General features: G+C 45.2%; 12 protein-coding genes across 18 annotated transcripts; 10 read left to right on the forward strand and 2 right to left on the reverse strand.

Moving 5' to 3' along the window:
• Nucleotides 1-352: 352 nt before the first annotated feature.
• LOC141907102 (beta-1,3-galactosyltransferase 1-like) lies at nucleotides 353-3,774 on the forward strand. The gene is made up of 2 exons (XM_074796671.1): nucleotides 353-481; nucleotides 2,712-3,774. Exons 1-2 carry the CDS (start codon nucleotides 375-377, stop codon nucleotides 3,772-3,774), a joined length of 1,170 nt encoding a protein of 389 aa, XP_074652772.1. The 5' UTR covers nucleotides 353-374.
• Nucleotides 3,775-17,360: 13,586 nt separating this feature from the next.
• LOC141906869 (leucine-rich repeat-containing protein 58-like) lies at nucleotides 17,361-20,042 on the reverse strand. Its single transcript, XM_074796316.1, has 4 exons — nucleotides 19,439-20,042; nucleotides 18,829-19,074; nucleotides 18,592-18,749; nucleotides 17,361-17,658 (listed from the first exon to the last, which is right to left on the reverse strand). Exons 1-4 carry the CDS (start codon nucleotides 19,933-19,935, stop codon nucleotides 17,447-17,449), a joined length of 1,113 nt encoding a protein of 370 aa, XP_074652417.1. The 5' UTR covers nucleotides 19,936-20,042; the 3' UTR covers nucleotides 17,361-17,446.
• Nucleotides 20,043-20,390: 348 nt separating this feature from the next.
• On the forward strand, nucleotides 20,391-22,906 carry LOC141907357 (uncharacterized). The gene is made up of 3 exons (XM_074796970.1): nucleotides 20,391-20,444; nucleotides 20,523-20,789; nucleotides 21,778-22,906. The coding sequence occupies exons 2-3, from the start codon at nucleotides 20,753-20,755 to the stop codon at nucleotides 22,809-22,811; spliced, it is 1,071 nt and encodes a 356-aa protein (XP_074653071.1). The 5' UTR covers nucleotides 20,391-20,444; nucleotides 20,523-20,752; the 3' UTR covers nucleotides 22,812-22,906.
• Nucleotides 22,907-24,126: 1,220 nt separating this feature from the next.
• On the forward strand, nucleotides 24,127-69,568 carry LOC141907141 (uncharacterized). Of its 3 annotated transcripts, XM_074796715.1 has the most exons (13): nucleotides 24,127-24,194; nucleotides 24,986-25,210; nucleotides 43,263-43,333; nucleotides 43,548-43,726; nucleotides 46,745-46,886; nucleotides 46,968-47,111; nucleotides 48,120-48,275; nucleotides 55,182-55,343; nucleotides 61,330-61,371; nucleotides 61,448-61,558; nucleotides 62,601-62,757; nucleotides 69,028-69,168; nucleotides 69,400-69,568. In XM_074796715.1, the coding sequence occupies exons 2-13, from the start codon at nucleotides 25,054-25,056 to the stop codon at nucleotides 69,564-69,566; spliced, it is 1,629 nt and encodes a 542-aa protein (XP_074652816.1). In that variant the 5' UTR covers nucleotides 24,127-24,194; nucleotides 24,986-25,053; the 3' UTR covers nucleotides 69,567-69,568. The 3 variants fall into 3 exon arrangements, with proteins under 3 accessions (XP_074652816.1, XP_074652818.1, XP_074652817.1); XM_074796717.1 differs by lacking the exons at nucleotides 48,120-48,275; nucleotides 55,182-55,343; XM_074796716.1 differs by lacking the exons at nucleotides 46,968-47,111; nucleotides 48,120-48,275.
• LOC141907140 (uncharacterized) lies at nucleotides 28,377-34,953 on the forward strand. 3 transcript variants are annotated; one of them, XM_074796712.1, is made up of 3 exons: nucleotides 28,377-28,821; nucleotides 28,857-28,935; nucleotides 30,800-34,953. In XM_074796712.1, exon 3 carries the CDS (start codon nucleotides 30,808-30,810, stop codon nucleotides 32,776-32,778), a length of 1,971 nt encoding a protein of 656 aa, XP_074652813.1. In that variant the 5' UTR covers nucleotides 28,377-28,821; nucleotides 28,857-28,935; nucleotides 30,800-30,807; the 3' UTR covers nucleotides 32,779-34,953. The 3 variants fall into 3 exon arrangements, with proteins under 3 accessions (XP_074652813.1, XP_074652814.1, XP_074652815.1); XM_074796713.1 differs by lacking the exons at nucleotides 28,377-28,821; nucleotides 28,857-28,935 and adding an exon at nucleotides 29,792-29,929; XM_074796714.1 differs by lacking the exons at nucleotides 28,377-28,821; nucleotides 28,857-28,935 and adding an exon at nucleotides 30,630-30,648.
• Nucleotides 44,611-46,723, forward strand: LOC141907070 (uncharacterized; the record flags this gene model as incomplete). The annotated part of the gene is made up of 3 exons (XM_074796640.1): nucleotides 44,611-44,685; nucleotides 46,285-46,335; nucleotides 46,688-46,723. Coding segments are annotated over 3 exons (162 nt in total), but the record flags the coding sequence as incomplete, so codon positions are not given.
• A 1,061-nt stretch (nucleotides 69,569-70,629) lies between the features above and the next one.
• On the forward strand, nucleotides 70,630-75,080 carry LOC141907104 (uncharacterized). Its single transcript, XM_074796673.1, has 4 exons — nucleotides 70,630-71,210; nucleotides 71,958-72,065; nucleotides 72,193-72,431; nucleotides 72,554-75,080. Exons 1-4 carry the CDS (start codon nucleotides 71,141-71,143, stop codon nucleotides 74,549-74,551), a joined length of 2,415 nt encoding a protein of 804 aa, XP_074652774.1. The 5' UTR covers nucleotides 70,630-71,140; the 3' UTR covers nucleotides 74,552-75,080.
• A 1,257-nt stretch (nucleotides 75,081-76,337) lies between these two features.
• LOC141907042 (zinc finger CCCH-type with G patch domain-containing protein-like) lies at nucleotides 76,338-84,550 on the reverse strand. The gene is made up of 13 exons (XM_074796589.1): nucleotides 84,458-84,550; nucleotides 83,043-83,145; nucleotides 82,664-82,908; nucleotides 82,345-82,587; nucleotides 82,122-82,216; nucleotides 79,236-79,298; nucleotides 78,983-79,146; nucleotides 78,782-78,891; nucleotides 77,849-77,957; nucleotides 77,576-77,761; nucleotides 77,265-77,437; nucleotides 76,814-76,896; nucleotides 76,338-76,479 (listed from the first exon to the last, which is right to left on the reverse strand). The coding sequence occupies exons 1-13, from the start codon at nucleotides 84,503-84,505 to the stop codon at nucleotides 76,338-76,340; spliced, it is 1,764 nt and encodes a 587-aa protein (XP_074652690.1). The 5' UTR covers nucleotides 84,506-84,550.
• Nucleotides 84,551-85,771: 1,221 nt separating this feature from the next.
• Nucleotides 85,772-93,495, forward strand: LOC141906828 (general transcription factor IIH subunit 4-like). 3 transcript variants are annotated; one of them, XM_074796242.1, is made up of 14 exons: nucleotides 85,772-85,901; nucleotides 86,954-87,058; nucleotides 87,143-87,274; nucleotides 87,716-87,812; nucleotides 87,891-87,985; nucleotides 88,064-88,175; nucleotides 88,609-88,677; nucleotides 88,798-88,881; nucleotides 89,369-89,501; nucleotides 91,517-91,568; nucleotides 91,643-91,721; nucleotides 91,839-91,886; nucleotides 92,247-92,387; nucleotides 92,993-93,495. In XM_074796242.1, the coding sequence occupies exons 1-14, from the start codon at nucleotides 85,777-85,779 to the stop codon at nucleotides 93,104-93,106; spliced, it is 1,386 nt and encodes a 461-aa protein (XP_074652343.1). In that variant the 5' UTR covers nucleotides 85,772-85,776; the 3' UTR covers nucleotides 93,107-93,495. The 3 variants fall into 3 exon arrangements, with proteins under 3 accessions (XP_074652343.1, XP_074652344.1, XP_074652345.1); XM_074796243.1 differs by lacking the exon at nucleotides 88,798-88,881; XM_074796244.1 differs by lacking the exon at nucleotides 92,993-93,495 and having other exon boundaries at nucleotides 91,959-92,381.
• A 4,084-nt stretch (nucleotides 93,496-97,579) lies between these two features.
• LOC141907629 (uncharacterized) lies at nucleotides 97,580-103,443 on the forward strand. Its single transcript, XM_074797337.1, has 4 exons — nucleotides 97,580-98,063; nucleotides 100,871-101,153; nucleotides 101,431-101,508; nucleotides 101,765-103,443. Exons 2-4 carry the CDS (start codon nucleotides 100,871-100,873, stop codon nucleotides 102,397-102,399), a joined length of 996 nt encoding a protein of 331 aa, XP_074653438.1. The 5' UTR covers nucleotides 97,580-98,063; the 3' UTR covers nucleotides 102,400-103,443.
• Nucleotides 98,027-99,977, forward strand: LOC141907105 (uncharacterized). The gene is made up of 3 exons (XM_074796674.1): nucleotides 98,027-98,063; nucleotides 98,915-99,055; nucleotides 99,343-99,977. The coding sequence occupies exons 1-3, from the start codon at nucleotides 98,027-98,029 to the stop codon at nucleotides 99,975-99,977; spliced, it is 813 nt and encodes a 270-aa protein (XP_074652775.1).
• An 843-nt stretch (nucleotides 103,444-104,286) lies between the features above and the next one.
• LOC141907628 (uncharacterized) lies at nucleotides 104,287-109,206 on the forward strand. The gene is made up of 6 exons (XM_074797336.1): nucleotides 104,287-104,590; nucleotides 105,213-105,329; nucleotides 105,403-105,752; nucleotides 106,189-106,350; nucleotides 108,200-108,426; nucleotides 108,572-109,206. The coding sequence occupies exons 1-6, from the start codon at nucleotides 104,509-104,511 to the stop codon at nucleotides 108,645-108,647; spliced, it is 1,014 nt and encodes a 337-aa protein (XP_074653437.1). The 5' UTR covers nucleotides 104,287-104,508; the 3' UTR covers nucleotides 108,648-109,206.
• Nucleotides 109,207-113,969: the final 4,763 nt, after the last annotated feature.

Raw genomic sequence — 113,969 nt, forward strand, 5'->3', positions numbered from 1 at the left:
TGTAATTGGGTCGATTAAAACTGCGTCTAGGGTTACAGCATTATCCCCTCCTCACACCCCCTCCAACAGCACCCCCTCACAGCATCCCCTCACACCATCTCTCTTCCCTCCCCTCACAGCACCCCTCCCCTCCCCTCACAGCACCCCCTCCCATCCCCTCACAGCTGACTCGTCTCTGCTCAGTAGCCGCTGTGTTTGATTGGTGTATGATGAATCAGAGATTTTATCTATTGAATGTGATATCATCACATACAGTGATTGAACGAGCTGCAGCTGCTGCTGCTGCTGCTGCTGCTGCTGCTACTGCTGCTGGTACTGCTGGTGTTGCAGTACTCGCTCGCTGATCCGGCGAGACGACAGTTCTAGCTTGTATAATGGGATGGAGTATTTATGTACTATTTGGTTTACTCGGTTTAGCAGCGTTTCAACTTTATTCTGCTGGTCACAAATTCTGGTGTCAAAGCGTTCACTATACGTATGGGTGAGTATTGCATGACCCCCTCCCTCCCCCGTCTTCCCCTCCCCTCCCCACCCTCTACCCGGCTCGAGGGGTTCGAGATGGTTAGTACCCATTTACTGAGGTAACAGTTAGTTTAGTGAGGATGAGAGAGGTACAGTGAGGATGAGAGAGGTACAGCGAGGGTGAGAGAGGTAAAGTGAGGATGAGAGAGGTACAGGGAGGATGAGAGAGGTACAGCGAGGGTGAGAGAGGTACAGTGAGGATGAGAGAGGTACAGGGAGGATGAGAGAGGTACAGCGACGATGAGAGGGTAGAAGTTGAGATCAATAAGATGATATTGATTGATGATCTAGCTGCTGCTGCCGGAGGCGCCACATGTCACACAACACGCGCACACCGCGCGCACCGCGCACTCATACAACAGGTAAAACGCGTCAGTCACTAATCAGCTGTCTATCCACTATCATCATCATCATCTCTCTCTCTCTTCTCTCTCTTAACTCTCTGTCTGTCTCTCTCTCTATCTCTTCTCTTTATCTGTCTCAATACCTATAAAAATACGATGAGATTTATAAGTTAAATAGTTAAGCAGTAAGTGCCGGAGCTGTGGTCAGTCCTGCTAAAGTGGTCAGTCCTGTGGTAGTGGTCAGTGCTGTGGTAGTGGTCAGTGCTGTGGTAGTGGTCAGTGCTGTGGTAGTGGTCAGTCCTGCGGTAGTGGTCAGTATGGTGCGTATTCAAGGGCCTAAACACGATCAGTGTCAATGTCAGGATGTATGGTGGACTATAATATTAGGGTGAGAATTTGTATCTAACTGTCGTACGAGCACCAGAGACCCCTAGCGGCCACACAGATAAGTCACCCCCTACTAGCGGCCACATATATATCTCCCAGTCACACGCTGTCGACCCCTAGCGGCCATATAACACACACTCTGCCCTAAACACACTTCTACCAGAGCTAATAGAAAACATTTCACTTAGAACATTTAGAAGTAAAACGAATTAGAAAATGATTCCCTACATTGCGATACAGTACGATACAATGTACTAAAGAGACCACACCCTTCTATCTATCATTTATCAGTGTTCACTACATCGAGATGTCATCAACAGCAGCAGCAGCAGCAGCAGCAGCAGCAGCAGCAGCAGCAGCAGCAGCAGCAGCAGCAGCAGCAGCAGCAGCAGCAGCAGCAGCAGCAGAGACTACAGATCAATCATACATCTATCATTCACCTCTACTCCCCTCCCACCCCTTCTCCTCTACCCCCTCTTTCATCCTCTCTCTGCCTCTCTCTCCCTCCCCTCTCCTCTCTCCTCTCTCTCTCTCCCTCTCTTCTCTCTCTCTCCCTCTCCCTCCCCTCTCCTCTCTCCTCTCTCTCTCTCCCTCTCTTCTCCCCTCTCCTCTCTCTCCCTCCCCTCTCCTCTCTCTCCTCTCCCCTCTCCTCTCCCCTCTCCTCTCTCCTCTCCCCTCTCCTCTCTCCTCTCCCCTCTCCTCTCCCCTCTCCTCTCTCTCTCTCCCTCCCCTCTCCTCTCCCCCCTCTCCTCTCTCTCTCTCCCCCTCTCCTCCCCCCTCTCCCCTCTCCTCTCTCCCTCCCCCTCTCTCTCTCCCCCTCTCCTCTCTCTCCCTCCCCTTCTCTCTCTCCGCTCTCCTCTCTCCTCTCTCTCCCTCCCCCTCTCCTCTCCCCCTCTCTCCCCCTCTCCTCTCTCTCCCTGTCACACATATACTCAGTTTATCAATAACTCAATGAGTTCTAAACGTACTTGAATTATTCAAACACATCAACACTGGGGAAGATAATTTGTACATATGGGAGCTAGCCAGGTAGTTAACTAGTAGCGGAGCGGGTTAGGAGTGAGGCGAGTCAGCTGCCAGCTGTCAGCTAGAATGGCTGACCGGAAACGGAAATACACCAGTACATTATTATTAGGTCGACTGTTGGTTTTGGTGTGTTTGTTTTATCGAGTTTTAATTGACGATTGTTTAAAAAGGTTTGTATTCGATTTGTTTGACTTGGGACAGAGACTCTGGGTAGGGGCGGGGAGGGTTTAGAGGGGTGGGGGAATTTAGAGGGGAAGGGGTGTAGGGGAGGATTTAGATGTTAGGACTCCGTCGACGACCGTGCATAGAATCAGGGTTTGTGGGTTAGGCAGGGTTCGAACCCACGTGACACCCGAGCGGCGATGTTTACGCTTTTAGATTCGGTTATCGTTTAATACAAAAATACAGATTGATATTTCAATTGTTTTGTAGAGTTGGTAAGGCGGCCGTGTCGGTGTTTGGAATTCCTAAACGAGTATTTAAAGCGGTTTTAGTATTAGGATTTATTAATATGGTCGGGTATATGGTATATTTGAGTTACCCGAATTCACTACCCGTTAATGTAGTTTACATGCCCGATGAATACATCGAACAATGGATCACTGTGAATTCATCCAATCAAACCGTCAGAATTAGACGCCGGAACTTACATCCAGAACCGATCACGCTGCCATCTGTCGTCGTCAACCCGCACGAATACAATTACGTCATCAATCGCGAGGATATATGCGCGAACGCAACAATAGATTTAATGGTCGTCGTGACGACCGCGGTATCGAGTTTCAATCAGAGAAAAGCGATTAGAACCACGTGGGGTTCAGCGGTGAATGAACCACGATTGAGAACCCGATTGATATTTATAGTTGGTTCGGCTAACGACTCTGCAGCCCAGTACACCCTTCAGGAGGAGAGCGATGTTTATCAGGACATTGTACAGAAAGACTTCATCGATACCTATCGTAATTTAACTATTAAATCTATAGCGATGGTGAAATGGGTTCGAGATTTCTGTCCTCAAGCGAGGTTCCTACTGAAATCAGATGACGATATGTTCATCAATATTCCGCTGCTTATCAAACATCTAAACGAAACCAATAAAAAACATCGTCGTTTTTATTTCTGCGCTTGTCAATATCAATCTTTAGCCATGAGGAAAAAATCCGATAAATGGTTCGTCACTAAACGCGAATATTCCGCCAAATATTACCCGCCATATTGCGCCGGAAGTCAGTACTCTATGTCCGGTAGTATAGTGGCGGAACTGTACGAACATTCTCGGTATATTCCGTTTTTCTGGTTGGAAGATGTATTTTTAACTGGAATGTTGGGTAAACGTTTAAAGATTCATCATGAACACAATAAATTAGTTCAGTTCTGGAGGACTCGACCTGATGCTTGTTTGTTTAACCGTATTATATCCAGTCATCACTTGACACCTAAAGAAATGTATCGCGTTTGGGACGATCTACACGATAATGAGTTAGTCTGTAAGTAAAATTACCTGTTCTCACTCGCCAGGGCTGCCTTCGGTTGAGTTTTGTGTAAAAAACCGCGTTGATACGAGATCATAGAATTTTGGGGGGTACCCTAGTGAGCCCGTTCCCTAGTTCTACCTCTTCTATCAATAAAACAATAACTAAATTCTATTAACACAAAGAAAGATTTCAGGAAAACACACGATACGAGATCATCCATTATCGTAACCCTAACCCTAGCTAGTCCGTAACCCTAACCCTAGTTTGCACATGACCCTAGCAGGACTCGAACCTGCAGCCTCCAGCATGCTAGCCGTGCACGCTAACCACTTGACCACAGACCAGTAGTTGTATGAGTTGTAAGTTTGTCTGGTCTGTGTTGTAGGTGACTGGTGACCAGTCAGGTGTGGGCTTGTAAACAGTTAAATGTCTGCAATTACATCAGATTCTATAAACCAATAAAACTCTAGTTTTCTTAATTCCGTGAGGTAAAACCCAGGCCCTGTTTTATAGACTGGTATCACCTTTAACCCGGACTAGGGGACTAGGGGACTAGGGGACTAGGGGTGAATTCTCTGCTCTCTATCAATGGTGGACTAGGGGACTAGGGGACTAGGGGTGAATTCTCTGCTCTCTATCAATGGTGGACTAGGGGACTAGGGGACTAGGGGTGAATTCTCTGCTCTCTATCAATGGTGGACTAGGGGACTAGGGGACTAGGGGTGAATTCTCTGCTCTCTATCAATGGTGGACTAGGGGACTAGGGGACTAGGGGTGAATTCTCTGCTCTCTATCAATGGTGGACTAGGGGACTAGGGGACTAGGGGTGAATTCTCTGCTCTCTATCAATGGTGGACTAGGGGACTAGGGGACTAGGGGTGAATTCTCTGCTCTCTATCAATGGTGGACTAGGGGACTAGGGGACTAGGGGTGAATTCTCTGCTCTCTATCAATGGTGGACTAGGGGACTAGGGGACTAGGGGTGAATTCTCTGCTCTCTATCAATGGTGGACTAGGGGACTAGGGGACTAGGGGTGAATTCTCTGCTCTCTATCAATGGTGGACTAGGGGACTGGGGGACTAGGGGTGAATTCTCTGCTCTCTATCAATGGTGGACTAGGGGACTAGGGGACTAGGGGTGAATTCTCTGCTCTCTATCAATGGTGGACTAGGGGACTAGGGGACTAGGGGTGAATTCTCTGCTCTCTATCAATGGTATTTGTAGTTTTGTTTTTGAACACGCGCTGTTTTTTATATTACGCACATTTTTTTCTTTCGATTCTGGATTCAACGAAAAATATCAGATTTTGTATGTGAATAACGCGGATGGGCGTCGAGGGGGAGGAGGGTGTCGAGGGGGTCGGGCTAGGAGTGGAGGGGGTGTCGAGGGGGTAGGGCTAGGAGTGGAGGGGGTGTCGAGGGGGTAGGGCTAGGAGTGGAGGGGGTGTCGAGGGGGTAGGGCTAGGAGTGGAGGGGTGTCGAGGGGTATATGGAGTAGAGTGAGGAGGGGGTGTCGAGGGGGTAGGGCTAGGAGTGGAGGGGGTGTCGAGGGGGTAGGGCTAGGAGTGGAGGGGGTGTCGAGGGGTATATGGAGTAGAGTGAGGAGGGGGTGTCGAGGGGGTAGGGCTAGGAGTGGAGGGGGTGTCGAGGGGGTAGGGCTAGGAGTGGAGGGGGTGTCGAGGGGGTAGGGCTAGGAGTGGAGGGGGTGTCGAGGGGGTAGGGCTAGGAGTGGAGGGGGTGTCGAGGGGGTAGGGCTAGGAGTGGAGGGGGTGTCGAGGGGGTAGGGCTAGGAGTGGAGGGGGTGTCGAGGGGGTAGGGCTAGGAGTGGAGGGGGTGTCGAGGGGGTAGGGCTAGGAGTGGAGGGGGTGTCGAGGGGGTAGGGCTAGGAGTGGAGGGGGTGTCGAGGGGGTAGGGCTAGGAGTGGAGGGGGTGTCGAGGGGGTAGGGCTAGGAGTGGAGGGGGTGTCGAGGGGGTAGGGCTAGGAGTGGAGGGGGTGTCGAGGGGGTAGGGCTAGGAGTGGAGGGGGTGTCGAGGGGGTAGGGCTAGGAGTGGAGGGGGTGTCGAGGGGGTAGGGCTAGGAGTGGAGGGGTGTCGAGGGGTATATGGAGTAGAGTGAGGAGGGGGTGTCGAGGGGGTAGGGCTAGGAGTGGAGGGGGTGTCGAGGGGGTAGGGCTAGGAGTGGAGGGGGTGTCGAGGGGGTAGGGCTAGGAGTGGAGGGGGTGTCGAGGGGGTAGGGCTAGGAGTGGAGGGGGTGTCGAGGGGGTAGGGCTAGGAGTGGAGGGGGTGTCGAGGGGTATATGGAGTAGAGTGAGGAGGGGGTGTCGAGGGGGTAGATTTAAGGGTTAGGGGACCAAACCGAAGGTTTGGAGACCCCACTAGTGCACGGGAAGCGGGTTATCCCTGTAAAAAAGTAGTGAGAGTTAATTGTTGTAGTGAGGCGGTCTACGGGACGTTCATGCCTCGGGGCGTGTTCGTGTCGAGTCGTCGTATCCAGTCTTGTTCGGCTGCTTCGCGGATCGGTCTCGTGGAGCCTGGTAGGTGTTGGAGACCGTACACCCGAAAGTGTTCGCGGGTGTGGTCGACTTGGTTGAAGTGGTCCGAGACTGGAGTCGAATTCTTCGTTCTGATGCGTGAGACGTGATGAGTGACGCGTTCTCGTAGAGACATTCCGGTTTGGCCGACGTACAGCATGTTGCACTTGGTGCATTCGATGCAGTATACAATTTCACGGGTCGCGCAATTAATTGTGCTGCGGATCGCGTGCATTTTGTTGTGGCTGCGGCAAACGGTTGTTTCTCGGACGAGTGGACACGTACGACATCTCGGTGTTCTGCATTTCTTGGTGCCTCGACGTCGGGTTGACGGAGTTCTTTGAGTAGACCTGGAAATAGAAGAATTGGAAACAACGGAAGTATTTCTGTTACGATGCGGTGAAGAGGGGACTCGGGGAGGGGGTGGCTCCGTGGGTTTGAGCTGCGACGAACTCAGGAGATCTTTGAGACTCTTGTGCTTGGTGTAGGCGGTGACCGTGGTTACCTCGTCCGACCGGCCGGTGGCCGTAGCCAGTTCCGTAAATCTGGTTCGGATGTTACGGGCTAGGGTTCGGTTGGCTCCGGAGTGAGGGTTCGGGCTATGGTCGGGTTGGTTGTAGATGTTTTATATATCCTCGTCATCCATCTCCTCGTTATTAGTATATACACACATACACGTGTACACGTGTCTCTGTATTGAATACAGTGACATATTTATAAATAACCTGCGATGCTGTTACACACAGTGTCTCTCCTCTGACGCTGTTCATTGATTTCTCTCTCGCCTCAAGTGAAAACTGTTGATTCAACTCAGATTTCATCATTTACACCGCGGCCTGGAGGAATAAAAAACATCAAACCATTTCAGAAAACTTCTATTAGATCTAGTCGTTGTCGCAGGGAGGTGGTACAGGTGAGGGAGGTAACCACCTCACTGGTTGTCGCAGGGAGGTGGTACAGGTGAGGGAGGTTACCACCTCACTGGTTGTCGCAGGGAGGTGGTACAGGTGAGGGAGGTTACCACCTCACTGGTTGTCGCAGGGAGGTGGTAGAGGGGAGGGAGGTTACCACCTCACTGGTTGTCGCAGGGAGGTGGTAGAGGTGAGGGAGGTTACCACCTCACTGGTTGTCGCAGGGAGGTGGTAGAGGTGAGGGAGGTAACCACCTCACTGGTTGTCGCAGGGAGGTGGTACAGGTGAGGGAGGTTACCACCTCACTGGTTGTCGCAGGGAGGTGGTACAGGTGAGGGAGGTTACCACCTCACTGGTTGTCGCAGGGAGGTGGTACAGGTGAGAGAGGTTACCACCTCACTGGTTGTCGCAGGGAGGTGGTAAAGGTGAGGGAGGTTACCACCTCACTGGTTGTCGCAGGGGGGTGGTAGAGGTGAGGGAGGTTACCACCTCACTGGTTGTCGCAGGGAGGTGGTAGAGGTGAGGGAGGTTACCACCTCACTGGTTGTCGCAGGGGGGTGGTAGAGGTGAGGGAGGTTACCACCTCACTGGTTGTCGCAGGGAGGTGGTACAGGTGAGGGAGGTTACCACCTCACTGGTTGTCGCAGGGAGGTGGTACAGGTGAGGGAGGTTACCACCTCACTGGTTGTCGCAGGGGGGTGGTAGAGGGGAGGGAGGTTACCACCTCACTGGTTGTCGCAGGGGGGTGGTAGAGGTGAGGGAGGTAACCACCTCACTGGTTGTCGCAGGGAGGTGGTAGAGGTGAGGGAGGTTACCACCTCACTGGTTGTCGCAGGGGGGTGGTAGAGGTGAGGGAGGTTACCACCTCACTGGTTGTCGCAGGGAGGTGGTAGAGGTGAGGGAGGTTACCACCTCACTGGTTGTCGCAGGGGGGTGGTAGAGGTGAGGGAGGTTACCACCTCACTGGTTGTCGCAGGGAGGTGGTAGAGGTGAGGGAGGTTACCACCTCACTGGTTGTCGCAGGGAGGTGGTACAGGTGAGGGAGGTTACCACCTCACTGGTTGTCGCAGGGAGGTGGTACAGGTGAGGGAGGTTACCACCTCACTGGTTGTCGCAGGGAGGTGGTAGAGGTGAGGGAGGTTACCACCTCACTGGTTGTCGCAGGGAGGTGGTAGAGGTGAGGGAGGTTACCACCTCACTGGTTGTCGCAGGGAGGTGGTACAGGTGAGGGAGGTTACCACCTCACTGGTTGTCGCAGGGAGGTGGTAGAGGTGAGGGAGGTTACCACCTCACTGGTTGTCGCAGGGAGGTGGTAAAGGTGAGGGAGGTTACCACCTCACTGGTTGTCGCAGGGAGGTGGTAGAGGTGAGGGAGGTTACCACCTCACTGGTTGTCGCAGGGAGGTGGTAGAGGTGAGGGAGGTTACCACCTCACTGGTTGTCGCAGGGAGGTGGTACAGGTGAGGGAGGTTACCACCTCACTGGTTGTCGCAGGGAGGTGGTAGAGGTGAGGGAGGTTACCACCTCACTGGTTGTCGCAGGGGGGTGGTACAGGTGAGGGAGGTTACCACCTCACTGGTTGTCGCAGGGGGGTGGTAGAGGGGAGGGAGGTTACCACCTCACTGGTTGTCGCAGGGAGGTGATACAGGTGAGAGAGGTTACCACCTCACTGGTTGTCGCAGGGGGGTGGTAGAGGGGAGGGAGGTTACCACCTCACTGGTTGTCGCAGGGAGGTGGTAGAGGTGAGGGAGGTTACCACCTCACTGGTTGTCGCAGGGAGGTGGTACAGGTGAGGGAGGTTACCACCTCACTGGTTGTCGCAGGGAGGTGGTACAGGTGAGGGAGGTTACCACCTCACTGGTTGTCGCAGGGAGGTGGTACAGGTGAGGGAGGTTACCACCTCACTGGTTGTCGCAGGGAGGTGGTAGAGGGGAGGGAGGTTACCACCTCACTGGTTGTCGCAGGGGGGTGGTAGAGGGGAGGGAGGTTACCACCTCACTGGTTGTCGCAGGGGGGTGGTACAGGTGAGGGAGGTTACCACCTCACTGGTTGTCGCAGGGAGGTGGTACAGGTGAGGGAGGTTACCACCTCACTGGTTGTCGCAGGGAGGTGGTAGAGGTGAGGGAGGTTACCACCTCACTGGTTGTCGCAGGGAGGTGGTACAGGTGAGGGAGGTTACCACCTCACTGGTTGTCGCAGGGGGGTGGTAGAGGTGAGGGAGGTTACCACCTCACTGGTTGTCGCAGGGAGGTGGTAGAGGTGAGGGAGGTTACCACCTCACTGGTTGTCGCAGGGGGGTGGTAGAGGTGAGGGAGGTAACCACCTCACTGGTTGTCGCAGGGAGGTGGTACAGGTGAGGGAGGTTACCACCTCACTGGTTGTCGCAGGGGGGTGGTAGAGGTGAGGGAGGTAACCACCTCACTGGTTGTCGCAGGGAGGTGGTACAGGTGAGGGAGGTTACCACCTCACTGGTTGTCGCAGGAAGGTGGTAGAGGTGAGGGAGGTTACCACCTCACTGGTTGTCGCAGGGAGGTGGTAGAGGGGAGGGAGGTTACCACCTCACTGGCTGTCGCAGGGAGGTGGTAGAGGTGAGGGAGGTTACCACCTCACTGGTTGTCGCAGGGAGGTGGTACAGGTGAGGGAGGTTACCACCTCACTGGTTGTCGCAGGGAGGTGGTAGAGGTGAGAGAGGTTACCACCTCACTGGTTGTCGCAGGGAGGTGGTACAGGTGAGGGAGGTTACCACCTCACTGGTTGTCGCAGGGAGGTGGTACAGGTGAGGGAGGTTACCACCTCACTGGTTGTCGCAGGGAGGTGGTACAGGTGAGAGAGGTAACCACCTCACTGGTTGTCGCAGGGAGGTGGTAGAGGTGAGGGAGGTTACCACCTCACTGGTTGTCGCAGGGAGGTGGTACAGGTGAGGGAGGTTACCACCTCACTGGTTGTCGCAGGGAGGTGGTACAGGTGAGGGAGGTTACCACCTCACTGGTTGTCGCAGGGAGGTGGTACAGGTGAGGGAGGTTACCACCTCACTGGTTGTCGCAGGGAGGTGGTAGAGGTGAGGGAGGTTACCACCTCACTGGTTGTCGCAGGGAGGTGGTACAGGTGAGGGAGGTTACCACCTCACTGGTTGTCGCAGGGAGGTGGTACAGGTGAGGGAGGTTACCACCTCACTGGTTGTCGCAGGGAGGTGGTAGAGGTGAGGGAGGTTACCACCTCACTGGTTGTCGCAGGAAGGTGGTAGAGGTGAGGGAGGTAACCACCTCACTGGTTGTCGCAGGGAGGTGGTAGAGGGGAGGGAGGTTATCACCTCACTGGTTGTCGCAGGGAGGTGGTAGAGGGGAGGGAGGTTACCACCTCACTGGCTGTCGCAGGGAGGTGGTAGAGGTGAGGGAGGTTACCACCTCACTGGTTGTCGCAGGAAGGTGGTAGAGGTGAGGGAGGTTACCACCTCACTGGTTGTCGCAGGGAGGTGGTAGAGGGGAGGGAGGTTACCACCTCACTGGCTGTCGCAGGGAGGTGGTAGAGGTGAGGGAGGTTACCACCTCACTGGTTGTCGCAGGGAGGTGGTACAGGTGAGGGAGGTTACCACCTCACTGGTTGTCGCAGGGAGGTGGTAGAGGGGAGGGAGGTTACCACCTCACTGGCTGTCGCAGGGAGGTGGTACAGGTGAGGGAGGTAACCACCTCACTGGTTGTCGCAGGAAGGTGGTAGAGGTGAGGGAGGTTACCACCTCACTGGTTGTCGCAGGGAGGTGGTAGAGGTGAGGGAGGTAACCACCTCACTGGTTGTCGCAGGGAGGTGGTACAGGTGAGGGAGGTTACCACCTCACTGGTTGTCGCAGGAAGGTGGTAGAGGTGAGGGAGGTTACCACCTCACTGGTTGTCGCAGGGAGGTGGTAGAGGGGAGGGAGGTTACCACCTCACTGGTTGTCGCAGGGAGGTGGTAGAGGTGAGGGAGGTTACCACCTCACTGGTTGTCGCAGGGAGGTGGTACAGGTGAGGGAGGTTACCACCTCACTGGCTGTCGCAGGGAGGTGGTAGAGGTGAGGGAGGTTACCACCTCACTGGTTGTCGCAGGGAGGTGGTAGAGGTGAGGGAGGTTACCACCTCACTGGTTGTCGCAGGGAGGTGGTACAGGTGAGGGAGGTTACCACCTCACTGGTTGTCGCAGGGAGGTGGTAGAGGTGAGGGAGGTTACCACCTCACTGGTTGTCGCAGGGGGGTGGTAGAGGTGAGGGAGGTTACCACCTCACTGGTTGTCGCAGGGAGGTGGTACAGGTGAGGGAGGTTACCACCTCACTGGTTGTCGCAGGGAGGTGGTAGAGGTGAGGGAGGTTACCACCTCACTGGTTGTCGCAGGGAGGTGGTACAGGTGAGGGAGGTTACCACCTCACTGGTTGTCGCAGGGAGGTGGTAGAGGTGAGGGAGGTAACCACCTCACTGGTTGTCGCAGGGAGGTGGTACAGGTGAGGGAGGTTACCACCTCACTGGTTGTCGCAGGGGGGTGGTAGAGGTGAGGGAGGTTACCACCTCACTGGTTGTCGCAGGGGGGTGGTAGAGGTGAGGGAGGTTACCACCTCACTGGTTGTCGCAGGGAGGTGGTACAGGTGAGGGAGGTTACCACCTCACTGGTTGTCGCAGGGAGGTGGTACAGGTGAGGGAGGTTACCACCTCACTGGTTGTCGCAGGGAGGTGGTAGAGGTGAGGGAGGTAACCACCTCACTGGTTGTCGCAGGGAGGTGGTACAGGTGAGGGAGGTTACCACCTCACTGGTTGTCGCAGGGGGGTGGTACAGGTGAGGGAGGTTACCACCTCACTGGTTGTCGCAGGGAGGTGGTAGAGGTGAGGGAGGTTACCACCTCACTGGTTGTCGCAGGGAGGTGGTACAGGTGAGGGAGGTTACCACCTCACTGGTTGTCGCAGGGAGGTGGTACAGGTGAGGGAGGTTACCACCTCACTGGTTGTCGCAGGGGGGTGGTACAGGTGAGGGAGGTTACCACCTCACTGGTTGTCGCAGGGAGGTGGTAGAGGTGAGGGAGGTTACCACCTCACTGGTTGTCGCAGGGGGGTGGTAGAGGTGAGGGAGGTTACCACCTCACTGGTTGTCGCAGGGAGGTGGTACAGGTGAGGGAGGTTACCACCTCACTGGTTGTCGCAGGGAGGTGGTACAGGTGAGGGAGGTTACCACCTCACTGGTTGTCGCAGGGAGGTGGTACAGGTGAGAGAGGTTACCACCTCACTGGTTGTCGCAGGGAGGTGGTACAGGTGAGGGAGGTTACCACCTCACTGGTTGTCGCAGGGGGGTGGTAGAGGTGAGGGAGGTAACCACCTCACTGGTTGTCGCAGGGAGGTGGTACAGGTGAGGGAGGTTACCACCTCACTGGTTGTCGCAGGGAGGTGGTACAGGTGAGGGAGGTTACCACCTCACTGGTTGTCGCAGGGAGGTGGTAGAGGTGAGGGAGGTTACCACCTCACTGGTTGTCGCAGGGAGGTGGTACAGGTGAGGGAGGTTACCACCTCACTGGTTGTCGCAGGGAGGTGGTACAGGTGAGGGAGGTTACCACCTCACTGGTTGTCGCAGGGGGGTGGTACAGGTGAGGGAGGTTACCACCTCACTGGTTGTCGCAGGGAGGTGGTAGAGGTGAGGGAGGTTACCACCTCACTGGTTGTCGCAGGGAGGTGGTAGAGGTGAGGGAGGTTACCACCTCACTGGTTGTCGCAGGGAGGTGGTACAGGTGAGGGAGGTTACCACCTCACTGGTTGTCGCAGGGAGGTGGTACAGGTGAGGGAGGTTACCACCTCACTGGTTGTCGCAGGGAGGTGGTAGAGGTGAGGGAGGTAACCACCTCACTGGTTGTCGCAGGGGGGTGGTAGAGGTGAGGGAGGTAACCACCTCACTGGTTGTCGCAGGGAGGTGGTACAGGTGAGGGAGGTTACCACCTCACTGGTTGTCGTAGGGAGGTGGTACAGGTGAGAGAGGTAACCACCTCACTGGTTGTCGCAGGGAGGTGGTACAGGTGAGGGAGGTTACCACCTCACTGGTTGTCGCAGGGAGGTGGTAGAGGTGAGGGAGGTTACCACCTCACTGGTTGTCGCAGGGAGGTGGTAGAGGTGAGGGAGGTTACCACCTCACTGGTTGTCGCAGGGAGGTGGTACAGGTGAGGGAGGTTACCACCTCACTGGTTGTCGCAGGGAGGTGGTACAGGTGAGGGAGATTACCACCTCACTGGTTGTCGCAGGGAGGTGGTACAGGTGAGGGAGGTTACCACCTCACTGGTTGTCGCAGGGAGGTGGTACAGGTGAGGGAGGTTACCACCTCACTGGTTGTCGCAGGGAGGTGGTAGAGGTGAGAGAGGTTACCACCTCACTGGTTGTCGCAGGGAGGTGGTACAGGTGAGGGAGGTTACCACCTCACTGGTTGTCGCAGGGAGGTGGTACAGGTGAGGGAGGTTACCACCTCACTGGTCAGCAGCATTTTTCTAATCAATTTTTCTATTGTATTCTCTTCTAATATTTTTATTTCCTGTATTATTAAAGGTGTCACGTTTAAAAACAAATGGCGGCCAAAATTAGTGGCTCCACGTATGTATTATTACCGGATAGTATAGATGTGTGACCTTGACCTTGAATATGAATTGTGTGGGCATGACCTTGAATATATAGAAACTCGTTGTATGACCTTGAACTTCGGCTATATGGCTGCATGAATACATAATTCATCTCTCCTAGCAGCTGCCCTGACAGCAGCAGCAGCAGCAGCAGCTACAGCGATACCTGTGTGTGTGTGTGTGTCACGTGTGTGTTTGATGTGTCTTCCTGCGCCACCTGGGGACACTGATCCTTACTACTGACATAGGACAACAGCCATAAGCCATAAATAAGATCAATCTTTGACCTCTTTAACCTCGATATATATCCCGTATAATTCGCAGCAGTGCCCCCTGGGGAGTATATCCCACACACTCGCCACCAGGGGTCGCGCATCACTGTGTAGAATAGTGTAACTCTATCTATCGCAATGTATTTTGTTCTCTGTATAGAGACAATAGAGATGTTGATTTCTATTTAATCCGCCCCAACTCCCCTCTACCTGATGCTGCTCAAACACCACCCCCCCCCCCCGATTGTGAGTGGAACCACAGGGAGCAGTCATTATAATTGATGTATTCTATGTTTAGTCAAGTTGTTTAATTGTGTGTCATTCAGTGTCATTGTTTTAACCAGATATAAAACTATTCCTTGATTCATCTCTACACTCCGATACAGCTCCTTCATCCATCCCGCAGTATGGGCTCCTTCACCCATCCCGCGGTATGGGCTCCTTCATCCATCCCGCGGTATGGGCTCCTTCATCCATCCCGCGGTATGGGCTCCTTCATCCATCCCGCGGTATGGGCTCCTTCATCCATCCCGCGGTATGGGCTCCTTCATCCATCCCGCGGTATGGGCTCCTTCATCCATCCCGCGGTATGGGCTCCTTCACCCATCCCGCGGTATGGGCTCCTTCATCCATCCCGCGGTATAGGCTCCTTCATCCATCCCGCGGTATGGGCTCCTTCATCCATCCCGCGGTATGGGCTCCTTCATCCATCCCGCGGTATGGGCTCCTTCACCCATCCCGCAGTATGGGCTCCTTCATCCATCCCGCAGTATGGGCTCCTTCATGATGTGAGAACGAGCTGAATGGAGTGTAGTTATAGATGTTGGCTCCTTGAATAAGAGTGTTGAGGAGCTGATACGGGTTCCTCAAGTGCCGCCTCGAGAAGTAGAGGAGTAATATCTGATTTGTGTTAATGCAAACTATCTAAACTCAATTGACTGATCTTGTTTATATATCTAATAGATTTCATGTTTGACTCACAGTGGAAATAAATTAACAACTGTATTTGTTTTTCTCTATTTCTGCAGGTGCGGCACCATCCCCACATCCGGGTATTCAACTAGCGAATATAATACTAGGAATAATTACTCAAACTATTTTCATGTTTGTTTTTCTATTGATTATATTTTATTGTATCGCGTATATACTGTTACAGTATTGTCCCTGTTTATCGGGTATAAACAGCAGCAAGATGAAACCATCCGATACCTCTGACACCGATTCTTTATTATACCGCCGCTAGGGGGCGTTAAATCATTTTCTTCCTTTGACAGCCGCAGTCGTAGTTTCGATCGATATTCTTTTTTTGTTTTATATTCATTTGTTCAGTTATTGATTTATTTATGTTTTTTTTATAGTTTTTCCTCATTTTTATTGTTTTATTTATTTATATTTTTTATTATCAACAGGTCCTAAACAGGAACCCAGTGAACCCGACGAACCCTTACCGCCGGTTGCTATGTTCGGAATATTCATAGAGACTATTTTTGTTCTCGGGTTTATAGTTACTACGTTTTGTTGCTGTGGTTACGGGATGATGAAATTCTTTGGTTGCTGATGACTTTTTATTTTTCGTCTTTTATTATTTTATCGAATATTATTATCTTAAATATTTGTGTGAAATTCCGTGCGTATTTTAGCAAAAAAATGTTTTGATTTCTCACAAAATAGCAAAACGCTATCAGGTTCGAATCCCACCGTATTGATAGTATTTATGCATATGCAGTATATAGATGGCGTATCGGTGAACACTGACGTGCCAGTGGTTGTTCCGTTTGTTTTATGCAAAAAATCGAAATAATGACGTCGTATTGAAATCGATTATAGTTTGTATTTAATATATTTATGTAAAACGAGTTGAAAATAAAATGTTAGTTTAATGTATTTCAATGGGTTTCTTGTTTAACTGAATGGTTTGGAGTCGTTAGGCTTCAGCACTTTTCGGCACTTTTCTGGTGCGGCCCAAAATTGGGGGTAGGGGGCACTTTTCATCGTATTGCCTAATAGACATGGTAACACCACGTGATACGTGAAACGATCACAATAACAGACATGGATGGACTGGACCAGTGGACGGACTGGACCAGTGGACGGACTGGACCAGTACACGTGATATAACACTAAACTAACATCAAAAATCGTATTTAACATATTGAGATTTATCTTTAAAAATCTTTATCAAGAGAATGATTTTATTAGATAAAGCAATAGCGTTGATGAAATCGGCGATTGACACAAGTGACCGTCTAGTGGTGCCTCTTATGATAACACTAGCGGGAAAAACGTGAACTAACGTAATACTCGCTTACCACAAAGTCTTACAGTCGTGGTGGAATCCATGAAACTTCTTACAGGATTTAGTTCCACAGTGGAGAGTTTGCTATGTGGAATGAGAGTAATGGCCGTGTTTATAACCTATGTTAATTATCTCCCCGCAAAAATATGGAAAGAACTAAAGGAAGTTTTTGACAATCTGCTGCGGAGTGATCCGAGCCTGATGGCATGAACACTTTATTCTGAGAAATAATTATTGCAAAGAGTCACCAAAATAAAGTTCTCATTTAGAATTTAGGACAGGGCATAGTTTGTTAGAATCAGGCGCCAACAGGCCGGGTATCATACGTGATAAGTAAATTCATATTCTAGCGGTAAATATTTTAGTTCACAGAAATTCCGCTATCGTTATTCATAGGGGCAGCACTGAACGGTTGAGATTTAATACAGCCTCGCAAGTCTACTTTGGCATGTGAGGAATACTGCAACTTTTTTGGTCAGATTTCATACATTACTCAACAGTAGTTCATTTCAAATTCATAATTGTTTCAACTTTAAACTTTTATTTAAGGGGAATGTGCTTTTTAAATTGTTTTTCAACCCCTTTTGAATGAAACTCTTTGCTCGGCGAAAGTATTGCCATCCGGTAAAGCGGTAGACTCACATGCCACAGGAAGAATTTAAACAAAATCAATTTTAATCTCGAAATTTTCAGACCATAAACTATGATAATCAATACAGTTGTTTTCCTCAGATCTGACAGGACAAATAAATTCACTCTTATGCTGTCACTGCTTGGCTTTATATTGTTTGATCAACATCTACAATGTAGCTACATGTTTTTTTCTCTCCTCTCCCTTTCTCTCCTCTCTGTTGTTTCCTCTCCCCTCCCTCCCTTTCTCTCCTCTCTGTTGTTTCCTCTCCCCTCCCTCCCTCTCTTTTTCTCTGCCTTTCCCTCTCTCCTTCCTCTCCTCTCTCTCCCTCCCTCGAGCTGAATTCACATGAAACAAAAGAAAGAATTAGATATTTGAAGATGAACAGTTTATTATACAATACAATACAGCAGTCTCACAGCGCCCCCTTTTAACAGCAGTCTTAACCGAGTAAAACCTTCTTTAATTTCTTCCTAGCGATTTCATCTAAATCATCAGTCTCTGATTCGCTGCTGCTGCTACTGTTGCTATAGGCAACTGATGGTTTTTTAATAGTACACGTAACCGAGCAGAGATACTGTAACAATGGCAACCGATATTTACCGCAAAAATCAACGAATTTCACGTGTTCCACGTGTGATGAAAAATAAACACCTGAAATAATAATAACAATGATAAACACAGGGGGATACTCCAGTCCGGACCAGGGGATACTCCAGTCCGGAGCAGGGGGATACTCCAGTCCGGCCCAGGTGATACTCCAGTCCGAACCAGGGGGATACTCCAGTCCAGCCCAGGGGATACTCCAGTCCGGCCCAGGGGATACTCCAGTCCGGCCCAGGGGATACTCCGGTCCGGCCCAGGGGATACTCCGGTCCAGACCAGGGGGATACTCCAGTCCCGACCAGGGGATACTCCGGTCCGGACCAGGGGGATACTCCAGTCCCGACCAGGGGATACTCCAGTCCGGACCAGGGGGATACTCCAGTCCCGACCAGGGGATACTCCAGTCCGGACCAGGGGGATACTCCAGTCCCGACCAGGGGATACTCCAGTCCGGACCAGGGGGATACTCCAGTCCCGACCAGGGGGATACTGCGGTCCGGACCAGGAGGGGATACTCCAGTCCCGACCAGGGGATACTCCGGTCCAGACCAGGAGGGATACTGCGGTCCGGACCAGGGGGATACTCCAGTCCCGACCAGAAGATACTCCAGTCCGGCCCAGGGGATACTCCAGTCCGGCCCAGGGGATACTCCAGTCCCGACCAGGGGATACTCCAGTCCGGAGCAGGGGGATACTCCAGTCCGGCCCAGGTGATACTCCAGTCCGAACCAGGGGGATACTCCAGTCCAGCCCAGGGGATACTCCAGTCCGGCCCAGGGGATACTCCAGTCCCGACCAGGGGATACTCCAGTCCGGCCCAGGGGATACTCCAGTCCGGACCAGGGGGGATACTCCGGTCCGGACCAGGGGGATACTCCAGTCCCGACCAGGGGGATACTGCGGTCTGGACCCGGAGGGGATACTCCGGTCCGGACCAGGGGATACTCCGGTCCGATCTAGGGACAAGGGGGAGATACATACCTTTACACCTTGGATTCACACATCTTTGAGCTGATTTCAAATAATCTATTAAATTTCTCGGTAGATCAGCTGCTGTATATTGTATGTTATTAGTTTTAACAATGCGTCCGGCTAATTCTAACAATGACGGCATTTCAGGTGGAAGATCTCTTACAAACCTACAATATATATATATACATTTAACTGTAACACTGCAGCTCTCCACCAGGTGGCATAAGTGTGCAGTAGGATACTAACCTGACGACTAGAGGATTATTACGTAAACTGAGTTCTATTAAATCTAATGAAGCCACAGCTGGAGGAAGAGTTTGTAGTTGATTATTGTGTAGACTTAAAGAGCGTAGATTACGTAGATGAGATAGTGTTGTAGGTAGAGTCTGTATCGCGTTATCGCACAGTACCAGCGACTCCAGACACGACAGGTGACCTAATTCAGCCGGAACTTCTATCAATTCATTACCACCGACATATAGGTGGCGCAATCTGCAAATAAAAACAATATCTAATTCAAACCCTGCACACAGTAAGTTCCACACTAGATCCACAGTTTTAAGTCCACTTCCACAGTTTGAACAGGTTCCACAGTGAATGGCTCCACAGTTCTGTCCACGCCTGTATCCACAACTGTGAAACTTCCATATCTATACCACCAGGTTCCACAGTGGATAGATCCACTGTACCTCGTACTGGTCCTGTCTGTGTTAACAAGCCGACAAGTACTGAACTGATTTATAAACTGTAAGCCCAGTTTCAAAGTTTAACTCGACTTATCGGTGTAATTCAGATCCACTTTAGACCATGTAGAAGTGAGCGTGGATGATGTGGAACAATAGAGGTGGATACTTACAGAGATAGTTGATATATTTGACTAGGAATCTTCACTATCTTATTCGCTCCGAGATGAAGACATTTTAATGAACTCAATTCTAATATTTGAGGTGGAAATTCTGTAAAATTATTTCCGCCGAAATTCACGACTTCCAACGATTTCACGAGTCCGAATTGTTTCGGTAAACTGTCTAAAGTCAATCCGTTATTTTTAGCGATTAGAACTTTCAACTGATTCAATTTGACGAATTCATCCGTTAAATACGTGATACTATTATTACTGATATCTAGATACGTTAAATTGACGAATGAACCGATAAGTCCGGGTAACATGTTTAAATTGTTATGATTTAGTTTCAGATATTTCAATGTTTCTGATCGATGCTGATGTAACCACTGCGGGAAGCTGATCAGTTCTGTATACGATAAATCCTCTGTTTCATCCTCTTTCTCAATCCAGTAACTTTCCTCCATTGTTCGCGCCGTTTGTTTCACTTCACTAAAATCCGTCATCATTCGAGTAATTTATTTTTTGGGGGTCCGAAGTCCTGAATTGACGCGCTCAGCCCACTGATCATCTATACCCTACGTGATCAACATTCCCGGAAATTCCCACCACTTACTCACTAGGTCAAGGCAGCACGTCAATTCAATTTTAATTTATTCACAGCTGTTTGATAGAAATTGTATAATTGCATAAAAATCAACGGCTATAACTTAAAAAGCGATCTGAAACCCGTAGAAATCTACAAAAATAAAAACATAATTGTTTTCAACTCAATCCAATCACCACTTTATTGAAACAAATAAACTTTTTTTAAAATCTTTCCTTGTGAAAAAAAACAGACTGAAAATTACAACAACGATTTCTATTAAAAGAAAAACTATATTTAAAATATCTACAGGCACATAATCAAAACCTATATGTTTTTCAGTTTAGCAAAACATCACGAGATGGCAGCACCTATGGGTGAAATATCAATTCAAATTCATTTTTTTTATTTACAATCGCAGTGTGATGTAATGTAAGTGTTCTAAAGTTGAAATTTAACTCATATCGAAGGAATGTGTTTAAATCATTGTTTTTGTTTTTATTTTCTTAGAGAGGCAGGTGAGAAGTGATGATGAAGAGACCCCTTTTCGCTCCGTAACTCCTCCTGTCCAGCCCGGCCGCGCCAGCCAGGACCAGCAAGCAAGCAGCGGTCCAACACTAGCCTGGACAACCGGACCAGGTCCAGCACTAGCTGGACCAGGACCAGCAAGTCCAGCACCTGAGCACTAGCCCGGATCAGATCGATTCCACAATCTCAGATAATGATTAACAGTAAGAAGGATGATAACAGGTTTTAGACATCGACTGCGTAAAGCAGGTCAGTATCACCCACCCCACCCAAAATCCACCCCAACCAACCCCCGGCCCTACAGGTCAGTATCACCCACCCGACCCCACCCCCGGCCCTACAGGTCAGTATCACCCACCCCACCCAACCCCCGGCCCTACAGGTCAGTATCACCCACCCCACCCCACCCCACCTCCGGCCCTACAGGTCAGTATCACCCACCCTACCCAACCCAACCCAACCCAACCCCCGGCTCCACCGGTCAGTATCACCCACCCCTCCCCACCCCCGGCCCTACAGGTCGGTATCACCTGCGTCCCCCTCCCCCTGTTTATTTTACAGGTTGTTGTTTATTGTTTATTTTACAGGTTGTTGTTTACTGTTTATTTTACAGGTTGTTGTTTATTGTTTATTTTACAGGTTGTTGTTTATTGTTTATTTTACAGGTTGTTGTTTATTGTTTATTTTACAGGTTGTTGTTTACTGTTTATTTTACAGGTTGTTGTTTATTGTTTATTTTACAGGTTGTTGTTTATTGTTTATTTTACAGGTTGTTGTTTACTGTTTATTTTACAGGTTGTTGTTTACTGTTTATTTTACAGGTTGTTGTTTATTGTTTATTTTACAGGTTGTTGTTTATTGTTTATTTTACAGGTTGTTGTTTACTGTTTATTTTACAGGTTGTTGTTTACTGTTTATTTTACAGGTTGTTGTTTACTGTTTATTTTACAGGTTGTTGTTTACTGTTTATTTTACAGGTTGTTGTTTATTGTTTATTTTACAGGTTGTTGTTTATGGTTTATTTTACAGGTTGTTGTTTATTGTTTATTTTACAGGTTGTTGTTTATTGTTTATTTTACAGGTTGTTGTTTATTGTTTATTTTACAGGTTGTTGTTTACTGTTTATTTTACAGGTTGTTGTTTACTGTTTATTTTACAGGTTGTTGTTTACAGGTTGTTGTTTATTGTTTATTTTACAGGTTGTTGTTTATTTTACAGGTTGTTGTTTATTTTACAGGTTGTTGTTTACTGGTCATTGTTTCATTGATCGTGATTCGAAATCGTCCTCAGTTTATTCAAACACTCTTCAGATTTGCTGCCACTCCTTCGTATCCCGTAGTTACGATTGTTGCTGTTTTATGCGGAGCGCGGAGAATTCTCAGACATGTTTTGACGATGAATCTTCGTTCGGTTACTTCACGACTTCATCCGATTATAGATGGCGCTTTACGCCGAGGCCGGAGGTTGCTATTGGTACCGTTGCCACGGTATCGGTCGCTATGGAGAATGTCGACTGATATTGTGTTTTATTTCTCGATCGAACAATGTTTAAATTCAAACTTTGTTTCGTACGTGTGGATATTTTCGTTGCTAGGTAACGGGATAATCGTTGATTGCGTATTGTTGTATCGGGACGAGCGTAGATTGTTTCGGGTTATACCGGTAACCGCGGTGACAGCAATACTGGTTGTATTTATATTGATTAAAGCTGGATTGTTGTATTTAACATTAACCGTTTGTTTCTACGTCGCGTCTCAGGAGATCGCCGTTAATAGTTTCATATTGAAATTAAAATCGTTTGATTGTGATTGTTTCGAAGGTTTAGAGAAATTCTACGTTCGATTGTTACGATCGATGATTGTGTTTATGATGGGTATAGGGTGTATAGTGGTTCTGATAATACAGTCTAGTTTACCGAACCCTCTAACATCCTACGCTCCGGCCACTCTCATCGCATTCACTATCTGTTATCCCGCGTTCACCGAGGCAAAACGGGTTTCAAAAATATTACTATTTTATTTGAAACAGTTGAATTATTTTGCGAAAGCTTCGTTCGATGAGTTGTATAAATTAAACGATGTTTGCGCTGTTTGTTTATCGAGAATGAACTCAGCTCGTGTTACTGGTTGTAAACATTATTTTCATGGTAAATGTCTGGTGAGATGTATTAAGACTAATCCGACTTGTCCAATGTGTAAAACTTATCTCACTTTTTTACCACAGAGACCTAGACCTGGACATAGTTCTAGACCTAGTCCTAGTCCGTTCTAGACCTAGTCCTAGTCCGTTCTAGACCTAGACCTGGACATAGTTCTAGACCTAGTCCTAGTCCGTTCTAGACCTAGTCCTAGTCCGTTCTAGACCTAGTCCTAGTCCGTTCTAGACCTAGTCCTAGTCCGTTCTAGACCTAGTCCTAGTCCGTTCTAGACCTAGTCCTAGTCCGTTCTAGACCTAGTCCTAGTCCGTTCTAGACCTAGTCCTAGTCCGTTCTAGACCTAGTCCTAGTCCGTTCTAGACCTAGTCCTAGTCCGTTCTAGACCTAGTCCTAGTCCGTTCTAGACCTCGTCCGTTCTAGACCTAGTCCTAGTCCATTCTAGACCTAGTCCTAGTCCGTTCTGGACCTAGACCTGGACATAGTTCTAGACCTAGTCCTAGTCCGTTCTAGACCTAGTCCTAGTCCGTTCTAGACCTAGTCCGTTCTAGACCTAGTCCTAGTCCATTCTAGACCTAGTCCTAGTCCGTTCTGGACCTAGTCCTAGTCCATTCAAGACCGAGTCCTGGTCCATTCTAGACCGAGTCCTAGTCCGTTCTAGACCTAGTCCTAGTCCATTCAAGACCGAGTCCTGGTCCATTCTAGACCGAGTCCTAGTCCATTCAAGACCGAGTCCTGGTCCATTCTAGACCGAGTCCTAGTCCGTTCTAGACCTAGTCCTAGTCCATTCAAGACCGAGTCCTGGTCCATTCTAGACCGAGTCCTAGTCCATTCAAGACCGAGTCCTGGTCCATTCTAGACCTAGACAATGGAATAGGTTACCATTGATGAAACACTGTGAGTCCATGATGTAAAATCCCGTAATAAGATTAAAAATGAAAAACAAGTCTAAAATATTGCCTTAAACTAGTGGAGTTTATTTCAACTACAGGCTATCCTGTTATTTTCAGGAATACAGTCCCCTCACGTTGTTAAATACATGCTTAAAGAAACTTTTCAAACTATTTATTCTTAGTTTCAGATATTCAAGGATTTATTATTGTTTTGTTTTCTATTATTTGTATATATAGCTGTAAATGTTGTTGCAACCTCAGCGTCAGTCTTTAAGTTGTTTTGGTAAATAAATTAGCAGTTTGTTATGTTTTCTTCATTTCAAATAGTTCTTTTCTTTCTTTGGAAATTTTTTGGATCTGGAAATCTACAAAGTAAAATTTATTTTTTCAAAATCCTATAACATTTCATTAGGCCTGGATCTGGTTTGAATAAACCAGTTCTAACCTATAGATTGGAGCCACAGCTAGCTGCGGCAGGTGAGTACGGCGCTATCCGCGGTAAGCGAGTACGCAGCGCCCTCTCAGTGTGTACTACGGGAATTGTTTATTAATGGCCGCCGCGTTACAGTCCGATACACATTACTTGTAGACGTAATTAAGGACGAGCAGGTGAGTTTGAGTGGTCAGTGAGGCATCAGAACAACTCACTCTGATAACTACTGATCACTATTGATCAGTCTGCGGCCCAGACCACCACACAGTGCGTGACGGCGCTGGTCACCACTGCGCGTCCCCGGCCCCATCAACAACTCAACTCAACTGTTAGAATTCCGCTTTGGAAAAACAAATAAACATGGCGAAGTTCACTTTTTTTAGTTATCAGAGTAAAATAACAATTAAATGACAATTTAGAACTTACTGAATGAATATCAATAGCTATCCTGTGTGTGGCAACCACAATACTCCACCACCTGCCTCTAAAGTAAATAAAAACAATTCCCCCAGCCATCCCCCCCCCCCCCCGTGCATGCATGGTACAGACATGCACTATGCAGCAGGTTCATAGTTTTAACACAATTTATACAATAATAGTCTCAAGGCTTTTAACCCCGAGCCGCTTCAGTTTTAAGTAAAACATTTTTAATTCTTAAATAGATTTAATTCAGTTTCTCAAATCGTATGAAGTTGTTTGATTGATTAAAGGAACCTAATCTTCAATGGAGTTTATAGTCAGAACTCAGGCGGGGGGCCTCGTGTCGTTGAGTTCACGTCTGTGCGAGGCTTATTCTCTGCTGATTGTTGACTCGTTGCTAAGGGTAACCAGTCACACATAGGCCTATAGGCATACACTGTTGAAGTTGTAAGGAGAGTCACTGGTGGAAGTCGTTGTAAGGAGAGTCACTGGTGGAAGTCATTCTTTAGAGAGTCTATCGCTCATTTAGTACTGGTTTTATTTTCAGTAAACTGAACAAATTTCAAATCAATTTTGAGTCGAAGATAGAATTGTGTTTAATCGAATAAATAAAAGATGGCAGTACCGTTCTCGAATACGAAACTGAGAGTTCCGCGAGGATTTCAGAGTTTATTGGAGGGATTCGCTCGTGAAGTTCTTCGCAAACAACCCGAAGATATTTATACATTCGGAGCAGTCTATTTCGCTAATTTACTGAAAACAAGGGACGAAGGTAAGAGAATAATTTAACACCTATCACCCCTATTAGGCCTTTTTTGATAGCCTGGTTTACGGGAACCGCCTCCCGAAATAGTGCAGAAAAGTTAAATAAAAAGTCTTTTTTAGATTTTTATTCCCATCTGTGCAACAAATTCCGTGAAAAAACAAGCAAAAGAAATTGTTCACCTCCGCTGAATGAGAATCCTGGTTTGAATGATGAAAAAAGTGATAAACACGAGGTTCTTTTTTAATCACAGTGTGCAGAATTCAAACTTTCCAGGAATCATTTGTTTGGACATTATGTATATTGACAGTTCCCTCTTCCTTCTAAAAGTGATTTTATCTCAGTGAGGGAATTCTTTTTTAAATTTTCTCTGAAATGATATGGTGCCGTTTTTTTTTTTTGGCTTGTCTTGAGTAAGCAATTACATTCCTTCAAGAAAACAAATTTTAAAAATTTTTTGGTAGCTGATCAGCGGGGTCACGACCCCTGAACCCCCCCCCTGGATCTCGCGCTGTGATATCTGAAATTATATTTTTATAGGATCATATAAAGTCTAGCTATTATATAAAAGGATTATTGTCCAACATTCATCGTGAATGTTAGTTTTGTGTGTTTATCAATTTTGATTTAGTTTCTGGTTAGCCTATTCAGGACAGCGAGAGCTGCTATTAATAATTGTTTTCAGTTTATTGTTATCAGTTGAATTGGTTTTGAAATGTGTTGATAGATGGCGATACTGTCAGTCAGCAGTGTTTATCTGATTGCGAAGCTACAGGTCACATTTGTAAATACTGTTATATTCACCTCATATAAGTGCAGTTAGATAAGAGAATTTTATGATGATCACCACACAAACTGTGGTCTCAGGGGGCAGAGGGGAGAGGGGGAGAAGGGGGTTATCAATTCTACTGACATTTACTAGTAAACTATCTTATCATATGTAGTCAGTGTGTACAGTACGTTAGCTATTGAACCAATATATTACTTTTCCCTCTCTCTCCCTCTCTCTCTCTCTCTCTCCCTCTCTCTCTCTCCCTCTCTCTCTCTCTCTCTCTCTCTCTCTCTCTCTCTCTCTCTCTCTCTCTCTCTCTCTCTCCCTCTCTCCCTCTCTCCCTCTCTCTCTCCCTCCCTCCCTCCCTCCCTCCCTCCCTCCCTCTCTCCCTCTCCCTCCCCTCCCTCCCTCCCTCCCTCCCTCCCTCCCTCCCTCCCTCCCTCTCTCTCTCTCTCTCTCTCACTCACTCATCTCCCTACTGATATAATTAGTCACTATGAAGCATCCCATATATACACTGGAGATTCTTGACTCTTGAGTCAGTTTGAGTCAGTCAGACTCAATCATGCGTTATCTAAAATCAGTTAATATATAATTCACTGTAGCCTATGATCAATCCACTTTATCTAATTTACAATACTTTAATTATTGGGGCTGAAACTACTTAAACAGGGTCCAGTATCTCATACAATACCAGGACCTTTGTATATGACTTGTTCAAATGGTATTTATTTTATGCCTCGCCTTCACTGATATTTGACCCACTCTGTATTGACTTGTACCGTGTTTTTTGCCCCACTCTGTATTGACACATCAAATACTTGGATCCTGTAAATCTGTATAAACAATGTGACCTCGACCCGTTTAAACACGGTGACCTCTCGACCTCATTATCTACCACTATCATTATTCTGACTGTAATCAGTGTCAATAGCTTCACACAAAATACTGCAGTTCAATCCTCCCTCCCTTCTCTCCCTCCCTCCCTTCTCCCCCTCTCTCTCCCTCCCTCCCTCTCTCCCTCCCTTCTCCCCCTCCCTTCTCCCTCCCTCTCTCCCTCCCTTCTCCCCCTCCCTTTCCCCTCTCTCTCCCTCCCTCCCTCCCTCTCCCTCCCCCTCTCTCTCCCTCCCTTCTCTCCTCCCTCCCTCCCTTCTCCCCCCTCTCTCTCCCTCTCTCTGATCTCTTTGAAGTTGTTTGCTGGGTGGACATTAATCTGTTGTAGTTGTCAGTATCACAACTAATTACAGCCTAACATCAATCATTTGTAGACTTCCATATCATGTGACCTCCTGACTACCTCCTCTCATCCTGTAACCTCCTGACTACCTCCTCTCATCCCCTAACCCTCCTGACTACCTCCTCTCATCCCGTAACCTCCTGACTACCTCCTCTAATCCCCTAACCTCCTGACTTCCTCCTCTCATCCCCTTACCTCCTGACTACCTCCTCTCATCCCCTTACCTCCTGACTACCTCCTCTCATTCCCCTAACCTCTTGATTACCTCTCTCATCCCATAACCTCCTGACTACCTCCTTCTCATCCCTTACCTCCTGACTACCTCTCTCATCCCCTTACCTCCTGACTACCTCCTCTCATCCCCTTACCTCCTGACTACCTCCTCTCATCCCCTTACCTCCTGACTACCTCCTCTCATCCCTAACCTCTTGATAACCTCTCTCATCCCCAAATCTCAGTTTGGTTCTGTGTCTCATCCTGTGTTAATTTTAATTCAATTTCTCGTTAATTTGGTTTTGAAAAGTGTTAAAGCTTTTAAAGGATTAAATCTGAGGGATTTATTGATGTGAAATGCTCAGTAATTCCGTTACTAATCCCTAATAAACTAATCCTTCCTAGTCTTTCCTAATCCTTCTTAATCCGCTTGGCCTCGACTTCCTACTGATACAAGTTACACACTGCAGTACTGTCTTCATTATTGTCATTCATGTCCTCAAATCCATCACCTCCCTCCCTCTCCCTCCCTCCCTCCCTCCCCCACTCCCCTCCAGTTCTATGTTTAGTACATACACTCTGTGCACTGTGCTGTGGTATTTATATTATTTATTATGTAATAAAGGGAACTGTAATGTGTATATATATATATATATATATATATATATATATATATATATATATATATATATATATATATATATATATATATATATATATATATATATACTGTCTTAACTGCGGTGGTATATAAGATACTGTTAGTACAAGTGAACTGACCGCTCCTCTCTCCTCCTCCTCCTCCCTCCTCCCTCCCCTCTCAATCAGAACTGTATAAATATTGATAAAACTGACACTGACACACATCTATATTACTATCAAATAGTGTTATCTTTAATGGTTTTATACTGACTGGGTTGGTTTTATAATGGTTTTATACTGACTGGGTTCTAAGGAACCTGTTACAGAATTGTTGAAAATTTCTGTTAGATATTTTTGAAAAAGTTTGTTGATGACTTTTTTTTCGCTATATCGCTTTCGAGGCGCTGAGGTTTAAAGAATTAATTCAACCATTGAATAAAGTTTGTAAAGAATGAGGCTTAGACCGGAGTAGTTTACGCACAATACCAGACCAGCTCAGCTCCTATAGACTGAACACAGACTGTTACCAGACCTGTTCATGGTACTCAGGGACACACACGGGACAAACCAGGCTCTCCTATAGAGAGTACAACCAGGATACTATTAACACTGAGAGACCAGACCAGTCAGTGTATGAAACCCTGTATCAGTCAGCAGTGTTTGAAAAGTGTCAGGCCTGTTAATCAGTGAAACCAAACTATCTGCTATCTGCTATCTGTCTAACAGCTATTAGCTGTCGATTAGCTGTCTAGTTGCTGTCGATTAGCTGTCTAGTTGCTGTGCGGGTTCGTTGTGCGGGTTCGTTGTGCTGTCTATTTGGATATTACACCACAGATTGATTGCAGTCATCATCATCATTAATATTCAAAGGTATTTTATATTTTTTATTCATTTATTCCAAGTTTTAATAATTCCAGTATTCAAAATGCCTGTGTGCGTGCGTGTATATATTATTATACGCTGTATTGTATGTGTATTATAGAATAACTGAGAGGTGCAAGAGAGGGAGGAGGCATCTTATTATATTATACATCACTGTCCTAAATATGGAACAATACCCGTAGATATAGGATCGGAAAGAGTTGATATAAAGTTCATCACTATGTGTTAGTAGAGTCTACGAGATCTCCGAGAGAGATCTCCATACAGCAGCAGCAGCAGCAGCAGCAGCAGCAGCAGCAGCAGCAGCAGCAGCAGCACAGCAGCTAGAATACAATATACATGACATTCTGATTTATAATTTGTACAGAAATGTACACTGCTCACTTGCCAGGGTTTCATTCTACTAATTAGCCCCTGTAGACTGAGTGTATATCGCTGCAATAATTAGTAATGATGATAATAGCTGATTGCGGCGTCAGACACAGACAATAAATAGTTCAACAAATATCTCTCCAACGCGATGATAAAATTGAGTCAACACAAAAAAAAATCAATGTCTAGAATTTCAGATATAAATCAGTGATAAACATTATCAGTGTTTGTGAGAGAGAGAGAGAGATTAGTCATTATATAGTGACGTCCTATAGTAAAGTACACCTACTGACTACACGTGAACTACACAGGCCTCTTAGTACTGACTCAGTATATCAGTACAGCTGTCTGGAAATCATCCTTCAATACCAGCAACACTACTACTAGCTGCTGCTGCTGCTGCTGCTGCTGCTGCTGCTGCTACCATCACATCTCTTCGCTGCCTCTCTCAGCTAAAACAGGGCGTGTTCATCACACTCTATACTCAAACACCACCACGCTGCCTCCCGATAGGATTATCAGATTATCTCGAAATAATTTGGATTATCCTCAGTTACTGGAAGGATTATCACAAGGATTTAATATTGAATATCTATTTTAATATTTACTGGTAAGATATAAAATAAGGTTTTCACTGTTCTATGTAGTGTATCACAGGCATTTTGAATATTTTACTTAAGGCCAGAGATGATTTGAATACCGGTATATATTGACTGTGTGATATTGTAGTAACACTCAGTTCGTAGACTTAGTTCCTGGTCTCAGTTTCCGGACTCAGTTCCCGGACTCAGTTCCTGGTCTCAGTTTCCGGTCTCAGTTTCCGGGCTCAGTTCCTGGACTCAGTTCCTGGACTCAGTTCCTGGACTCAGTTCCTGGACTCAGTTCCTGGACTCAGTTCCTGGACTCAGTTCCTGGACTCGTTCCTGGACTCAGTTTCCGGACTCAGTTTCCGGGCTCAGTTTCCGGACTCAGTTTCCACTCAGTTCCCGGACTCAGTGCCCGGACTCAGTTCCCAGACTCAGTTTCCGGGCTCAGTTCCTGGACTCAGTTCCTGGACTCAGTTCCTGGACTCAGTTCCTGGACTCAGTTCAATTGACTTGTTTAGTAATGAATGTTTTTGATGATAGAAATCATTTTCACAATGAAAAAATATCAGAAATACAATGCGTATGTAGAGGATATTTTATATCAACTAGGAGCGCCATCTAGTGACTGGTACGCCATCTAGTGACTGGTACGCCATCTAGTGACTGGTACGCCATCTAGTGACTGGTACGCCATCTAACGACTGGTACGCCATCTAGTGACTGGTATGCCATCTAGTGACTGGTACGCCATCTAGGCTCTGGTGCAACACTTAGTTACGAGTGCACCATCTGTGGCAACTGATGATCTACTGTTGCGCGAGTGCGCCATCTAGTGATGAATACGCCATCTATAGAGTGATGAATAAGTGAATTGTTATTTTCGTATATTTCAGGTTGAACAATGGGTTGTCGTCAGAGCCACGAGAAAGAGGATTTACCGGATCATTTAAATCCACCTCTCGATCCACCACCGCATAATGATCAAAACTCGGTGAATAAAATCAAACAAGTCGATAATATCGAAACAGCCAGTATCGGTATGGACGCTGATTTACCTTATATGGATGATAACGAAGGAACTCCGGACCCGGAGAAAAAACTGACAGAAGATGAAACAAAAACAGATGAATTCGTTCCTCCGAGTGAACCGATAGTGATTAAAGAGGAAAAAACTGAGAGTGAAACAACACAGGTGATAACAGAGACTGACGACAACGTCGAGAGAGAACGAGTTATAGTTCAAAAACAAACCAGAACTATTAGAGAAGAGGTACATATCGTAAAGGAAGGTGATGAGGAAAATGAGGAGAACGACGATGAACCGGTTCAAATAGAACAAGTTCGATTAGTTCATAAAACAACTACAACAGTCGTAGAACCGATTCCTGCGGAGGAGCTTTTAGCTAAACAACAACAGGCTGCAGCGGAGCATGAGGTCGCTACTGATACTGAAATTATAACTCAACAACAGGTCGAAGAGGTAGAGACTGTCCCGGAACCGGTCCAAGAGGTTGAGTCCGTTCCTGAACCAGTCCAAGAGGTTGAGTCCGTTCCTGAACCAGTCCAAGAAGTTGAGATTGAACCGGAACCAGTCCAAGATGAAATAAAAGCAGAACCGGTTATCGCGGTAGAATGTAGCCCTGAACCAGTACCTGAACCAGCAGCTATAATTACTACTCCTGTTGAAGAAGTTGAAGTTCAAGGTTTACCTGATCCAGAACCATTATCAGAACCATGTATGGATGGTTCTACAGAACACATAGAAATCAAACACGAATTAGAACAATTCAAACTGGAAGAATCAGCCCCAGTTGAAGAGGCTGCCCCAGTTGTGGAATCTACCCCAGTTGAGGAAGAACCAGTCCCAGTTGAAGAGGCTGCCCCAGTTGTGGAATCTACCCCAGTTGAGGAAGAACCAGTCCCAGTTGAAGAGGCTGCCCAAATTGTGGAATCTATCCCAGTTGAGGAGGAACCAGCCCCAGTTGAAGAGGCTACCCCAGCCCCAATTGTGGAATCTATCCCAGTTGAGGAGGAACCAGCCCCAGTTGAAGAGGCTGCTCCAGTTGAGGAACCAGCCCCAGTTGAAGAGGAGCCAACCCCAGATGAGGAGGAACCAGCCCCAGTTGAGGTGGAACCAGCCACAGTTGAAGAGCCAGCACCAGTTGTGGAATCTGCCACAGTTGAGGAGGAACCAACCCGAATTGAGGAGGCAGCCCCAGTTGAGGAATCTGCTTTAGTTGAGGAGGAACCAGCCACAGTTGAGGAGGAACCAGCCCCAGTTGTGGAGGCAGCCCCAGTTGAGGAATCTGCTTTAGTTGATCAGGAACCAGCCACAGTTGAAGAACCAGCCCCAGTTGAGGAGGAACCAGCCCCAGTTGCGGAGGAACCAGCCACAGTTGAAGAACCAGCCCCAGTTGAGGAGGAACCAGCCCCAGTTGAGGAGGAACCAGCCCCAGTTGCGGAGGAACCAGCCCCAGTTGAAGAACCAGCCCCAGTTGAAGAACCAGCCCCAGTTGAGGAGGAACCAGCCCCAGTTGAGGAATCTGCCCTGGTTGAAGAACCAACTCCAGTTGAAGAGGCAGCCCCAGTTGAAGAGACACCAACTCCAGCTGAGGAACCAGCCCCAGTCGATGAACCAGCCCCACCAGCCCCAGTCGAAGAACCATGTGATATAGTTGCAGATGAACCAATAATAGAAGATGAATTAGAACCGGCAGTTGATGAGAAGAATGAACCATTAGAACCACACGACGATATCATCGATAAAAACCAGGTGAATGGTCACCACGACGATATTCCCGTTACCAAGCAACCACCTGCACATGACGACCAACAATCAGAGCCCTCTATTGATCAACAAGCAGTCGAATAAAAACAAAAAACAGCTTCCAATCAAACTATAAATTCAGTTTATTATTTGTTCGTACTCGAGTTATATGCAAATTAACCAGACATAATTTGCATATTTGTGCGTGATTTATTTCGCAGTAACCATGGAAACTGAGATATATATATATTTAGACAGACTATCCGATATCTCTATGCAACAGCGAGAATGAGGCTAATGTCGGACAAACACGTGATTCAAACTGCTGCTGCCATCTACTGGTGATTCAGTGAACTAATCGAATAACGATCGGACCACCGTATAAATGAATGGTGCTGCCACCTATAGTGCTAACTGAACGGTGCTGCCACCTAGCGGGCTAAACGAGCGGATCCATGCAGCGATTAATCAGTGATTTATGTACATATGGTGCTGCCATCTATATCGGGATTATTTAACTAACAGTATAATGATATATATATATATATATATATATATATGTAGTGACACCTGGTGGTTACCATGAGAACTACAGTGTAATTAATCTTATTGATATCAGAAATCATTCATATTTTGTAAATAGAAATTTGTAAACTACCTGCGGCGAGTGAGTAGTCACATGCCACAGGTTGTCATGGTTATAATTAATGGTCCTTGTTGGGATAGATATCTAATTATTTCAAATGAGCAAGAACTAGAATTATTGTTACTAGTTCTGCATCACCATGATACCCACTGTGGTGCGCACCTGCATGATACCCACTGTGGTGCACACCTGCATGATACCCACTGTGGTGCACACCTGCATGATACCCACTGTGGTGCGCACCTGCATGATACCCACTGTGGTGCGCACCTGCATGATACCCACTGTGGTGCACACCTGCATGATACCCACTGTGGTGCGCACCTGCACGATACCCACTGTGGTGCGCACCTGCCTTGTGTGGTGCATACCTACGCCGTGTGGTATGTATCTGTGTGGTGTGGTGTGTATCTGCATGGTGTGGCGCGTACCTGCACCAGGTGGTGTGTACCTGCATGGTGTGGTATGTATCTGCGCCGTGTGGTGCGTACCTACGCTGTGTGGTGCGTACCTGTCGGAATGGAATGTATCTGCGCATTGTGGCGCGTACCTGCACCAGGTGGTGTGTACCTGCATGGTGTGGTATGTATCTGCGTGGTGTGGTGCGTAGGTTTTGATTGACAGTCAGTTTTATAACAGGTTGTTTTTTTTTTCAAGGTTATTTTTTGCTGGAATATTTTTGGATGAATTCTAATGTTGTTCATATGTTAAACACATGTGAAGCTGATATCAAACTAAACTTCCTCATTCTTTATATAAACATTACTGTTTTTAATTTTTATATGAAACAGCCTCTATTGCCAGGGCTGCCTCAGACAGCCTCTATTGCCAGGGCTGCCTCAGACAGCCTCTATTGCCAGGGCTGCCTCAGACAGCCTCTATTGCCAGGGCTGCCTCAGACAGCCTCTATTGCCAGGGCTGCCTCAGACAGCCTCTATTGCCAGGGCTGCCTCAGACAGCCTCTATTGCCAGGGCTGCCTCAGACAGCCTCTATTGCCAGGGCTGCCTCGCACACACATAAAGCAAGTCGTAATATTTTTATAGTCTTAGTTCAAACAAAAAGCGTTTAGTATTTTTTCGATATGAATATTTTATAGTTTCATACGTCAAACAGTAATGATTTTATATACACCCCTCCTCCCCCCTCACCCGGCTCCCCCCTCACCCGGCTCCCCCTCCCCCGCGCTCCATTCTACTATTACTAGTTCTGATCCCCACCTCCCCCTCCCCTCCGAATGATTATTTCTGATATAAAATGGTTTTGTTATCTCTCAGATGAATCCAATTTACTGCATGTTTTATTCATCAATATATATATATATATATATACATACATATATATCTGTGTCAGACTGTAGTAGTTCCAAGTTTCTCCTATAGACGTCACCACCGAATCAATCGATCATTGATCGTCTATTGATCATTTGTAATCTATAATAAATGCTCATTAAGTGTTGATTATTAGTGATCCATTGTGATTATTAGAGATTATTGAAATGTAACATTTGTAAAATATGATTGTACAGGCTTTTGATGTATAACTGAGCCCCAGTGGTCACTGCCCCCTAGTGGCTGACCCCCTCGCTACTCTGAAGTGATCATGTGACTAAAAATAATTCTTTCTTTTCTATGAATGATTTGTTGTGTTTGTGGTTTTTATTGATGAGGATGGACCCCGGACTGACAGACAGACAGGTGGACCCGAGACTGACAGACAGATTGACCCGGACAGACAGACAGACAGGTGGACCCCGGACTGACAGACAGACAGGTGGACCCGGACTGACAGACAGACAGACAGACAGGTGGACCCCGGACTGACAGACATGTGGACCCCGGACTGACAGACATGTGAACCCCGGACTGACAGACATGTGGACCCCGGACTGACTGTGTGTGACAGATTCTGTAGTCCCTGGCAGCTGAGGATCATACTTGCAGTTAACCTCACAGGACAAACTGGCACAAATGGTGAGGGGGGTTTAGAGGGCTGTATTTGACTGGAGGGTGAGGGGGGTTTAGAGGGCTGTATTTGACTGGAGGGTGAGGGGGGTTTAGAGGGCTGTATTTGACTGGAGGGTGAGGGGGGTTTAGAGGGCTGTATTTGACTGGAGGGTGAGGGGGGTTTAGAGGGCTGTATTTGACTGGAGGGTGAGGGGGGTTTAGAGGGCTGTATTTGACTGGAGGGTGAGGGGGGTTTAGAGGGCTGTATTTGACTGGAGGGTGAGGGGGGTTTAGAGGGCTGTATTTGACTGGAGGGTGAGGGGGGTTTAGAGGGCTGTATTTGACTGGAGGGTGAGGGGGGTTTAGAGGGCTGTATTTGACTGGAGGGTGAGGGGGGTTTAGAGGGCTGTATTTGACTGGAGGGTGAGGGGGGTTTAGAGGGCTGTATTTGACTGGAGGGTGAGGGGGGTTTAGAGGGCTGTATTTGACTGGAGGGTGAGGGGGGTTTAGAGGGCTGTATTTGACTGGAGGGTGAGGGGGGTTTAGAGGGCTGTATTTGACTGGGGGGTGAGGGGGGTTTAGAGGGCTGTATTTGACTGGAGGGTGAGGGGGGTTTAGAGGGCTGTATTTGACTGGAGGGTGAGGGGGGTTTAGAGGGCTGTATTTGACTGGAGGGTGAGGGGGGTTTAGAGGGCTGTATTTGACTGGAGGGTGAGGGGGGTTTAGAGGGCTGTATTTGACTGGAGGGTGAGGGGGGTTTAGAGGGCTGTATTTGACTGGAGGGTGAGGGGGGTTTAGAGGGCTGTATTTGACTGGAGGGTGAGGGGGGTTTAGAGGGCTGTATTTGACTGGAGGGTGAGGGGGGTTTAGAGGGCTGTATATATGGTGTATAAGAGATACAGACATTCCTCATATATGACTAACTGTTACTGTTACTGTTAATGTTACTGTGTGCGGCACCAGCACGAGCAGCTACTGAGCTGGATAAAACCTCACGAGCAGCTACTGAGCTGGATAAAACCTCATGAGCAGCTACTGAGCTGGATAAAACCTCACGAGCCGTTACTGAGCTGGATAAAACCTCACGAGCAGCTACTGAGCTGGATAAAACCTCACGAGCAGCTACTGAGCTGGATAAAACCTCACGAGCAGCTACTGAGCTGGATAAAACCTCACGAGCAGCTACTGAGCTGGATAAAACCTCACGAGCAGCTACTGAGCTGGATAAAACCTCACGAGCAGAAGAACCATTTATTACATAACTCCTTACTAAAAATATACATTCAACATCAAATTCCTGAGAGGACAAGATATTCCTGAGAAGAGTTTAATATCTCTCTCTCTTTTTTCCCCTCCTCGCTCTCCTCCTCACTCCCCTTCTCGCTCTCCTCATTCTCCTCCTCGCTCTCCTCACTCTCCTCCTCGCTCTCCTCACTCCCCTCATTCTCCTCACTCTCCTCCTCGCTCTCCTCCTCACTCCCCTTCTCGCTCTCCTCATTCTCCTCCTCGCTCTCCTCACTCTCATCCTCACTCTCCTCCCATCCTCACTCTCATCCTCACTCTCCTCACTCTCATTCTCCTCACTCTCCTCCTCGCTCTCCTCCTAGCTCTCCTCCTCGCTCTCCTCCTCGCTCTCCTCCTCTGATCTCTCTCTGCTGTCTATAAACAGATGTGTGCTGTGTGTAGTGTGAAATCAGACGTCAGTAATAGATGACTCAGTTTCCATGGAGATTGCATTTTTACTGTCACTAATGTATCAGTTAGTGTTCACGTTTATTCACAGATGGCAGCACTGTCTAGATGGCGAACGTCAGTCTCATTATTTATGATGAATGGATATAAAACCTCGATCAATATGAAATAAATGACACAGAATTTGATACTTTAATTGTATTTAAAAGTTTTTATTAAATTTAATTGATTGAATAGTTTCATAGATTTATAATAAAGTTTGGACCAATTTTTAAAAGCAAAAACTGTGAGACGATCTCTGATATTTCCCTTAAACATTCCTTGCATAGTGTTTATTAGAACATTCTTCTGCTGTATTTCAACCTCAAACAACATCCAAATATTTATGAATCTTTCATTGATTTCCTCCTTATACTCTGAGGTAAAGCGTTTAAACTTGACCCAATCAGCCAGACCACTCCTAGTGTTTTGATTGGTCTAGAGGTGGTCACCTGGTATATACTAACCCTAACCCTAGGGCTAAAATGGACTGAACCAAGAGATAGGTGTGTCAAACTATTACTGTCATACCCTAGGGTTAAATGAACTAATCCTAACCCTAACCCTAGGGCAATAATGGACTGGCCTATGACTGGTCACTCTTGCATACCTATAGTGAAAATGAACTAGTCCTGGTCAATTGATAAAACATTCAATAAAACTGTTATGAATGTTGTGATTGTATTTGTTTGTGATTACTTTATAGAATACTGAATACTGTTAATATACTGTGAATAATGAGAGAGAAGGAGGAGAGAGAAGGAGGAGAGAGAAGGAGGAGAGAGAGGGAGGGGAGAGAAGGAGGAGAGAGAAGGAGGAGAGAGAGGGAGGGGAGAGAAGAGGAAGGGAAGGAGAGAGAGAGGGAGGGGAGAGGAGAGGAAAGGAAGGAGAGAGAGAGGGAGGAAAGAGAGAGAGAGAGCTAGAAGTCTCTGATGTCAACGGCTAAAAATCAAAACCTTTTTCACTGCTCCAATAATAGTTGCATAGCAACCGCATCCAAATAAAGATCTGATGAAGAAATGAAAGGTGTCAAAACATCGATATCACTGAATATATAGCCAGCAACCAGCAGAGAGAGAGAGAGAGGGAGAGAGAGAAATAGGGAGGGGTAAGGGAGAGAGAGAGGGAGAGAGAGTTAGAGAGAGGAGAGAGAGAGATGAAGGGCGGGTCTGAATAATATATTGATGTGAAATGATTTCTAATAAAGTTTTACCTGAAGCTAAATGTATATATTACTAAATTTACATACAACACAATCAATCAATCAATAATTCGAGCATCTTGTATCTGTTGCGTACACAGTACCTGCGTACACGGTACCTGTTTACATGGTACCTGCGTAGCTGCCACTGACGACAGTCACTGTGTATTAATACTTTTGTTCATCCCTGATTTTAAACGTTTATCCGTAGATATTTGAGGGCTTTTTGAAATGTGAATAACAGTTTATAACATTGTCTTCAGTGACAACTCACGTCACATTCTGTATATTTAGAAAATCCGTTGCAATTTATAGTTTTAGAAGCTATTTTTACATTTGATTGAATTGATCGATAGTTTTAGGGTTTGGTTTTATATGATCATAATACAATTTTTACTCCCTCAAAATCTCACATTTAAAACTCGCATCTTTTCATCATTTATCGATTTATCTGAAAATCTTTTTGGTTGCCATAGTAACGGTGTATAGATGAATGCTGACCGAAGGGTGTTTAGTTCACTGAGTTTAAGGTCAAAGCTACAAAAACCTAAAGATTTATCTTGAGCTGCAAATAGAAAATCCTGTACTGTTACATACCGGGTTTAAACCCTAGCGCACTGTTACATAACAGGTTTAAACCCTAGCGCACAGTTACATACCGGGTTTAAACCCTAGCGCACAGTTACATACCGGGTTTAAACCCTAGCGCACAGTTACATACCGGGTTTAAACCCTAGCGCACAGTTACATACCGGGTTTAAACCCTAGCGCACAGTTACATACCGGGTTTAAACCCTAGCGCACAGTTGCATACCGGATTTAAACCCTAGCGCACAGTTGCATACCGGGTTTAAACCCTAGCGCACAGTTGCATACCGGGTTTAAACCCTAGCGCACAGTTGCATACCGGGTTTAAACCCTAGCGCACAGTTGCATACCGGGTTTAAACCCTAGCGCACAGTTGCATACCGGGTTTAAACCCTAGCGCACAGTTGCATACCTGGTTTAAACCCTAGCGCACAGTTACATACCGGGTTTAAACCCTAGCGCACAGTTATATACCGGGTTTAAACCCTAGCTCAATCTGGTACAGGGTTTAATCAAACCCTTTTCTAAAATCATATGACCCCCGGTGGAAGTGATGAGTGAGATACCAGTTGTTGCTGCTGCTGCTGCTGCTGCTGCTGCTGCTGCTGCTGCTACTGCTACTATTAGTGATCATCAGTTGATATTTATTGATGCAGTATCAATGATGCTGTTGGCAGTTGAATAAGTGACACTCACTGTGACACACGCGACACTCTCCTCTCCTCGTTACAACTCATTATTACTTGCTGGATTAATTCCTCATTTAAACCAACCAGTACTATATGGATTATCACATCGTTTAATCTACGCTGATCTGAGATTATCTCTACTCCGGGATTACCGCTATATTCTAGCTGTGATATTTAACTTGTACAAATGGGAAATTCATGTAAAAAGCAAAACACTCACAAATATAAAGTGAATAATAATACAATAGGTAAGTGTTAAAATAATCAGCAACGTGTATTGGAGGTATTGTCAATGTGTATTGGAGGTATTGTCAATGTGTATTGGAGGTATTGTCAACGTGTATTGGAGGTATTGTCAATGTGTATTGGAGGTATTGTCAATGTGTATTGGAGGTATTGTCAATGTGTATTGGAGGGGTAATATTATCAGGGTTAGTTCATGAAGTACTTTGTATTTGATAGTTTGATGAATAGTTATTAAAACTATATTCATTATTGGAAATCATTATCATTAATGTCAATTGATACACCATACACTATACACCATACACTAAACACCATACACAATACACCATACACCATACACTATACACCATACACGATACACCATACACGATACACTATACACAATACACTATACACCATACACGAAACACTATACACCATACACGAAACACCAGACACTATACACCATACACGATACACCATACACTAAACACCATACACGATACACCAAACACCATACACCATAAAGCATACTCAATGCACCATACACGATACACTATACACCATACACAATACACCATACACTAAACACCATACACGATACACCAAACACCATACACTAAACACCAAACACCATACACCATACACTAAACACCAAACACCATACACCATAAAGCATACTCAATGCACCATACACGATACACCAGTCTACATAACAATTCTAACCGTGGTTTCATCTGAGCACTAATTCTACATAATGGTTCTAACCGTGGTTCGACTCTCGTCCTTTCAAACAGTAATTGCAGGAAACGTTGAAGAGAAATTACATTAAAACTCTCCAGAATCTGTAACTGTATCTCCTAGCAACACAATTCATACATATATAACAATCACTGAACACTAGTAGAGAGACCTGAATCCCGGAGAGACCTGAATCCTGAATCCCGGAGAGACCGGTATCCTGAATCCCGGAGAGACCGGTATCCTGAATCCCGGAGAGACCTGAATCCCGGATATAGAGAGACCGGTATCCCGGATATAGAGAGACTGGTATCCCGGATATAGGGAGACCGGTATCCCGGATATAGAGAGACCGGTATCCCGGATATAGAGAGACCGGTATCCCGGATATAGAGAGACCGGTATCCCGGATATAGAGAGACCGGTATCCCGGATATAGAGAGACCGGTATCCCGGATATAGAGAGACCGGTATCCCGGATATAGAGAGACCGGTATCCCGGATATAGAGAGACCGGTATCCCGGATATAGAGAGACCGGTATCCCGGATATAGAGAGACCGGTATCCCGGATATAGAGAGACCGGTATCCCGGATATAGAGAGACCGGTATCCCGGATATAGAGAGACCGGTATCCCGGATATAGAGAGACCGGTATCCCGGATATAGAGAGACCGGTATCCCGGATATAGAGAGACCGGTATCCCGGATATAGGGAGACCGGTATCCCGGATATAGAGAGACCGGTATCCCGGATATAGAGAGACCGGTATCCCGGATATAGAGAGACCGGTATCCCGGATATAGAGAGACCGGTATCCCGGATATAGAGAGACCGGTATCCCGGATATAGAGAGACCGGTATCCCGGATATAGAGAGACCGGTATCCCGGATATAGAGAGACCGGTATCCCGGATATAGAGAGACCGGTATCCCGGATATAGAGAGACCGGTATCCCGGATATAGAGAGACCGGTATCCCGGATATAGAGAGACCGGTATCCCGGATATAGAGAGACCGGTATCCCGGATATAGAGACCGGTATCCCGGATATTGAGAGACCGGTATCCCGGATATAGAGAGACCGGTATCCCGGATATAGAGAGACCGGTATCCCGGATATAGAGAGACCGGTATCCCGGATATAGAGAGACCGGTATCCCGGATATAGGGAGACCGGTATCCCGGATATAGAGAGACCGGTATCCCGGATATAGAGAGACCGGTATCCCGGATATAGAGAGACCGGTATCCCGGATATAGAGAGACCGGTATCCCGGATATAGAGAGACGGGTATCCCGGATATAGAGAGACCGGTATCCCGGATATAGAGAGACCGGTATCCCGGATATAGGGAGACCGGTATCCCGGATATAGAGTGACCGGTATCCCGGATATAGAGAGACCGGTATCCCGGATATAGAGAGACCGGTATCCCGGATATAGCGAGAGCTGTTCATGTTATAAATAGTTTGAGTCAAATAATAAATTCCTAGAAATACTCAGATAAATGTCACCTCTGGGCGTGGCTTTGAAGATGATATTGATTAGTTAATAATACCAACAAAGTAACAGCCTCATAGCAGTGACCTGGAACTAACCCTAATGAACGACATATTGCCCTTGCAGGTGGTGAAGTGACCTGGTGGGCAGTGAGGTATAGTGCCCTATCAGACAGTGACCTGGTGGGCGGTGAGGTAGCAGACTGTGACCTGGTGGGCGGTGAGGTGTAGTGCCCTATCAGGCGGACAGTGACCTGGTGGGCGGTGAGGTAGCAGACCGTGACCTGGTGGGCGGTGAGGTAGCAGACCGTGACCTGGTGGGCGGTGAGGTAGCGGACCGTGACCTGGTGGGCGGTGAGGTGTAGTGCCCTATTAGGCGGGCAGTGACCTGGTGGGCGGTGAGGTGTAGTGCCCATACGTTCCGGTACTGTCACTTACTGTCTGGATGTTATACCCCGAATACCACCTACTGAGTGACACTATTAGAATATTAAAATGTGTTCTATGAATGAAGTCTCTTGGGTTTGATGAATTTCAGGGCGTTGTTCATTTTTATTGTTTCACATTCTAATTAGTTAATTCCATTCTATTCAACTTTATTTCAGTTCATTTCAAATTTTGTATCAATTCACAATAATTTATTCCTATCAATAATTCACTAAATGTGAGTTCAATGATGCTGAAATAAAAGGAGTCACAGGATGACAGCAATACAAGCAAAGAGGGGGTGACGGGGATGCCAGGGGGTGGCAGGAATAACGGCATTAGGAGGGGGTGGCAGGAATTACGGCATTAGGAGGGGGTGGCAGGAATTACGGCATTAGGAGGGGTGGCAGGAATTACGGCATTAGGAGGGGTGGCAGGAATTACGGCATTAGGAGGGGGTGGCAGGAATGAATATCTTTAAGTTGTTTACATGTTTTCAGTTTAAAAATGTCAAATGGATTCAATACGTTGATTGCGTCACAAACAAATAACTGTTTTAGGCTTTAAGGCAAAAAATGAAATATGATGAGAGAGAGAGAGAGGGAGAAGGAGAGGGAGAGAGGGGAGAGAGGGAGAGAGAGAGGGAGGGAGAGAGGGAGAAGGAGAGGGAGAGGGAGAGGGAGAGTAGAGAGAGGGAGAGAGGGAGAGAGAGAGAGAGAGAGAGAGAGAGAGAGAGAGAGAGAGAGAGAGAGAGAGAGAGGGAGGGAGGGAGAGAGGGAGAGGGGGAGAAGGAGAGGGAGAGGGAGAGAAAGGAAGAGAGGGAGAGGGAGAGGGAGAGAGAGAGGAGAGAGAAAGGCAATGTATTTAAATTGAATTATAAATTGTTTTTATAGATGGTGGAATTGATCCTGTATCAGAAGCCGCTCAACAAGAGGATCGGTATTACAATAATAAATCATTTAATGTAAGTTCAATCTGGCCTCATTACTCAGGCCCATGACTGATCATTACCCATAGCCGGGCTCGTTTCGGGCCTAGGACCCGTTTATCATAAACAACAGCTGGCCTAGTTTCAGGTCGTGGGCTCATCTAACGTGGACCTGGCCTAGCACTTGGCTTAAACTTTTGACATTCGACTAAATAATATTTTCTTAAGATAATTAGTTTTATTTGAATAGAAACCTGATATCGACCCATCGGATCCTCAACAACAAGATGCAGCTTTAGCGATTCAAACTAAATTCAGACAACATCATGCACAGAAACAAGTCGAGGATATAAAAGAAGAACAAGCTGCAGTTACAATACAGGCTGGTATGCGTGGTATGAGAGATAGACAGAGAGTAGCTCAACTCAAGTAAGTGTCATCCCATCTCCCGGTCCATCTCCCGGTCCATCCTCCTGTCTCCCGGTCCATCCTCCTGTCTCCCGGTCCATCCTCCCGTCTCCCGGTCCATCCTCCTGTCTCCCGGTCCATCCTCCTGTCTCCCGGTCCATCTCCCGGTCCATCCTCCTGTCTCCCGGTCCATCCTCCCGTCTCCCGGTCCATCCTCCTGTCTCCCAGTCCATCCTCCTGTCGCCCGGTCCATCCTCCTGTCTCCCGGTCCATCCTCCTGTCTCCCGGTCCATCCTCCTGTCTCCCGGTCCATCCTCCTGTCTCCCAGTCCATCCTCCTGTCTCCCGGTACATCCTCCTGTCTCCCGGTCCATCCTCCTGTCTCCCGGTCCATCCTCCTGTCTCCCAGTCCATCCTCCTGTCTCCCGGTACATCCTCCTGTCTCCCGGTCCATCCTCCTGTCTCCCGGTCCATCTCCCGGTCCATCCTCCTGTCTCCCGGTCCATCCCCGGTCCATCCTCCTGTCTCCCGGTCCATCTCCCGGTCCATCCTCCTGTCTCCCGGTCCATCTCCCGGTCCATCCTCCTGTCTCCCGGTCCATCCTCCTGTCTCCCGGTCCATCCTCCTGTCTCCCGGTCCATCCTCCTGTCTCCCGGTACATCCTCCTGTCTCCCGGTCCATCCTCCTGTCTCCCGGTCCATCCTCCTGTCTCCCAGTCCATCCTCCTGTCTCCCGGTACATCCTCCTGTCTCCCGGTTCATCCTCCTGTCTCCCGGTCCATCTCCCGGTCCATCCTCCTGTCTCCCGGTCCATCCCCGGTCCATCCTCCTGTCTCCCGGTCCATCTCCCGGTCCATCCTCCTGTCTCCCGGTCCATCCTCCTGTCTCCCGGTCCATCCTCCTGTCTCCCGGTCCATCTCCCGGTCCATCCTCCTGTCTCCGGTCCATCCTCCTGTCTCCCGGTCCATCCTCCTGTCTCCCGGTCCATTCTCCTGTCTCCCGGTCCATCCTCCTGTCTCCCGGTCCATCCCCGGTCCATCCTCCTGTCTCCCGGTCCATCCTCCTGTCTCCCAGTCCATCCTCCTGTCTCCCGGTACATCCTCCTGTCTCCCGGTCCATCCTCCTGTCTCCCGGTCCATCTCCCGGTCCATCCTCCTGTCTCCCGGTCCATCCCCGGTCCATCCTCCTGTCTCCCGGTCCATCTCCCGGTCCATCCTCCTGTCTCCCGGTACATCCTCCTGTCTCCCGGTCCATCCTCCTGTCTCCCGGTCCATCCTCCTGTCTCCCAGTCCATCCTCCTGTCTCCCGGTCCATCTCCCGGTCCATCCTCCTGTCTCCCGGTCCATCCCCGGTCCATCCTCCTGTCTCCCGGTCCATCTCCCGGTCCCATCCTCCTGTCTCCCGGTCCATCCTCCTGTCTCCCAGTCCATCCTCCTGTCTCCCGGTACATCCTCCTGTCTCCCGGTCCATCCTCCTGTCTCCCGGTCCATCTCCCGGTCCATCCTCCTGTCTCCCGGTACATCCTCCTGTCTCCCGGTCCATCCTCCTGTCTCCCGGTCCATCCTCCTGTCTCCCAGTCCATCCTCCTGTCTCCCGGTACATCCTCCTGTCTCCCGGTCCATCCTCCTGTCTCCCGGTCCATCTCCCGGTCCATCCTCCTGTCTCCCGGTCCATCCCCGGTCCATCCTCCTGTCTCCCGGTCCATCTCCCGGTCCATCCTCCTGTCTCCCGGTCCATCCTCCTGTCTCCCGGTCCATCTCCCGGTCCATCCTCCTGTCTCCCGGTCCATCCTCCCGTCTCCCGGTCCATCCTCCTGTCTCCCAGTCCATCTCCCGGTCCATCCTCCTGTCTCCCGGTCCATCCTCCTGTCTCCCGGTCCATCTCCCAGTCCATCTCCCGGTCCATCTCCCGGTCCATCCTCCTGTCTCCCGGTCCATCTCCCGGTCCATCCTCCTGTCTCCCGGTCCATCTCCCGGTCCATCCTCCTGTCTCCCGGTCCATCTCCCGGTACATCCTCCTGTCTCCCGGTCCATCCTCCTGTCCCCCGGTCCATCCTCCTGTCTCCCGGTCCATCCTCCTGTCTCCCGGTCCATCCTCCTGTCGCCCGGTCCATCCTCCTGTCTCCCGGTACATCCTCCTGTCTCCCGGTCCATCCTCCTGTCTCCCGGTCCATCTCCCGGTCCATCCTCCTGTCTCCTGGTCCATCCTCCTATCTCCCGGTCCATCCTCCTGTCTTCCGGTCCATCCTCCTGTCTCCCGGTCCATCCTCCTGTCTCCCGGTCCCATCTCCCGGTCCATCCTCCTGTCTCCCGGTCCATCTCCCGGTCCATCCTCCTGTCTCCCGGTCCATCCTCCTATCTCCCGGTCCATCCTCCTGTCTCCCAGTCCATCTCCCGGTCCATCTCCCGGTCCATCCTCCTGTCTCCCGGTCCATCCTCCTGTCTCCCGGTCCATCCTCCCGTCTCCCGGTCCATCCTCCTGTCTCCCGGTCCATCCTCCTGTCTCCCGGTCCATCTCCCGGTCCATCCTCCTGTCTCCCGGTCCATCCTCCCGTCTCCCGGTCCATCCTCCTGTCTCCCAGTCCATCTCCCGGTCCATCCTCCTGTCTCCCGGTACATCCTCCTGTCTCCCGGTCCATCTCCCGGTCCATCCTCCTGTCTCCCGGTCCATCCTCCCGTCTCCCGGTCCATCCTCCTGTCTCCCGGTCCATCCTCCTGTCCCCTGGTCCATCCTCCTGTCTCCCGGTCCATCCTCCTGTCTCCCGGTCCATCCTCCCGTCTCCCGGTCCATCCTCCTGTCTCCCGGTCCATCTCCCGGTCCATCCTCCTGTCTCCCGGTCCATCCTCCTGTCCCCTGGTCCATCCTCCTGTCTCCCGGTCCATCCTCCTGTCTCCCGGTCCATCCTCCCGTCTCCCGGTCCATCCTCCTGTCTCCCGGTCCATCCTCCTGTCTCCCGGTCCATCCTCCCGTCCTCTGGTCCGTAGTCCAGCCTGTCACTCTATGAGGATACATCTATTTAAGTGAGTGTTTTGTATTTTAAGGAGTGATAGAGATGAATCTATGAAAGATAAAGAAGAAGAAATAGATATTGATTTAGAAGATCCTGAAGTTCAGGAAGCAGCGAGTAAAATTCAGGCTTCATTCCGAGGACATAAAGCGAGACAAGAGGTTCAAGAATTGAAGGTAGGTTTACAGCTGTAGCATTGGTTAATTGATTATTAACTAACGAGGAAATAGTGTTAATTATCGATGAATGTTAATTAGGTGAAACAAGCTCTTCTAGAAGTAATAAACGATGCTGACAATGTCGACGAAGTTGACATTGATTTAAATGATCCTGAAGTTGAAAAAGCTGCCAATAAAATTCAGGCAGGATTTCGAGGTCATAAAATTCGTAAAGAGCTGAAGGTTTGTTACTGCACAACAACTATATTATATACTCATAGCCTACTGAGTACCACTCCTAGCCTACTGAGTACCACTCCTAGCCTACTGAGTACCGCTCCTAGCTTACTGAGTACCGCTCCTAGCTTACTGAGTACCGCTCTAGCTTACTGAGTACCACTCATAGCTTACTGAGTACCACTCCTAGCTTACTGAGTACCACTCCTAGCTTACTGAGTACCACTCCTAGCTTACTGAGTACCACTCCTAGCTTACTGAGTACCACTCCTAGCCTACTGAGTACCACTCCTAGCCTACTGAGTACCACTCCTAGCCTACTGAGTACCACTCCTAGCCTACTGAGTACCACTCATAGCCTATATACTCCTTGAGTACCACTCCTAGCCCTTGTAGATGCTATGTTTTCATTCATCCTCACAAATTATTTATTATAGGTTGCTGTCACTTGACTTGCTGCTCTTTATCTACTCCTCCTCTGCTGTCTCCTCCTCTGCTGTCTCCTCCTCTGCTGTCTCCTCCTCTGCTGTCTCCTCCTCTGCTGTCTCCTCCTCTGCTATCTCCTCCTCTGCTGTCTCCTCCTCTGCTGTCTCCTCCTCTGCTGTCTCCTCCTCTGCTGTCTCCTCCTCTGCTGTCTCCTCCTCTGCTGTCTCCTCCTCTGCTGTCTCCTCCTCTGCTGTCTCCTCCTCTGCTGTCTCCTCCTCTGCTGTCTCCTCCTCTGCTATCTCCTCCTCTGCTGTCTCCTCCTCTGCTGTCTCCTCCTCTGCTGTCTCCTCTACTCAGCTCCTGTACATCCTCCAATAGCTTGACATCCTTTTACTTCTTTTGCTCCTCTCTACTCACTCTCCTCCTCACTGCTGCTCCTACTTGTTTCTTTTCAACTGCTCCTTAGATTCCTCCTTTATATCAGCACGTGTATATATTGCTAACAAGTATTGATTTAGATTTCAGAAGCCACCACTGGCATGTGATTATAACTGTTCAATGTATTAATGTTTTAAACGATATTTTTAGATGAAAAAACAAGAAGCAGAAAAAACAAATGAGAAGGAAACAGAAGAGGAAATAGATATAGATTTAGAGGATCCTGAAGTCCAGGCCTCAGCGTTAAAAATACAAGCTAGTTTCCGTGGACACCAGGCGCGTAAAGAGGTTCATTCTATGAAGAAGGTTCGTTCGTCATCTGGAGAATCAGTTACCTCTATCTAACTCATTACACCTCTACAGGAGAATCAGTTACCTCTATCTAACTCATTACACCTCTACAGGTGAATCAGTTACCTCTATCTAACTCATTACACCTCTACAGGTGAATCAGTTACCTCTATCTAACTCATTACACCTCTACAGGTGAATCAGTTACCTCTATCTAACTCATTACAACTCTACAGGAGAATCAGTTACCTCTATCTAACTCATTACACCTCTACAGGAGAATCAGTTACCTCTATCTAACTCATTACACCTCTACAGGAGAATCAGTTACCTCTATCTAACTCATTACACCTCTACAGGAGAATCAGTTACCTCTATCTAACTCATTACACCTCTACAGGAGAATCAGTTACCTCTATCTAACTCATTACACCTCTACAGGAGAATCAGTTACCTCTATCTAACTCATTACACCTCTACAGGTGAATCAGTTACCTCTATCTAACTCATTACACCTCTACAGGAGAATCAGTTACCTCTATCTAACTCATTACACCTCTACAGGAGAATCAGTTACCTCTATCTAACTCATTACACCTCTACAGGAGAATCAGTTACCTCTATCTAACTCATTACACCTCTACAGGAGAATCAGTTACCTCTATCTAACTCATTACACCTCTACAGGAGAATCAGTTACCTCTATCTAACTCATTACACCTCTACAGGTGAATCAGTTACCTCTATCTAACTCATTACACCTCTACAGGTGAATCAGTTACCTCTATCTAACTCATTACACCTCTACAGGAGAATCAGTTACCTCTATCTAACTCATTACACCTCTACAGGAGAATCAGTTACCTCTATCTAACTCATTACACCTCTACAGGAGAATCAGTTACCTCTATCTAACTCATTACACCTCTACAGGTGAATCAGTTACCTCTATCTAACTCATTACACCTCTACAGGAGAATCAGTTACCTCTATCTAACTCATTACACCTCTACAGGTGAATCAGTTACCTCTATCTAACTCATTACACCTCTACAGGAGAATCAGTTACCTCTATCTAACTCATTACACCTCTACAGGAGAATCAGTTACCTCTATCTAACTCATTACACCTCTACAGGAGAATCAGTTACCTCTATCTAACTCATTACACCTCTACAGGTGAATCAGTTACCTCTATCTAACTCATTACACCTCTACAGGAGAATCAGTTACCTCTATCTAACTCATTACACCTCTACAGGAGAATCAGTTACCTCTATCTAACTCATTACACCTCTACAGGTGAATCAGTTACCTCTATCTAACTCATTACACTTCTACAGGAGAATCAGTTACCTCTATCTAACTCATTACACCTCTACAGGAGAATCAGTTACCTCTATCTAACTCATTACACCTCTACAGGAGAATCAGTTACCTCTATCTAACTCATTACACCTCTACAGGAGAATCAGTTACCTCTATCTAACTCATTACACCTCTACAGGAGAATCAGTTACCTCTATCTAACTCATTACACCTCTACAGGAGAATCAGTTACCTCTATCTAACTCATTACACCTCTACAGGTGAATCAGTTACCTCTATCTAACTCATTACACCTCTACAGGTGAATCAGTTACCTCTATCTAACTCATTACACCTCTACAGGAGAATCAGTTACCTCTATCTAACTCATTACACCTCTACAGGTGAATCAGTTACCTCTATCTAACTCATTACACCTCTACAGGAGAATCAGTTTCCTCTATCTAACTCATTACACCTCTACAGGTGAATCAGTTACCTCTATCTAACTCATTACACCTCTACAGGAGAATCAGTTACCTCTATATAACTCATTACACCTCTACAGGAGAATCAGTTACCTCTATCTAACTCATTACACCTCTACAGGAGAATCAGTTACCTCTATCTAACTCATTACACCTCTACAGGAGAATCAGTTACCTCTATCTAACTCATTACACCTCTACAGGTGAATCAGTTACCTCTATCTAACTCATTACACCTCTACAGGAGAATCAGTTACCTCTATATAACTCATTACACCTCTACAGGAGAATCAGTTACCTCTATCTAACTCATTACACCTCTACAGGTGAATCAGTTACCTCTATCTAACTCATTACACCTCTACAGGTGAATCAGTTACCTCTATCTAACTCATTACACCTCTACAGGAGAATCAGTTACCTCTATCTAACTCATTACACCTCTACAGGAGAATCAGTTACCTCTATCTAACTCATTACACCTCTACAGGAGAATCAGTTACCTCTATCTAACTCATTACACCTCTACAGGTGAATCAGTTACCTCTATCTAACTCATTACACCTCTACAGGAGAATCAGTTACCTCTATCTAACTCATTACACCTCTACAGGAGAATCAGTTACCTCTATCTAACTCATTACACCTCTACAGGAGAATCAGTTACCTCTATCTAACTCATTACACCTCTACAGGAGAATCAGTTACCTCTATCTAACTCATTACACCTCTACAGGAGAATCAGTTACCTCTATCTAACTCATTACACCTCTACAGGTGAATCAGTTACCTCTATCTAACTCATTACACCTCTACAGTAGAATCAGTTACCTCTATCTAACTCATTACACCTCTACAGGAGAATCAGTTACCTCTATCTAACTCATTACACCTCTACAGGTGAATCAGTTACCTCTATCTAACTCATTACACCTCTACAGGAGAATCAGTTACCTCTATCTAACTCATTACACCTCTACAGGAGAATCAGTTACCTCTATCTAACTCATTACACCTCTACAGGAGAATCAGTTACCTCTATCTAACTCATTACACCTCTACAGGAGAATCAGTTACCTCTATCTAACTCATTACACCTCTACAGGTGAATCAGTTACCTCTATCTAACTCATTACACCTCTACAGGAGAATCAGTTACCTCTATCTAACTCATTACACCTCTACAGGTGAATCAGTTACCTCTATCTAACTCATTACACCTCTACAGTAGAATCAGTTACCTCTATCTAACTCATTACACCTCTACAGGAGAATCAGTTACCTCTATCTAACTCATTACACCTCTACAGGTGAATCAGTTACCTCTATCTAACTCATTACACCTCTACAGGAGAATCAGTTACCTCTATCTAACTCATTACACCTCTACAGGAGAATCAGTTACCTCTATCTAACTCATTACACCTCTACAGGAGAATCAGTTACCTCTATCTAACTCATTACACCTCTACAGGAGAATCAGTTACCTCTATCTAACTCATTACACCTCTACAGGTGAATCAGTTACCTCTATCTAACTCATTACACCTCTACAGGAGAATCAGTTACCTCTATCTAACTCATTACACCTCTACAGGTGAATCAGTTACCTCTATCTAACTCATTACACCTCTACAGGAGAATCAGTTACCTCTATCTAACTCATTACACCTCTACAGGAGAATCAGTTACCTCTATCTAACTCATTACACCTCTACAGGAGAATCAGTTACCTCTATCTAACTCATTACACCTCTACAGGAGAATCAGTTACCTCTATCTAACTCATTACACCTCTACAGGAGAATCAGTTACCTCTATCTAACTCATTACACCTCTACAGGTGAATCAGTTACCTCTATCTAACTCATTACACCTCTACAGGAGAATCAGTTACCTCTATCTAACTCATTACACCTCTACAGGAGAATCAGTTACCTCTATCTAACTCATTACACCTCTACAGGAGAATCAGTTACCTCTATCTAACTCATTACACCTCTACAGGAGAATCAGTTACCTCTATCTAACTCATTACACCTCTACAGGAGAATCAGTTACCTCTATCTAACTCATTACACCTCTACAGGTGAATCAGTTACCTCTATCTAACTCATTACACCTCTACAGGTGAATCAGTTACCTCTATCTAACTCATTACACCTCTACAGGAGAATCAGTTACCTCTATCTAACTCATTACACCTCTACAGGAGAATCAGTTACCTCTATCTAACTCATTACACCTCTACAGGAGAATCAGTTACCTCTATCTAACTCATTACACCTCTACAGGTGAATCAGTTACCTCTATCTAACTCATTACACCTCTACAGGAGAATCAGTTACCTCTATCTAACTCATTACACCTCTACAGGTGAATCAGTTACCTCTATCTAACTCATTACACCTCTACAGGAGAATCAGTTACCTCTATCTAACTCATTACACCTCTACAGGAGAATCAGTTACCTCTATCTAACTCATTACACCTCTACAGGAGAATCAGTTACCTCTATCTAACTCATTACACCTCTACAGGTGAATCAGTTACCTCTATCTAACTCATTACACCTCTACAGGAGAATCAGTTACCTCTATCTAACTCATTACACCTCTACAGGAGAATCAGTTACCTCTATCTAACTCATTACACCTCTACAGGTGAATCAGTTACCTCTATCTAACTCATTACACTTCTACAGGAGAATCAGTTACCTCTATCTAACTCATTACACCTCTACAGGAGAATCAGTTACCTCTATCTAACTCATTACACCTCTACAGGAGAATCAGTTACCTCTATCTAACTCATTACACCTCTACAGGAGAATCAGTTACCTCTATCTAACTCATTACACCTCTACAGGAGAATCAGTTACCTCTATCTAACTCATTACACCTCTACAGGAGAATCAGTTACCTCTATCTAACTCATTACACCTCTACAGGTGAATCAGTTACCTCTATCTAACTCATTACACCTCTACAGGTGAATCAGTTACCTCTATCTAACTCATTACACCTCTACAGGAGAATCAGTTACCTCTATCTAACTCATTACACCTCTACAGGTGAATCAGTTACCTCTATCTAACTCATTACACCTCTACAGGAGAATCAGTTTCCTCTATCTAACTCATTACACCTCTACAGGTGAATCAGTTACCTCTATCTAACTCATTACACCTCTACAGGAGAATCAGTTACCTCTATATAACTCATTACACCTCTACAGGAGAATCAGTTACCTCTATCTAACTCATTACACCTCTACAGGAGAATCAGTTACCTCTATCTAACTCATTACACCTCTACAGGAGAATCAGTTACCTCTATCTAACTCATTACACCTCTACAGGTGAATCAGTTACCTCTATCTAACTCATTACACCTCTACAGGAGAATCAGTTACCTCTATATAACTCATTACACCTCTACAGGAGAATCAGTTACCTCTATCTAACTCATTACACCTCTACAGGTGAATCAGTTACCTCTATCTAACTCATTACACCTCTACAGGTGAATCAGTTACCTCTATCTAACTCATTACACCTCTACAGGAGAATCAGTTACCTCTATCTAACTCATTACACCTCTACAGGAGAATCAGTTACCTCTATCTAACTCATTACACCTCTACAGGAGAATCAGTTACCTCTATCTAACTCATTACACCTCTACAGGTGAATCAGTTACCTCTATCTAACTCATTACACCTCTACAGGAGAATCAGTTACCTCTATCTAACTCATTACACCTCTACAGGAGAATCAGTTACCTCTATCTAACTCATTACACCTCTACAGGAGAATCAGTTACCTCTATCTAACTCATTACACCTCTACAGGAGAATCAGTTACCTCTATCTAACTCATTACACCTCTACAGGAGAATCAGTTACCTCTATCTAACTCATTACACCTCTACAGGTGAATCAGTTACCTCTATCTAACTCATTACACCTCTACAGTAGAATCAGTTACCTCTATCTAACTCATTACACCTCTACAGGAGAATCAGTTACCTCTATCTAACTCATTACACCTCTACAGGTGAATCAGTTACCTCTATCTAACTCATTACACCTCTACAGGAGAATCAGTTACCTCTATCTAACTCATTACACCTCTACAGGAGAATCAGTTACCTCTATCTAACTCATTACACCTCTACAGGAGAATCAGTTACCTCTATCTAACTCATTACACCTCTACAGGAGAATCAGTTACCTCTATCTAACTCATTACACCTCTACAGGTGAATCAGTTACCTCTATCTAACTCATTACACCTCTACAGGAGAATCAGTTACCTCTATCTAACTCATTACACCTCTACAGGTGAATCAGTTACCTCTATCTAACTCATTACACCTCTACAGTAGAATCAGTTACCTCTATCTAACTCATTACACCTCTACAGGAGAATCAGTTACCTCTATCTAACTCATTACACCTCTACAGGTGAATCAGTTACCTCTATCTAACTCATTACACCTCTACAGGAGAATCAGTTACCTCTATCTAACTCATTACACCTCTACAGGAGAATCAGTTACCTCTATCTAACTCATTACACCTCTACAGGAGAATCAGTTACCTCTATCTAACTCATTACACCTCTACAGGAGAATCAGTTACCTCTATCTAACTCATTACACCTCTACAGGTGAATCAGTTACCTCTATCTAACTCATTACACCTCTACAGGAGAATCAGTTACCTCTATCTAACTCATTACACCTCTACAGGTGAATCAGTTACCTCTATCTAACTCATTACACCTCTACAGGAGAATCAGTTACCTCTATCTAACTCATTACACCTCTACAGGAGAATCAGTTACCTCTATCTAACTCATTACACCTCTACAGGAGAATCAGTTACCTCTATCTAACTCATTACACCTCTACAGGAGAATCAGTTACCTCTATCTAACACACTATTTTCAATTTTCAGGCTTGATTAGTAAGGTGTTGAGTTAAGGGTTTTGAGGCTGTCTATCTGGGACTGGTTATGTTAATATATTGGTTCTGAATACTTCATGTTTATGTGAAATCGATAGAGTCACTAACACATACACCTCAATACACAGTAGTGACACTTATTTTACTAAACATAGGAAAATCAAACTAATGAAGATGAGAAATCCCAAAATGAGAAGGAAACAGAAGAGGAAATAGATATAGATTTAGAGGATCCTGAAGTCCAGGCCTCGGCGTTAAAAATACAAGCTAGTTTCCGTGGACACCAGGCGCGTAAAGAGGTTCATTCTATGAAGAAGGTTCGTTCGTTAATCCTCGCTTAATGCTTTCCTCACCTGCCAGTGCAGCCTTCCTACCTCTAGACTCGGCAGTCGAGGGGCTTTCCTCACCTGCCAGTGCAGCCTTCCTACCTCTAGACTCGGCAGTCGAGGGGCTTTCCTCACCTGCCAGTGTAGCCTCCCTACCTCTAGACGCGGCATTCGAGGGGCTTTCCTCACCTGCCAGTGCAGCCTTCCTACCTCTAGACTCGGCAGTCGAGGGGCTTTCCTCACCTGCCAGTGTAGCCTCCCTACCTCTAGACGCGGCATTCGAGGGGCTTTCCTCACCTGCCAGTGCAGCCTTCCTACCTCTAGACTCGGCAGTCGAGGGGCTTTCCTCACCTGCCAGTGCAGCCTTCCTACCTCTAGACTCGGCAGTCGAGGGTCCTCAAATAATATCTAGCATGAATCTATTTCACGAATATCTCTAATCATTACTTTGATTATAATAATAATAATAATAATAATCTCTGATTTATTTTACAGGTAATTATTCTGTAATTCATTCACCACTAATTTTATATATATATATATATATATATATTTCATATTTCAGTTTTAAATTCTCTATCAATCAGTGTTTCATGTATCTGTTAAGGAAGATGATGTATCCAACTGGTTCCCCTCAAGAGGTTCACACCCCTCCCCTCATGAGGTTCACACTCCCTCCCCTCATGAGGTTCACACCCCTCCCCTCAAGAGGTTTACACCCCTCCCCTCATGAGGTTCACACTCCCTCCCCTCATGAGGTTCACACTCCCTCCCCTCAAGAGGTTCACACCCCTCCCCTCAAGAGGTTTACACCCCTCCCCTCATGAGGTTCACACTCCCTCCCCTCATGAGGTTCACACCCCTCCCTGGTTGATCTGCTTTATGATTTTACTCATGTATCTATGTGTGTTTAGGAAACACCTCCGGTCGAAGCGCCCCCTGGTGATGAACCGTCGCGATTAGAAACGCCCCCTGGTGTTGAACAGGAAGAGGTAGTCGATATTGATTTGACCGACCCGGAGGTCGCAGCCGCAGCCAATAAAATTCAAGCGAAATTCCGTGGAATTCAATTCCGTAAAAAAAAACAAACACAACAGAAACCAGCGGTATATACCCCCCTCTTCCCCCCTCCCCCTCTCCCTCCTCCCTCTTCAGTTTCTGTGGATTTCAGTTTTCTCAGTGGATATTCTATTATTTTACAGTAGATGGTTAGAGCTGGTTTAAATCGTTACACCTGGTTTAAATCGTTAAACCTGGTTTTATCTCTCGTTCGATGTCATTTTCCTCATTTATTCTGATTATTTTTCATTTTTTTAATTCTATTTTGTAACGTAAGGAATTATTACCGGATGATGATGTTGAGTATGAGGAAGTACGAGCTCCACCGTTACCGGATAAAATCCCTGAACTAATCGATTTAACAGACCGCGACGTCATAGAAGCGGCAAATAGAATTCAGGCTCAGTTCCGCGGTATTAAAACACGTCAGAAATTACAACCAATGATTATTGAGGTGTGATTCTATGTTTCACTCACTCACACTCAGTCGATTAGAAGAATTAGTCAGTTAAACGATGTTAGTTAATTAGTGCGTTAATGTGTTTAATTAGTTAATTAGTATTTAATTAGTGCGATGTAATTTTGTTGTCATTTCAGGACGAGGATATTTTCATCCTGTCCTCGTTAGGTTTTTTCATCTCAGTTGAGTTTTGTTTATAATTTTAATCTCAATGTGTTTTATGTATTCATCCTACAGCAGCTGCTGCTGCTGCTGCCGCTGCCGCCGCCGCCGCCGCTGCTGCTGTGGTGGAGACAGCTGCTGCTGTGGTGGAGACAGCTGCTGCTGCTGCTGCTGCTGCTGCCGCCGCCGCCGCCGCCGCCGCTGCTGCCGCCGCCGCCGCCGCTGCTGCTGTGGTGGAGACAGCTGCTGCTGCTGCTGCTGCTGCCGCCGCCGCCGCTGCTGCTGTGGTGGAGACAGCTGCTGCTGCTGCTGCTGCTGCTGCCGCCGCCGCCGCCGCCGCTGCTGCTGCTGCTGCTGTGGTGGAGACAGCTGCTGCTGCTGCTGCTGCTGCCGCTGCTGCCTTCGCCGCCGCCGCCGCTGCTGCTGCTGCTGCTGCCGCCGCCGCCGCCGCTGCTGCTGCTGTGGTGGAGACAGCTGCTGCTGCTGCTGCTGCTGCCGCCGCCGCCGCTGCTGCTGTGGTGGAGACAGCTGCTGCTGTGGTGGTGGCAGCTGCTGTAGCTGTCACTGGATTCATCTATTCCTCTCACCTCTATTTCAATGTTGACTCCTCTCAATCAAATCTATTTATTGTTTATAAATGTTGTTTATCAATCTCTGATTTATTTATATTTCAACCGTTCAAAAAATCTCTTTATTTATTTTTCTCGACTTTTTTGTGTCTATTTCTGATTTTTCGATATTGAACTCTTTTTCGATGTAATCTCTGATTTATTTCGATGTGTATTATTTCTATTTATTGCTGCTATGGTTACTAATCCGGGTTTAAAGGATAAACCACGTCGTGTTTTGGGTATCGATGATTCGGAGGCGGTTGCCGCGGCGACTAAGATACAATCGTGTTATAAAGGTTATAAAACGCGAGTTCAATATCGCGGATATATCAAGGTAAAATATTGGTTACTACGGTAACGTCATACTGCAGCCATTGTTGTCGATAAGCACTATCTCTATCTTTCATTCACTCTTCTTAATCCGGGGTTTAATCGCGACCTAATCAGGTTTTTCTTTTTGTAAAAATCTTAAATAGAAATTTCTCTTAATTTTATTTGTAACACGCGATATAGCTGAGTTTACACAAACTGACACTAGGAGTCGCTAGTGGCACATCACTCACCTGCCAGGGTTAATTTCTCTCTATCTCTCTCTCTCTCTTTCTATGTTTCTCTCTGGTGACAGGATAAAGCTATTCGAGTGTTAGGTATAGATGTCGATAATGAAGATATGCAAATAGCAGCAACTAAAATACAGGCAAATTATAGAGGCTACAAATCTCGCAAAGAGTATGATGAGTTATTGAATAAGGTGAAAATATACCTCATAACTGACTACAATAGACTAGAATCTAGTATAGTATAGTATAGTATAGTATAGTATAGTATAGTTTTGTATCTGCATGTATAGATACAATGATTGTAGTTTTTTTGATACAGTGATTTTAGTTTTCTTGATACAGTGATTGTAGTTTTTTCGATACAGTGATTGTAGTTTTTTCGATACAGTGATTGTAGTTTTTTCGATACAGTGATTGTAGTTTTTTCGATACAGTGATTGTAGTTTTTTTGATACAGTGATTGTAGTTTTTTCGATACAGTGATTGTAGTTTTTTTGATTCAGTGATTGTAGTTTTAAGTAAATCAATTTCATCATCAGTTTGATATTTTATAAATGTTTTTTGTTATTGTTGTTAATTTGTTTATCACTGGTGTAAAAATTCTCACTATTTCAATAGATTTTAAATTTGCTGTTTATTTATTTTCATTTATTTTTTCACGATATTTTGTGGTTTTTTTTTGGTTTAGGAGAAAGCTAGACGAGTTTTAGGCGTAGATTTAGATGATCCTGAATTACAGCGAGCAGCTTTACAAATACAAGCAGGTTATAAAGGTTATAGAACTCGTAAAGAATATAAAAAAGCAAAAAAAGAGAAAGAAAAACGTTTAAAAAAGGTTTGTTTATGTTGGCAGCAATGTCGGCAGCAATGTCAGTCAGCAATGTCAGTCAGCAATGTCAGTCAGCAATGTCAGTCAGTGTGGTATTGTTTAAACCCCGTCAGATCCAAGCTTATGGTGACAGGTTCCTCCTACTCCTCAGATCTGGTGACAGGTTCCTCCTACTCCTCAGATCTGGTGACAGGTTCCTCCTACTCCTCAGATCTGGTGACAGGTCCCTCCTACTCCTCAGATCTGGTGACAGGTTCCTCCTACTCCTCAGATCTGGTGACAGGTTCCTCCTACTCCTCGGATCTGGTGACAGGTTTCTCCTACTCCTCAGATCTGGTGACAGGTTCCTCCTACTCCTCAGATCTGGTGACAGGTTCCTCCTACTCCTCAGATCTGGTGACAGGTTCCTCCTACTCCCCAGATCTGGTGACAGGTCCCTCCTACTCCTCAGATCTGGTGACAGGTTCCTCCTACTCCTCAGATCTGGTGACAGGTTCCTCCTACTCCTCAGATCTGGTGACAGGTTTCTCCTACTCCTCAGATCTGGTGACAGGTTCCTCCTACTCCTCAGATCTGGTGACAGGTTCCTCCTACTCCTCAGATCTGGTGACAGGTTCCTCCTACTCCCCAGATCTGGTGACAGGTCCCTCCTACTCCTCAGATCTGGTGACAGGTTCCTCCTACTCCTCAGATCTGGTGACAGGTTCCTCCTACTCCTCAGATCTGGTGACAGGTTCCTCCTACTCCTCAGATCTGGTGACAGGTCCCTCCTACTCCTCAGATCTGGTGACAGGTTCCTCCTACTCCTCAGATCTGGTGACAGGTTCCTCCTACTCCTCAGATCTGGTGACAGGTTCCTCCTACTCCTCAGATCTGGTGACAGGTCCCTCCTACTCCTCAGATCTCCAGTTCCTCCTCTATAATTATCTCCTCCAGTTCCTCCTCTATAATTATCTCCTCCAGTTCCTCTATGATGATCTCCTCCAGTTCCTCCTCTATGATGACCTCCTCCAGTTCCTCCTCTATGATGACCTCCTCCAGTTCCTCTATGATGATCTCCTCCAGTTCCTCCTCTATGATGATCTCCTCCAGTTCCTCCTCTATAATGATCTCCTCCAGTTCCTCCTCTATAATGATCTCCTCCAGTTCCTCCTCTATAATGACCTCCTCCAGTTCCTCCTCTATAATGATCTCCTCCAGTTCCTCCTCTATAATGATCTCCTCCAGTTCCTCCTCTATAATGACCTCCTCCAGTTCCTCCATGTTTCCCATCAATCTGTTCGTTTATTCTTGCTTTTTGTGGCTTTTTTATAGTATATTCTATTTCAGCATGTTCAGTAGTATTTAACGCATGACGTTTATTTGAATCTGAATAAATTTTTTATATTTCTATAGTAATAGATACAGCACTAATATTCTAATACATGCATGGACAATATTAACTGAATAGAGCACTACATTTATTACCGCAATATATCAATTAGATAAGCATGTGATAATACAGGGTTATGGTAAGCATGTATAACTAGAGGGGTAAGCTGATATACACGTATACTGATAAGTTGCTATTATTTCCACTATGTTTAGCTTAGAGATGGACTTCACGTTAAACACATCGGGTTTGGACTAAATATGGTAAATCTACGGTGGCTTTGATATGTTTATTACACTATAGATGGCGCTGTGTGAAATCACTGAGTATCTGAGATGTCTATCAGTGACAGTATCTGGTAGACATCAGGGTTAGATGTAAACATGCTGAGTATCTGAGATGTCTATCAGTGACAGTATCTGACAGACATCAGGGTTAGATGTAAACATGCTGAGTATCTGAGATGTCTATCAGTGACAGTATCTGGTAGACATCAGGGTTAGATGTAAACATGCTGAGTATCTGAGATGTCTATCAGTGACAGTATCTGGTAGACATCAGGGTTAGATGTAAACATGCTGAGTATCTGAGATGTCTATCAGTGACAGTATCTGGTAGACATCAGGGTTAGATGTAAACATGTTGAGTATCTGAGATGTCTATCAGTGACAGTATCTGGTAGACATCAGGGTTAGATGTAAACATGTTGAGTATCTGAGATGTCTATCAGTGACAGTATCTGGTAGACATCAGGGTTAGATGTAAACATGCTGAGTATCTGAGATGTCTATCAGTGACAGTATCTGGTAGACATCAGGGTTAGATGTAAACATGCTGAGTATCTGAGATGTCTATCAGTGACAGTATCTGACAGACATCAGGGTTAGATGTATATATATATATATATATGTTGTTTGTTTTAAGGGTGTTGATGTAAATCACGATGATACAGAAAGTCAACACGTTGTAAGTGTTCATTCAATAGTTACATTCACCATTCATCTCAACTGTCATCAATTCAATCAATGTTGTTTAATGTTAGGCCGAAGATACACCTGCAGCTGATGAGACACCTGCAGCTGAAGAGACACCTGTAGGTGAAGCCGCACCTGTAGTTGCCGATGATGCAGCTGCTGCTGAAGATGATGAGGAAGTGAGTGTTGTACCACCGGACACTTTTGTACCATAAAACCTGCATCCTTCTCCACCGCACCTGAATATCATATAACACCTGCATTTCATTTAGCATGTAATTGTAGCTGCATGTAATTGTAGCTGCATGTAATTGTAGCTGCATGTCATTAGCTGTGTTATATATATTCTGACACTCCTATAACGATGTACTGGTTTTGATTTAAGTTACATCCTGTACATGTTCATACCAGTAATCATACTGAAGAGTAATGTACCTGTCTGTGTCTGTCTGTGTCTGTCTGAACCTGTCAGTCTGTCTGTCTGTACCTGTCTGTATCTGTGTCTGTCTGAACCTGTCTGTCTGTGTCTGTCTGAACCTGTCTGTCTGTTTGACTGTCTGTCTGTCTGTGTCTGTCTGTCTGTCTGTCTGTCTACCTGTCTGTATCTGTGTCTGTCTGAACCTGTCTGTGTCTGTCTGAACCTGTCTGTATCTGTGTCTGCATCTGTTTGTATCTGTTTGTACCTGTCTGTACCTGTCTGTACCTGTCTGTATCTGTCTGTACCTGTCTGTATCTGTCTGTATCTGTGTCTGTACCTGTCTGTATCTGTCTGTACCTGTCTGTATCTGTCTGTATCTGTGTCTGTACCTGTCTGTATCTGTCTGTACCTGTCTGTATCTGTCTGTATCTGTGTTTGTACCTGTCTGTACCTGTCTGTATCTGTGTCTGTACCTGTCTGTATCTGTCTGTATCTGTGTTTGTACCTGTCTGTATCTGTGTCTGTACCTGTCTGTATCTGTGTCTGTACCTGTCTGTACCTGTCTGTATCTGTGTCTGTACCTGTCTGTACCTGTCTGTATCTGTGTCTGTACCTGTCTGTACCTGTCCGTGTCTGTCTGTGTTTTGATATATGCACGTCACACCTCTGTCTTCAGTTAACGAGATAAACTTTGTCCATTTCTCATTTGATTTCTATCATAAATTATTTTGTGTGAAAAAAGGAGATGTAATTTACGATTAAAAACTTGCCGAATATTCAATAAAAACTGTTCAAATTTTCAGGCAAAGAAAGCAGCAGCAGCAGCAGCAGCAGCTGCCGGAGAGGAAATAGATATTGATTTGAATGATCCGGAAGTTGAAGCAGCTGCCGTTAAAATACAAGCAAGTTTTAAAGGATTTAAAACAAGACAAGAACTAAAAGAAGATCAGTCTCGAAAAGGTGAGGAGGAAACAACAAACGATGAGCAGAAAAATAACGAGGAAGGAGAAGAGGAAATAGATATCGATCTAAATGATCCGGAAGTTCAAAATTCAGCGTTAAAAATACAAGCTAGTTTCCGGGGACACCAGGCGCGTAAAGAGGTTAAAAAACTAAAATCATCAGAAGGGGGTGAAGAGGGTAAGGAGGGAGGGGAGGAAGCACCCCCTGGGGGTGAAGAGGGTAAGGAGGGAGGGGAGGAAGCACCCCCTGGGGGTGAACCCGATAATGAGACAAAAGAAGGTGAATAAACCAGCTGCTCGCCCCCTACAGCGCCCCCTATAACAGTTACCTAACAGCTACCCTAAAGCGCCCCCTATAACAGCTAGAACTCCTATGCATAGAGCGGCTGCTTACCCGTAGAGCGCCCCCTAGTAGCAGCCACTCACAGAATCCCGTCCTCTCTCTCTCTCTCAGGTTGTTTATGTTCTCTATTAATAGTTCATGTGTGTTTTCTCTTTTTTTCTCTCATTTGCTTAAAACCTGTTGAAGGTTCATTCGCGTTTGGATAAAAAGACGACACTCAAAAAATGATGATCATGCAAGACAATTTACTAAACTCTCACAAAACTCTACATCAGTGATGAGTTTAAACTCAAAGGAGTTTACAGTTATAGAGTTGTTAGAGGGAGTTTACAGTTATAGAGTTGTTAGAGGGAGTTTACAGTTATAGAGTTGTTAGAGGGAGTTTACAGTTATAGAGTTGTTAGAGGGAGTTTACAGTTATAGAGTTGTTAGAGGGAGTTTACAGTTATAGAGTTGTTAGAGGGAGTTTACAGTTATAGAGTTGTTAGAGGGAGTTTACAGTTATAGAGTTGTTAGAGGGAGTTTACAGTTATAGAGTTGTTAGAGGGAGTTTACAGTTATAGAGTTGTTAGAGGGAGTTTACAGTTATAGAGTTGTTAGAGGGAGTTTACAGTTATAGAGTTGTTAGAGGGAGTTTACAGTTATAGAGTTGTTAGAGGGAGTTTACAGTTATAGAGTTGTTAGAGGGAGTTTACAGTTATAGAGTTGTTAGAGGGAGTTTACAGTTATAGAGTTGTTAGAGGGAGTTTACAGTTATAGAGTTGTTAGAGGGAGTTTACAGTTATAGAGTTGTTAGAGGGAGTTTACAGTTATAGAGTTGTTAGAGGGAGTTTACAGTTATAGAGTTGTTAGAGGGAGTTTACAGTTATAGAGTTGTTAGAGGGAGTTTACAGTTATAGAGTTGTTAGAGGGAGTTTACAGTTATAGAGTTGTTAGAGGGAGTTTACAGTTATAGAGTTGTTAGAGGGAGTTTACAGTTATAGAGTTGTTAGAGGGAGTTTACAGTTATAGAGTTGTTAGAGGGAGTTTACAGTTATAGAGTTGTTAGAGGGAGTTTACAGTTATAGAGTTGTTAGAGGGAGTTTACAGTTATAGAGTTGTTAGAGGGAGTTTACAGTTATAGAGTTGTTAGAGGGAGTTTACAGTTATAGAGTTGTTAGAGGGAGTTTACAGTTATAGAGTTGTTAGTGATTTAGTGAATGCAAAAAATACGTAACTTGTTGTAAAATGTGTTAGAACCACGAGAGACAATGACTGCAGTATTATATCAGATATACCTCTCTCTGATACACCTCTCTCTCTACCTCCCTGATACACCTCCCTCTCTCCCTCCCTGATACACCTCCCTGATATACCTCTCTCTGATACACCTCTCTCTCTACCTCCCTGAGACACCTCCCTCTCTCCCTCCCTGATACACCTCCCTGATATACCTCTCTCTGATACACCTCTCTCTCTACCTCCCTGAGACACCTCCCTCTCTCCCTCCCTGATACACCTCCCTGATATACCTCCCTATCCCTCCCTGATACACCTCTCTCTCTCTACCTCCCTGATACACCTCCCTATCCCTCCCTGATACACCTCTCTCTGATACACCTCCCTCTACCTCCCTGATATACCTCTCTCTGATACACCTCCCTATCCCTCCGTGATACACCTCCCTCTACCTCCCTGATATACCTCTCTCTGATACACCTCCCTATCCCTCCCTGATACACCTCCCTCTGCCTCCCTGATCCACGTACACACATGTATGTTTCTATTCACATTGTCCGCCCTTTGAAAATTGATCTGAAATTTTATTGCAAAACATTTTATCAAAAATAGTTGCGTGTTTGATATTGTCTTCCATCGGTCTGTTTTGTGTTAAGACGCCATCTATTGTCAACAGTTGGTGCTAGTATACTGTACCGGTATACTATATGTGTGGTGCTAGTACTTTGTGCGGGATACCAAGCATTTGAATGTTGGGGGCCTGAAATTAGGCAGTTACCTAAAGTCAAAAGGCAGTTTTATAGGCTGTGACAAAAACTTTGGTAGGGCTTATAATAAAATGTTTGTCGCAGAGTGAAGTGTTCTATATTCAGTTTCTCTTGGATAAACCAATAATATTTGTGAAGAGGGTTCTGTTTGGATGCTGCGCCCCCTCCCTCCCCCCTCCCCCCTCCCCCTCCCCCCTCCCCCCAGCCCTGTATGTATCAGTATACCGGTATATTAGGTGCGTATTTGGTGCAGTTTGTATTTTGTCTTGCATGATCATTGTCATCAGTTATATTAGAACACACTATAATCAGGGTAATTCCACTCTGTACTGATAGATGGCAGCACGGTTATATAGCTAGTTTAGCTCCATGCACAACAATGTATTATAATTATAATTAACTGTTATTAATTAAAATGTGTCCGGTGAAATTATTATAATTAATTAAAAAGAGAGAAATTGTTTGAACTAATTACGAGAAGCAATAAATAAAAGCGGTAAAAGTGTTTTATATTCAAATCCCCGTAACGGTTTAATCCGGATTAGCGGATTATCTAATAATCTGGATATTATTTGTATGTAAGATATGAGATTTCTGAACTGATTTATAAAACGCTTTGCTGGATCAAAAAAAGGTTTAATTTCATCTGAAGTTCATCAATTTTTCGATATTTTGTTTAATGTTAAATTTCACTGATTTCAACTTCGACGGTGAAACTGATTAGGGTTACCTTCACTTACTGTGTCAGATCAGAGGTTGATCTGGGTAAACCAAACTCGCCGGGTCCCTCGGGTTGCGACCACGGTACATACCCTCGAATCCACCCCAGATCTGCCTCTGTATCCCGCACTTTGAGACCGTTCATTTCAACCGAAAGAAATCAATCTCATACTCAATGAACGCTCTCAAAATGTCATTTTTTGTTACGATCTATAAATATAAAATGATAATATTTATAATTATATTAATCCTCAATAATTCAATTTTTCAATTCATGTGTAAGACCTATTGATTTATTTAACTGAATAGAATTGTACAGAAACTAGAGACTGTTCCAAAATAAACTACATTCCTATATACTGAACTAAATTTCTTCTATAGTGCTTTATTAATGTATCGTTTATTTCTGCTTGGCTTTGATTCTAACAGTGAAATTGATGATAGGAGTGAGTCGCTGCTGCTGCTGCTAATGCTGCTGCGGCGGCGGCGGCGGCTGCTGCTGCTGCTGCTGATGATCTTACCGGGTACTCACAGGATTCATACCTATAACTGCACTGGTTAACAACAATTAACTGTGCCCCAGGAGCTAATGATAACCTAGGTGATGAGTTTACTCGAGAGACTGATGATACTTCAGACACATGAGTGGGACCTCTACCGGTTACTGGGGTACGGGATGGACCGATGGTGCGGGAGGGGGGACCTGTACCGGTTACTGGGGTACGGGATGGACCGATAGTGCGGGAGGGGGACCTCTACCGGTTACTGGGGTACGGGATGGACCGATGGTGCGGGAGGGGGGACCTCTACCGGTTACTGGGGTACGGGATGGACCGATGGTGCGGGAGGGGGGACCTCTACCGGTTACTGGGGTACGGGATGGACCGATAGTGCGGGAGGGGGACCTCTACCGGTTACTGGGGTACGGGATGGACCGATGGTGCGGGAGGGCGACCTCTACCGGTTACTGGGGTACGGGATGGACCGATGGTGCGGGAGGGGGGACCTCTACCGGTTACTGGGGTACGGGATGGACCGATAGTGCGGGAGGGGGGGACCTCTACCGGTTACTGGGGTACGGGATGGACCGATGGTGCGGGAGGGGGACCTCTACCGGTTACTGGGGTACGGGATGGACCGATGGTGCGGGAGGGCGACCTCTACCGGTTACTGGGGTACGGGATGGACCGATTGTGCGGGAGGGGGACCTCTACCGGTTACTGGGGTACGGGATGGACCGATGGTGCGGGAGGGCGACCTGTACCGGTTACTGGGGTACGGGATGGACCGATGGTGCGGGAGGGGGACCTGTACCGGTTACTGGGGTACGGGATGGACCGATTGTGCGGGAGGGGGACCTGTACCGGTTATTGGGGTACGGGATGGACCGATGGTGCGGGAGGGGGACCTGTACCGGTTATTGGGGTACGGGATGGACCGATGGTGCGGGAGTGGGACCTCTACCGGTTATTGGGGTACGGGATGGACCGATGGTGCGGGAGGGGGACCTCTACCGGTTATTGGGGTACGGGATGGACCGATGGTGCGGGAGGGGGGCCTCTACCGGTTACTGGGGTACGGGATGGACCGATTGTGCGGGAGGGGGACCTCTACCGGTTACTGGGGTACGGGATGGATCGATGGTGCGGGAGGGGGACCTCTACCGGTTACTGGGGTACGGGATGGACCGATGGTGCGGGAGGGGGACCTGTACCGGTTACTGGGGTACGGGATGGACCGATTGTGCGGGAGGGGGACCTCTACCGGTTACTGGGGTACGGGATGGATCGATGGTGCGGGAGGGGGGCCTCTACCGGTTACTGGGGTACGGGATGGACCGATGGTGCGGGAGGGGGACCTCTACCGGTTACTGGGGTACGGGATGGATCGATGGTGCGGGAGGGGGACCTCTACCGGTTACTGGGGTACGGGATGGACCGATTGTGCGGGAGGGGGACCTCTACCGGTTACTGGGGTACGGGATGAATCGATGGTGCGGGAGGGGGACCTCTACCGGTTACTGGGGTACGGGATGGACCGATGGTGCGGGAGGGGGACCTGTACCGGTTACTGGGGTACGGGATGGATCGATGGTGCGGGAGGGGGGACCTCTACCGGTTACTGGGGTACGGGATGGACTGATGGTGCGGGAGGGGGGACCTCTACCGGTTACTGGGGTACGGGATGGACCGATGGTGCGGGAGGGGGACCTCTACCGGTTACTGGGGTACGGGATGGACCGATGGTGCGGGAGGGGGACCTGTACCGGTTACTGGGGTACGGGATGGACCGATGGTGCGGGAGGGGGACCTCTACCGGTTACTGGGGTACGGGATGGACCGATGGTGCGGGAGGGGGGACCTGTACCGGTTACTGGGGTACGGGATGGACCGATGGTGCGGGAGGGGGGACCTGTACCGGTTACTGGGGTACGGGATGGACCGATGGTGCGGGAGGGGGGCCTCTACCGGTTACTGGGGTACGGGATGGACCGATGGTGCGGGAGGGGGGACCTGTACCGGTTACTGGGGTACGGGATGGATCGATGGTGCGGGAGGGGGGACCTCTACCGGTTACTGGGGTACGGGATGGACCGATGGTGCGGGAGGGGGGACCTCTACCGGTTACTGGGGTACGGGATGGACCGATGGTGCGGGAGGGGCGACCTCTACCGGTTACTGGGGTACGGGATGGATCGATGGTGCGGGAGAGGGGACCTCTACCGGTTACTGGGGTACGGGATGGACCGATGGTGCGGGAGGGGGGACCTCTACCGGTTACTGGGGTACGGGATGGACCGATGGTGCGGGAGGGGGGACCTCTACCGGTTACTGGGGTACGGGATGGATCGATGGTGCGGGAGGGGGGACCTGTACCGGTTACTGGGGTACGGGATGGACCGATGGTGCGGGAGGGGGGACCTCTACCGGTTACTGGGGTACGGGATGGACCGATGGTGCGGGAGGGGGGACCTCTACCGGTTACTGGGGTACGGGATGGACCGATGGTGCGGGAGGGCGACCTCTACCGGTTACTGGGGTACGGGATGGATCGATGGTGCGGGAGGGGGGACCTGTACCGGTTACTGGGGTACGGGATGGACCGATAGTGCGGGAGGGGGGGGGCCCCCAGATTGAGCTAGAGGAGATTGAGAGGCAGCTCTGTGTGAGTTGAGATTGTAACATGAGAGGATTTTATTTTTTTGTTTTAATTTCCAAAGATTCATCATCTTCGTCCTCTTCATCGTCATCCTCTTCTTCGTCGTCATCATCGAGTGAATCTGATGAGGAAAAGAAGGAGAAAAAGAGATTGAAAAAAGAGGAGAAAAAAGAAAAGAAACTGAAGAAAAAGAAAGAGAAAGGTCTGATATATAGATATATATATATATATATATATATATATATATATATATATATATATATATATATATATATATATATATATATATATATATATATATATATATATATATATATATATATATATATATATATATATATATATATATATATATATATATATATATATATATAACACACTAGATAATACGTTGATTGATTTATTGATTGATTTAATTATTGACCTGATTTAGAACTGAAAAAAGAACGCGGAGATGAAACTGATGAGGAAACAAAGAATGAGAGGAAATTACGAAAGGAAGAAAAGAAAAAATTGAAGAAAGAAAAGAAGAGGAAAGAAAAAGAAGAACGAAAACAGAAGAAGAGGGAGGAAGAAGAGCAGAAACAAGACGAAAATTAAAAAAGATGGAAATTGAAAATTTAGATTATATTTTATGATTATTATAATTTCTGTTGATTCAATTTGCATAATTAACTTTGATTATTACAGAATTTAATCATTAAATTTAAAATATCTAATCAAATGATAAATAAATGAATTTATTCAAAATAGAATAGATGATTGAAGTAATTAAATAAAAGTTTTATTGATTGATTATGCTAATTGTTTATAGAGCTCCGCTCTAGTGTCAATCTTGGAACTAATACTCGCTTCCCATGGACAGATATAGAGGCAGCACCTGACGGTTCAAAGATTTAAATCGAAAAATACTATGTTCGCCATCTATTGGAATTTCGCTGGACTAACGAATTTCTAAAATCGACAAGTGCTATCGCAATGAACCACATTTCACACGCGCCATCTATCGGAAATATAGTATAAATCTCTTTATTCAGAGGTTCGAACCCAGTGATAACTGATACTGAGAGTGGTCCTGATGCTGAATAGAGGATGTACAGGGGTGTTCCAAGTTCGAGCCCAGTAATTACTGATACTGAGAGTGGTCCTGATGCTGAATAGAGGATGTACAGGGGTGTCCCGGGTTCGATCCCAGTAATTACTGATACTGAGAGTGGTCCTGATGCTGAATATAGGATGTACGGTGGTGTCCCGGGTTCGAACCCAGTAATTACTGATACTGAGAGTGGTCCTGATGCTGAATAGAGGATGTACAGGGGTGTTCCAAGTTCGAGCCCAGTGATTACTGATACTGAGAGTGGTCCTGATGCTGAATATAGGATGTACAGGGGTCGGTTTTGAATGTTTGAAAGAAAAATTAAAACGGTAAAGGTCGGAGTCGAACCCGGGTCGACTAACCCTCCCCCATACTGTGTGACGTCATTGTGTATTTGTTTTCTTATTTATGAATACCGTAACCGTTGATGACGTCATATTTTCAAACGCTTTTCTACGAACAGCTTGAAAATCAGTGAATATTTATGCAAATTAGTGCTGATATTTATGCAAATGAGTTTATGAATTCAGGCTGGTGCTTATTGTATACGTATCATACACAGTTAGAGATCGAGGTTCATCATGCTATTGATTCAAATCCACCAGAAACCGACCCCCAGTTCACTGGACTACACATCACTGGACTAGAGGACATCCGAGGACTACAGTAACACTGGACTAGAGGACATCCGAGGACTACAGTAACACTGGATACAGCTGGACTAGAGGACTTCCGAGGACTACAGTTTACTGGACTACAGTTCACTGGACTACAGCTGGACTAGAGGACTTCCGAGGACTACAGTTTACTGGACTACAGTTCACTGGACTACAGCTGGACTAGAGGAGTTCCGAGGACTACAGTAACACTGGACTACAGCTGGACTAGATGAGTTCCGAGGACTACAGTAACACTGGACTACAGCTGGACTAGAGGAGTTCCGAGGACTACAGTTTACTGGACTACATTTACGAGGACTACAGTTCACACGGATTAAAGTTGTTTAGAGTTGTTTAGAGTTGTTTAGAGTTGTTTAGAGTTGTTTAGAGTTGTTTAGTTCTCAGCCACCAGTTCAAATATGGATTTGTATCAGTTTTTTATTGGACTGTTTTGTTGTTGTGTGATCAAACAATGTGAATCATCTTCACGTAAGTGACATGACCTCTTTAACTAACTGTGACCTCTTAACTTCTTACTAGTTTGACCTCACTCTCCTGACCTCATTAACCTGACCTCACTCTCCTGACCTCAATAGTCTGACCTCACTCTCCTGTCCTTACTAGTTTGACCTCACTCTCCTGACCTCATTAACCTGACCTCACTCTCCTGACCTCATTAACCTGACCTCACTCTCCTGTCCTCACTAGTTTGACCTCACTCTCCTGACCTCATTAAACTGACCTCACTCTCCTGACCTCAATAGTCTGACCTCACTCTCCTGACCTCATTAGTTTGATCTCACTCTCCTGACCTCACTAGTTTGATCTCACTCTCCTGACCTCACTAGTCTGACCTCACTCTCCTGACCTCACTAGTCTGACCTCACTCTCCTGACCTCATTAGTTTGACCTCATTCTCCTGACCTCACTAGTTTGACCTCACTCTCCTGTCCTTACTAGTCTGACCTCACTCTCCTGACCTCATTAGTTTGATCTCACTCTCCTGACCTCACTAGTTTGACCTCACTCTCCTGACCTCACTAGTTTGACCTCACTCTCCTGACCTCACTAGTCTGACCTCACTCTCCTGACCTCACTAGTTTGACCTCATTCTCCTGACCTCACTAGTTTGACCTCATTCTCCTGACCTCACTAGTTTGACCTCACTCTCCTGACCTCACTAGTTTGACCTCACTCTCCTGACCTCACTAGTTTGACCTCTTGTCTCTATTTCAGGTGGAATGGTTTTTTATTGTGATTTCACTGATGTAGGGTTATGTCGTTATGACGGTGAATGGAGTCGAGCCCGGGACCATCATCCCGATTGTGCCGGTAAACACGGAGGTAAGCGTTCTATCAATCATCCGGTATCGAACCCGGGACACCGGCGCATCGTACGGTATCGAACCCGGGACACCGGCGCATAGTCGTACTAATAACTGTATAATACGTATTATTTTAATGATTTCAGTGAATTATTTTGGAGATATTAAGAAGAGTATTCACTTCAATATAATTAAAGCTGGTGTTTATTGTTTTAAAATGTGTTATCGAATAAAACCGGGAAAACCAGATCGATATCTGGCGCTGTTCGATTTAGCTCCCGCCAGAAATGAGAATATCACAGAAATCATTCATACTTTCAAAACAGTTACTGGCAACAAGTGGGAACCGTATCAAACCACGCTTCAAATGAAACATCCTTTTATTGTAAGTCATTTACATAATATTGTGAATAAATTTGAATAAATCGATATCATTAATCGATTCGGAGTAAAAGTGCGAGGTCAGGTGACCGGAAGTAAAGTCGATACGAATTGTTTCTATTGTAGCTTTCATTGGCGTCAACACGTGACCAGGTGGGGGTTAACATTGACAACATCGGTGTGTTTAAAGGTGCTTGTATTAAACCCGGAGTTAAAACAAAACCGACTACTCCAGCGCCACCTATAGCAGCAAATATAACGACACCGGCGCCACCTGCTGCGACAAATAGAACGACACTAGCGCCACCTGCAGCGAAAACCAAACCGATCGAAAAGCCGACCATGATATCAACGAATAAAACGACTTTAATCGTGAGTGAAAATAAAACGACTTTGATCGTAGCAACGAATAAAACAGTCGTCTCTACAAAAACCGTTTTATCGTCTGCAAATAAAACAGTAACAGTACCGGTCAAAACTACTGTTATCAGTAAGACTATCCATACAGTAGGACCAGCAGCTAAAACACCAAAAACCGCGCAGAATGGGACCACACAGCTACGGAATGGGACCACACAGAATGGGACCACACAGCTACGGAATGGGACCACACAGCTACGGAATGGGACCACACAGAATGGGACCGCGCAGAATGGGACCACACAGAATGGGACCACACAGCTACAGAATGGGACCACACAGCTTCAGAATGGGACTATACACGAACAAAAACGAACTATACAGCTACAGAATGGGACCACACAGCTACAGAATGGCAATAAGCTGAATGGAACTATACATGAAGGTGGACCACCAACAAAGAATAAAACTCTGCAAGTTGATGATGCCATTTTACGCCAAGAGAATGGAACTTTGCAGGAAGAAAATGGATCTCTACAGACAGAGAATGGAACTCTGCGGACAGAGAATGGAACTCTACGGACAGAGAATGGAACTCCCCAGACAGAGAATGGAACTCTACGGACAGAGAATGGAACTCTGCGGACAGAGAATGGAACTCTACGGACAGAGAATGGAACTCCCCAGACAGAGAATGGAACTCTACGGACAGAGAATGGAACTCTGCGGACAGAGAATGGAACTCTACGGACAGAGAATGGAACTCTGCGGACAGAGAATGGAACTCTACGGACAGAGAATGGAACTCTACGGACAGAGAATGGAGGAACCCTGCAGGTAGAGAATGGAACTCTGCAGGCAGAGAATGGAACATTAGAACCCAAATCTGTACAACATTCTATAGAGAATAGTACTGAAATCGTGGCGCCTGATTTATATAGAAGGCGAGAAATTGAACAGGGGGCGTACCAGTCGACCACTACTGCGCCATCTACAGACAATGAGACGACGAACAACTCAGAAACAACTAATAAATCAAATAGAAAAACAATTATACTGGAACCAGAAATAGGAAGAGTAAAACGAGACACTGGCAGTCGAGTATTGATGGAGATAGTAACAAAACGACCGACTGAGCTGACAGCTAAAGAGTTAATACAACTAGCTTTAGGTAAACTGAGTAAGAGACCTATCAAAAAACAAGTAACAACAATTAGACCTCGATTAGAATCAGATCTAGACGTGGAACAATTAATACAACTTGCATTACAGAAAATTAGAGAAAGAATCATTCAAGATAGGAAAAATAGCGAACAGAATTCAGATTTCAATATCATCGAGAAACTGATAGAACGCGCTCAAAAACAGATTCATCATCCTCAGCAGCAGGAGCCCACGGTACAGGAGCCAACCGCGCAGGAGCCCACGGTACCGGAGCCAACAGAGCCCACAGCACAGGAGCCAACCGCGCAGGAGCCCATGGTACCGGAGCCAACCACGCAGGAGCCCACGGTACAGGAGCCAACAGAGCCCACAGCACAGGAGCCAACCACGAAGGAGCCCACGGTACAGGAGCCAACCACGAAGGGGCCCACGGTACAGGATCCAACAGAGCCCACAGTAGGGGAGCCAACAACAGAGGAGCTCACCACACATGAACCTACAACAATTATACTGGAGCCACTAGTCGCAACACAGGAGCCTAAAGATATGACAGCTTGGGAATTAATTAGATTAGCTTTGGGTAAAATGAAGAAACGGTAAAGAAAGGAGTGATCTGATTGGATGATATCGTGAATATAGACTGTGATAAAACTAACTGTGATGAGCAGCGATCACGTCACGTCACGTCACGTGGTTAACGTTTGATTGTCTTTTTGTGTTGTTTCCGAAAGTGATTTATGTATTGTAACGTACAATGTTGATCCAGTGTAAAACAATGTAATTTTATGTAATCTAGAAAACGTTATATATAGAATTGAAATCTATTTATAGCTCATCAATTCATTCATTAATATGTAACTGAATTCTAATGAATTAATATATACCAGATCCATACCGCCGAAACTCAATTACTTTTTGAAAACATCTTGTATAAATCTATATAGAAATGTAGTGTTGATAAAAATAAAACTTCACTGAAAACCGCTAATGAAATGTAGAGATATAACGCGCGGCCAGGACTCGATGATGATGTTGACTTTTAACGTGTTTTTTGACTGTTGAAATGTTAATGAAGTTATGATTTTAAATCATTCTGTAACAGATTGTAATAAACTGTGAGTCACGTACACCACGATCGAGTGACCTTGACATTGTATGTCCAACAGACGACACTAGTTTTGAATTTCTCTCCACATGTTCCACATATTCCACATATATTTCACCTATTCCACTTGTCCACAGTAGTTTTTCATCTCGAAAAGAGAAACATTCACCAAAAATTAGAGGATCTCGTCATGGACGGAGTGAAACCAGCCACAGGATTGTAGGATTGGAACCCGGATCATCCAAACGTCATCGCTAGTAATTGACTGTTTGTCGGTACTGTTGTGGTGACCAAAGCTTGGCAACTTAGTTATTGCTATTTTGTCAAAGGATTCGATTCGTTAACAAAATTGTTGAACACATTTTCTATTTGATTCTCATCATTTCGTTACAAAAACATAAGAAGGCAAAAATGTCAGGATGAAGCTGAACTGACCAAAACTGGCAATATCCCTAACCCTGATGCAGCCCTAACCCAGTTCCGTGGTAACCCTAACCCTAGCAGGACTCGAACCCGCGACCTCTGTGGTGCCAGCGAAGTACGCTAACCACTAGACTATAGACCAATGACGAGATATGAGATTTGAAAGTTAGTCTGGTCAGTGTGGTGATTGGTGACCGGTCAGGCGTGGCTGATGTATTCTAGACTAGCTCACATCCTCCTGAGTCGAGGGTTCGAACCCTGTAGTACATATCCTCCTCCTCTGATCGCCCAGTGGATTCGAACACTCCTCCACTGATCGCCCAGTGGATTCGAACACTCCTCCACTGATCGCCCAGTGGATTCGAACACTCCTCCTCTGATCGCCCAGTGGATTCGAACACTCCTCCTCTGATCGCCCAGTGGATTCGAACACTCCTCCACTGATCGCCCAGTGGATTCGAACACTCCTCCACTGATCGCCCAGTGGATTCGAACACTCCTCCACTGATCGCCCAGTGGATTCGAACACTCCTCCTCTGATCGCCCAGTGGATTCGAACACTCCTCCTCTGATCGCCCAGTGGATTCGAACACTCCTCCTCTGATCGCCCAGTGGATTCGAACACTCCTCCTCTGATCGCCCAGTGGATTCGAACACTCTTCCTCTGATCGCCCAGTGGATTCGAACACTCCTCCTCTGATCGCCCAGTGGATTTGGGTTCGAACCCAGAGTCGTACAACAGTAAGAAGTCTCCTCAGTCACGTGACAAGTGCTCATTACTCAGATTCCTCATCAGACACTTTCAACTAACAACAAAACAAATTCTATAAAACTATTTACAATTCTGTTTATTTATTTCTAGAATATCGTTAATTTTTTATGATTGGAACGAATTGTTTTATGTTGCTGTAGAGAATTTTCGGAATTTTTCAACTGCCGCAAATAAGTTTCTAATTCTTCTAATTTCATCTGTTTTTGATGCGTCACTTTCTTTTCTCCTCTGAAAAAACAACAGGAATCAAAATAAAGATCATATGAAATATGAATACAAGACTGATCAGTTCTACAAATTACACCGGGCACACAACTGTGGAACTGGGTTCAAATTCCACACACACCTGTGGAACTGGATCCAGTGTCATACCTACACAACTGTGGAACTGGGTCCAGAGTCAGATTAAACTCACACAACTGTGGAACTGGATCCAGTGTCATACCTACACAACTGTGGAACTGGGTCCAGAGTCAGATTAAACTCACACAACTGTGGATGGAACTGGTTTCAGAGTCAGATTAAACTCACACAACTGTGGAACTGGGTTCAGAATTCTTACCTTTGTTTAGTTCGAATTATTGACTCTTTAACTTTCATTATCTCCTTCTCAACTTTTCGAATTTCTTCCTGAGTTTTAAATGCCTGAAAAAAACCAGATCAGTAAATTAGTTAGGTATGTTTGGAGATATCACAGAACTCAGCTGCCAGTGAAGGTTTCAGGTTTCACAGAACTCAGCTGCCAGTGAAGGTTTCAGGTTTCACAGAACTCAGCTGCCAGTGAAGGTTTCAGGTTTCACAGAACTCAGCTGCCAGTGAAGGTTTCAGGTTTCACAGAACTCAGCTGCCAGTGAAGGTTTCAGGTTTCACAGAACTCAGCTGCCAGTGAAGGTTTCAGGTTTCACAGAACTCAGCTGCCAGTGAAGGTTTCAGGTTTCACAGAACTCAGCTGCCAGTGAAGGTTTCAGGTTTCACAGAACTCAGCTGCCAGTGAAGGTTTCAGTGATCTATACCTGTATATTTAAACTGTGATCAGATTTTTTAAGTAAATCTCTTTCAGTGATATGTTTGCTGCCTGCTCCTGCTCCTGCTCCTGCAGAGCTGCTCCTTCCAGCTGCCTCACCTCCTACTCCTCCTCCTACACTCTGAACACTGCCACTAGCTGTTATCAATTCACGAATATCTCCTGAAATAGAATTAGATCTCCGTCACAGTTCATCCCCTGGGGTCTCCCTTGTCTTAAACATGGCCAGTTTTTACCCCTCCCCCTCCTCCAAATACTTATAAATCACCCCCAAACTGAATGCAATAAAAGAGAACTTACCCTTTTTACCGTGAAGTTTCTTATTTATGAAATCAAAAACCGATGTTTTATTTTCTGATTTCAGGTAAATTGCCAGATTTTTTTTGTCTTCAGTTTTTTTCATTTTCTCCTTGTTTTTCATCACATTAAACAATTCTTTATTTCCAGCTTTCTCTTTCAATTCCATTATTTTATCCAACGATTTTCCTTAAAGAAGAAAAAAGAACAATTTTACAATAACATGTATTCAAAGAATTAACAAACAGTTACTAGGGGGCAGCACGTGTTGGGTACCTGCTGGTATTAGATGTATCGGTACCGGCTCCGCTCGACCTTCACCGTTTTTACCCAAACCTTGTCCAGTTATGTAACCCATTCTCTGCATCATCCTCGATCCAAATCCCTAAAAATACATCACAGATCAGAGAGGGGGAGGTTACAATGAGGGAATGATTGACAGAGGGAGGAGTTTACACTGAGTGATTGACAGTTACAGTGGAGAGGGAGGAGTTTACACTAAATGATTGACAGTTACAGCAAAGGGGGAGAGGGAGGGGTTTACAGCGAGTATTTGACAGTTAGAGGGGTTTACAGGGGGTTTAGAGGGGTTTACTGAAGAGAGGGGAGGGGTTTACAGCGAATGATTGACAGTTACTGAAGAGAGGGGAGGGGTTTACAGCCAATGATTGACTGTTACTGAAGAGAGGGGAGGGGTTTACAGCGAATGATTGACAGTTACTGAAGAGAGGGAAGGGGTTTACAGCGAATGATTGACAGTTACTGAAGAGAGGGGAGGGGTTTACAGCCAATGATGGACTGTTACTGAAGAGAGGGGAGGGGTTTACAGCCAATGATTGACAGTTACTGAAGAGAGGGGCGGGGTTTACAGTGAATGATTGACAGTTACTGAAGAGAGGGGAGGGGTTTACAGCGAATGATTGACAGTTACTGAAGAGAGGGGCGGGGTTTACAGCGAATGATTGACAGTTACTGAAGAGAGGAGCGGGGTTTACAGTGAATGATTGACAGTACCTGAAGAGAGGGAAGGGGTTTACGGTGAATGATTGACAGTTACTGAAGAGAGGGGCGGGGTTTACAGCGAATGATTGACAGTTACTGAAGAGAGGGGCGGGGTTTACAGTGAATGATTGACAGTACCTGAAGAGAGGGAAGGGGTTTACGGTGAATGATTGACAGTTACTGAAGAGAGGGGAGGGGTTTATTTACTTTAGTATGCGCTTCCCAAGCTCCCATTCTATCCGTACATTTACTGGGTCGTATCGCATAAACTGATAAATCATCATCATCATTCTCATCATCATCACTGACTTCATCATCTACAAATACATAAACAACAATGTCTGATAGCGTTAACTCCCTCCTCCCCCCTACTCTCTCCTCCCCCTCCTCCCCCGGGATGTTCAGTACCTTGTGGATATATATGTGAATACTGTAACTCAGATGTTTCATTGTTGTATTTATCGTATGATACTGTTAATGTGTCGTTGTCATAGTTTCTATCAACTATTGTTGCCTGGTACCAGATATTATCATCGTAACGAGCCAAACATGACGAACCAATATTACACTGACTGAAAATTCACATAACAATAATCATAATCATAATCATAATAATAATAATAATCATAATAATAAACTGACGCGCTATAGACCTGCGTACCTGAAATCTGGTTCTTTAAATTCATCTAATTCTTCAACTGCAACTACATAACCGTGTGAATATCTACAATACAATTCAACCTTGCGGTTAGTCACAGCAGGCACTGGTAAGTGAGTCTCAGTGTGGTTTAGTAAGAGCAGGCACTGGTAAGTGAGTCTCAGTGTGGTTTAACAGCAGGCACTGGTAAGTGAGTCTCAGTGTGGTTTAGTAAGAGCAGGCACTGGTAAGCGAGTCTCAGTGTGGTTTAACAGCAGGCACTGGTAAGCGAGTCTCAGTGTGGTTTAACAGCAGGCACTGGTAAGTGAGTCTCAGTGTGGTTTAGTAAGAGCAGGCACTGGTAAGTGAGTCTCAGTGTGGTTTAGTAAGAGCAGGCACTGGTAAGCGAGTCTCAGTGTGGTTTAGTAAGAGCAGGCACTGGTAAGTGAGTCTCAGTGTGGTTTAATACGAGCAGGCACTGGTAAGTGAGTCTCAGTGTGGTTTCACAGCAGGCACTGGTAAGCGAGTCTCAGTGTGGTATAACAGCAGGCACTGGTAAGTGAGTCTCAGTGTGGTTTAACAGCAGGCACTGGTAAGCGAGTCTCAGTGTGGTTTAATACTAGCAGGCACTGGTAAGTGAGTCTCAGTGTGGTTTCACAGCAGGCACTGGTAAGCGAGTCTCAGTGTGGTATAACAGCAGGCACTGGTAAGTGAGTCTCAGTGTGGTTTAACAGCAGGCACTGGTAAGCGAGTCTCAGTGTGGTTTAATACGAGCAGGCACTGGTAAGTGAGTCTCAGTGTGGTTTAATACGAGCAGGCACTGGTAAGTGAGTCTCAGTGTGGTTTAGTAAGAGCAGGCACTGGTAAGTGAGTCTCAGTGTGGTTTAGTAAGAGCAGGCACTGGTAAGTGAGTCTCAGTGTGGTTTAATACGAGCAGGCACTGGTAAGTGAGTCTCAGTGTGGTTTCACAGCAGGCACTGGTAAGCGAGTCTCAGTGTGGTATAACAGCAGGCACTGGTAAGTGAGTCTCAGTGTGGTTTAACAGCAGGCACTGGTAAGCGAGTCTCAGTGTGGTTTAATACGAGCAGGCACTGGTAAGTGAGTCTCAGTGTGGTTTAATACGAGCAGGCACTGGTAAGTGAGTCTCAGTGTGGTTTAATAAGAGCAGGCACTGGTAAGTGAGTCAGTATGGTTTAACAGCAGGCACTGGTAAGTGAGTCTCAGTGTGGTTTTATAACAGCAGGCACTGGTAAGTGAGTCAGTATGGTTTAACAGCAGGCACTGGTAAGTGAGTCTCAGTGTGGTTTAACAGCAGGCACTGGTAAGCGAGTCTCAGTGTGGTTTAACAGCAGGCACTGGTAAGTGAGTCTCAGTGTGGTTTAACAGCAGGCACTGGTAAGTGAGTCTCAGTGTGGTTTTATAAGAGCAGGCACTGGTAAGTGAGTCAGTATGGTTTAACAGCAGGCACTGGTAAGTGAGTCTCAGTGTGGTTTAGTAAGAGCAGGCACTGGTAAGTGAGTCTCAGTGTGGTTTAATACGAGCAGGCACTGGTAAGTGAGTCTCAGTGTGGTTTCACAGCAGGCACTGGTAAGTGAGTCTCAGTGTGGTATAACAGCAGGCACTGGTAAGCGAGTCTCAGTGTGGTATAACAGCAGGCACTGGTAAGTGAGTCTCAGTGTGGTTTAACAGCAGGCACTGGTAAGCGAGTCTCAGTGTGGTTTAATACGAGCAGGCACTGGTAAGTGAGTCTCAGTGTGGTTTAATACGAGCAGGCACTGGTAAGTGAGTCTCAGTGTGGTTTAATAAGAGCAGGCACTGGTAAGTGAGTCAGTATGGTTTAACAGCAGGCACTGGTAAGTGAGTCTCAGTGTGGTTTTATAACAGCAGGCACTGGTAAGTGAGTCAGTATGGTTTAACAGCAGGCACTGGTAAGTGAGTCTCAGTGTGGTTTAACAGCAGGCACTGGTAAGCGAGTCTCAGTGTGGTTTAACAGCAGGCACTGGTAAGTGAGTCTCAGTGTGGTTTAACAGCAGGCACTGGTAAGTGAGTCTCAGTGTGGTTTTATAAGAGCAGGCACTGGTAAGTGAGTCAGTATGGTTTAACAGCAGGCACTGGTAAGTGAGTCTCAGTGTGGTTTAATACGAGCAGGCACTGGTAAGTGAGTATCAGTGTGGTTTAATATGAGCAGGCACTGGTAAGCGAGTCTCAGTGTGGTTTTATAACAGCAGGCACTGGTAAGTGAGTCAGTATGGTTTAACAGCAGGCACTGGTAAGTGAGTCTCAGTGTGGTTTAATACGAGCAGGCACTGGTAAGCGAGTCTCAGTGTGCTTTAACAGCAGGCACTGGTAAGTGAGTCTCAGTGTGGTTTAATAAGAGCAGGCACTGGTAAGTGAGTCTCAGTGTGGTTTAATAAGAGCAGGCACTGGTATGTGAGTCAGTATGGTTAAACAGCAGGCACTGGTAAGTGAGTCTCAGTATGGTTTAGTAAGAGCAGGCACTGGTAAGTGAGTCTCAGTGTGGTTTAATAAGAGCAGGCACTGGTATGTGAGTCAGTATGGTTTAACAGCAGGCACTGGTAAGTGAGTCTCAGTGTGGTTTAATACGAGCAGGCACTGGTAAGCGAGTCTCAGTGTGCTTTAACAGCAGGCACTGGTAAGTGAGTCTCAGTGTGGTTTAATAAGAGCAGGCACTGGTAAGTGAGTCTCAGTGTGGTTTAATAAGAGCAGGCACTGGTATGTGAGTCAGTATGGTTAAACAGCAGGCACTGGTAAGTGAGTCTCAGTATGGTTTAGTAAGAGCAGGCACTGGTAAGTGAGTCTCAGTGTGGTTTAATACGAGCAGGCACTGGTAAGTGAGTCTCAGTATGGTTTAACAGCAGGCACTGGTAAGTGAGTGAGGATATATTTTACCTGCAGTTATCAGTATTGAATTTACAGCAGCCGTTGAGAAAGAACGGACATGGAACCATCGACTGATGAGTTGGGTTACAGAATAATACGCGCACCTGAATATAATAATAACATTAATAATAACTAACTGTACATTGAGATGGGGATGAGGGGATGAGGGGGGAGGAGTGAGGGGATGAGGGGGGAGGAGTGAGGGGATGAGGGGAGGTGGTTAAATACTTACCATTAACTGAGTAGATAGTAAACTAGTGATTGGTTCAGCTGATAAAACAATAGCGTTATGATGTTGTATTGGAGCCCAGTCAGTTCTATAAACAACACGACATTTACTGCCTTCTAAATCAATCAACTGTTTCTTTAACTCCTCTAATTTACTCTCATTCTTCTCGTCATCATCATCATCATCATCTGTCAATCCAGTTGACTGACAGCTAGTGGGTGTGGTCATCTCTTCAGCAGTTGTTTGCTGTTTATTAATTATGGAATATCAGTCAAATATTCATCAAACCAAATAATCATTTGAAATGGTTCAATAAACGCACCATAAATTCAACCATTTCTGAATCAATTGAGCCCTGATTGGAGCCATCCTTCTGGCCGTTAGAGTAGGAGCCATCCTTCTGGCTGGTAGAGTAGGAGCCATCCTGCTGACTGGTAGAGCAGGAGCCATCCTTATGAACAGTAGATGAGTTAGATGTGGAGGACTGGGAACTGGATGAGTATTGATGATTTGTAGTTGATTCTAATTCTTGAAGTAATTTACTTTTCTTCAGATTCAGTAAACTTTCTGAAATATGAATAGAATTCCTAATAATCAATATCCTAGTACCAGCAGCTACATTAGCAGCAGCAGCTACATTAGCAGCAGCGGCAGCAGGCACCAGCAGCAGCAGTGGCAGCAGCAGCAGTAGTTACACTCACCTTTAGTTAGTTGTATGAGTTGAATAAGTTGTGTTTTCAATTGTTGAAGTTCATTATTTTCAGTTGATACAGAAACATCCAACGCTGCAGTCACCTGACCTAACTGTAACAAACAGAACACTATCAGTGATACCGCAGGAGGCCGGGAGGGGGCGCTGCGGTCACCTGACCTAACTGAAACAAACAGAACACTATCAGTGATACCGCAGGAGGCCGGGAGGGGGCGCTGCGGTCACCTGACCTAACTGAAACAAACAGAACACTATCAGTGATACCGCAGGAGGCCGGGAGGGGGCGCTGCGGTCACCTGACCTAACTGAAACAAACAGAACACTATCAGTGATACCGCAGGAGGCCGGGAGGGGGCGCTGCGGTCACCTGATCTAACTGAAACAAACAGAACACTATCAGTGATACCGCAGGAGGCCGGGAGGGGGCGCTGCGGTCACCTGATCTAACTGTAACAAACAGAACACTATCAGTGATACCGCAGGAGGCCGGGAGGGGGCGCTGCGGTCACCTGATCTAACTGTAACAAACAGAACACTATCAGTGATACCGCTGGAGGCCGGGAGGGGGCGCTGCGGTCACCTGATCTAACTGAAACAAACAGAACACTATCAGTGATACCGCAGGAGGCCGGGAGGGGGCGCTGCGGTCACCTAATCTAACTGTAACAAACAGAACACTATCAGTGATACCGCAGGAGGCCGGGAGGGGGCGCTGCGGTCACCTGATCTAACTGTAACAAACAGAACACTATCAGTGATACCGCAGGAGGCCGGGAGGGGGCGCTGCGGTCACCTGACCTAACTGAAACAAACAGAACACTATCAGTGATACCGCAGGAGGCTGGGAGGGGGTGCTGCGGTCACCTGATCTAACTGAAACAAACAGAACACTATCAGTGATACCGCAGGAGGCCGGGAGGGGGCGCTGCGGTCACCTGATCTAACTGAAACAAACAGAACACTATCAGTGATACCGCAGGAGGCCGGGAGGGGGCGCTGCGGTCACCTGATCTAACTGTAACAAACAGAACACTATCAGTGATACCGCAGGAGGCCGGGAGGGGGCGCTGCGGTCACCTGATCTAACTGTAACAAACAGAACACTATCAGTGATACCGCTGGAGGCCGGGAGGGGGCGCTGCGGTCACCTGATCTAACTGTAACAAACAGAACACTCAGTGATACCGCTGGAGGCCGGGAGGGGGCGCTGCGGTCACCTGATCTAACTGAAACAAACAGAATACTATCAGTGATACCGCAGGAGGCCGGGAGGGGGCGCTGCGGTCACCTGACCTAACTGAAACAAACAGAACGCTATCAGTGATACCGCAGGAGGCTGGGAGGGGGCGCTGCGGTCACCTGATCTCTACCGCAGGAGGCCGAGCGGGGAGTTAAAATACAAACCTGCAACTGATATAGATCTATTGATTCTTTCAACTCATCTTCATCCATTATTAAAACAACTCAACACTAAACAGTGACAGCAGCAGCAGCAGCAGCAGCAGCAGCAGCAGCAGCAGCAGCAGCAGCAGCAGCAGCAGCAGATTGTACTCAGCTACACCTGCCGCGATGATTGGTTTGGTAACTACCGCTGACGCTGTGTTTTGAATAGGCCTGCAGATTGATAACGGACGGTGCCACCTCTGGCCTGCCTGGTCCCCTGTGTCGTGCTAGGGCTGCTGATAGATCCCCGTCCTATGTGCCGTGCTAAAGGCTGCTGATAGTATCACTAGATCCCTTTGTATCCTCAACTACAACCAGTGTAGCGGGTATCAGCTGTCAAAATCACGAAAATGTATTTAATTGAATTGAATTGTTAAAATTCGATAAATCGTTTATGCGCAGATGTATAAATTACCCGATTCAATTTAATGAAAATATATTCATTTTATTGCTACAAAATACCGGCAGATGTATTTTAGGTGTAGGTATTATGTGCGTAAATCCCCTTCAATTCGGCCTATATATCACTAAAAAGGATCTGCATAGCATTGGATCATTTAAAACTAATCGGATTTATCACCGAGTTTTACTCAATAACCGCGGCGCGAGATCCAAGACGGCCGAGCCGCGCCGACTTTCTCTACAATAAAGATGAGAAAATAAGAAAAATGTTAACACCACATGATAAGCAGGATTATGTAAACTGACTGAGCCCTCGGCCGCGCCGGCCGGGCCACTAGTCCTTCAAGGTTTAGACTTAAAATCAGTTTAAAGACCAACTATAGCCAATCTAACAACTTAACACCAGTCTTAAGATTTAATACCACTTCTGAATGCAGTAATTAATGAATAAATGATAATTGATTATAATCGCAAATTTTAGCCGCTTGTCGGGTCTTGACCGTCAAGTGCTGCCCCTATATTCATCATTGGCGGTGAACATATGAGCTAACACGACGGCAGGATATTCTTACCGCGGCGCGTGAGTAATAAGTTAGTTCACACGTTTACCGTCAACGATATGAGGGGCCGCACTAGACGGTTCGGGTTTCACACAGCGCGATATTCCTACTGTGGCATGCGAATAAAACAACACCAAATGAAATATATGATTTAATCGAAATATTTGCGATTTTTTTCGCACGAAATACACTATATACGAGGCGCTATAATTATATACGTGAGAAGTTTTATTTCTGGAACCAGTCCGAAACCGGTTCCGATCCGTATAGATATATTATTACCGCCGCGTTGAAAGAACTTTGTTTTATTTTTCTGAAATGTCGTCGATTTCTAATAAAACGACAATCGTGTGTAAAAATCTACACGAATATTTAACACAACTTCCGGATACAGTTTTAGATCGATTATACAACAATCCGGCGACATGTCTCGCTGTTATCAGGTCATTCATTCATTCCTGTGTTAAACTGTCTCCAGTGGGGCAGTGCTGTAGCTAAAAGCGCTTACTTATTTTACTCTAAGTTTTTTTGGGTCCATCGATCATGTTCGTTCTTGACCATTAGGCCTAGTACCTCAATTAGTCTCTTTGAATTGACCAGCTGAACAACTGCAACTGTGTCTCTAATGGTCCTCACAGTAGGGGCTCATATTTGAAGTTTAGGAATGAATTGTAGATGAGATATCGATCCAGTATCCCATAGTGCCGGCAGGATAGGCCCTACTGGATGATCTAAGCTACAGTTCACTCCCAAACTTCAATACAAGCCCTTGTACCTCAATAACGCTTGCGCCATACATTGTAATGTCTATTTCAACCTGACTTGAGAGCATTCCTGGTGGCCTAGCTCAGTTAGTTTTGGTAGTACATACCTGATAGAAGTCTTATTAGGACCAGAAAGGACTGGCAGTCGACCTAAATCATCATTTTTTAATCCACTTTAAACTGTATTGAAGGATATCCAAAAAGTCTTCACTGAAAGGGGTTAAATGAAGAGAAGTGACTCCATGATTTGAAGTCTAATAATATGTTTCCATGCCTACGTACCAAACTTCAGAATGATGATTTAGGTTGACTGCCAGTCCTTTCTGGTCCTAATAAGACTTCTATCAAGTATGTACTACCAAAACTGACTGAGCTAGGCCACCAGGAATGCTCTCAAGTCAGGTTGAAATAGACATTAGTTAATTACCTGTAATCATTGGTGGTAAGCTTTTATAACCGGTTGTTAAAAACTAAACCATAGACAGATTACTCACACCTAAACTACGGTTACGCCGGGCCAGCTACTAGGACTGGGTGGTAACCCGTAGATTTACAAGTCCTCAGCCTAGGTAGCTGCGTCCAATTTGTGATGAACCCCTCGCGTGGGAGGGTACCCTCTCACAAGCCTCCCTTGTTTACAAATCCATCCATGTTTGTTGCTGTGGTTAAAGGTTAAACTGTTTTGTAACTGAAAAATCTCAATAAGTTGATTTGTTTGATTGTAATTTCAGACAACTACCAGTTTTAGGTCAACATTTTGTAATGAGATTATTGTTTGTTGATCAGGCAGTTCCTCAGGCTATTGTTTCATCGTGGATTTTAAACTCTTGTGATAAGTATGTACTCTTTAAACCTCTCTCTCTCTTTCATTGATTCTCTCTCTGATTCAATGATTTAAATGAAAGTACTTTGTATTTCAGAAAATACAATGAAACCAGTAAAATATTGAAAGATTTGAAAGTTTTACAAGAAGAAGTAATTCCTGGAGGTTTACGAGGATGGATTTTAAATTCCACATTTAAATCTAACTTCAAAATAGCTTTACTCGGAGGGTTAGTATTTTAAAAATTACATGACTCAGATACATAGTTACTGGACTCAATTCCACAGTTACTGGACTCAATTCCACAGTTACTGGACTCAATTCCACAGTTCTGGACTCTGTTCCACAGTTCTGGACTCTGTTCCACAGTTCTGGACTCTGTTCCACAGTTACTAGACTCTGTTCCACAGTTCTGGACTCTGTTCCACAGTTACTAGACTCTGTTCCACAGTTCTGGACTCTGTTCTGCAGTTACTAGACTCTGTTCCACTGTTCTGGACACTGTTCCGCAGTAACTGTACCCTGTTCTACAATTTTGGACTCAGTTCTACATTTGTGTATCCAGTTCCACAGTTCAGGACTCCACAGTTGATTAGCGATGTTTATAACTGACTCGAGGTTCAGTCCTTACATATTGAATAACTGTCCGTGTGTATTATTGTGTTTTTAGTGGTAATGTTTGGCCTGGTTCTGGTACGGCTCAAGGTGCTGATAAACACAGTAAAGATGTCACATTTTTAGATAACTATGCGATGGAGAGATGGGAGGTACGAGGATCACTCTCTCTCTCACAGATTCAAACATGTTCTCATTCCAACTGAATATCGTTATTGTATATTTTATAGTGCGTTTTAAATTTTATGGTCGGTTCTAAAGAAACAACTCAAGGAATGAGTCGAGATATCGTCGAGATTTTACTCTTCGCCGGGTTAATGAAAGTGTAAGTACCGCCCCCTAGTGACCTCGATGAAAACTACTACGCCTCCTAGTGTAGAGATGTTATATCGATATATTGTAGCGATGATTCAGGGGGGATTCCCCGAATAACTCCGTCAGGATTCCAGTTTCTGTTGATGGAGAATTCAAGTCAAATCTGGTATTTTATGCTTCAATATCTGGAAACGGTTGAGGTACATTTTAGTGATTACATCGTAAATTCAACGATTACATCGTAAATTCAACGATTACATCGTAAATTCAACGATTACATCGTAAATCAAACGATTACATCGTAAATTCAACGATTACATCGTAAATTCAACGATTACATCGTAAATTCAACGATTACATCGTAAATTCAACGATTACATCGTAAATTCAACGATTGCATCGTTAATTCAACGATTACATCGCAAATTCAACGATTACATCGTAAATTCAATGATTGCATCGTAAATTCAACGATTACATCGTAAATTCAACGATTACATCGTAAATTCAAGGATTACATCGTAAATTCAAGGATTACATCGTAAATTCAACGATTACATCGTAAATTCAACGATTACATCGTAAAATCAACGATTACATCGTAAATTCAATGATTACATGTATATTTTTCAGTCTAGAGGGATGGATTTGGTGGAATGTTTATCATTTTTATTTCAACTCAGTTTTTCTAGTTTAGGCAATGTAAGTATTACAAGTTGATAGTGAGAGATTGTTTTAACCCCCCTCCCCCTCAACTCTCACCCCCCTCAACCCTCAACTCTCAGCTCTTACCTGATGACTGTGTATAATATTTATATACAGGATTATTGTACTGATGGAATGAGTGAAACGCAGCTGAAATTATTACAGAATTTACGTGAATTTGGTTTAGTTTATCAAAGAAAGGTAAATACTGAACTTAATCAGAGTCGCACGGTGAGTGTCACACTGTGAGTGTCTCTGTGAGTGTCACACTGTGAGTTTCACACTGTGAGTGTCGCACGCTCTGTGAGTGTCGCACGCCCTGTGAGTGTCACATAGTGAGTGTCGTTCTGCAAGGGTTGATCTTGCTTATAAAATGGGGGGCGTACATGGAATATTGGCTAACTACCTACATGTGTTTGTGGCCCGTAAGTAATGGTTCAGCTGTTATCAGGGAGCACTGCCTGCATGAGACCCTAAAATTAGGGGTCTGTGGACAATGAGGTGCATTCTGAGCACCTTCCTCGTTAAAATTAGTATTGAAATATGTTCACTCTTTCACCATTTTCTAAACAAAAAGTCTTGGAGAGAAAATTCCGGTTGAAAAATAGGAGCGTGCGCCCCCTGCGTACCCCCCTGAATCTGCCACTGATCTCTGAGTGTCACTGTCTGCTGTTATTATCTATTTTAGAGGAAGTCTCAGAGATACTACCCGACAAGGCTAGCTATCAATCTTACATCAGGAATGTCACAGGTTTCAACACAAACAGCTAGACCTGGATTTATAGTTGTGGAAACTAACTATAGAATATATGCTTATACTAGTAAGTTTTACCTCTCCTTACCTCTCCTTCTAGGAGCTACTCCTCCTGACCTCTCCTTCTAGGAGCTACTCCTCCTGACCTCTCCTTCTAGGAGCTACTCCTCCTGACCTCTCCTTCTAGGAGCTACTCCTCCTTACCTCTCCTAAAAGCTACTCCTCCTTACCTCCCCTATAGGAGCTACTCCTCCTGACCTCCCCTTCTAGGAGCTACTCCTCCTTACCTCCCCTTCTAGGAGCTACGCCTCCTGACCTCTCCTTCTAGGAGCTACTCCTCCTTACCTCCCCTTCTAGGAGCTACGCCTCCTGACCTCTCCTTCTAGGAGCTACTCCTCCTGACCTCCCCTTCTAGGAGCTACTCCTCCTTACCTCCCCTTCTAGGAGCTACGCCTCCTGACCTCTCCTTCTAGGAGCTACTCCTCCTGACCTCCCCTTCTAGGAGCTACTCCTCCTTACCTCTCCTTCTAGGAGCTACTCCTCCTTACCTCCCCTTCTAGGAGCTACGCCTCCTGACCTCTCCTTCTAGGAGCTACTCCTCCTGACCTCCCCTTCTAGGAGCTACTCCTCCTTACCTCTCCTTCTAGGAGCTACTCCTCCTTACCTCCCCTTCTAGGAGCTACGCCTCCTGACCTCTCCTTCTAGGAGCTACTCCTCCTGACCTCTCCTTCTAGGAGCTACTCCTCCTTACCTCCCCTTCTAGGAGCTACGCCTCCTGACCTCTCCTTCTAGGAGCTACTCCTCCTGACCTCCCCTTCTAGGAGCTACTCCTCCTTACCTCCCCTTCTAGGAGCTACGCCTCCTGACCTCTCCTTCTAGGAGCTACTCCTCCTTACCTCCCCTTCTAGGAGCTACGCCTCCTGACCTCTCCTTCTAGGAGCTACTCCTCCTTACCTCCCCTTCTAGGAGCTACGCCTCCTGACCTCTCCTTCTAGGAGCTACTCCTCCTGACCTCCCCTTCTAGGAGCTACTCCTCCTTACCTCCCCTTCTAGGAGCTACGCCTCCTGACCTCTCCTTCTAGGAGCTACTCCTCCTGACCTCCCCTTCTAGGAGCTACTCCTCCTTACCTCCCCTTCTAGGAGCTACGCCTCCTGACCTCTCCTTCTAGGAGCTACTCCTCCTGACCTCCCCTTCTAGGAGCTACTCCTCCTTACCTCTCCTTCTAGGAGCTACTCCTCCTTACCTCCCCTTCTAGGAGCTACGCCTCCTGACCTCTCCTTCTAGGAGCTACTCCTCCTTACCTCCCCTTCTAGGAGCTACGCCTCCTGACCTCTCCTTCTAGGAGCTACTCCTCCTTACCTCCCCTTCTAGGAGCTACGCCTCCTGACCTCTCCTTCTAGGAGCTACTCCTCCTTACATCCCCTTCTAGGAGCTACGCCTCCTGACCTCTCCTTCTAGGAGCTACTCCTCCTGACCTCCCCTTCTAGGAGCTACTCCTCCTTACCTCTCCTTCTAGGAGCTACTCCTCCTTACCTCCCCTTCTAGGAGCTACGCCTCCTGACCTCTCCTTCTAGGAGCTACTCCTCCTGACCTCCCCTTCTAGGAGCTACTCCTCCTTACCTCTCCTTCTAGGAGCTACTCCTCCTTACCTCCCCTTCTAGGAGCTACGCCTCCTGACCTCTCCTTCTAGGAGCTACTCCTCCTTACCTCTCCTTCTAGGAGCTACTCCTCCTGACCTCCCCTTCTAGGAGCTACTCCTCCTTACCTCCCCTTCTAGGAGCTACGCCTCCTGACCTCTCCTTCTAGGAGCTACTCCTCCTGACCTCTCCTTCTAGGAGCTACTCCTCCTTACCTCGCCTTCTAGGAGCTACTCCTCCTTACCTCCCCTTCTAGGAGCTACTCCTCCTTACCTCGCCTTCTAGGAGCTACTCCTCCTGACCTCCCCTTCTAGGAGCTACTCCTCCTGACCTCCCCTTCTAGGAGCTACTCCTCCTGACCTCTCCTTCTAGGAGCTACTCCTCCTGACCTCCCCTTCTAGGAGCTACTCCTCCTTACTAAGATTCTATGATTCTATTTGTTAGATTCTCCTCTTCAAGTGGCTCTGATTGGTTTGTTTGCTGATCTCATTTACAGGTAATTTTCGTTGAACCCAATTTTTCAGTCGTGAAATTCAATCACATTTACATAAATGAATAAATTTATTTTAGATTTCCAAACATGTGTGTGGCTAATGTTACTAGAGAAAGTGTCAGACAAGCTTTAATTATGGGTATAACAGCTCAACAGGTCAGTTCAGCTTTAATAACATGTCAGTTCAGCTTTAATTACATGTCAGTTCAGCTTTAATTAACACCTCATGCATTATGTAATTGTATGTAATATGAAATTGGTTTTGTTTTACAGATAATCAATTTTCTAAGAAGTCACGCTCATCCTCAAACACTGAATCAGGTACTGTAATTGTTGGGATCAGATTTTTAACTAGTTCCAGTGGAGTTTATATGCATTCTATTTTGATTACAGATTCCTGTAATCCCTCCTACAATCACTGATCAGATTGCAGTGGAGTTTATATGTGTTCTATTTTGATTACAGATTCCTGTAATCCCTCCTACAATCACTGATCAGATTGCAGTGGAGTTTATATGTGTTCTATTTTGATTACAGATTCCTGTAATCCCTCCTACAATCACTGATCAGATTGCAGTGGAGTTTATATGTGTTCTATTTTGATTACAGATTCCTGTAATCCCTCCGACAATCACTGATCAGATTGCAGTGGAGTTTATAGTAGTTATATTTTGATTACAGATTCCAGTAATCCCTCCTACAATCACTGATCAGATTCGACTATGGGAATTAGAAAGAGACAGATTCAGATTCAATGATGGAGTTTTATACAATCAATTCAATTCAATACAAGACTTCGAATTACTCCGCAATTATGCCAAGGTATGAACAGTGTTGGTTGGTTTGTTTGTTGATCTTGTTTTGTTCCCATCTTTGGTTTCCTAACCCTAACAACCTTAGTATTGAATTGATCATTTAACCTCACGACCAGGCCACAGTGTTTGAAGTGCAGCAGCAGCAGCAGCAGCAGCCCAACACGACTAGGAACCTCAAACAGCAAAATGTGCATCATGCCTTACCCCTTTCATCCTCACTTGCCAGGGTTTGTTCGCCTACCCGTGAAGCTCACGGCAACACAAACCCTTCAATGGTTTATATTACATTGCCCAAGATTTCTGTCGGACTGGTTGCTGCTCAGCAGCTACTGGTCTATATATCTAGCCAATCAGATTTGTATTTTGTATTTGATGCCATTGAAAAACAACGCATCTGATTGGCTTAATACGTAGACTGGTGGCCACTTAGCGGCAACCTGTCCGCCCAAGAAATCTTGGACAACACGTAATAGACCATTGAAGAGTTTGCGTTGGTCTGAGCAAACCCTGGCAAGTGAGGATACCCTTTGAGCTACTGAGACTTGAGGGTTATTCATTACTTGAAGGAGGTAGATTTGGATTAATTAATTTATTTGTTTATATCTGTTGTAGGATTTAGGAGTTTTAGTTTGGGAGAACCCGATCAAGAGAGCGATGGTCGTCACTAAGGGCAGTCACGACGAGGTCAGGAAATTCTGGAAACGACAACGACCTCAAACCACGTGACGCCCATCGATTCGACCTTCACGTGACCTCTATCAACAACCTCCCCTTTGACTCATTTGTTTAATCCGGTTGCTATGGATACCAGATTCAAAGTGAGATAAAGTGCATTTTGTGACGATTCAAAGAATTGAATAGCAGTTTATTGTTGCTGTTTGATATTGAGATGCAGCTACCAGCAGCTGCATGTTTGTGTTCGGTACTATATTGTTGCTGTTTGATATTGAGATGCAGCTACCAGCAGCTGCATGTTTGTGTTCGGTACTATATTGTTGCTGTTTGATATTGAGATGCAGCTACCAGCAGCTGCATGTTTGTGTTCGGTACTATATTGTTGATTTGTATTTGATAACGTGTATATATTGTGTTATATAGGATTTACATAAGATTAAAAACTACTGAAAAATAGAAATTGATTGTTTTTAGTTCATTGTGCTGAGAGAGGAAAGAAAATGATAGGAGTAATTTTAACAGGAGATCTAGGAACACTCGGTGTAGATGTCTAATCTCTAAAATAATAGAAACATTGAAAGAGTCTATTTGAACAAGTGCCGTATAGTGTTTATACACTGGCAGTGTGTTACTATAAATAGAAGCGGGGGCGTGTGGGCGCGAAACCACTTCCTGTTATTGTATTTTAGTTGTACTGATACGAGGACATTGACCTAGCAACCTCATCAGCAGCAGCAGCTGCAGTAACCGCGGAGTCAGCTGCAGACACTGGGTCAGTGACATCACACACAGCCGCCTGCGCTGATGCCTACATAAACAGTATCTTAGAACTGATAGTGACGACATACAAGAGTCTGAGTCATCCTCTCGCTCGTCTCTGGTGTAAAACATGTTTCTGTTATTGCGGTTTGGTGCGCGCGTCGCCCGGGTTCCAGGTCAAATGCCTGAATTCCGGTAAAAACTATTTACTACAAATTACCGCAAGTTTCTCTATAAATAGACGTGAGTAACGTGAATAAATATTTAAACTAGACGTGACAGTAAACACTTCACACAACTCAATCCGAGATTATATTGTCAGAACCCCTGCTGGCCGCCTGGTGTCCGCGGCCTATAAGCCGCCAGGTCCCGGTACAGTGACCCAGTACGGAGCCGTTGTCAGCTATCGTGGGGAAGGGGTAGTTTCTCCCTCCCAAGACATTTTGGAACAGTTCTCCTTTTTGCAAATATTATTGTAATATCCCAATAGAATTGCCCTTTTTCGGGATTCTCTGCCCCTAGAATCGCTAGTTACGGCTCCGGTTGTTGGTACCCCGTGGTGTTGGTGTCAGTAGCAGTGACGTGTTTTGAAGTAACAACGGTTTTTGCATAATAAACAGATTTATTTGCATAAAATCGATAAAGAAAAACAGCCACTGAATGGATGGATCGCTCCAATCCTGCTGATCCTGATGGAGCCGTTGTTGATCTCTTCAAGTGGAGGTCAAGTGCTTTAATAATCCTAACAGTAAACAAAATTCCATACATTCCACTCGGTACTAGGCAACACTGGATCAAAACTTACTGTTACAGTCAGAAATAGTTCCGCATCCATCTATATTGATTGTCTGGACAATAAAAAGGGTTTGTGGGCTTACGGGGCGAAACCTTGATCACTTTGCGTAACCCTAACCCTAACCCTAACCCTAATTAGGTTCGACCCTAGGCTCCACTGTAACCCTAACCCTAGGTTAGGGCTGACAGTAACCCTAACCCTAGCAGGACCCGAACCTGCTACCTCCAGCATACCAGCCGAGCATGCTAACCACTAGACCATAGACCAGTAGTGACTGACGGAGTTTGTAAGTTTGTCTGGTCAGGTGTATAGTGACTGGTGACCAGTCAGGTGTGGTTACTCTGTGTGGTCACTAATACCGCTATCATTCTCTAATTTATGCAACTTCTAATCTTCTGTTGCTTCTCAAATTCCGATCCAAACTCAGTTATTGCGCCATAAAGATTGTAAAAATCTTGGCTGCACTGAAAAGTGTTTAATGGCCGTTTTAAACTGATGTAGCGAGTGCCTGGGTCGATTGCAACCGATTCGTTGTAAAATTCAGGTAATATTTCGCAAGAGGCTTTTGTTTATCGGCGGGTCACGTGGTCGTTCAGATATTGTTGATATATTTCTAAGAATTTTATAAACCGCAGACTTTTAGAGAGGGCGAACTCGACGTGGTGTAGGCAGTCTTCACGTCATTAAACATGTTTTAAAAAACTGTTCAATGAACACCTGTTTTTTTTTTCATTTAGTATTGATAAAACTGCACCCTGCCTTACCGACCGTTTCTCTCCCCCTCTCTCCCCCTCTCCCCTCCCCTCTCCCTCATCAGTAGAAAGGCCCCCTGGTTCACCCAGTGCGGGCAGTGGTTGTCTCCACAAAGATCTCCGACGATCCTAATGTGACCAACCTCACGAACATCAGACACTAAGGTTCTAGGTGAAGGGACTGGGCCCGGCACCCGGTATCTAAAAACATTGAGGCGACTGGGCCCTCAAACCCCTAGGAGGCCTCTGTATGCGGACATATAGAAGCTCAACCCAGTAGCCCTGGTTACGACAGTGCCTCCCCCTTCTACTATTTGAAATATAGATCTAGAAATCACCTACAAAATATGCATTAAAAATAATGGCGAGTTTTGAAAAATGTATATCATTCTTATTTGAATGAAATAAACACGTTTTATAAATATCATATTGCACTGGTTATAGAATAGACTATAGATCAGCAGGAATTCGAAATATTCAACACTGAATTCCGTTATTTCAAATACTGTTTTTATTGATTTTGTGTTTATGGAATCAGTGAGGAATTTCCGTTAACCTTTTATTTAGAAACAGATAATAACGTATAGATCATAATCGTGTACACAAAGGTCAAGGTTGTTTATACTATCGGTCAACAAATTGTTGGTGACGGATTAAAAATCTGTCTGACCCGAGTTCAAAACCGAAGCAGCTGCCGAGCTGGAATTATGCGGCATCGAATCTGAAGAATATTTCTGTAGAAGTTGTTTTGAATCCGGGGTGGACTCAGTTCAATAATTGTGTGACATTCACTTAGTTGAATCAATTGGGATCAAATTGTAACTCACAACTGTGAAACTGGATCCATCTAGAGAAAGAAACATGAACCTCGTTATAACGTCCTCGGATTCAACGGTTATAAAAAACCTCATTTGTTGCCCAAATATGAAAATTTCAGTAATTTCGTACTGTTATTGGATGTGATTTTCTAATGCCCCAAAGGTTCCGCTGTGTTCGTCCTAGAGGTTCGTCTTTCGATCCCCGTTTTTGAACAAATTGGATAAAAAACCGTCTACATTTTCAACAAAACATTTGTATTTCTTTTCAATGTTATTATAAATCTGAAAGTACAATAGATATTGTTAAAACTCTATGCGCAGTCGAGCGATCTGTTTTTTACAGTCGCTCTGATTGTATTTCGTCGGTTCGGAATATAATTGATTTTCTATTATGCCACACTTTTCTTTAAGATTGTTATTTTTAGAAAGTCGGTATTATTTCAAATACAATAAACTAAGAACGGACAATAATAGATCGTGTCGGGGATAGATTCCAGTAGGAAGTATTTGAACAATAATCTGTTATTGTCTTTTTATACAATGTTTTAGTGATTTATTACAACAACGTTTTAGAAAAATATATTGTTATAAAATTGTTTTGTTGAGAAGAGAAAGAAATTCAAACAATCTGGCAAATAAAAAACGGGGGCCCGGATTTTATTTTATTGTTTGGTAGAAAAAATATATATATTTGTTCAAGTTGAATTTATAGATCGATTGTGGAATCCACAGTTCGGGGCCAAGGACTCAGTGGAAATGGATCCAAAAACTCTAGCGTGGATCCAGAGCCATTGGCTGGTTGAAACTGTGGAACTGGGTCCAGAATTGTGGAACTGTGGAGTCCAGAGCCATTGATTGTTACTCGGATCCTGAATGGAACTGTACTGGTAGAACTTGACAAGTCCAAGTCTACACAACCGGCCTTGTCTAGCAGACTATTTCAATGTCTCAAGTTGAAATCCGTTTTTCTAATGATTTATAAATATAGAATACGAAATACCGCGGATCTGATCTTTATAAGTGTTTGAAAAAAAACAACTTTATCGCTTTCCGATAAATCATGAATAAAACTGACTGAGTCTCGGTCCCAGAACGCGACGACTGGTCGCCGCCTCTCAAGTAGTGTTAGACTGGTGTCGTGTTTGTATATAATACAGGTTTTATAGTAAGAGAGAGTGATACTTCTATGTAAAACGTTTGACTATAGAATAAACATTGATTCCATGAAGTGAGGATATTACAGTTCTCTCCGCTCGCTGTGGTATGTCGCGCCTACCGGCCACTGAGTCATAGGAGCCGACACGCATGCGCAGTAGTAACACGAATCTAGGTCCGCGCACACGCAGCAGGCAGTGGCGCGCGAGGTTTATCTGTGTCATATATATACAAACCGACAACAACGCGACTGTTTAGTTTATTAATTACTGTTAAAGAAGAGAGAGAGAGGGAGAGAGAGAGAGCCATTTAATCCTATTGATCTATATATGGAAGTGTTATAGTTGACAGGACCCTCTCACTGTATCTCGTGGAATCTGGACTCAGATAAAAATATATACACTACGCGACATCGAGAAAATAGAATAAACAGAAACGTTTTTACAGTAGCAGCTGAAGAGAAGAGAGAAGAGAAGGAGAGAGAGAAGGAGAGAGAGGAGATTTGGTGGAATTCATCAGTAACACTATAGCGTGTCCTATATATACGGATCACAACTATACATATATATATATATATATATTAGTCATCACAGTATAAGGACTGATAAAACATTATCAGTTGGAAAACTACTACTACCACTGCTGCTACTACAACTACTGCTGCTGCTGCTGCTGCTGCTGCTGCTAATAGATGCTGTACCTACTATATCACTACAACTCCTTAAAAGGTAATTAGTCTCTTATTTATGAATTACAAACGCGATCTCTGAAAACATGAAACTTTTATGATTTGTAATAATTTTCCTAATTCGAACTTCTTTATATTGTAAAGTGTATTTTTAAATGTTTGTTTTTGTATCGATTTATTTCATATCGATTGTTGAAAATGTATCGATTTTTTAATTGTCATCTACGTAACAATACAAATCGTGACGTCAAACATTTAATCGATATTGTATATTTTGAATATATAGATTTGAATTTCATCGTTACATTTATTTACAAAGTAACAATTCATTTACAAAGTAGAATTTCATTTATATTTTAACAAAATTACCGTAATCTTTATATTTACAATTACAACTAAAAAATAGTTTTAGGTTGAAATAAAATGATACAATAACGCATAGTAAAATAATAATATCTAAGCCAGTAATGTACAGGGTAATGTACAGGGTAATGTACAGGGTAATGTACAGGGTAATGTACAGGGTAATGTACAGGGTAATGTACAGGGTAATGTACAGGGTAATGTACAGGGTAATGTACAGGGTAATGTACAGGGTAGGCGGTCGGCCGGGTCAACTTTTAAACTGAGCAGAAATTGCGAACAAGGTATCAATTAGTTAGACTAAGTTGTAATTGTAAATGTAACAGATTATTTATCAGAGATACAGAGTTTATATATCGAGGAGGCCGGGTATATATCGAGGAGGCCGGGTATATATCGACGAGGCCGGCCGGGTATATATCGAGGAGGCCGGGTATATATCGAGGAGGCCGGGTATATATCGAGGAGGCCGGGTATATATCGAGGAGGCCGGGTATATATCGAGGAGGCCGGGTATATATCGAGGAGGCCGGGTATATATCGAGGAGGCCGGCCGGGTATATATCGACGAGGCCGGCCGGGTATATATCGACGAGGCCGGCCGGGTATATATCGACGAGGCCGGGCGGGTATATATCGACGAGGCCGGGTATATATCGACGAGACCGGGTATATATCGACGAGGCCGGGTATATATCGACGAGACCGGGTATATATCGACGAGGCCGGCCGGGTATATATCGACGAGGCCGGGTATATATCGACGAGACCGGGTATATATCGACGAGGCCGGGTATATATCGACGAGACCGGGTATATATCGACGAGGCCGGCCGGGTATATATCGACGAGGCCGGCCGGGTATATATCGACGAGGCCGGGTATATATCGACGAGACCGGGTATATATCGACGAGGCCGGGTATATATCGACGAGGCCGGGTATATATCGACGAGACCGGGTATATATCGACGAGGCCGGCCGGGTATATATCGACGAGGCCGGCCGGGTATATATCGACGAGGCCGGGTATATATCGACGAGACCGGGTATATATCGACGAGGCCGGGTATATATCGACGAGACCGGGTATATATCGACGAGGCCGGCCGGGTATATATCGACGAGGCCGGCCGGGTATATATCGACGAGGCCGGGTATATATCGAGGAGGCCGGGTATATATCGACGAGGCCGGCCGGGTATATATCGACGAGGCCGGCCGGGTATATATCGACGAGGCCGGCCGGGTATATATCGACGAGGCCGGCCGGGTATATATCGACGAGGCCGGCCGGGTATATATCGACGAGGCCGGCCGGGTATATATCGACGAGGCCGGCCGGGTATATATCGACGAGGCCGGCCGGGTATATATCGACGAGGCCGGCCGGGTATATATCGACGAGGCCGGCCGGGTATATATCGACGAGGCCGGCCGGGTATATATCGACGAGGCCGGCCGGGTATATATCGACGAGGCCGGCCGGGTATATATCGACGAGGCCGGCCGGGTATATATCGACGAGGCCGGCCGGGTATATATCGACGAGGCCGGCCGGGTATATATCGACGAGGCCGGGTATATATGATGTTCTGGTTTCACATTCCTATAATTCATATCAGTAATTTATACAAATAATTGAATGATGCGATATTAGTGCACGACTGACTATAGCGGCGGAAGAGAGCGGTCGGGTTTAACTGGGACACTGTGCACAATAATAATAAACCATCATCTCATAAACCATAATTATATTCTATATCTGACTGAATCAATCCAACCCCTATAAAGTCATCACGTGTCCACATCGTTCACTGGGCACTCTTTAAAATCTGGAACACGTGGTGGAACTGGGTTCACAACTGTGGAACTGGGTTCAGACATGTGGTATCGGGTTCAGTGTGGAACTGGGTTCAGAATTGTGGATCCGGAACACTGGAATTGGGTTCAGAACTACGAGACTGGGTTCAGACATGTGGAACTGGGTTCAGACATGTGGAACTGGGTTCAGAATTGTGGAAATGGGTTCAGGTGGAACTGGGTTCAGAATTGTGGATCCGGAACAGTGGAACTAGGTCCAGTAAATGAACAGTGGAACTGGGTTCAGAACTGTGGAACTGTGTCCAGAACTGTGGTACTGGGTTCAGGACTGTGGAACTGAGTCCTGAACTGTGGAACTAGATCCTGTAACTGTGGAACTGGGTTTAGTGTGGAACTGGGCCCAATTAGTGGAATTAGGCCCGAGTTGCCGACCTACATTAAAATTTTAATTTTTCGATCCAATTTTTAATGCCCTACTTCAATCAGCCTACATGTGTTTTGTTTTGCCACGTTTTTATCTTTGTGACGTCATCGATGCTTTGAATCAGATAACGTCGTCGATTGGTTTATCAGTTGATGACGTCACGAGGTTGGGTTTAATGTGGGCGGAAGTGTCAGACAACCGGAAACTGATGAGGTTACTCGATGTATTGATTTCAGATGATGTTGGAAATAAACGTCGACACGTTAGCGTTGATGGCTTCATTGTTGAACGCCGGAGACTTCTACCAGGCAACAACGCAAACAACAATGAACTCTTCCTCCATGGCAACCACGACAACTACAGAATATACAACAATAGCAGACCCTCCTCCGCCGTCATACGCCGATCACCTAGCAACCAGAGCAATAATCACACCGGAACCAGAATTACCGGAACCAGAAATAGAGTATACTGAGAATTTAAAGTTTGCCGACGGGACTCCGTATTTACCGACAACAGGTAAATTATATCTCTACAGTTTATCAGACTTTAAGTTTATTCCGAGAAACGATCGAGAGAAGTGAAGAGGTCTGTGAATGAGGGAGATCCCCGCTATTAAATGATATAATCATTCATTCTAGTTATCTGTTTACAAGTCTATTTAAATATATATTGAGTGTCTGATAACAGACGCGCGCGTGCACCTGCGCGATCACTATCAATCTCTCTCTCTTTCTCTACCATCATCAATTATTTACTTATTGTAACAATGCTTCTTTTGTTATTGTCGTTACAGCTTGTTGTCATGGTTACGAGTATAAACGTATCCCGACCGGGTTTGCGCCAATTCCCAGAATGCATCCCGCGTTTCACGGTGAGTCTTTGAATCGTGTTTTTCTAATCTCTGCGGAGACTATAGACATATATACAGTCGTGGGTAGTGTTTTAGGGGGGTTTGACTGGCTGGGTCTCAGCGGGGGGTCAATTCTCAGAACTTCCTATCGTTACTAAAAACCACTGGTGCTACTCACAGCGGCGCATGCGCAGTTATTGAGTCATAGTGTCAATTATTCTAGGAATATCTCTTATGGTTTAATTTTTTCTAATAACAGTGAGTATGTATATTGTAGGTGGTGGACAGGTTCAATTGTGGCAGTTTTTACTGGAATTATTGTCTGATCCAGCGAATAACTCAGAGTGTATCGGTTGGGAAGGATCTGTAGGAGAATTCCGCATGATCGACCCGGAAGAGGTGGCCAGAAAATGGGGAAAACGTAAAAACAAACCGAACATGAATTACGACAAACTGAGTCGAGCTCTCAGGTATTATTACGATAAGATGATTATGAATAAAGTTCATGGGAAGCGATACACTTACAGATTCAACTTCAAGGTTATATTCCCGTCAGCCGCGCAGGCACTGGCAGGTTACTCTAGTAAACCATGCGGTATCTACCAACCACCGCCGATAGAGGGCGAACAGGTCTACAGAGAGGTCCCGACACCTCCTTCACCTCCGACCTCTACACCTCCTGATTCACCTCCATTAGCATTTACACCTCTTAGTGTACCATCGGTCGGTCCGGATACCACTCCACCGCCACCTATCGTCGGGTTCAGCGATAATTGGCCGCAAGTCAAGCCGTACGACCCGCCGCCATACCCGGGCACAACAACACCAGGGGGCGCTGCTACTGTCGGTTATAACAGTTATTCGCCATTGTCGGATTTCCAGTATTTGATTTTAGGACCGCAACACGAATAAAGTATACATCGGTCGAATCCGGATATACTCGGGAATGTCCGGAATAAATAAACATTCACACGAAATTTCGAGTTGAAATTGATTTTTGAGACGTCAGAAAATCATCTCAAACATAGATATATAGATATATAAATATATTACCCGGATCAGTTCGATATTGATCCGTACTAGCGTCGGGAATCATCGGATAAGTTCGGTAATTTTCGTGATTTTCCGACGACGGTTATTTTGATATTTCTATACGTAAATTCCGCTGGTCGGAAATTTTATTAAAATATTAAATATTATATTAATCTTTGTTACTGTATGTTTCCTCTTCGCTGCTATAAATAGATATTTTACTTATTACTTTTTCTCTTTTTATAAAAACGGGGACTAGATATCGGTCCAGATTTACAGAGTCTATACTTACAAAGACTGGTTGCCGTATTTATGGCTGCTTTAAATTAGAACTCTCCGAGACCCAACAATCGTTTGTATTCTCGTAAACAATTTGCCTCAAAGTTATAAATTTGATTGTTGAAAATAGAACAAATTATACTTTTTTGATGTGTGTTCATTGTTAACACAGAATTGTATTTAAAAAAATGTTGGAATTAATGAATTGAGTGAAATTGTATGAAAATAAATTGTTATAGTTTTGGCCCAAGTTCCATCCGTCATTTAGGGTTTCATCTTTTAGATTTAGCTGCTGTGTTATAGCAGGGTACACATTGAATAATGAATTGTAGGCATCCGTTTATTTCTCGTTAATTTTTGATGTAGGTTGAACTTGTTATTCGTTTTTTTAGAATATCACTTCCTCTAACAAACCATATAATTGTCTATAAACAATGTTGTTGTTGTTGTAATGAGACGACGAGGTTTTTAGTTTGGGTTTCGGGAGCTCAGTGAGTGTGGTAACAAAACGCTGTTGGTTGGTGCTAAATAAGGCATTAAAAGTGAATACTTGTATTAATTACGGTACAGAATGTTTATCGCTGGATGAAATGATTATAAATAAAACGGAATTTTTAAGTATGATATTATTTCGTTCTATTCTTGTTTATTGATTAATTTCAGAGTGAAGCGCTTTTATCGAGACCGAGTCTATAAAACTTCAGTATAGGTCGTCGGGATCCGGTCCATAAACAACGTGGGGGTCCGCGCGCGCGGTGTCAAAATTCCTAGAAATATTAAAACCACTCGAATGTTATATCTATTCCTAGAAATGCCAGGCGTCCTCTCTAGGCGTAGGAGGTACTTTATTGCCAACATAACAGCACTTCATATATCACTAAGTTTACATGAACCCAATGTGTCGTAGGCAAACTGACCCAAAATAACCACCAGCCACGGGATTCGAACTCAATCGTACCTTTCGGCTGTTCTGTTTCCTCCCTCCTCCGCGCCGGAGGGACATAGTGATTGATTAATGGAACAGCTGTAAGAAAATGGAAGCCCCGCCCACTTTTGAGGCGAAAAAATAAATCAACGATTTGGCTATTTTCAGTAGATTATTCAAAATAAGATTTATTTCAACATTATGAATCCAAAACATTGTAGTTTTATATCAAAGATTGACCGTGTTTCAATCAGCTGAAGTTTGCACTCTTTCTAAACGGAGAGCAACTACTTTAAGTTGTGATAAGGCGCGCGTAGTAATCTATAAAACACTCGCCTGCCGCGGTAAGCAACATGTAAAACTACAAACTGAATCGACGGATATTGTTTATTATCGGAAATCTGATTCAAAACATAAAATAAATGAGAAATATCGCTAAACTGTGTTGTAGATAATGATTCTGATGATAAAACTACTGAAATAAATAGAAAGAATTGACTAATAATCGATATTTCAGTTGATAGTTCTCGTCTTCCAGCGACCATTGTTCCCGGCAAAACGCGAATGAAAACATTGAAAGTTTTTGAGAGAATTGAACATCAAATTCACACTGATTTTCAACATGAAACAAGATTAGAATCAACTTGAATAAAACAGAAGATCGCTATTGATCTGAAGCGTGGATGAGAACAGTTTTATAGAAACGTAAAACAGTTGAAATAACACTTCAAAAACTAATCGGCATCTGAGAAGCAACTGGTGACGACGGGTGGCTCCGGTACGAGATGGCGCAACAGCAACAATCTATTTTATCATTTACTCGGCGGCGACCGATATTAACAGAATTGTCACCTTCACCGAGACGAGGTTAGTTTTACAGTTAAAACTGTTGTTTAGATTTCACTTTGTTAGGCCCTAAACATTAGGGGTGAGAGGATCGAAGGGGAGGGAGGCTCCTAGGGTCCTGATTCTCATTATGATTCAGATTTGGCTCAGACGAACAATTTTTGTTTTAAACCCTTCTAACCCTACTCGCCACACTGCTTCCAGCAGGGGGCCCGGCCCTGAACACCCGCAATGGCTGCGGCCCCAGTTAGTGTCTGAGAACCCCCTTAAACCTAGGCTCACTTCCCTGAACCTCCTTCTCGAGCCCCGGACATGGAACCCCGTCCCTGAACCTCCTCCCCGAAACCCGGACATGGAACCCGTTCCTGAACCTCCTCCCCGAGCCCCAGACATGGAACCCGTCCCTGAACCTCCTCCCAGAGACCCAGACATGGAACCCCGTCCCTGAACCTCCTCCCAGAGCCCCAGACATGGAACCCCGTCCCTGAACCTCCTCCCAGAGACCCAGACATGGAACCCCGTCCCTGAACCTCCTCCCAGAGACCCAGACATGGAACCCCGTCCCTGAACCTCCTCCCCGAGCCCCAGACATGGAACCCGTTCCTAGTGTATTTGTATAAAAGTTGTTTGTCTTAATTTTCAGGGAATCAAATACAGAATATGTTACGTGTTTCTGATGTTTTAACACCTTCCCCTGACGAACAAGTGATTAAAATCAGGGGTAGGCGTGAATCGAATTCTTCATTCACTGATATCGATGGTAATTATTAATCCTAGATCAACATTCCTTATTCCTGGTTTATTTATTAATCGCGTGTGTTTATATTTGACAGATATCCCCGATATCTGGGGTGAAGATGTCGTAGACGGAGCGCCCCCTAGTGCCGTAACGTTGAACTCTCGTAAACGACTCGCGCTGTCGTCTCCTATTCGAAGATCTCCGAGGAATTCCCCGAGGAAATCCCCATGGAAATCCCCGGCATCCTCGGTGGGGGTTTCCCCATTGAGGATCGTAGGGAGGAATTTAACAGCTGAATTACTGTCTCCTCCTCAGAGTCCTAAACGAGCGAGAGTCATTAAAAAGAAGTCGACTCCACTTGAGACGTGTCTTAAAGCTTTGACTTTACAACAGATGTCAGAATTATTGCTTACAATCGTGAATAAACACCCGGACATAGAGGATGTAAGTACTTTCCACCTTAAAGATATATCCACCTTAAAGATATATCCACCTCAGAGGAATCTATCTCGGAAGAATACACTTGGAGATATCCATCTCAGAAATATCTACTTGGAGATATCCATCTCAGAGATATCCACCTTAGAGAAATCTATCTCAGAGATATCCATCTCAAAGATATCTATCTCAGAGATATCCACCTTAAAGGAATCTATGTCAGAGATATCCATCTCAAAGATGTCTATCTAAGAGATATCCACCTTAAAGGAATCTATCTCAGAGATATCCAGCTCAAAGATATCTATCTCAGAGATATCCACCTTAAAGGAATCTATCTCAGAGATATCCACCTTAAAGGAATCTATGTCAGAGATATCCACCTTAAAGGAATCTATCTCAGAGATATCCAGCTCATGTTGTTTATAATATTAATTTGTAGGAGATCCGAGAATGTCTCCCTGCTCCTGATTTAAAACCTCTCGAGGATAAACTGAAATATTTAGAGAAGAATATTTTCAAATCGTTTCCAAACACGAGATGGGGTTCGAGTAGAGATGCTTTCTGTTATAGACGTGTTAAAACTCATTTAGACGCTTTCAAGGTACGTAATTCATCTATTACACATACAGAAACTATTAGATTGTGTTAGTGAACTACAGCGGAACCTCGTTACAACAAACTTCATGTCACCAGAAACTATTAGATTGTGTTAGTGAACTACAGCGGAACCTCGTTACAACAAACTTCATGTCACCAGAAACTCTGTTCGTTATAACCCGGGCTCGCTGAGACTATAATCCTTTCTCTAGTGAGTTAGAATCTCATTCCAGTAGATGGCGCTGTGTTAGTGCAGTGATCAGGGCCGATCTTTAGTTCAGTCTCACAGCTGTAGTTCTCATTAATTCCAGTAGATGGCGCTGTGTTGGTGCAGTGATCAGGGCCGATCTTAAGTTCAGTCTCTTAGCTGTAGTTCTCATTAATTCCAGTAGATGGCGCTGTGTTGGTGCAGCGATCAGGATCGATCTTTAGTTTAGTCTCATGGCTGTAGTTCTCATTGATTCCAGTAGATGGCGCTGTGTTGGTGCAGCGATCAGGGTCGATCTTTAGTTCAGTCTAACAGCTGTAGTTCTCATTAATTCCAGTAGATGGCGCTGTGTTGGTGCAGTGATCAGGGCCGATCTTTAGTTCAGTCTCACAGCTGTAGTTCTCATTAATTCCAGTAGATGGCGCTGTGTTGGTGCAGTGATCAGGGCCGATCTTAAGTTCAGTCTCTTAGCTGTAGTTCTCATTAATTCCAGTAGATGGCGCTGTGTTGGTGCAGCGATCAGGATCGATCTTTAGTTCAGTCTCATGGCTGTAGTTCTCATTGATTCCAGTAGATGGCGCTGTGTTGGTGCAGCGATCAGGGTCGATCTTTAGTTCAGTCTAACAGCTGTAGTTCTCATAAATTCCAGTAGATGGCGCTGTGTTGGTGCAGTGATCAGGGTCGATCTTTAGTTCAGTCTCATAGCTGTAGTTCTCATTAATTCCAGTAGATGGCGCTGTGTTGGTGCAGTGATCAGGGCCGATCTTTAGTTCAGTCTCATGGCTGTAGTTCTCATTAATTCCAGTAGATGGCGCTGTGTTGGTGCAGCGATCAGGGTCGATCTTTAGTTCAGTCTCATAGCTGTAGTTCTCATTGATTCCAGTAGATGGCGCTGTGTTGGTGCAGTGATCAGGGCCGATCTTTAGTCCAGTCTCATAGCTGTAGTTCTCATTAATTCCAGTAGATGGCGCTGTGTTAGTGCAGCGATCAGGGTCGATCTTTAGTTCAGTCTCTCAGCTGTAGTTCTCATTAATTCCAGTAGATGGCGCTGTGTTATATAATGATTATTGATTGTATATTTGTAGAAGACATGCAGCGATCAGGGCCGATCTTTAGTTCAGTCTCATAGCTGTAGTTCTCATTAATTCCAGTAGATGGCGCTGTGTTATATAATGATTAATGCTTGTATATTTGTAGAAGACATGCTGCGATCAGGGCCGATCTTTAGTTCAGTCTCACAGCTGTAGTTGTCATTGATTCCAGTAGATGGCGCTGTGTTATATAATGATTATTGATTGTATATTTGTAGAAGACATGCAGCGATCAGGGCCGATCTTTAGTTCAGTCTCATAGCTGTAGTTGTCATTGATTCCAGTAGATGGCGCTGTGTTATATAATGATTATTGATTGTATATTTGTAGAAGACATGCAGCGATCAGGGCCGATCTTTAGTTCAGTCTCATAGCTGTAGTTGTCATTGATTCCAGTAGATGGCGCTGTGTTATATAATGATTATTGATTGTATATTTGTAGAAGACATGCAGCGATCAGGGCCGATCTTTAGTTCAGTCTCTCAGCTGTAGTTCTCATTAATTCCAGTAGATGGCGCTGTGTTATATAATGATTATTGATTGTATATTTGTAGAAGACATGCAGCGATCAGGGCCGATCTTTAGTTCAGTCTCATAGCTGGGATTCAGTAGTTGAATACACGTGTATCGCGTGGTACTATATCAATAGATTACCGGTTTGGGACAACAGTATTCACAACAAGAGTCAAACACAGTGTTACAGGAATCTATCCGGACAGTGCATGGCGGCCGTCAAAAAATCAGGCTGGAATCATCATCGGTTAAATATTATACGTGAAAAGTAAGTCTCATTCAGCGGGGAGAAGAGAGAGGGTGAGAGGAGAAGAGAGAGGGTGAGAGGAGAGGGAGAGGGTGAGAGGAGAGGAGAGGGGAGAGGAGGGAGATAAGGAATGTTACTGTACTGTTATTGTATCTGTATATTTCAGGTTGAACGTATTAAAGGAATACAGCAATGAAATAGATCCAGTTATTGTACAGATTGATAAAATGTTATCTAAATAGACAAGAAACAGTGTGTTGGGTACTCATCCGAGCCTATTGTAGGGTACTCATCCGAGCCTATTGTAGGGTACTCATCCGAGCCTATTGTAGGGTACTCATCCGAGCCTATTGTAGGGTACTCATCCGAGCCTATTGTAGGGTACTCATCCGAGCCTATTGTAGGGTACTCATCCGAGCCTATTGTAGGGTACTCATCCGAGCCTATTGTAGGGTACTCATCCGAGCCTATTGTAGGGTACTCATCCGAGCCTATTGTAGGGTACTCATCCGAGCCTATTGTAGGGTACTCATCCGAGCCTATTGTAGGGTACTCATCCGAGCCTATTGTAGGGTACTCATCCGAGCCTATTGTAGGGTACTCATCCGAGCCTATTGTAGGGTACTCATCCGAGCCTATTGTAGGGTACTCATCCGAGCCTATTGTAGGGTACTCATCCGAGCCTATTGTAGGGTACTCATCCGAGCCTATTGTAGGGTACTCATCCGAGCCTATTGTAGGGTACTCATCCGAGCCTATTGTTGGGTACTCAAGGATTTACTTAATGCATTTATCAATGAAAACAGTTTTATATTGTCTTATTACATGCAATGTATATAAAAACAATTCAATCATTTTATATTAAACTCTTTATGAATATTTCTGTAAAAATAAAAATTCTTTTAAATGCATTTATCTCAAATATCAGTTTATCTTCAGTACTCTGAATCAGTATCAGTAATAACTGGGTTCGAACTCGGGACACCCTTGTTCATCCTCTATTCAACATCAGTACCACTCTGAATCAGTATCAGTAATTACTGGGCTCGAACCCGGGACACCCCTGTACATCCTCTAATCAGCATCAGTACCACTCTGAATCAGTATCAGTAATAACTGGGTTCGAACCCTGGACACCCCTGTACATCCTTTATTCAGCATCAGGACCACTCTGAATCAGTGTCAGTAATTACTCGGTTCGAACCCGGGACACCCCTGTACATCCTCTAATCAGCATCAGGACCACTCTGAATCAGTATCAGTGATTACTGGGTTCGGACCCGGGAAACCCCTGTACATCCTCTAATCAGTATCAGGACCACTCTGAATCAGTATCAGTGATTACTGGGCTCGAACCCGGGAAACCCCTGTACATGTAAAAGGAATCAACAGTTCACCGTACGGTGCTGCCGCTATGCTCATCGTTAGCGGAATTTTCATACACTAACATAAATGAACTCTGGCAAGCAAGGGTTACGGGGACTGCACGTCGATGCGAATTTTTTTCACACCAGGTCCGCCAATTTGTTTCTACATGTGACATGCTATCACGTGATCTCAACATGTAAACACAATAACTACCGGTATACATAAAACACGTGTTCCTTATAAAACAGGAATAATTTGAATAACGAGATTCACTCAGTAACTAAACGAAAATTGGAGTCTAGAACATAATCCTTAATTATAATGTTAATTGGGGAATTAAATGCTCAGTTTTATTAATTATAATTTATACTGATGTAGACACCGCGCTGTCCTCAATTTAGCTTCTGCAGGGAATCAAGTCTACGTCCTTGAGCTCCTTCGGAAGGGCTAACAATAAATACAGGCCTCTCCATAGGCGTCGCCAGGACTTTTTATGGGGGTCCGAATATCGGCAATTTGGTGAATCTAGTAAGGCAACGAAGCTGCCTTTGACGAGGACTCAAGGTCCGAAGTCCCCATGGGGGCTGTGGGGGTCCTCCCCCATGAAAATTTTAAAAATTAGGAGCGATTAAAAGCGTTTTTCCACCACCTTGAGTGATTACCTTGTGGAAAAAAAACACGAGTTTTTACATAGTAAAAAATGAAGAAACCTAGCCGAAAAAGGGGGTTCGTTCGCACCCCCCGAACCCCCCTGGCGACGCCTATGCTCTCTGCTGCCACCAGACTTCAGCACAACTCATAAAGTCAGATATTTATCACAAATCAAACATTTATTTGCTAAACAAACAAGCCCAATCCTGGGCTTCCACACTATTTGTCAAAGAAAATATTGATGAAAATGTAATACAAAATTAATTATCTATTTACAAATACTGGTAGGGATCAGCAGTATGACAGCCTCAGATTGTCACGAAGAGAGACAAATTATTATATTGAAATCTTTACATAATATACTAATACATAAGAAACTAGTTTATATATTTTGATAATACAGCAGTTATGAAGAGTGAGACTTAAATGATTATTGCAGTATCTATATACGGGGTAACAGATTTGTCTGAATTTGTCTGAATTTGGCGTGCATATTTTTAACCGATCATCCGCTCCGCTAGCCATGAGGATTGCGTGAGGGTGAAAGTATTAATATTCTGACACTCAATACATTTTTTTCCTTACACTTTCTAAACTTCCTTCCGCGAAGCGACGCCTAAGGATGGCTTAATGTCGACGAACGCAACCGGCCGGATAATCGCCGATCAGCGCCACATAACCTCAGCGTTTTTAAACTTCCAAGCATTTTCAAACTTCAAAAGAAAAGATGCCATTGACCGCAATTCAAGAATGGCCAGTGACCTACCTGCGATACCTTTTGAAATCATTCCCCGAAGCTTTTGCTATCGGTGATGCAACCAATCACCGGCTACGAATTTTAAGGGGGTCAGCTAAAAACTGGTGGGCGCTCCTACAAGTTGTCATTACACTTGGAAATTCTACACGGCGAAGAAGTCTCTGTCGCTGGATATTTGCTCAGATAGGACACGTTTTAGAAAAAGAGAATTTTCATTAGATTGTAACAAACGCAGCTGAGCTGATAAACTATTTGTTATAAATACAACTGGATTTTGGCAACAGGACACGGAATTTAAAAATGACTTTAAGATTGACTCTTAAATAAAAGGATTACATTTTCAAAATGCTGCTTCATCCGCGTTACAAGGTTGCTGTAAGGTAGGTGGAACATTTATTTAACATTAGCGGTCGAAATTATGTTTTATAGATTTAGGAAAAAATAGTTGCACTTTAGGTTAGGGTTAGGTTAGGTTTAATTAACAGGTACCGGTACCCAGTGTTACAGCTTCATGGAAGATACAACAGACTCGCTTACTGATGGAAAACAAGAGCGGTCCGAATTGAATAAGGTAGGACATATTTAAGCGTGGACTTGTCAACTAGAGTTGATACGTCCATGATTTCAGTGAGAAGAAAAAGACCCCCCGGGCCACAGAAGATCGAACCCGAAGTTGAATGATGATGACAGAGTGGCTTGAAAAAATTCAGGTGCGACTTGTATGACATGTCTAATAGTTCTTGTAGATAAATAGAATTGATAGAATTTATGTTAGTTCTAACTAGTTATTTGACCCCCAATTAAAACATAATTTCAACCGTTAATTCTTAGGTATTTTGAATATATTTCACAATTTTCCAGCGCCCCCCGCCCTCACCCCCTCCCCTTAAAACGAAGCTTGAGGTAGGATGAGGAATTGACGATTTGGACTTGACAACTTTTTTCTACATAATAGAAACTACATAAACGTTAACACATGTAGAGCTAGGGGGGGTTGGACTATTAACCCCTCAAAACACATACAGATAACAGTGATACAAATATAAAACAATAGACAAATTTACACTTATACAATATTACGCATTAAAATGATAGAATTAAATTTTTCACGCGCCATTTTATTTTGAAGTCTCATCTCGCGCCATTTTATTTTGAAGTCTCATCTCGCGCCATTTTATTTCGAAGTCTCATCTCGCGCCATTTTATCGCGCATCCCAGATACATCACTTATTTTGTTGTTCTGTAATTAATCATATATCAACTCACTCAGTTTTGTATTGTAATATATGTATTGTAATATGTATTGTATTATGTATTGTACCATGTATTGTACCATGTATTATATTATGTATTGTACCATATATTGTAATATGTATTGTACCATGTATTGTATTATGTATTTGTAATTACTCTTCTCACTCGGTTCTCTCTAATTAGTGTCAGTCTGCCTATAAATACTGATTAGTAGCGAAAGCTTGTGCGTCAAATAAACCTATATTGTATACTTATACTTGTCTCTTGTCTCGTTATAATTATTCTAAACCCGGTTTATACCCCAGGCTCCTCTACGGAATAAGGGAACATCGTGTTTTAATTCCCGATTCGGACCCACTGTCGCAGCCTTCGTCAGTGGACACATGACAACTCGGGCTGGATTCGAACCCTTGAAAGCAGCAGGCCCATTTCTCTTGGACATTGAGGAAATCTTCTAAGACTAAGATTCGATTTTCAGCCTTCTTTGACGAAGAGAACTTCAGTGAGACAATACTCAGAATTCGAACTTGTGGAATGAACCTGTTTTGGAATTTTCTGCGAAAGCTTCATTTTTTTACTAGAGGAAAATAAATCAATTTCATATCGGTAACTATTACGACGAGTAATAGGAAATATTGTGCCGAAATTGAGAGTATTGAAACAAACACAGCTAACCTACACGGCTGTCTGGAATCAATTGTTTCGGGATGAAAAATTTGCAGAAAATTCCGAAACATTTTCATTCCATCACGAGGAGACTGAAATTGACTGGTGACCCACGTCGTACGCTGGGCGAACTTTGGTTATCGGAGTTAGTCGCGAATATAGTCGAATTAAGTGAAACCGAATTAAAGTTAGTCGGAACCATATTCTGGAAATAGTTCGGAAATAAAGCGCATTCGGTTATTAGTTCCCTAGTCGACTAGATACGAGAACTGAATTTGGCCCTAACTGAGGAACTAGGATTCTGACCCGGCGGACACGACCATCAGCCAGGAACAAGATAGTCCCGACCAGTCTGACCAGTGGTCGGCGGATGAGAGAGGATTAATGTACAAGGCAAGCAACATCGGAGCCTCGCTTGGAAGGTTTCCACTGAAGGCGCTGCGATGCGCCAATCTCGGTAAGTGGACTTTATAAGAATAACATGACACTAAACGCAGACGCGAATTAGTGCTCATCGTAAGCGGAATTTTCACATAAATATAAGTCAACTCTGGCAAGCAAGGGTTACGGGTCTGCACGTCGATTGCCAGAGTTGACTTTAGTTAGTGTCAGGAAATCCCGCTAACGATGAGCATAGCGGCAGCACCGTACGGGCGGGACATTCTCTATTCGGCATCAGCACCACACGAATCAGTATCAGTAATTACCGGGTTCGAACTCGGGACACGCCTGTACATCCTCTATACAGTATCAGGACCACTCTGAATCAGTATCAGTAATTACTGGGTTTGTACCCGGGACACCCCTGTACATCCTCTATTCAGCATCAGGACCACTCTGAATCAGTATCAGTAATTACTGGGTTTGA

Source organism: Tubulanus polymorphus, chromosome 6 (assembly GCF_964204645.1).
Source record: "Tubulanus polymorphus chromosome 6, tnTubPoly1.2, whole genome shotgun sequence".
In the NCBI taxonomy this organism is placed as follows: domain Eukaryota; kingdom Metazoa; phylum Nemertea; class Palaeonemertea; order Tubulaniformes; family Tubulanidae; genus Tubulanus; species Tubulanus polymorphus.

Coding starts and splice junctions, on each gene's coding strand:
- LOC141907357 (XM_074796970.1), top strand. CDS start 20,753: ATGATAACAGGTTTTAGACATCGACTGCGTAAAGCAG. Junction 20,790..21,777: donor ACATCGACTGCGTAAAGCAG/GTCAGTATCACC, acceptor TTTATTTTACAG/GTTGTTGTTTACTGGTCATT.
- LOC141907102 (XM_074796671.1), top strand. CDS start 375: ATGGGATGGAGTATTTATGTACTATTTGGTTTACTCGGTTTAGCAGCG. Junction 482..2,711: donor AGCGTTCACTATACGTATGG/GTGAGTATTGCA, acceptor ATTGTTTTGTAG/AGTTGGTAAGGCGGCCGTGT.
- LOC141906828 (XM_074796242.1), top strand. CDS start 85,777: ATGTCGTCGATTTCTAATAAAACGACAATCGTGTGTAAAAATCTACAC. Junction 87,986..88,063: donor TTCGCCGGGTTAATGAAAGT/GTAAGTACCGCC, acceptor GATATATTGTAG/CGATGATTCAGGGGGGATTC. Junction 89,502..91,516: donor TAGAATATATGCTTATACTA/GTAAGTTTTACC, acceptor TCTATTTGTTAG/ATTCTCCTCTTCAAGTGGCT.
- LOC141907104 (XM_074796673.1), top strand. CDS start 71,141: ATGGATTTGTATCAGTTTTTTATTGGACTGTTTTGTTGTTGTGTGATC. Junction 72,066..72,192: donor TTGTGCCGGTAAACACGGAG/GTAAGCGTTCTA, acceptor TAATGATTTCAG/TGAATTATTTTGGAGATATT. Junction 72,432..72,553: donor AAATGAAACATCCTTTTATT/GTAAGTCATTTA, acceptor TTTCTATTGTAG/CTTTCATTGGCGTCAACACG.
- LOC141907628 (XM_074797336.1), top strand. CDS start 104,509: ATGGCGCAACAGCAACAATCTATTTTATCATTTACTCGGCGGCGACCG. Junction 104,591..105,212: donor GTCACCTTCACCGAGACGAG/GTTAGTTTTACA, acceptor CTTAATTTTCAG/GGAATCAAATACAGAATATG. Junction 106,351..108,199: donor CTCATTTAGACGCTTTCAAG/GTACGTAATTCA, acceptor GTATATTTGTAG/AAGACATGCAGCGATCAGGG.
- LOC141907140 (XM_074796712.1), top strand. CDS start 30,808: ATGGGTTGTCGTCAGAGCCACGAGAAAGAGGATTTACCGGATCATTTA.
- LOC141907042 (XM_074796589.1), bottom strand. CDS start 84,505: ATGGATGAAGATGAGTTGAAAGAATCAATAGATCTATATCAGTTGCAG. Junction 83,146..84,457: donor TAGATCTATATCAGTTGCAG/GTTTGTATTTTA, acceptor TGTTTGTTACAG/TTAGGTCAGGTGACTGCAGC. Junction 82,217..82,344: donor TACTATCTACTCAGTTAATG/GTAAGTATTTAA, acceptor TATTATATTCAG/GTGCGCGTATTATTCTGTAA.
- LOC141907141 (XM_074796715.1), top strand. CDS start 25,054: ATGGCAGTACCGTTCTCGAATACGAAACTGAGAGTTCCGCGAGGATTT. Junction 25,211..43,262: donor ACTGAAAACAAGGGACGAAG/GTAAGAGAATAA, acceptor TTGTTTTTATAG/ATGGTGGAATTGATCCTGTA. Junction 55,344..61,329: donor AGGTTCATTCTATGAAGAAG/GTTCGTTCGTTA, acceptor GTTTGTTTTAAG/GGTGTTGATGTAAATCACGA.
- LOC141906869 (XM_074796316.1), bottom strand. CDS start 19,935: ATGATGACGGATTTTAGTGAAGTGAAACAAACGGCGCGAACAATGGAG. Junction 19,075..19,438: donor CAAATATATCAACTATCTCT/GTAAGTATCCAC, acceptor TTTTATTTGCAG/ATTGCGCCACCTATATGTCG. Junction 18,750..18,828: donor AATAATCCTCTAGTCGTCAG/GTTAGTATCCTA, acceptor TATATATTGTAG/GTTTGTAAGAGATCTTCCAC.
- LOC141907105 (XM_074796674.1), top strand. CDS start 98,027: ATGCTGTACCTACTATATCACTACAACTCCTTAAAAG. Junction 98,064..98,914: donor TCACTACAACTCCTTAAAAG/GTAATTAGTCTC, acceptor TATATCGAGGAG/GCCGGGTATATATCGAGGAG. Junction 99,056..99,342: donor GTATATATCGACGAGACCGG/GTATATATCGAC, acceptor TATATCGACGAG/ACCGGGTATATATCGACGAG.
- LOC141907629 (XM_074797337.1), top strand. CDS start 100,871: ATGATGTTGGAAATAAACGTCGACACGTTAGCGTTGATGGCTTCATTG. Junction 101,154..101,430: donor TCCGTATTTACCGACAACAG/GTAAATTATATC, acceptor TTGTCGTTACAG/CTTGTTGTCATGGTTACGAG. Junction 101,509..101,764: donor AATGCATCCCGCGTTTCACG/GTGAGTCTTTGA, acceptor TGTATATTGTAG/GTGGTGGACAGGTTCAATTG.